Source organism: Macrotis lagotis, chromosome 1, assembly GCF_037893015.1.
Source record: "Macrotis lagotis isolate mMagLag1 chromosome 1, bilby.v1.9.chrom.fasta, whole genome shotgun sequence".
Taxonomy (NCBI): Eukaryota; Metazoa; Chordata; class Mammalia; order Peramelemorphia; family Peramelidae; genus Macrotis; species Macrotis lagotis.
In genome coordinates this window covers 802,776,942-802,898,837 of record NC_133658.1, presented here as the reverse complement: position 1 = coordinate 802,898,837, position 121,896 = coordinate 802,776,942, and the positions used below count along the sequence as shown (strand labels likewise).

The 121,896-nt window shown below is 39.9% G+C and overlaps 1 protein-coding gene across 6 annotated transcripts; it reads left to right on the top strand.

The window, feature by feature from the left end:
* Nucleotides 1-5,092: 5,092 nt before the first annotated feature.
* Nucleotides 5,093-54,620, top strand: LRRC32 (leucine rich repeat containing 32). Of its 6 annotated transcripts, none has more exons than XM_074216931.1 (4): nucleotides 20,153-20,413; nucleotides 20,690-20,973; nucleotides 34,052-34,142; nucleotides 47,263-54,620. In XM_074216931.1, exons 3-4 carry the CDS (start codon nucleotides 34,056-34,058, stop codon nucleotides 49,189-49,191), a joined length of 2,016 nt encoding a protein of 671 aa, XP_074073032.1. In that variant the 5' UTR covers nucleotides 20,153-20,413; nucleotides 20,690-20,973; nucleotides 34,052-34,055; the 3' UTR covers nucleotides 49,192-54,620. The 6 variants fall into 6 exon arrangements, with proteins under 6 accessions (XP_074073034.1, XP_074073032.1, XP_074073031.1 ...); XM_074216930.1 differs by having other exon boundaries at nucleotides 20,690-20,979; XM_074216929.1 differs by having other exon boundaries at nucleotides 20,154-20,413; nucleotides 20,690-20,835.
* The last annotated feature ends 67,276 nt before the right edge of the window (nucleotides 54,621-121,896 follow it).

Sequence of the window (121,896 nt, the reverse complement as noted above, 5' to 3'; positions counted from 1 at the left end):
TAAATTCTTTCTGAGCGAATATATTTCATATATATATTTCCTACAACATAGATTTTTGTTGTTGTTGTTCAATGTAGTTTCCACAAATAGAAATGAGGAATGGGAAGTTACAGGGAGGCAGATTTTGGCTTGACAGTCATCAGTATCCCAAATAATAACATATTCCATATAGCATTTTGAAACATTCACTTTTCTCCCTATGAGATAGTGATAATGTGGTTGCATTGCACAAAGCTGGTGTGGAGTAATGGTTAAAGTGCAGAACTTGCAGTGAGGAAGATTATTTACCTCTGGGAAATCACTTAATTTTCTTCATGGGTAAATACATATTATTTGTAGCATTTACCTTATAGGGTTGTTATGAGGCTCAGAGGAAAGTACTGCTGGTAGAGCACTCTATAGATAACAACTGTTATTTATTATACCCATTTTACAGATGAAGAAACCGGATTTGGAGACCATCTGAACCTATACAACACAGAATGTTAGATCTGGGAAAAACTTTAGAACACAGAAAACTCATTCTGGAAGGGGACTTGGAGATTATGTAGGCTAATTCCCTCAGGATATAGGAAAGAAATCAATGGGAGAAGCCATGAGTAGAATGACTGTCAATAATTTTATTAGGTAATCTATTGTGTCAGAACTGGAATCCAGGTCCTTAGACTCGACATCCAGTGCTCTACACCCTCTGCTAGATGAGGTCATGACAGAGGAGCAAACTTCTGGACCAGAGTTCTTTTCCTAACAGAATCACAGTAAGTTGGAGGTCCAAGGAATTTCAGAGATTATCGTTCTGCTCATTTCACAGATGAGGAAACTGAGTCTGAGAGGGGAAGTTATTTTGTCTAAAGTCACCTGTCTAGGAAGATAGCTGAGTTAGGACACAAACCTAAAGAATCCTGCTCCCATCTGGGACTCTTGTCCTCTAGATTCCTGACTCACCTACTGGTCTCCACGCATTCTTTAGTAGGAGGCAGGAATGGAAGAAAGGCTCCTCCATGTTCTAGGAAGTATTAGGTTCCTAGAAGTTATTCTCTAGCCATACCCCGCCCCCCAAGACTCCATTCCTTCAACAAATCTTACCCCTCACATAAGTCATTCACATGGAAGGTTTTAATGAACAACTTCTGGACAAATAAATAAATATATCTTACAGATGTAGGGAACTGCCATTCCCTCTTACATCCATTATTATGTGGGAAGTAGAGTTGGAATACTTAACTGTGTGACTCTGAGCAAGTCACTTAACCCCCTTTGCCTCAGTTTACTCATCTGTAAAATGAACTGGAAAAAGAAATGACAAACCACTCCAGTATCTGTGCCAAGAAAAGGCCAAACAGGGACACAATTGATATGGTTGAATAACAACAATTTTGAGAGAAGAGTGATAAAAGTCCTGAGTGGAATCATACAATGATTCAGTGATAGATTCAAGATGGTAATTGTGGTGATGAGGTAGAGTGGGGAAGGGGGAGTAAATGTAGAGCAAAAGGGTATCCTTTGGCAAATATTCCTCAATTAGTGACCCAGGATAAGGGCTAGACAATGAGAATAATCCAAAGAAGAAGGACGGAGTGGAATCAGGGTGGAGAAGGGGAAGAGAAATTCAGCAAGATGCCTCTACTGTCCTTCCCCTCAGCTAAGGCCTTGAGTCACCTAGAACCCATCTTTCTGCTGGGAAAGAAGGAGCTTCCAACAGGTGAACTCTTTCCCTTATCTCTTCCCTTCTTTTCCAATTACTCTCCCCCCCTCCCCAGACTAAAACAGAAATGATTAGCCTGGAAGATGAAGATGCGGTTCCCAGTACTTATATGCACTGAGAGTCATCAAATACAATGAAATGGAGGACCATCAGTCCTCACCATCTCCCCTCCCTAAGGCACCTTCCCAACTGAGTGGCACTTTGTTTTGAGCAGTTGATGCACCCTAAAAACCCCTAAGTCTTTCAATCTGCCATTCCTAAGACTTCAAGGGCTTTTATCTGTCCTGCAGAGAACTTGTGTTGCCTCCCCCAATTAAAAGTCAGTTACTTGAGAGCAGGATTTGGCCTTGATTTCCCTATTTGCATTCTCCCTCCCTCCTAGTTCTTAGCAAAGTGCTTGGCACAAAGTAAATTCTCAAGCTATTATTTTTCATTCATTCATGTTTATAATTCTCCTTTTTCTAGCATTTTACAATATATTATATTATCATATAGTGAGATGAGTTCTGTATTTGCTGACCTTATTTTATTGATGAGGAAACTGAGGCACTCAGAAGGAAAATAATTGTTTATGAATTCATGCTCAATCAGTCAGTAAGTTAGCATTTATTAAATGCCTACTGCATACCAGACATTGGGGATATAAAAAAAGACTTGATTAGAACCTTGTCTTCTCTTTTCATAGAAGTTATCAGGTCTTGTTTACACACAACTGATGATATGGAAATCATCAGCACTATTCTTTCTAGTGAGGTAGGAGATCATCAGGACTTACCATCTCCCTTGTCCCTGTGCTCTACATTCTCCCCTCTCTCCCTTGACTTCTGACTTACTGTCTTAACCTATGAGCTTTTGGGATTTTCCATTCTCCCTAAAGTCAAATTTTCTTGAATGAGTTTTCTTTCCCAATTAGAATATGAGCTCCTTGAGAGCAGGATTGCCTAGTTTATTCTCTTTGTATGGGCTTAGAAGATGTTTTATAGTATATAGTAAATGCTTAATAATTTCTTTTTCATTCATTCATTTGATCATTCATTTATTCCATTCATATTTCCCTAATCCCCTACCCATCAACCACAACTGTTCATTCTCTAGACCTAGGCCTCTCCAAAATCACATTCATTTGCTGTAGATGATTCTGCAATTTGACTTCCCATCAATATTATTCTTCTTTGATATGTTTGACATGATTGTACATGTAGAATCTATATCAGATTGCTTGCTGTTTTGGGGAGGGGGAGGGAGAAAATTTTGAAACTTAAAATCTCACAAAAATGCATACTGAAAACTATCTTTACATGAAATTGGAAAAAAAAATTCTATTAAGACAAAAACAATGTAAAAAAAATATTGTTCCCCCTCTCTTCTTTTTCTCCCCTCTCCTTTTCTCTCTTTTCTTTTTTCCTCTCCTCCCTTCCTTCCCTTCTTTTCCCTCTCTTTTCTTTTCTCCTTTCCTCTTTTCTTTCCTCTTCTTTTTCTCTCTTCTCTCCTCTCCAGTCCTATCTTCTTTTCCCTCATCTCTCCTGTCTTCTCTTTCTTTCATTTCTCCCCTCCTCTCTTCCATATCCTCTCCTCCTCTTTTCTCTTTTTCCTCTCCTCTCCTTTTTCCCCCTCTTTCTCTCTTCTCTTTTCTCTTCTCCTTGACATCTTGTTCACAGAATCCTAATTTCAAGAGCTCAAAGGACTCTGAGATTTTCTAGTCCAATCCTCTCGTTTTAAGAAGGAGGGAAACTAGGCTCCAATGAGAAGGAATATTTGCTCAAGGTCACCCTACTGGCCTCATCTCCAGGAAATCATCAATCAACAGATTTTTATTCAGGGCTAACCAACAGACTTCTGAGTGAGTTCCTTTAGGGTAGGGATGTTGTTTGAGCAATCCAATCCAATCCCATCCAAACTCATACATATTAGTGATGTTCAGGCACTGAATGATATGCTGAGAATACAAGACAAAACCTTGCCTATAAGAAGAATCACATTCTCCTATTCAGAAGAGTATGGCTACTTCCTAGAAAAGGTGTTCAAACATAGTTTTTGAATGAATGAATGAATGGTATTCCCAGTGGGTGGAAAGAATGTTGGATCTGGAGTTAGGAGATCTAAATTTGAATTCTGACTCTGATGGTATGCTATATGCCTATGTGACTTGAAAAAAAAATATTCTCCCCCTCTGGGCCTGTTTCCTCATCTGGAAATTGAGTAAAATGAGAGGGGTTGGACCCAATATCCTTCCAGTTCTTATTGCAATGATCCTAACCACCACCATTCCAGAAAATGCTTAACAATTAGCATGTATGGTAGTTTAAAAAACCTTTTTATGGTGTCTATGACTCTTATAATTTCTCTGTCAACTTCACAATTTACAAAGGGCTCCCAAGTTAACAAAGCCTTTTGTAATAAAAAGTATCTTGTTTTCAAGGCACTTTACAAATGGCAAAGTAATCTAAGAGTTTTCTGCTGTTTTTACAGTTTTCTTGATCTAATTTCATACAGCATATTTGTAGATAGAAAGGACAGATGTAATTATTTTCATTTACTAAATGAAGATTGGAGAATGGAAGTATCCTAAAACTGCCACCTTGCTAGGAGCTGGTAGGGTCAGGCTTGGGGACCAGAAACTCTGACTCTCTCAACCCAGCTCTTTCTCCCCTCACCCTGCTCCATAGTTCTGATTCCTAGTCTCTCAGGAGGAGAGATGCTTCTGTGGGTCCTGGGTTTGATTTCTCACCTCTTCTCTACTCTTTTCTTTAGGCTGGAAAATCCAGTCCTTCTGGCATAGGAGATTTCCCTGCACAAAGGTGAGTAGGAGGGGGAATTCTTGCCTGGGAGGAGAGGGCATAAGTTAGGATGTTACCAAGATAGATTCCTCTCATAATTCAGCAGATGATGACAGGTGTCACAGGAGGGTGATGCCAAGGTCACAAGGCAGGATTAGAACAGAGGATTTGAGTGATGGCCTAGAAGAGTGAGAGAGTGAGAATTAGATGAAGAGAGAGTCAGAGAAAGACTCTCAAAAGGGACAGGATGAGTGAGAGACAGACAGAAAGACACAGAGAGTCAGAGAGATAGAGAGAGACAGAAAGATAGACAGAGACAGACTGAGACAGAGAGACACAGACACCTAGAGAGAGAAACAGGGAGATAGAAAGGGAGAGTTAGATAAATAACAGAGAAAAGAGGGGGTGGAGAAAGAGGGAGATGAATAAAAAAAAGGAGAAAATGAAAAGAAAGTGACAGAGAGGCTGCTTTGAAAGAAGAGGAGAAAAGTTAGGGAGGAAGGAAGGAAGGAAGGAAGCGAGATGTGTGCCGGTGAGGGGAAGGGAGGAGGTGTCAACGAGATATTAGTAGTAAAACGCCTCGGGTGCTCTCCTGGTGCCCCAGGAGGCTGCCCGCTGTGTCCTGAGCCAGGGAGTCTGAAGCTATGCCCACACTCCTTGCCCTTCATCTCCTCCGAGCCTCTGCCTGAGCCCCCATTCCTCAGTTTCCTCCAAGTCAGCTTATCAAGACACTGCCAAGGTACGTGAAGGCGCCAATGAGAGGGAGAGGAGTGGAGATGGAGAGAATAGGATTCTGGCAGCCCTCTCTTTTTTGAAATTGAGGGATCTAGGTTACATTGCATCTCAGGGATCGGGTGGGGAAAAATAAGACTCTCGGGAATGCGGCTGCGGTTTATCCGCGGGCAACCGGCTGGGTCTTTAAACGACACCACAGACCGCTATGTGTCTCGTGTGAAGAGTTCCCGTTTTCTCTAGCGCTTTGTAAGATTTCAGATTGACCAAGCACTTTGCTCGTAGCTCCGGAGGCGGAGAGAATTAGGACTGGGACTTTCACTGGGGACTCTTGCGGCAGGGAAGGAAAGTTACTTGCCCAAGGGCACCCAGCTAGGAAGTGTCGGTGAGAGACTGGGCTCAGGGACGGACGTCCTGGACCTAAGCCCAGCGTCTGGACTACTCTACTGACCGCCTGGCCCCAAACAAAAATACACAGCACTTAAGATCCAAAGGAAGAAAAAGAGGGGAAGTGAGATGAAAACATCAAGGCAACGTGGGCTGCCTTGAGTGCCCTGGGGAGTTGGGATTAGGTAAATTCAATAGAGTTTTTTGGGGGGAGGGGGAGGAATGTGTGATGGAATGATCAGGAGGCCAAAGACCTGGGTTCTAAACCCAGACCTACCCCTTCCCACCTATGAGAACTTGAGCCTTGGTTCCTTAAGCCTTGGTTAGCTCTGGGCAGTCTCTTGACTCAGTCCCATCACTGGCCCGGATCTAGAGGTAACAGTATTCTCTGAAGTTGGGTGGGGGGGAGGGACACGGTCTAACAGAGTTAGGGGGATAAAGGGAAAGAGGTGGAGAATGCAGATGTACAGAAATCTCTAGTATTTGCAGCCCTTGTTGAATGAAGAACCAGCCAAAGGAAAGAGCCCTGGCCTGGAGGTCAAGAGATTGGTGCCCGTTTCAGCTCTACTGCTGCCTTATTGTGTGACCCTGGCCAACTCAGCTCCCCTTTCTTTGACCTCAGTTTCCTTATCTGCAATATGCAGCTCCCCGATCTCCTATTCTCAAAGGAAAGCAGTGAAGAAAGCTTTGTGACAGAACTATGGTGTTATCCAATCTCTCCATTAGATCTAGACCTAAGAGGACAGGAATCCTCTGTTCTCTTAGACAGAAGGCGCATCTGCCCCCACATGGGAGTCACACGCTATGGAGGCTGCTCTTAATGAGTAGATCAGAGGAGTCATTCTCCAAATTGACAATCTCCACCTACTTCCCATTAGACATAAATGTAAGAGGATATGAGAATGCTCATTCACAGTGTGCGTGTGTGTATGTGTGTGTGTATTCATGTATTTGCATGTTCATGAGAATGTAGGAGTATTGTGTGTGCATGTGTGTGTATTTTGTAGATCATTCAGATCTAGAAGGAACTTGACCCAATACCTCCTTGTTTTAGAGAGAAGGGAATTGAGGGCTTTGGGGGGGTGGGGGGAGTAACTTATCCAAGATCACAATGGGGATAAGTGACAGTTTGAATTTGAACCTAGGACTTTCAACACCAAATCCATTGCTGTGTTTACTTGTACATTTCTCATGTGATTGCCATGTTTGTGCATGTCAGTGCATGCATGTTCATTACATTCATGCATGTATCCATTGGTATATATATTGCTGCATTTTTGCATTCATCAGGTGGCATATCCGTATCTTACATATGTATATATTGCTTGATGTGTGTGTAAGTATATTGGGCAATGTATTTCTATATCTTATAAGTATGTGCATATTGCTTTGATGAGTACATGTGTTAGATATGTTTGCATTGGATGGCATGTTCAGGTATGTTGTGTGAATATATAAAGTATTCTGCAATTTTCAAAGTGCTACAATATGCCTTCATTACAGCAAGGTATATCAGGCAAAATACTGGCCCTGGAGCTTGAGACCCTCATCTCAAGTGTCAACTCTACATTGTTGACATGTGATCTTACAGTGGGATGGTTCAGTGGATAGAACACTGGATTGGAAGTCAGAAAAATTCAAACTCAAATCCTACCTCTTGGTTGTGTGACCATTCTCAGCTTTAGCTAGATGGTGCAGTGGACAGAGTCAGGAAAAACTGAATTCAGATCTGACCTTAGACACCTGATACTTACTAGTTGTGTGATCTTGGGTAAGTCACTTAACCCTGATTGCCTCAAATACAAGACCATTTGCAGTCGTCCTGATTTCTATCTGGCCACTGGACCCAGGTGGCTCTGGAGGAGAAAGTGAGGCTGGTGAGGCTAGTGACTAAGCACAGGACTCCCTCACTTAAATCCAGTTCTTGTGCTTGTCAAGGCATCACCTCCCTTATGTCATGCTCTTCTTTGAGAACAAAGAACAAACAATAAAAACAAAAAATTATGGGGATAACAATATCACTAAACTCCCAGGGTTTTTGTGAGGATCAAATGAGATAACAAAACAAAGTGATATATCAATATTTGCTTTCTTGTGACTGTTATTATAATCTTGGGCAGATTATCTCATCTCTTTGTGCCTCAGGTCCTTCATCTTTAAAATAAGAGGTCAGGACTATCTGGCCTCCTATGGCCCTTTCCAGGTCTAAATCTGTGATGTGATCAAGTATCAACTATTCTCTGTGCATGCATTGGAGGTGTGCAATTTGTAGATCTGTGTTTACATGTAGTGCCCAAGACTTCATTCTGATTACATTTGAATCTCTGCATGTATTCGGACAGAATACAGAAGAACAAAGGTGTCCTATGCATGGGCAATGTGTAGAAGTCATGTGCATTGTGTGTATTGTGCACTCTATGTCTGTGAATTGGGTGCATTGTGTTTCTCAGTGTGTCACTCATTGGGGATTAGAAATATGTTGATAGATGTTCCAGCTAGAAAAGTGGTCCCAGGGGAAGTGAGTGAGCACCTGGATCTGTTTTTGTCTGTTAACACCTCCCCTCCAGGGATAGGTGAGTGTGTGTGTGTGTGTGTGTGTGTGTGTGTGTGTGTGTGTGTGTCTGCACGTGCATGCACTCCCTCTCTCTCCTTTCTTCGTCTCTTCATCTTGTTCTTGCTGTTGCTGTTGCTGCTATTGCTGGTCTTCCTTCTTGTTCTTGCTGTTGCAGTTGCTACTACTGTTGTTGATCTTTTTCTTCCTCTTTCTCTCTCTTCTTCTTCTTCTTCTGTTTCTGTTTCTTCTGCTTCTTCTTCTTCCTTCCTTCCTTCCTTCCTCCTCCTCGTCCTCCTTCTTTTTTCTTCTTCTCTCTACCCCTGTTGGATCTCAGAAGTGACTGGAGTAGAACCCAGAACTTGAAGTCAGATAAACTTTGATTCAAATTCTGCCTTGGTTATTTCCCAGCTGGGGAAGTCATTTAATCTCCTTCAGTCTCAGTTTTCTCTTCTGTAAAATGAGAGGGATGGCATTCAAGTTCCCTTCCCACTCTAAATATGTTATGATCTATGAGAACTCCCTGGGGTATTAAGACAAAAATGGGATCTATCATTCTTCCTTTTTAGCTACCTGTGATTGATGAATCCATACCTCTATCTCCTAAACTCCTCAGCCCTCCACCCATAAGACTTCCCAATCTTCCTTCAAATCCTCCTTCCTTTCTCCAACACACTATCCTCTAAGTCAGCTCATTCTTCCTCTAATAAATATTCATTCATATCTATTATGTACAGAGCTGTAAAGGTGGAGGTGATTGAGAAAGTCCCCATTCTCAGGAAGTTTATAGTCTATTTGGGTTAGATCATGAGCTCCTTAGGAGCAGGGAGCAGGGACTGCCTTTTGTCTTTCTTTATATCACCAGTGCTTAGTGCAGTGCTGGCACACACTTGATATGGTTGAGTCAATTTAGTCCCAACACTTTGTGATTCCATTTAGAGTATTCTTTTTTTTAAGGCAATGGGGTTAAGTGACTTGCCCAAGGTCACACAGCTAGGCATTATTAATAGTTTGAGCCCAGATTTGAAAACAGATCCTCCTGACTCTAGGGCTGGTGCTCCATCCACTGCACTACCTAGCTGCCCCCATTTGGAATATTCTTGGCAAAGATATTGGAGTGGTTTGCCATTTCCTTGTCCAGTTCATTTTACAATTGAGGAAAGTGAGGTAAACAGAATTAGGTGACTTTGTGACAGTACAAGGATTAGAATGGATTTGAACACACACTGGAATCTTTCTGACTCCAGGTCTGGCACTCAGTTCACTTTACTAGCTCCCTAAACATAGTAGCAGTTGAATAAAGACATTTATTGACTATTGACACATAGGATCTTAGAAAGTAACTTCATGAGAAAGATGCAAACAAGGTCCTCTGAAAATTGTGAGAGGACATAGCAATTTCAGCCCCAAGGAATCTGGGAAGACCTCCCTATAGAGAAGGCTGAAGATAATGGTATTGAGACATTTGGGGTACATAGAAAAGAGTCCTGGATTTAGAGCCACAGGCCTAGATTTAGATACTGCTTCATAGTTGTGAAGACCTTTACTCTCCTTGAGGTTCAATCTCTTCATCTGTAAAATGGGACTCAAAATAGCACCTATCTCATAGGATTGTTATATCTATAAATTACTATAAATCTTGAGGGGATAGGGACCAGACAGGTTTCATTGATATAGAGAACTCTCTCCTTTTGCAGATTGGCACCTTCTCTGCAAATTTCACTCTTAGAGCTTTGTTCAGAACATTGAGAGGTCAAGTATCTTGCCCAGGGTCACACAACCAAGAAGTGTCAAGTTCCTAGCTCACAGACTCACTCTCTAGCCATTTTAGAAAAATGAAGATAATTTGTATAAAGCATTATAGAAATTCCAACTATTATCTTTCACAAGGACTTAGAACTCAATTAACAAGGAACTCAATTAATAAATCTTAAAAAAACAGGACACCTCAGATCTATTTCTGTATACTTGCAAGTCAATCAAGTTTTTATTGTGTTTCTGTATGTCAATAGAGATAACTGGGTGGTGCAGTGGATGGTGCTGGGCCTGGATTCAGGAAACCTGAGTTCAAATCCAGCCTCAGATGCGCATGAGCTGTATGATCCTGGACAAGTCAGTTAAACTTGTTTGCCTCAGTTTCCTCATCCATAAAATGAGCTGGAGAAGGAAATAACAAATCACTCCAAGGAAATGACAAATGAGGTAATGAAGGACGTGACTGAAACAACTGAATAACAACAATAGGAAAACCTGAGTTCAAGTCCAGAATCAGATACTACCTAGCTGTGGTAACTGGGGCAAGATCATCTCACAAAACATTGGGTCCATTATTTGGCTCATAACAAGGGCTCTATAAAAGCTAATTCCTCCCCCATTTATAAACCCCTACCTCTGTAGTTCTCTAAGATGATTGAGCCATAGTGGAGAAAGAATAAGATCAAAGTAAAACTAGTTTGGCACTCCTTCCCTGGGTGACCTTGGGTAAGATTTCTAAGTTCCCTAAACCACAATTTCCTCATCTGTAAAAATAAAGGGAGTAGAATGGTTGGAGACAACAAAACATTGGAAATCAGAGATCAGAGCTCCCATGCTGAAAGGGACCTCAGGGTTATCTAGTCCAACTTCTTCCATTTTACAGATGGCAAAACTGGGGCAAAGAGTATAATTTACATAGTATGCTAGCAACAGAAATGAGGCTTGAATACAGGTCTTCTGGCTCCTGGGCTACTGTTCTGTCCATTATTCCATAGTTCAAGAGTATGCTGGTAAATGTTTAATAATTGACTCTCCCTTCCCCTGCAAAAGCTAAATCTACATTATTACCATCCCTCATTTCACAAAATAATAAATCAACCTCTGATTTGTAACATTTTTCAATTTCTAGGGCATAAACATTCCTACTGAAATTTTAACAATTGACTTCTGGGAGTTGGTTTGAGCTGCTGATAATATTTGTGCTTCATTTTTGAAGAAGATCATGACATCAGGGAGGTAATGCCATGATAAGCACATGGACTGGATTTGAGTGAGGGGGTGCTGTGCTAAGTCACCAGCCTCACTTTCTCTTCCAGAACCATTTGGGTCCAGTGGCCAGACATGAAGCAGGATGACTGGAAATGACCCCAGATGTGAGGCAATCAGGGTTAAGTGACTTGCCAGGGACATACAGCTAGTAAAAGTCAAGTGTCTGAGATCAGATTTGAACTCCTGTCCTCCTGACTCCAAGATCAGCCACCTAGCTGGCTCTGTCACAACCTTGTCATAGTACCCACACATGATGGTGGTCATGGTGGTAGCTGAAACTGATAGGGCACTCGGAGATCTTCAAGGCACTTCACACACATTGCCCTATGAGGTAATCAGTCAATAAAAGTTTATTAAGTGCTCACCCTGTGCCAGGCTGACTTATAAAGAAAGAAAAAAAACAGTTCTTACCTTAGAGAACTCTAATTCTTTTTTAAATTTCTTTTTATTTTTCCAATTATATGCATAGGTCATTTTGAACATTCATCCATTTGCAAGTTATGGGTTCCTACCACTCTCCTTTCCTTCCCATTACAGTGAGCAATCTGGTAAAAGTTGCACGTGTACAATGGTATTTAACATATTTCTATATTAGTCATGTAGTGAAAGAGAAATTAGATATGAGGGGAAAAACCATGAGAAAGAAAAACCATAAAAGAAGTTTTAAAAAGTGAATATAGTATGTTTTGCTCTACATTTGGACTCCACAGTTCTTTCTCTCTGTGTGGATGACATTGTTCATAGTAGGCATCTCAGGATTGTTCTTGATCACTGAAACTGCTGAAAGGAGCTGCGGCCATCATAGCTGATTATCTCACGTTGTTGTTAATGCGTTTATGTTCTCTTGGTTCTGTTCACTAAACATCAGCTCTTGCAAGTCTTTCCAGGCTTTTCTGAAGTCTGACTGCTCATGATAACAAAACTCTAATTCTAATAGTGGCAGTAACATGTATCCCCTCACAGATCTCACATTCTAATAGTGGTAGACAACATGTATCCAATTACATCCAGGATACATACTGAGTACATGGAAGGTAATCTCAAAGAGGAAGGCACTAGCAATGGGAGAACATCCTACAGTAGGTAGGATTTCAGCTAAGCTTTAAAGGAAATCGGACGTAACCCCCATTTTACAGGTGAAGGGAATTGGGCTCACAATGGTGTATCTTTCCCATAATAATATTGCTTGTGTCAGAGGGCTAATTGACACCAATTAAATGGCATTTCTAGTTTTCTAATGACTCCAAGTCAAGATGATCTTTCTTCAATATTCTTTCCAGCTCTAAATCTTACAATCCTGAGATTAAATGATTTACCATCCAAGGTCATATGACCAGTAGGAAATACCTTTCCCCAAGTAGGGGTATCTGAATCCAGCTCTCCCAACTGCCATTCTAACCAGCACCCAAACCACCAAATTCTTATGCTGCCTGAAGGGTTCTCACCATGGAGAAAACAATGAATGAGGCCACTCCCTGCACCTTGGGACCCAGGGTCTCCCTGAGGATAACATAGACTTTCCCTTGGATTCAGCATTGGGTATGAATGTAAAAGTCCCATAGTATTTAAATCTGGAAAAGATGCAAAAAATATCCCTGCACCCACCCCCTCTCTGATTTCCCAATCTACCGGGATTTCCACAAGAGCCCAACTCTCCCTTCCCCTCCTGAGGGAATGGACCTTCCACCCATCTCCCTGGGGTGGCCATAGCCAGCACAATGCTGACTGAACACGCCTCATTGCTTGTTCAGTTTCATTCTATAGGGGAGCCCCTCTGGGTGATGAGTGAGATGAAACCCCGCCGCCTGGCTAACCACAGCATTGCTCGCCCGTGAGGACAGGGCCCATGGGGGAAGAACTTTGCATGCCAACTCCGGGCAAGGGGATTCCAGGCCTGGCTTGACTGACAGGCCCCCTGGAGAGAAGGGAAGGGGGGTGGGGAAGGGGATTACCCCAGTTGGACATGCTGAGAGAACTCTAGAAGAAGAGGGGTAGAAGCTCACGTTTCAAAAGCACTCTCTCTTTTTTCTTCTCAGACTCTGACTCTAGGTGGGAGGCAGGGAAAGGAACCTCAGACATCATCTGGTCCAATCATTTCAACAGGAAGAAACAGACTTCTCCATATACCATGCTCAACAGATGAGGAAACTGAGGTCCAAAGAGGGGGAGCGGTTTGCCTGAGTGTACATGGTGAGTTAGTGTTAGAACTGTCTCCAGGTCATGGAGTCTTCGATCCAGAGCTGGAAGGGAATGGGAGGTCATGTAGCCTCATCCCCTCATTTGACAGATGAGTAAACTGAGGCATACAAAGGAAATGTTTTGCCTGATTCTTCTCAGAGAAAGTATGTCAGAGAGCAGGGGTTTGAATTTTGGTTCTGTATCTCCAGGCTCAGAACTCTTCTTCTGGTACCTCACCACCTTTTTCAATCTCCTGATCCTGTGATCTCTGCCCACTTTCATTTCTTGGGAAAGTCACCATCAAGGAATTATTCCCACTGCTAAATTGATTTTAATCCCATCTTTGCCTCTAGAATGTGAGCAGATTTAGGACAGGGACAATAGGTTTCTGGTTTGTTTTGGGGGGTTTTTTGCTCTCTTCCTATTTACATAGTAAGCACTTACTAAATCATTATTGACTAAATCCACTGTTTGACCTTGGAAAACTCACTTTCCTTCTTAGACCTTGGGTTTCCTATTCATTGAATGAGGTTTGGACTTAATGTTGTATTTTTTAAAGGACCCCACTAACCCTAGCATTCCTTGTTCTAGTTTTAATTCAGTTTAGTTCCATTCAATTCATCATTATGTATTAAGTTGGAAGAACATTTTGATGTAAGTCCTTTTCAGTTCTGAGTCCCTTAGGGTCAGAGAGTCAGATAGTTCAGAGAAAGTGACCTAGAAAAAGACAAACCCTTGTTAGTCTGGAAAGAACAGTGTGGGCTCTCTGAGCTAGGAAGGGACCCTTAGATGTTCAACTTTATTTTACAGAAAAGGAAACAGTGTTAGATTGGGGCAGTGACAGAGGACTAAAAAGAGACAGGTTTAAAGACCCTCATTCATTCAACAATTATTGTCTGAGCACCTAGGGTAATGAAAATGAGTACCTGGAAGTGGTTAAACCACAAGGAGGAGGAAGATAGATGACTTGTGCAAGATCACACTGATAGTAAGGAGTAGGTCCAGGACTCCAACCTAGGGTTTTTGATTCCCAATTCAGAGAGAGTGTTCTTTTTACTCCACCTTCCTTGCCCTCTACTATGTTGTCACCCCTCTGTTCAGATACAGGGTAGCTCACAGAAAGCTGGATGATAAAATGAGAGGGTCTTCTCAATGACCCCTGAGGCCCCTGCCAGCTCTAATTGTGTGTGATCTTTTGACTTGCCTTGGAATAGGGGAGATCTGGAGGAGTGTTACCTAGCAGAAGAATAAGCAGCTCAAGCTTTACCAATTATAAAACACTTATAAAGCACTTTCCTTACATCCACTCACATGGGAGGAAGAACAAGGATTATTCATTTCAATACATTTGAACAGACTTTAGTTCTTTTTTTTTTTTAAGATTTTTGCAAGGCAAATGGGGTTAAGTGGCTTGCCCAAGGCCACGAAGCTAGGTAATTATTAAGTGTCTGAGAGCACATTTGAACTCAGGTACTCCTGACTCCAGGGCTGATGCTCTATCCACTGCGCCACCTAGCCACCCCTTGAACAGACTTTACATAACACTTTTGCAAAGTTATTTTATTTTCATTTATTTATCTATCCATTTATTTACTTATTTGTTCATTCATTATGAATTCATTTTATCCTCACAACCTATATGGGAGGAGGTGCTATCATTAGTCTTATTTTACAGATGAGAAAACTGAGGCTGAAAGCAGTTACTAGTAAGGGCTAGTGAATGTCATAGGTTGGCTTTGGACTCAGATCTTCCTGCCTCAAGACCAATGCTCTTTATCCACTCTTTAGCTCCCCAATTGCCTTTTCAGATCACCTCCTCTACACAAGGCATCATGCTAGTAGCTGTAAATAGAAAGACAAAACCAATCAGTTCCTCCTCCTTTGAGGAGCTTATATTCAAATTTTGGAACCCAATATATAAAGAAGAAAATATCAAGGCAATATCAAGAAGGAGAGTGCTAATCACTGTGTGTAGGAGGGAGATGGGAAGGATGTCTATAATATTCCCATATTACATATGGGGAAACTTAGATATGGGGAACTGAAGTGACTTGTCTATGATCTTATAGTTATATTCTGACATTGAAATTAGGCTCCACATCCTCAGATTTCCCAGTATTCTTTTCATTAGCACTTGTTAAATGCTTATTGACTGAGTTTATTAACCCTACACTAAGCTGCCTTGTACACACTAGTGAGTTGGATCTGAGACTGCAATGTCATTGTGAAGGATGATTAGAATTCAGGAAGGAGGAAAATATTATGGGATGTCCCATAGAGGACAATAAAAAAATAAGGTTGAAAAGTTAGAGTGCTGGATCTTGAACATCAGAGGAACATAATTCTTTTCATTAGGTATGGGAAGCCACTAAAGATCTTTGAGCAAATGAATGACCTAATCTGTAAGAAAAGATTTTTCTGGTAGTGCTCAGTAGATGAGTTGGAAAGGGGAAGAAAGTAAAGGCAGGGAGGTAATGATAGTAGAAGCAGAAGCAGCAGCAACAACAGGAGCAGCAGCAGCAGCAGTAATAGTAATAGTAGTAGTAGTAGTAGTAGTAACAGTAGCAGCAGCAGTAATAGTAGTAGTAGCAGTAGTAGTAATAATAGCATTGATATGTACTTTAAAATTTGCAAAACATTATAAATATCTCATTTTATCCTTACAACAACCCTTGAGGATAGGTGTTATGACTAGTACACCCATTTTAAAGATGAAGACACTGAAGCACAGACAGAGATTAAATGATCATACAGATTAAGGGTCAAACAGTTAAGTGTTTGAGGCTGGATTTTTAGGTTTTTCTGACTCAGATCAAAGTTCTGTGCATTATGGTGACAATTAGCTGTCTAATGAGAAACAATAATAAAGTAGTAACAATAGATTTGGATAAGAGGTTTTTGTAAGCAAAATCAATGAAGTTCTGGATTCAAATCCTCTCTGAGACACGAAGTATTTTGGGGAAGTTACTTTATACTCCTTAGACCTTGGTTTCTCCATCTATACAATGACTAGATGGCCTCTGAGGACCCTTCCTATTCTAGAACTATGAATTCTAAATATAAGATGCAAGAAATATTTGAAGTAGAATCATTGATGATACTATGCCTGGCCACGAGAGCCTATGAAAGTCAAAGATAATTGAATCTGCTTGGTGTTATGAGGGGATAGGGGGATGGTCCACTTCTTGATGATGATGATGATGTTTGTCTTTCATTCTTGAAGAAGACCATGACATCATGTGAATCAGAGAGGTGATGCCATGACAAGATCTTGAATTGGATTTGAGTGAGGGGGTTCTCAGCTATGTCTTACTTTCTCCTCCAGAGTCATCTGGGTGCAAAGGCCAGATGTGAATCAGAATGACTGGAGATAGCCATAGATACAAAGCAATCAGGGTTAAGTGACTTGGTCAAGGTCACAGAGCTAGCAAGTGTCTGATGCCAGAATTGAACTCAAATCCTCCTGACTTTAAGGTTTGAGTGCTACCCACTGAACCATCTAACTGACCTATCTTTGGTCTTAACAATCAAAGTGCTATCCAAAAGGAGGCTTTGGAGGCTTTTCTCCAAATGGCTGGTAACCAAGGCATGAATTGTCTGACCTCAGCAAGGAAAGCACTTTACTAAGTTGGAAATTGTGTGTGTGTGTGTGTGGGGGGCAGAATCAGGGGAGTAGTCTGAGTTCTATGTCAACAGATAGAATCAAGGGTACTTTAGAGTATTATTTATGTCAGGTAGTGAGGCTTCTATGTTTCACTGGGATCTATAACTTGCTAAGAGACGTAGATGAAGAGTGGACCCCACAGGTCCCATGCCTTGAACTGCCCCCTTCTATTCCCAAAAAGACTTGGACAAAAATCATATGGGAAGAGAAAGGTCAGGAGGGCATACTTTTGGGGGAAGGGTTACTCATATCAGTAAGATCTCAGATTCATGAAATTATTTGCAGTGAGGTGTGTATCTGGTTAGTTTTAAGTGTGACCTTGTGAAAAGGCAAGAAGAGGGAGCGGATGACTTCTTGACGTCTGGTTTGTTTCTGTTTGGGTGGGAAAACTAGAATTGATAACTCTCAACTCTGAAATGAGAGAACTACCTGGACCTGGGGAATGCTTGTTAAGATGGCAGTGGTGAAGGACCTTATAGTTTATTAAACATTTCAAATGGGTTGATTTTTTTTTCCCATTGGTGAGGTGATCTCCCCTCACCAGATCTCTCCAGATTCAATTCTTTTAAAAATTAATTACAAGTTCCTAAAGGATACCTATTGGTCCAAATGCTAGCCAGCACGTATGACTTAGCTCTAGGAAGTGATTCAGAAGTTGCCAGAAGACTTATGTTAGCTCAAAAGAAAAAACTTCTGATTGATTAGATAATGTAAAGATCTGCCTCAAGATGTATTATGTTGTATATTATAATATCTGTATACATAAAAAAACTTTAACATTTGCAAAACCTTTTCCTTACAATCCTTCTTGGAAGTAGAGTTATTTTCCCCCATTATACAGATGAGGAGAGTGAAGATCAGAGAAAATAAGGAATTGGTGCTGGGTTTCACAATTAGTTTCAGAGGCAAGACTTGAAGTATGATCACCTGACCTTAAATCCACTGTAAGGAGCTCACTATTACAGAAGGTATTCAAGTGAAGACTGGCTGCTTTCAAGGGAATGTTGGAGAGGGGATCCCTGCATTGTACAGGGAATTATATCAAATGACTTCAAAGATCTCTTCCAGCTTTGATTTTATGATTGAGAAGTAATGTGATTTAGGAGAGGCAAACCCGTCAGACAGAAGCTATCATTTACTTTCCGTGTGGCCCTGGGCAAGTCATTACACCTCTGTGGATATCTCTTTCCTTGTCAATAGAATGAGGAGGTTGGACTGCAGGATGGCATCTTAGGGTACCTGTTAGCTCTACTTCCTTAGCCTTTCCTTCCAGGAAGCATTCCCTGCCTACTCCAATCTACACTGATCTCTCCCTACACAGCCCTCCTCCTCTATTCCATGTTTGACTTTAGGGAAGACTGACTGCTATTTTAGGTTATATTTCTCACTTTCTAGATCTGTACTGTTGAAGGACACTCGACTATGTATCAGGAGAACAGCTCTGAATCCAGGGTTATTAACTTGGGAGAGTTACTTCCTCACCCTGGGTTTTGTTCACTTTCCTCTGTTGTAAAATGAGTAACATTGGAACTCTCAAGAATCTTTAAGTTTCCTTCCACTTCTAACATTTCCATCTCAGAAAAAGACAGTCCTCAAAGGATTGAGATCTATGTAAACACACACACACACACACACACGAAATTATTTTTAAAGTCCACAACCTATGGGAAACAATACATTTGAAACTGCCCTTGGGTGTTTCTTCTCTTATTCTCTTTGCCTTCTCCAATGCTGGAAGTTCCTAATTCCCCCCACACTGTGCTTGCAAAAATCCAGTCCCTTGCACTCAGGGAAATGAGTATCAAGGGTTCCTTTCTGCTCTTTGCCATAGGAACACAGCTTGATAGGACTTCTTAGATCATCTTGTATCCTTCAAGAAACTGAGGTTCAGAAAGGGGAAATCAGTCAACAAACATATTTGATCCCAATTATGTTTGAGTATTGTTTAGTCCTGTTTAGTCTTTTTTTAAACCTTATTTGGGGTTTTCTTGTGAAGATACTGGAGTGGTTTACCATTTTCTTCTCCAATTCATTTTACATATGAGGAAACTGAGGCAAATGGTTAAATGATTTGCCTAGCTCACATAGCTGTATTGGCTGCTATATAAAGTAAACACTTAACTGTAACCCTACAGTGCTGAGGATTCAAAGGAAGGCAGAAGCAATCCTACCCTTAAGAGACTCTTCAATCTAAAGAGGGAGACAACATGCCAATGTAACTATGTACAAACAGGCTATATCTAGATAGCATAGTGAATGGTATGCTGGGCCTCGACAGTCAGGAGGACTGTTCCTGAATTGAAATCTAGCCTCAGATACTCACTAGCCAGATGAGCCTAGGCAAGTCAGTTAACCGTTTACCTCAGTTTCTTTATCTGTAAAATGAGCTGGAGAAGGAAATGGCAAACCACTCCTGTATCTTTGCCAAGAAAACTCCAAATAGGGTCAACAAAAGACAGGACTAAACAACCCCATATTTTTCTAATCTCGCTCTACCTAACGCATCAGTCAGTCCATCTATCTGCCCCAGCTAGACAGAATGACTTAGAAATCAGAGGAGTGGCATTAACATTAAGAAGGAGGACCACGAAAGACTTTCTCGCAGAAGATGAGATTTGAGCTGAAACTTAAAAGTTAAGTCAGGGAAGTCAATGGCATCCTAGGTCAGCGAGCATGCAGAGTCAGGAAATGGAGACTAGAGATCCCTGGCAGTAACTTTCCCAGGGTTACATCCACAAGACGAATCTCAGAACCCTAGAATGCCAGCTCTGGCAGAGACCTCAAGGATCATCTAAACCCTTCGTTGTCTAGAGAAGGAAAATGAGAGTGAGAATGTGCTTTGCCTGCACTGGTGCTTTACATAGAGATCCAATTATCCTTACTCCAAAGCAGGCTTCCTCCGTTGAATATTCCCTCCCCTTGCCTTCCGCCCCCACCACGCCCCCTCCACCCCCCAGGCCCGAGGCCCGGTGCTAACTCACACCCCACTAGAGGAAGCTGATTCAAGTTCTGGCTGCCCCCCAGAGAAATAGAGTCACGCGCATTTCCCCGAACGCCTCCCCCTCTAGGACCCAGCGCGTTCTCAGGGCGGGGGAGGGGGAAAGGGAGGGAGGGGGCTGTGGCTGAGATACTTAGGGACGTAATTTAAAGCAGAAGTTGTCCCAAGTCGGGATTACTGACTGCTCCTCTCCAGGACCGCCCCCCCCCCCCGGTTTTCCTGAAACCCCCTCTGGTCTCTCTAAAGACTGGCTCTGCCAAGGGAGGGATGCTCGGAGGGTTCCCCGAAGTGAGGAAGGGAGGGCTGGGAGGAGGACCAACGTCCGGGAACCCTAAGAACATCGGGGCAAGATGAGCGCAGGGTTTGGGGGAGACAAACGGCGCCCCTGCTGAGTAAGGTAAGCCTTGATACTTTTCCCCTCCCTTCCCTAGATCCCCTTCCCACCCCCACCCCAACCCCCAGACCCAGGACCGCAACCGGGGAGAAGAGACAGTCCGGCTTCTGAAACCTACCACAGAGACTCCAAGTCCCTTTGCTTCAAGTGCATTTTTGCTGGGATGACAGCAGAGTGGGGAGGGGGCTAGAAAGAGCGATCAATTGCCACTGGAGTCAGTTGAACCCAGGTTCGACACTACATTTCCAAGTGATCTTGGATCGGTCACTTTCCTTCTAGGGACCTCCGTTTTCTCTGTCCAATGGAGATACCCGAACCACCTCTTGGGCTGGATTACTATTGGGGGAAGTACATCATAAGAGGAATGAGAACTGTTCCTGAAGCTACTGAGATCGAGAGGAGGAGCTGAGTCTCCCGGGCTGGTGGTCAGTACCCCCTCCCAGTCAACTCTACTCTTCCTCTCCTTGCTAATTCACCGGTGAAACAGGTGGGAAACTCACTGCCATCTGCAGCCCCCTAGACTGTGGCGGTGAAGGGTTGGCGTGAGGAGCTCCTTGAATTCGGTGAGGGTAAGACAACCAGATCTCATGGTAGGGGAGCTGGTCTAGAGGGCTGAGGCACGTGACCCTGGAGCAGGTGAATGGAGGTGGGCTGGAAGCGGGATGTGTGACATCCGTGAACTGGAAGGGAAGGCTCAGACGCCCTTAAAACAGAGACTGATAGAGTTGAATAAAACATAAAAGGGCATTTGGTTCAGCTCCCTCATTCTACAGATGGGGAATCTGAGGCCCAGAGAGGGAAAGTGATTTGGCCAAGCAGACAAGACCATGAGATGAGTTCATCTTCAAGTCCTTCCCAAGGCAGTCCCCCCCCCCCAAGTTGGAAGACGGATCAGTGGCCCAGTTTTCTTATGCTGGTCTGAACCTCAGAAAGAATTTATTTCCTTTTACTTAGTCCCCCAAAGACTGTTCTGAGTAATCTCTTTCCATATTCTCGTCCCCAACCTCATCTGGGACATCCCACCTCCCCTTCCCAATATTTCAATTCTTTCTCTCAAGTCAAGTCTCTAGAGTCACTGTCTCCTATATCTTCAGCTCTTACCACTCCCCTGAACAGAATCTCCAGCTGTCTGTGAACATTTCTTCCTGGATGTCCCATTAGCACCTCAAAATCAACACCCTCCAAAGTGAACTTACCATCTTTTCCCATAAATCTGATCATCATTGATTTTTTTCCTAGGCAGCGGGGTCAAGTGACTTGCCCAAGGTCACACAGCTCGGTAATTATTAAGTATCTAAGGTCGTATTTCAACTCAGGTCTTCCTGACTCCAGAACAGGTGCTCTATCCACTTCGCCACCTAGCTGCCCCTAAACTTGACTGTCTGCAATTTTCCTGTTTCTTCTTACAAGGGCATCCATCACCTCTCCCAGGCTCAAGACCAAAAGTCTTGGACTTTTTCTTCTTCCTCTCCCTCACTTTCACCTTGGTTCCCCATTGCCTACTACACCTGAACTCCTCATCTTTAGGCTGACAATCTTGGTCCTCCACCCTCAAATTCCAATCTCCTCAGCCTCATTACTCCTTATTCCTCTCCTGTGCCCTAAGCCACAAATAAACTGACCTGGCCAGATGACCCCCTACTCCTATCTTTGTACCCTTGCTCACACATTTCCCCTTTCCCCTTTATAACCTCTGATTCAGACTCTCACTCTTTGCCCTTCTTCATTTCCCTGGCTTCCTTCAAGATTCAGTTCAAAATCATTCTCTGTCCCTCTGTCTTCCCCCTTGATAGCATCTTCTTTTTACTGTTCTATCTGGTATTTATAAATAGTTATTTACATGGTGACTTTACTATCAGATTAGAAACTCCTAGAGGGCAGGGTCTATTTTTCCTTTCTCTGTGTCCCAGCTCTTTGAATGGAGCCTAACATACTGGGAGTGTTCCATAAAAGCTGATTAACTTGACTTAGAACTCAGTCCATCCTCTCTAGGAAGCCTTCTCAGACCCAAACATATATATCTGCTTCTTCCCAACCTTCATAGACTTGTTCTCTCTTTCTCCCGTCTTCTGTTTTGTGTGTGTTTGTGTGTGTGTGTGTGTGTGTGTGTGTGTGTGTGTGTGTGTGTGTGTGTGTCTAGCTTACCCCTCAATGAACTGCAAACTCCTGAAGGGCATGGAGGGTTTCTTCCATCTCTTTCCTGACCCCTTCCCTGTACCCTCCTTAGTCTGACACTTGACCTAGAGGTATTTATTTCTTGTTAATTGAATTGTATTAGCCCATTTTCTCTTTTGAGGGAAAATGAGAAAAGCTGAGGTATAAGTATAAGGATAGGCCTCCATTGATTATGTCCATTTAAAAAGAATTATCTCTACTTCAAAAGAATGTTTTGGATTTTGAAGAACTTCTAACTTGCACCTGGAGGTTATGCCTCTACTGGAATTGGGAGTTTACCTGCGAAGAGACTCAGAAAAAGAATAGAAAGGGACAGTGATTTGCTGGGGGCCACACAGCTGAACTGTTCTCAGACCCATAGCCAATGGTTCCTAGGGCAGTGAGTAACAAGAATACCCCCCATCCTCCCAATATAAGGTTTTAAACAAAGTTCTTCCTTTACCAGAATCCCTATGAGATCTGTATTTCAAGTGCTGTGATCTCCATTTTACAGATGAGGAAACTGAGACTTAGAGGAAGAAAGCTTCATTTTCGGGGGCCCCTCCAAAACCGATTCCCTGACTTCCCATTGCATCACCATGCAGTAGGATGATCTCTATACGCACAAAATATTCTTCTTTTCCAGATTGGAGGTGGAGGGGTTACAATAAATAGAACATATAGAACATAAGACTTGGAATCAGGGTACCTGAGTATGAAGCCTGGTTCTGATGCCTATTATGTGACCATCAAGGAATCATTTCAATTCCCCAGGTCTCAGTTTCCTCATCTGTAAAGTGGAGAAAGTAATATTTGAGAGTTAATAAATATTTATTAAGCCCTTACTACATCAGTCAGTAAGCATTTATTTAGCAGGCTTTGTGCTTTGGACTGGGGTACAAAGAAAGGTAAAAGTTCCTGTCTTGGAGGAATTTAAGGGAGGAGACAATGTGTAAATAATCACATACAAATAAGGTAGATACAGGACAATTTGGAGCCAATCAGCAGAGGGAAGTTACTTCAATTAGTCAGGAAAGGATTGCTGTTGATAGGTGGCAAAGTGAATAGAACTCCAAGGTCCTTGAGTCCAGAAGACCTGAGTTCAAATGTGTTTCTTTTTTTTTTAAAGGATTTTGCAAGGCAATGGGGTTAAGTGGCTTGCCCAAGGCCACACAGCTAGGTAATTATTAAGTGTCTGAGTCCAGATTTGAGCTCAGGTACTCCTGACTTCAAGGCCAGTGTTCTATCCATTGCACCACCTAGCCACCCCTCTGAGTTCAACCCAAGACCCTTCCTAATTCTCCCAGGGGTTAGCCTTCCCCACGTACAGGAGATAGAGGGCTGGATAGGGAGTTAGAAAGTTAGAAAGATCTGAGTTCAAAAACTATTTCAGACACTAATTGTGTACAGACCCTGGCCAAATCACTTAATCCTGCTTGTCTCAGTTTCCTCATCTGTAAAATGAGCTGGAGTAGAAAGTGGCAAACCATTCCAATACCTTTGCCAAGAAAACACCAAATGGGGTCATGAAGAGTCAGACACAATTACAAAATGACTCAACAATATGAAGTTAGAATTTTAGCTGGGACTTAAAGGAAGCCAGGTAGTAGAAATGAGGAGGGAGACATCCTAGGTCTGGGGAAACAGTCAGAGAAAACACCCAGCACCAGAGATAGAAAGTCTTATTCAAGGACCAGGAAGGCAGCCTATGTCATTGTATCAGGGGAGAGGAGCAGGTATAAGACAGAGGACTGGAAAGGTGGGAGCTTGTGTGGAAGGGAGAGGATTATGAAGGGAACACTAAATAAAGGGAGCTACTTCAGTTTATTGGGGGGGAGAGGGGAGGGGGTTAAGGAAGAGGGAAAAATGATCAGATCTGCCCTTTAAGAAGATCATTTTTTTAGGGTTTTTTTTTTTTGCTAGGCAGTGGGGTTAAGTGGCTTGCCCAAGGCCACACAGCTAGGTAATTATTAAGTGTTTGAGATCGGATTTGAACCTGGGTACTCCTGACTCCAAGGCCGGTGCTTTATCCACTGCGCCACCTAGCCACCCCAAGAAGATCATTTTTAAGAGTTGAGTTGAGGATGGACTGGAGTGGATGGACATTGTGAGGAAACTGTCTTTTAAAATTTAAAACACTATAATATTAAAAATTGAATTGTAATTTTTAACTGTCATCTGCTATCCCAGATGGATAGTACTCAGCATCACAAGCTCCACCTTCCCCCTCCCCAGCCAAAAAAAAAAAAAGTGAAGAGAAAAAGTTTGTTTCTATCCACTTCCCACTGAAGGAGGAAGATAGAGACACTTTATAGTCGTAGGGAAAGTTTCAGTTCAATATAAGGAAGAACAATTAAAAATTAGAATTTATTCCAGATCCCTGGTGGTTTTGTTCTGGTAGGGGCTAAATGATCACTTGTAGGGGAAACTGTAGACCAAGGATGAATGTTTGGACTAGGTGTGACCTGTACCTTCCTTTCTACCTGTGAGAATCTGAAATTCTAAGATCCTTGTCTTATAAGAGCTCTTGATCTAGAATTCTGCCATTCCCAGTTTCCAAGACTACAAGTTTGGCATTCTGAAATTCTAGAATCTAGAACAAAATCCTCACTGTTTTTATTTCTTTTAAAGACTCTTGCCTGCTTTTACCTTAGGCTTTGTGAGACACCTTGTTTATGGAGAGCCTTGGGAGGCAAAGTTCTACTTTGCTCTGTGGAATTATATATATAGTCTGGTGGGTTGTTGTTTTTAACAGTCAACAAAGAACAAGCCTAGCCTGGGATCTTGTACATATTAGATATAGTTTGAGCCAATTTTATGACTCCAGATATTCTCTGAAGTTAAGGTTGAAAATAGTTCAATTGGGGCTGCACCTGAATTAAGGAAGACTTGTGTTCAAATTCTGCCTCAGACACTTTTAGTTGTGTGATCCTTTTAGCTTCTGCCTTACTTCTCTCATTTGTAAACTGGAAATACTAATATCTCCCATTTCCCTGGGTGATTGTAAGGATCAAATGAAATAACTTGTGTAAACTCTTTGCAAACTTTAAAATGCCAAATAATTGCTAACTACTATTACTCTTACTACTACCTTTACCTCAATTACCACCACTACCCCTTTTACTACTGCTACTACTACTACTGCTACTACTACTACTGCTGCTGCTGCTGCTGCTGCTGCTGCTGCTACTGCTGCTGCTACTACTACTGCTGTTGCTGCTGCTGCTACTACTACTACTGCTGCTGCTGCTGCTGCTACTACTATTGCTACTACTACTACTATTACTACTACTACTACTGCTGCTGCTGCTACTACTACTACTACTATCACCACCACCACCACCACCACCACCACCTTGTCCCCACAAAGTGTGTTTAAACATTTAGAATTGATTCAACTACAGGGTTCCTTCCACTGATTGCTACCCAGTTCTTGCAGCCTAACATTTCTAGATTCTCAGAATAACTAGAGGAGTTTCAGTGGGGCAAAAAGTGGAATTTGGAGTCTGGAGACGGGTTCAAATCTTTACTGTTCACTAGCTCAGTTATCTTACTACAAGGCTTCTTCTATCTCAATCCTAGGATTCAGTGAGGACCTTGTAAAACTACTTTTAGTCCCACTTCCCAAGTAGGCAGAGGCCGATAACAACTTTGTGCTTCTGTTCTTTCTCCTTCCTGTTAACAGTTTTGTGTTGGTATCTTTTTTTTCTTTAGAGCCCCATTGCAACAGATGAGTAAACTGACACCGTAGGAAGAGGAAAAGACTTACTAGCTCAAATTCATCTGGCAATGTTGGGACCTGAACTCTACTTACCTTTGTTAGCTTTTTGCTTTATACCAGCCATCATTATTATAATGGATTACATTTCCAGCGCTTTATGATTTATAAAGAGCTTCTCATTTATTTCTCATTTCCATCTAACTTTGTTCAAGTGTTCTTCTCTCTAATCATAAAATTACTTCGTGAATACTGAGGTCTTTGTATTGTAGCCTGGATTTGTATCTCTTATTATCCCTGCTTTATATATGAGGAATTGAAGCTGGACTAGTTAAGTGACCTGCTTATGGTTGCATAGCTAGTGTTTAGGATGAGTTACAACTTAAGCCTTCCTAACTACAAGTCAATCTCCTCTGTCCACTCCATTACCCTAACTCATATAATGCTACTACTTTTATATTCTGAGAGAGGGGGAATTTTTTCCCATTGTTTCTTGGGTGAATTGCATTCTGTTTATGTATATAGTCTGTTGGGTTCTCAATGATTCCATGTTAGAAAGGAATTGAGAAAGAAGACGGAATAGGCAAGCTATGAAGGATAGATATGCAGACATCTATTTGAGAGACTTCTACATTTTGCTCCAATCAGGCAAATCATTTTCCCATCCTCATCTACAAAACGGAACTAATAACATGGTATCTGCATCTGCAAAATGGAACTAGTAACATGTTCACGAGTCACTTCTTTAAATTGTCATGATGCTCAGATGATGCAGGAAAACCCATCATAAAGGTCAAAATCTTATTATGTTAGTGAAAGAAATTATGTTCATTGTCATCATTGTCATTTCCTTCAATGGGAAAAATAAGGAAAGGGGAAAGACTGTTTTCTCTTACAGTCACATGGAAATCTGGAGATGGAGGGTGGTAGCATTGGGACATACCACTCAGAGTTATGTGGGAACACTTCCATACTGCTGCTGCTGCTGCACCTCTTCCTTATCCCTGCCTTACCATTCCACCCCTGCACACATAGCAAGGAAATTGTGCATATGAACACAAGCATAACTAACTCTTTGAAGGGACCTTGAAACCCTGACTGTCAGAGCCAGAAGAAACCTTACAACCTAAACTGTCAGAGTTGGGAAGGACCATGAGACATAGAACACAGAACACAGACTTTTAGATCTAGGAGAAATCTTAGAACACAAAATGTCAGAAACTAGACCTTTGGAAGTTCTATCAGAGAACATAAATTGTCAGAACTAAAAGGAACCTTAGAACATAGATTGTCAGAGTTAAGACCTTAAAACACAATTTAAGCTGAAAGGGACCTTAGAAAACAGAATATAGAACACAGAGCAGAATGTTAGAGTTTGAAAAAGACAGAACAAATATAGACACAATATATAGAATGTCTTAATTGGAAAAGACTTTAGGATATAGCATGTCAAACCTGGAAGCAGCTTTCAAACTCAGAATGCCAAAACTGGGAGAGACTAGATGTGACCAAAGATTTAATCTAATCTGTTTATTCTATAGCCTAGACAGTCCAGATGACTTGTCCAAAGTCCTTATTCTTCAATCAATCAATCTATGCTTGATTCAGGGAAACCTAAGGAGAAGTTCCATCTTGATTTTACTCTGGTCCTCTAAATTTAATTCCCAGGGCATCTAGATGGCACAGTGGATAGAGCAATGACCCTACACCATTTTCCTGCCTTTATTCACCCCATTTCCTCTTGGCTTGAATTTCTGGTCCTGGCATTTGTGATCTCAGAGCTAACCAGGACTTGCTTTGTGACCTTGGCCAAATCATCTTACCTCTCTGCTGTTATTTCCTCACTTGTGAAAGTGGTCTGGATGGTCTCTAAGCTGCCCTCCCCCAAGCTCTTACATTTCATAGAGATAAATGTAAATTCTTGCACTTGAATTTTAAAATAAACAAACAAACAACTACCTGACCAGGGAGGCAGAGCTAGAAAAGAGTTCATATGAAAAAAAATTGAGGGTTTTAATGGACCACAAGCTTATTATTAGCCAACTATGTGATAAGGAAGGAACCACATACTATGCCAAGCACTTTTTAAATGTTATCTCATTGAATTATCACAACAGCCTTGGGAGGTAGGTGTATTATCATCTCTCTTTCACAGATGAGAAAATTGAGGCAGACAGAAGTTAAATGACTTGCCCAGGATCACATATCTAATATGTATCTGAGGCCAGTTATGAACTCAGGTTTTCCTGATTCCAGTCTCAGATGCTCCATCCACAGCCCCACCCAGCCTGCTTGTCAAATAAAAGACAACTGAAGCTTTGGGTAAATAGAACGCTAGTCTTAGAATGAAGGCGGTTATTCTAGGCCTATGTCCTCTGCTCTGGTCAGACTATACTTGGAATATCATGGTCAGTTCTGGAATCAGATTTTAGGAGAGATATTTCTAAGCTGAAGTCTGTTCAGAGAGGAGTGACCAGGATGCTGCCCAATGTGGAAACCATACATCCCTGAAAGGATTTTGGAATGACCTCAACACACATGCTCCCTGTGTTCACTGAATTCAAGGTGTCTTGGAAGAGATTGGTTTTGTTCTGTTTTGAGCAGAGATAACTAGGATCAGCAGGATGAGGTTAAGAAGTGGCAGAGTTTGCTTTAACATAGGGGGAAAACTACCTAACAATAAGAGTTGTCCAAAACAGTTGGGGCAGGGAGGTGGAATGGGGGCAAAAGTGAGAGTTCCCCATCACTGGAAAACTTGAAGCAGAAACCAGATGGTCATTCACTGGAGATATCATTCTACCCATCTCTGCAACTTGCCTCAGTTGTATCCCATGACCTTCCTCCTAATCTTGGACTGTGGAAACCTTGGTTTCCTTTAAGACAGCTCAAGTATCACTTCCTCCAGATGACTTTTCCCCATTCCGCTTAGTAACTAGCACTTTTCCTTCCAAGTCAACATTTATCTGTTCTGTATTCATCTTGTATGTACAAATTTATATGTGGCATCTGTTGATGTTCAGTTGGGTCCCACTCTTCATGTCCCTGTAGATAACAATACTGTTCATGGGACTTTCTTGGTAAAGATACTTGGTGGATTAAGGCAAACAGAGGTAAAGTGATCTAATTAATAAATGTGTAAGGTCAAATTTGAACTCAGGTATTTCTGACTCCAGGCCCAGAGTTTTATCCATTGAAGCATCTAGCTGCCTCATATATACATATACATTGGAATGTAAACCTTTCGACGCTAGGTGCTATTTTGACTTTCTTAGTGTTTTCAACCCTTAGCATAGTGTCATAGTAAACACTTAATAAAACTTGATGATAGACTTAATTGATCGACGATTTGGACAGGTGTTAGAATACATGATCTGAAGACTCTTGAAGTTATCTGAATTTTAACTCAATGACATTCTGTGCTCCAAAGTCTCTTCCAGCTCTGCCAAAAATAAATCCAGTCTAATACCACCCTGTCCCCCCTTCTCAAACTTCCCATCTTCCCTAAGCCTATAGGTTGGGAGCTGGAGAGGGGTCTTCCTGAGGTTGACCCAAATTGAGCAAACAGCCCCATTGTGAAAGTGCCAGGGCACTCAGCTCCTGCCTTCACAATGGGACTTCCTGACTAAATTCAGCCAGAGAGCTGCCCAAACAATGGGGAAGAACCCAAGTTTCAAAGGCCAAGGAGCCTTTATATAATAGGTCCCCAGAGAGAGGAAGTGAGAGGAGGAATTCTGTTGGGGGAGGCGGGGCCAGGAAGGGTTTCAAGGAGCTAGTTTGGGGAAAGAAAGCTTCTTGGGGCTTACACGAGGTGGATGCTCCAGGACTCAACCACATGATGTCAAGGGGTCCCCACTTAAAGCCCTTTAGAAAAAGAGAGAGGATATTAGAGGCTTTAAAGTCCATTCTTCTAGCCAGAGGTTTGAAGATGACTTTGGGAAGCTCCAGGAAACATTTAGCCTGAGGTCATTCTATATCACTCTGGGGCTCTGAATTCATCCAATCAACCACAAAAAGTCAAATCTGAGAGGTACTGAAGAACATCTGGAAGGAATTGGGGAAGACAAAGCACCTATGAGTCAGGGGCACTGCGAAAAGGCAGGAGATGGCATGTACCGGGCAAGTCAAACTCCTTCCATCACCTTGATCACCACTTCTCCACACACCTGGAAATAACCCAGGACCATGAATTCAAGAACCTTAGGAATATCAGTTTCCTCCAGACCACCAGCCCAGGTCCCATGGTCATCAGTGAAAGGAGTGATCACTGTGGAGAGGAGGCCTACCTTCCTTAACACCACCAAAACCAACCGCTGACCAATTACCATGAAGGATAGATAAGACTAAGAGCCCAGGAGGTGATCCATCTTCCAGATTACTGGCCCTATACCTAGCTCATCCCTAACTGCTATCATCCCAAGAAGCCAATCCAGAAGAATTGTCTTCTGGTAATTGTTTCTATAGCTGTAGTGACCAGAGAATCCAGAAAAGAGAGGTCTTGCTCCCAAAGTCCTCAGACTTGTCAAGTACGTCTACAACAGAAATGGGTATGATTTTGTTAGTGGAAAATGATGTTACAGAATATGCATCACCATCTGCTTTTACGAACATATAGGCACTTTACATTTGACTTGCAGCTGAAGTTTACTTTGTGTGTTGACTCCTATTAGTAGGTAGGACAGGGTAGGTGCTGGGATGGTGTTTCTCCTTCCTTCTCAGAGAAGACCATGACATCAGGGAAGTGATGTCATGACAAGCACATGAATTGAATTGAGTGAGGAGTTGTGCTAAGTCACCAGCCTCATTTTCTCCTCCAGAGTCATATGAGTCCAGTAACATATGAATCAAGACAGCTAGAGATGACCCTGGACACGAAGCAACCATGGTTAAGTGACTTGTCCAAGGTCACACAGCTAGTGTCAAGTGTCTGAGACTGGATTCAAATTCCTGTCCTTCTGACTACAAGCCCAGTTATCCACTGCACTAACCTCAGACACTTAGTAGCTGTGTGACCCTGGGCAAGTCACTTAATACTGTTTGCCTTAGTTTTCTTATCTATAAAATGAGTTGGAAAAGGAAATGACAAACCACTTTGCCAAGAAAACCACAAATGGGGTCAATGAAGAGTCAAACACAACTGAACAACAACAAATTAGGATATGAGCTCCTTGAGAGCAGGAATTATTTACTTTTCTCTATGTTTTGTACATTATAAGTACCAAATAAATGCTTTTTCATTCATTTGTGAAGGGGAATGCTAAAGCTGGACAAGACATTAAAACACAGAATGTTAGTGTTGAGAATAACCTTAGAGCATAGAATGTCAGACCTAGAAGGGAACATATATTAACTAGTCCAGGAAGCTTGGTTATTTGAAATATATTATCTTCCAAGATTGAAGGTATTCCCTGATTATATCACAGGTCCTTTGGTGTTGTTTTTCAGTCATTTTAGTCACATCTGACTCTTTGTGACCCCATTTGGGATTTTCTTGGCAGAGATACTAGAATGGATGGCTCCTTCATTTTCCAACTCATTTTACAGAGAAGGAAACTGAGGAAAACAGGCTCAAGTTGGGGTCATATAGATAGTAAGTGTCTGAGGCCAGACTTGAAATCACAAAGATGAGTCTACCTAATTCCAGATCAGTGCTCTTCTTCTGTGTCACCTAGCTGTCCCTATGAATCCTTTAGGGCATTGCATTCACCCTTTAGGTCACTAGCATCCCTTGTAGTATATTAAAGTGGTACTATTTCCTAGTGATTTGACAGGGTAAATGACTAAATCTTACTAAGTCTTAATTTCTTCAACTATAGAAAGGAAGGGCTTGTGCCAACTGGTCTTTCCTGGTCTATGGTCTTATGAAAGCTTTACAACTGCTTCTAAAGGAACTGCTTAGGATTTGGCTAGTATTTTAGAGAGTCATCTTTTATAATATATTTATAGGTAAGAGACAATGGTACCCTAAAGGAGAAAGGGTTCAAATCCCATTATTGACCCATTGTTTGGGTTACATGGTATTATAGCTTTTAATTTTTCAGTGTCTCAAGCAATTCTGAATCCATAAATTGTAGAAGTGTTGTAGATATTAGGCAGCTAGTGGTTTAGAGTAGATAGAGCACTGGACCTGGAGTCAGGAAGACCTGAGTTCAATATGACCTCAGATACCCACTAACTGTAGGAACCTGGGTAAGTCATTTAACTTCTGCCTCAGTTTCCTCAATTGCAAGATATAGATATTAGAATCTACAGGTTATTGTAAGGATAAAATGAGATGATATTTATAAAGCCTCTTATCTGAATTACCAAATGGAGTTTCCCACACCAGTGAAATCATTGGTCCTGCTTCCCGTTTTCACCCCCTCCAAAATTCAGTTACATTCAGAGAAGGAAGGAATTTGGGGGAGGGAAGCACAAGGGAAAGTGGGTGATTAATCATTTTTCCTCAAGCCTAGAGAAATTCACTTCTTCCAGGAAGGCTTTCCTGACTGACCTCACCCCATTCTGATTGTTCCTTTTTTCCAGACCCCTCTTTGGTATTCCCCTCTACATTCTAAACTTTGTCTTCTACACAATACATTTTCTGTCTTTGGAACTGTTCCATGAGTTCTTGACTTCAGAGACCATTTCTTAGTCACATTTTTTCTCTCTCTCCCCAGGGACTCAGGGACTGAGTGCAAGGCTTTGTAGGTTCACAGAATTCTAAAGGTCAATTAGTCCTACTCCATTTTACATATGAGTAAACTGAGGTCCAGAGACATCAAACAACTTCCCAAAGGCCACGTGGGTATGGCATGAGTATAGGAGTGGTAAAGACTCCTCAGTAACAGAGGCAATGACTTTCACTACTTTTCTGGAACAGCCCAGGATACAGAGACCAGCATATAATAGTTGCTGCTTAATAAGTGCTTGAGGAATGGTGAATGCAAGATGAGATGTTAACAAATTTATATTTATTATTCCAGATTTCCTTCCCCAAACTTTTAAGAAGCAGGTAACCTGGGTGGGAATCCTGGCTTTGCCATTAATATTCAGGTGGCCTTGAGAAAATCATTTAAATTCTCTGGGACTCAGTTTCATCTTTAAAATGAAAGGGTTGGACTAACTGACCTTTAGGACTTTATGTTGTTGTTCAATTGCTTTCAGTTGGGACCCATTGGGGGATTTTCTTGGCAAAGATACTGGAGTGATGTGCCATTTTCTTCTCTGGCACATTTTACAGATGAAGAAACTCACGCAGTCAGGGTTAAGTGACTTGTCCAGGGTCATATAGCTAGTAAATGTCTGAGACCAGATTTGAACCTAAAAAGATGAATCTTTCTCTACTCTGGCACTCTATTCTAGAACTTCTCCTTGAGAATTCTATGAACCTACTATATACAATGTCCTGTGGCTCAGTTTGGGGAGAAATACTAAGGTGAATAAGAAAGGGTCTCTGACTTCAGAAAATCTTAGTCTATTCTAATGTATTGGCTTTCTGTCTTCTTAAAACAGGTCACTTGCCAGTTGTCACGACTGAATTTCCTTTCCTGTATCATGAACTAGATGATTACAAAGATGACTAATCCAAGTCTCATTGTGTGTGTATCATCTAAGCTCCCTTTCTCAGCTATAGTTCTGTGTTCTAAGTTTTTGTTATTAGCTGTGATAATCTTTAATCTGAGTCTATGATGTGATTGGCATTCTGAGCACAAACAATTGGAAGATTGGTAAATAGAAATCATTATTTGTATTCTCTAAAATTTGATGATTCCTTTCCTACCCCTATCTAGAGCCATGAACCTGTGGATCTTGCTTCTCCTGGCTGTGGTGAACCTTGGACAAGCCACCTACAGGCCCCTGGAAAAACCTCCCTGTGATATGGTAAGAAAGTCCCCTTGAAAGAGAAGATAATCCTGTCTTGAGAGGCAAGAGTCAGCCTCGTGAATGGGTACAAGAGGGATTCCATTCAGGCATCTTCTTCTCTACCATCCCTGAAAATATTCAAAGAATGATCAGTTGGTAATGGCATCACTTAAAAGATTCATGCTTCAGGTGAGGGTTAGATAAGATGACCTCTGAGGTCTCCAGCTCTGTGACTCTAGATAGGGAATGGAAATATCATTATCTTGATTTTATACTTTGGGAAATGAGGTTCAAAAGTGTTAAGCAATTGACCTTTGGTGGCAACTAGTCATTGGAAGAGCCAGGCTTGAGTCCCTATTTCTCTTATCCTAGATGAATAAGCAATCTGTAGATAGCAATATGTGTCTGCTATAAATAGAATTTTGTAGGGCCATGCATCAGGATAGTCATTTTGACTGGAAGTGAGTGAGATGAGCAATCCCTTTCCCCAAGTGAGAACAAATACTTTCTCTTTCTTCTGCATTCCAAACTATCTAAACACAAGTGTCTGAAACTGAAGGTCTCACAAATACCTTTCCATGGATTTGAATACTTTGTTTATTCCACTTAGTTCAAGTCATGGGCAACTTATCAATCCATTTTCTGCTTTTTTTAAAATCAATATTCCTTTTGCCCTACTCCCCTCAATGCACTTCTGAATTGGATCCCCAGAGGGGGATCCCACATGTTCTAAGGGCATCCTGTGGGATTATATTCCAAAAATTAAAGCTTAATTGTCCCCACAATTGTTGCTTTTTGTTAATATTTATTTAGTAAACACATAGCTCTAAAGCAGAAACATTTAATAAGATGGCAGAGTAAGAAAAGAAGCTAAAAAAACATTCCCCCCATTAAACTTGAGTATATATTCTTCTATAAGTATATATAGTCTCTGTTGGAAGAGAGAGCACAAACTTAGAATCCACTGAGTGAACATACACATACATATAGGGAACACATGTCAACAGTCATTAAGTGCATACTGTATGCTAGGTTCTATGGTAAGCATACCATAGATCATGAGAAAAAATGGCAATTCCTACCCTCAAGGTGTTTTCATTTCAATGAAGAAGACAACACATCAAAGGATGCTGACTGGGAGTAGGGGAGGACAGGAGGAGAAGGTACCCTGCAGGAGCATGGTCTAGAAAATTTAGAGTCAGAAGTGGATTGGACAGAAAAAGAGTGAAGACATGGCTGGTGGGGCTCTTTTCTTGAGAGATTCTTAGAGAAACCAACCACTCATAAGAGCAGAGCATAGTTTTTCTCCTAATGGAGAAAAGCTCCTTTCCTTGCTCATTTCAGTTAGGCAGGATGTTCATTCAGATCCTCTTTGTAGCTCAGTTCATGTCTAGGGCTAGCCCTCTCTTGAATCCATAGTTAGCTCTCTTCTCCACTGCTGAAATCATGCTTTTGGAAGCTATTTTTCCCCTGAGTGATTGCCATTCTATACTTGTATTATACATATTACAAATATACACATAAAAATATACACATATATTTGTGTTATATTTTATATGTATACAATGCAAATATATATAACACACAATGCACATATAATGCTCTATACATACATGTGTATGTACATGTGTTGTGTTATAAATAAATGCTTTTCTATATTTTCATAAGACATATTTATGTAGAAAATCTATTTCTTTGCTTCCTCAATTCTACATCAAACTCTCCAATAGCTGAAAATAGTGTCTTCCTCTGGGTAATAGCTCTGATACTATAATCCATGATCAGTGGAGTTGGGAAGAGAGATAAATTCTATTCTTCCCTGCCTCCTACCACCATCCCTCCAGGGGTCATAGTCTGCAGTTGTTCTGATCCTGGCTGTCTCTGATACTAGAATTCATGGCCAGTGGAGTGGGGGAGAGAGATAGATTCTATTCTTCCCCCTTCTTACCACCCCCACTCCAGGGGTCATAGTCTGTAATTGTTCTGATCTTGGGCTGCCTCATACTCTCCAACCCCAGAATACTTTGATTGTTTCCATCAGCTCCAGGTTTAGCTACTTAAAGGCCTCCAGTCTAATTTTCTAGTCCAGATAATCACAGAAAGGTCTGAGTACCAAAAGGGGATTCTTGGGTATTGGTCAGTTGATTAACAAACATTGTTTAATACCTTGTTAGCATATTGACCTATGATTACATCAGTTGAGGCACTGAGGGAGGACTCACATTATATGGCCACTCTTCAGAAAATTTTCTATTTGAATATAGGTGCATATCTCTTGTGTAGTTGATCCAACCCTTTGTGACTCCATTTGGAGTTTTTCTTGGCAAAGATACAAGAGTTGTTTGCCATTTTTTTCTCCACCTCATTTTACAGATGAGGAAACTGAATCAAGTTGACTTGCCAAGGGTCACACAGTCTGTGTAAGTCTGAGGTCAGATTTAAACTCAAGAACAGTCTTCCTGACTACAAGGTCAGGGTGGAATTCACTGTGCCATTGAACTGCTCCCATAATAGATAAAGAACAGTTTACTCTTATAGCTATATAGAATGTTAAAAAGCTGGAGGTGTCCCATATCCCAGTGCTAATAGATGGCAGAGCTGGGTTTTGGAATTCAGATCCCTAAAAATCCAATATGCTAAGGAGTATATTTGGCTTCTCCTACATCTTATCTCCCTTCTGCAACCCCAAATTAAGCCTTCACTCTGATCCCAGAGTTCTGATCCTGGCCTAAGGCTGATCTTAGATAATAATAATAGTTGGCGGTTATATCATCCCTATTATGTGTCAGTCAACGTGCCAGGTGCTTTACAAATATCTCATTTGATTCTAACAACAAACTGTAGGAGGTAGATGCTATTATTATCCCCATTTGAGGAAATGATCCTTATCTTAGGATAGAAGTTAGGTAACTTACTTAAAGTCACACAGTTAGTAAATATCTGGGGTTGTATTTGACTCCAAGTCTTCCTGACTCAGGAGCAGCAGCTAGCTGGCACAGTGGCTAGAGTGCTCAGAGTAAGGAAGTCTCACCTTCCTGAGTTGCCTCGGACACTAGCTGTGTGACTCTGGGCAAGTCATTTAATCCTGTTTGTCTCAGTTTCCTTATTTGTAAAATGAGATGGAGAAGGAAATGCCAAAGGATCTTTGGTAAGCAAACTCCAAATGAAGTCAGGAAGAGTTGTACATGACTAAAATGAATGAACAACCAAAAAATCCTCCCTGAATCTATTTACTATAACACCTGGAAGAGGTAGAATTGAAGCTTGGGTAGGGTTTGGAGAGGAAGAGGAGAAGTATGGGGACTACATGAAGTTGGAGCAACAATTTGAGTAAAATCTTAGAGAAAGGACTAAATAGAGCATCTACTTTTTATGCTCAGAGTAGAGTTGGGCATTACCTTGGGACCTAGAATGTCAGAGCTGGTAGGATAATTTAAGATTCTCACTTTATACAGAAGGAAACTGAGGCATGCAGAGGCCACACAGTTACTAGGCAACTGATTTAAGACTCAAATTCAATTCAACAGCTATTTATTAAATAAAATATATGTGCCCTATTCTCAGAAGTAGGGATAGAAGGATGAAAGCCAATATAGTAACTGTCCACAAGAAGCTTATTCTCTTCTCATGAAATATTTGGTTTGGTGCTTTGATCTGGACACATACAGGGGGAAAAATAAGCAACTAGCCTGGTCAAAAGAGAGCAGAGGTGTTGGGGGGAAACAGAAGAGACGATTGGAAAGGTCTAATGGGACCAGATTAGGGAGGGTCATGAATGCTAGACACAGGAACCAGGACTTAACCTCCAAAGTTCTTTTATCAGAGAAGACAAAGGTAGCACAGGTGGTCATCTTAATATCAACTTCTTTTCCAACATCCATTTGCACTGGGTAAGTTCTATGCTAATTTCAAAAACAGATATCTCTGATGTTGGAATAGCTTTGTTAGGCTATAAGTTACTAAAGATGTCTGAGTAGACAAAATGTTCTGAAAATTGTTTTCTTTCATCTCTTGTTGAAAATCTTTCTCAGTTTTTCCACCAAGCTGGCTTTGTGTTTTGACTCTCCCAATTGCCTCTATGTGTGACCTTGAGCAAGTCACTTTTCTTCTCTCTTAGCCTTGGTTTCCTCCTCTATTTAGATTGTCTAAGGTCTCTTACCTTGCTGAAATTCTGTGTTCTGTGTTCTGTGTTCTCTTTTCTGAAAGCTCATTTCACCAACATCTTGTGACTCCAAATTTGTATGACATGAGGCATCATAGGGCAGGAACCTGGAGGTTTTGCTTCTGACTGCCCTAAGCAAACTTCAGGAATTCCTTTCTCCTCTCTGAACTTCATTTTCTCCTTCTGTAAAATAAGGGGTTTGAACTTTTTGTTCCTTGTCAGTCCAAACCATAAAATAAGAGTTCTATTATTTTAATAATATAATGAAAGCAATAATCCTAGCCAGGGTTTTACTAGAGCCAGTGATGAGAAGCCTTTATTAAATTTTCACTGTGAACATTTACTCAAAGGAAGTCAGCCAACTCTCTGGACATGCTTTATTGTCATTTTGATTATTTAGACTTAAAGTGGATGACTCAGTGGAGGACTGGGCCTGGATCAGGAAAACTCATTTTACTGAATTCAGATCTGAGCTCAAACACTTATTGTGTGATCCTGAGTATGTCACCTTGTTTGCCTCAGTTTCCTCATCTGTCAAATGAGCTGGAAAAGGAAATGGCAAACTACTCCTGTATCTTTGCCAAGAAAACTACGAAAGCAGTCATGAAAAGTCAGATACTTCTGAACAAGAAAGATTTAAAGTAATAGAGGACATTTTAATAATACAGATTGAACTTACAAGTGTAACATGGTTATATATATTTCTCAGAGAACTAGTTGTTATACCAACATGTCATTGATCCTAATATTTATTTCTATAGCCCTTTTAAAATTTACGGGGGGGTATTCTTACAACCCTGAATGATATGGAATGAGTTTCCATTTTATAGGTAAGGGAACTGATACTCAGAGAGAGCATATCTTACCTATAGTCACATAATTAGGAGCCATCAGAACCAAGACTAGAGCCTAGGTGTTCTAAACTCCTGCCTCTGATATTCATGACTTGTATCAATTTGGGCCATTCATTTGACCTCTGGGCCTCAGTTTCTTCATTTGTAAACTTAGAAGGTTGGGCTGAAGGGCATCTAGGGTCCCTTCCAGGTCTAAATCTATGATCCTACAACTAGGGTTGATGTTTGACGCAGCATGCCTTTGAACTATTTCTGGAAAGATGGAGCTTATATACTTGTGGGAGGCCAGAGATCACAGAAGGAAAGATTATACAACTAGGGAAAGATTTGCACCCAGGTCTTCAGACTCCCAGTGTTCTTTCCATGGTGACATTATACTCCATTCCATGGCCAGCTAGTAAAGAGGTGGCTGCATGCATTCAGTCATGTGGAAATGATGACCTGGCTTAGTTAATCAACACAGGCCCCAAAAGCTGAATGTTGAGCCAAGCCTTGACAGCGGTAGAGGCCAAAGCCCCCGGGCGGGCGTGACAGCCCATCTGGCGGTGCCACCTCATATGGTTCCAATGTTCCCTTGCCTTTGATAGCTCAGGCCAGAAGCCCCTGACTCAGAAGCAGGCCAAGTAGCTGGAGGAGGAGATCTTTGACTCTGGCCTCCTTTCTTCACCAAACCTTTCCCCATTGCTAGCTGCTAGCTCCCACACATACTGATTTCTTAAAGCTACAGGTTCCTCTCTTCCTGCTCTTCAGTCATGAGACATCCCTCCTCTCACTCCAACCCCTACCTACTCAGATACACTAGGGATGACCAGATTTAGAGTTGTAAAGATCTCAACCTACCATTTCTTGACTTTCTTGCATGTGGAACAGTGTATGGATAGAGACTGGCTCTGGAATCAGGAGGATCTGAGTTCAAATTTGACCTCAGGTACTTACTGACTTGTGACCCTGGGCAACCCAATTGTCTCAAGAGAAAGGAAGGAAAGAATGAAGGAAAGAAGAAATCATTTTCTCCTTATTTTCTCCTCTTCCTCCTCTTCAAGGTTTAGCTCAAGTACCACTTCTTCCACAGCAATCTTCCCCAAGTTCCTTATCACCACTACCCTTGTTGAAGATGTTCTCTCCACTTCACATTTTCAAAAATATCCTCTGTTTGAACTCTCTTTTGCCCATATCACCCTCTATCTCATAGAATCGGAGTGCATGTTGCTATCATTATCCCCATTTGATAAATGAAGAAGCTGAGACTCAGGAAAGGTCATTGACTTGCCTAGCTATTAAGTGTCCAAGGTGGAATTCAAGTCTAGGTCTTCCTGATTCCAAGACCAATATACTCCATTCACTATGAAATGCTGCCTCCCTCACCCAGAAGAGGTCATATTTGACCTCATCGCTTGCCTTTTTTGTAGCTGAGGAAACTGAGTTTTAAATCTATTAACATGCTCAGTGGGTAAAGCACCAGCCCTGGAGTCAGGAGGTCCCAAGTTCAAATCTGGCCTCAGACTCTATATAATTACCTAGCTGTGTGATCTTTGGCATGTGGCTTAACCCTATTGCCTTGCAAAAACAAAACAAAACAAAATTTATTAATATGGATTTGTGAAGTGTCTGCTATATATCTGACACTATTCTGGATGATGGGACAAGTATGGAAAAACAATTTCTAAAACTGAATTTAAGTGACTTGCCCAGAGTCACATAGTCAGTGACAGATGGAATTGAACCATTGCCCTCTCACCCCCGATTCAGTACTCCTTCTGCTATTCTTGATTTATTAAGAATCCTAGTCTCCTTTGATTTCCATTCTTGGCCCAAATGTAAGAGACAGAATAGGAGCCAAGTCAAAAATTCTTTTCCTTTTGAAAAAGAAAGTCAAAAAAAAAAAAAAAAAAAGAAAGTCACAGTTTGAACCTTTTCATAGTGGCTGGGTTGGGGGCAGAGGAAAAGGGTCCCATGTTTGGAAGACAATCATTCCTTTCCTGTTGATCCACTCGGCCTCCGACGTCACTTCCTGAAGTTCACCACACGCAGCAGTCGGCCCTATAAATAGATTTCCTGGAAGCCACCCCTGGGCTTTTCACTGGATCCCCAACAGAGCCGGGACCACCTGCTGGAATGGCAATTAGCCTTTCCATTCACGGCAGCCTCCCTCTACTCAGCTTAATGTCCTGGAGCTCTGGATCTCAAAGGCAGAACCCCAGACCTGGAGAGAGGGGGTAACATAGAGCACTGAAATGGGAGCCGGAGGCCTAGGCTTGAGTTCTGGTTTTGTCCAGCAAAATACTTTTCTTCTCTTGAACTACTGCTTATATTTCAAGGCTCTTCCAGGTCTAGACAGTGTCCTAAATTCCGGTAGTCCTAAGACTCAAACGAATCCCCTAGAAAGTGAGCATTATCCTGGGAAAGCTTGGGGTGATCACCCATAAACTCTTACTTGGCATTGCTGGTGCCTAAAGCCCAGGGAATCTTTATTCATCTGGAAGTAAAGATTTGAGGGTGTCGATTCACACTCCTGAATATGGAGGGTCAAAGCTAAGTGGACCACAGAGGATGAAAGAGGCAGCATTGGACTAGGTAGTGGAAGAGCTCTGCTTAGACTCAGGTGATATCTGAGCACATCTTAATTCTGACATTTAAACTCTGACTCTCAGTTTTACTAACCTGTGAAATAGGTCTAATAATACTATGGTCCTTATCTCTCAAGACAATTGGGAAACTCAATGATATGTTTTTTTTAAAGTGCTTTACATACCTTCAAGGGTAGCACAAATGTCACTGGTCATTCTCAGGGGGTGTTATGGAGAGAGAGTGCTGGACCTGGAGTCCAAAGACTGTGGTTGAGTCCGGACAGTGTGACCTTGGGTAGGTCATTTCACTGCTCAGTATCTTCTGATGATTGTCAGTCTCTATTAGTTAAATGAGTTTTCACTTTAGGAGTTCTTTACATTAGTAAAGTTATAGTCCTAGACCAAAAGCAAAATGTTTAATTGCTTAACTTCACAGAGTTATAGGGAGGGAAGCATTTTGCTGGCCTTAGTTGTTGCAAGGATCAATGAGATAATAATAATAATAATAATATATAGATATATAATATATTATATATAATATAATAATATATAATATATAAATATTATATATATATAGTATTTTCAATTGTAAAAAACCCTTTATAAATGTAGTGGTGATGGTGGGAGTGGTAGTAGTGATAGGCGTGGTAGTGATAATAGTAAAAGAGTCACATAGGCTAGGCAGATTTGGAAGGAGTGAGAGCTGTGCTGTTGGAGGGAACAACAAAGCTAATGAAGTCACAGATCCAGTGGAGAATCTCAGTTCTTTTAAGTCAACAGGAAGGTTTTGGCATGGAGCTTGGTCATAGGGTGTGTGTGTGTGTGTGTGTGTGTGTGTGTGTGTGTGTTCCAAATTCATTTGTTTATGTGTGAAACACATGACAAATTACAGTCCTGCATCTGGAGGTGAAGGTCCCAGGGTCTTAGCCCTGATACTGGCTGACTACACCAGATGGTGCAAAGCCTGCAGATCATCCCAAGTGAGCCAAGAACTGGGGATGTTTAGCCGGAGGAAAGAAGATGGGTTAGGCAGACATGCTGGCCAAGAGGGTCAGTGAGGAGGGTTAGCTGGAATGGACCAGTTTTGTCCTTCCTGCTCCCTGGGTGGGGGGAAGAAGGGAGGAAGTTTTGAAGAGTCAATCTAAAGGTAGAATTGTCTGCCCAGGAGACAGTGGGTTCTCCCTCTCTGGAGGTCTCCCAGCAAAGGCTGAATGATTGTTTAATAGGAAAATGACATTGGCAGACCTATGCATTAAGAAGGAAAGGGGAATATGCTCTGTATCTTTAGCTCTGTGCTAAATACTTTACAATTATGTCTTCATTTCATCCTCACAATAACCCTGAGAGATAGGTGTTATTATTATTCCTATTTTACAGCTAAGGAAGTTGAGGCAGAGACAGCTTAAGTGACTTGCCCAAGGACACACAGCTAGTAAATGTCTGAACACAGATTTGAACTCAAGTCTTCTAGATTCCAGGTCCAGAGCCCTATTCACTATGTCAGCTAGCTGATTATGCCAAATAAGTAAAGGACAGGATAATGAGGACCTGACTTGGGATGATGACAGTGGGAATAGAGAGGAAGGAAATGGTAGGAGAGATGGATTCGAATCAAGAGGACTTTGGTAAGTGTTTGATCTTTGGGTATGAGGGAGAAGGCAGAGTTCAAAATGATTCTGAGATTTTGAGCCTGGGTTACTTGAGAGTGGAAACAGAAACAGGGAATATAGGAAAAGAAGCAGTTTTGGAGCTAAGGGATCTTAAAGGTTGGCAGCTAAGTTTCTCAGTAGATAGAGTGCCAGACTTAGAGATAGGAATACCTGAATTCAAATGTGACCTCAGAACTCACTAGATGTATGTCCCTGAGCAAGTCATTTAACCCTGTGTGTCTCAGTTTCCTCACTGAAGAAGAAAATGACAAACTACATCAGGATTTTTGCCAAGAAAATCCCAAATGGTAGTAAAGAGTCAGTTATGATCAAAACAACTGAACAATAAGAGCACCTTATAAGTTAGGGAAGTCATCCTGCTGAATACCTCCCATACACTCAACCCCATGTTAGGCTCTTCCTAAGTAGAAAAGAGATGGTGCAAGTAGAAAAGAGAAGTAGAAAAGAGAAAAAGAAGACTTATCACCTACTCCTAGAAAGAGCTTATTTTTGGTCACATATATAGAATAACCCAAATTAAAGAACCTTGGACAAGTCACTTGGTGTCCTCTCTGTGCCTCAGTTTTCTCATTTGTCAAATGAGAAGATTGGATTAGTTAATCCTTGGGGCATCACAGTGCAATGGGAAAAGCCCTGGCTCTGTAATCAAAGTAACTGAGTTAAAATTCCAACCTTTGTCACTTAAAAGCCTATTGGACCACCTCAGCCCAAATCACTCCCTCCCTGTTCCTCAATTAGCTCATTTGTAAAATTAAAAGATGACTTTTAAGATTACTTCTAGCTTTAAATAATTGATGCTATGATCCTTTTTAATTATGAAACTCTATGTTCTCTTTCCCAAGGTCCATTCCAGTTCTGCCATTCTATGTTTGAAGGTCACTTCCATCTATAATATTTTTTGTTCTACTTAAGGGGAGTAACCAGAAACCACTTCATGTGAAAAAGACTTAGAAGTCTTAATGGATGACAAGATTGATTTGAGCTAGCAATGTGATTTGATAATGAAAAATGCTAATGAAAGCTAAGATTATACTAGTATCAATCAATCAACTAGCCTTTATTAAGCACCTACTTGTGCTAGCACTGTTAAGTTCTGAGGATATAAAGAAAGGCAAAGCACAATACTTCTAGTCTCTTCTCTCAAGGAACTCCCAGGACAACATGCAGACAACCACAGACAGAGAAGTTATAGACAGGATAAACTGGGGGTATCACAGAGGGAACACATTAAGATGAAGGATCACTTCAAAAGACTTCAAGTAGAACACTTCAGCTGAGACTAGAAGGAAACCAGAGGTAGAGGTGAGGAGGGTTAGAATAGCCAGTCAAAACCCTTGAAATGGGGAGATGGGAACTATATTTGAGGAAAGTCAAGAAATTAGGACTAGAGCAGGAGGGATGCTAGCCCTGCTCCCACCCTATGTTGCTCTAGTAGGGTCTTATCTATAATAATCTATCTAATTTGGGGCAATATTGGCAAGAGCATGTCAACTAGAAAAATAATATAGAGATTTGTGTGATTAATTCAAAAATCAATTGAGAAGAACCATGGATATATAGCCTGGTGAGGAAAATATGGGATGCCTACCAATATCTAAGGGGTAAACCACAAGAGGAAGGACGGAAGCTTATTCTGTGATGTTCCTGAGTTTAGAATTAAGACTGGGTGAAAGTTTAACGATGTAGATTCATGCTTCATATAAGGAAAAATTTCCCATTTGAACTGTCCAAAAGTGAAATGGTTTGTTTTGGGGAGCAGTGAGTGCTTTGTCACTGGAGTTATTAAGCAAGGAGGAATGTTGTCCATTAGAATGTAAACACCTTGATAATAGGGACTGTCTTTTGCTTCCTTTTACATCCCTAGCATTTAGAACAGCTCTGGGGATATAAGTAGGTATTTAGTAAATGTTGATTGATTGATAGAAGTTATGATAAGGGGAGGAGATGATCCAAGTGACCACTGAAGTCTACACCAGACTGTCTATTTCCAGGACTATTAAGGTCCTCCTCCAGTTCTGATCTTCTAAAATTCTCGTATTCTCCAGGGAGAAACCCTCACCAACTCAGTCTGGGCTCTCAGTACATAGTAAGGAGAGGCACTTGGCTCATAGAGAAGGGTGAGGCAAGCAGAACAGAGCAAGGATGATATTACATCTGGAGAATGTCAGTTATGAGGGGAAAGGGTAAGGGGCCTCAAGTTTTGCTCCTTGGAATGGGAATTTGGAAACAGCTAATAAGGATATATGAGAGGCTAAAATAAAAACTGGATGACTGGAAAAAATGTCTTATCTTTCCTTCTTATAAATACTTTGCCTCCACTGACATTAGCTGAAGTAAACCTATAAATGTAATAGCATTAAACAAGGGGAAAGCAATTACCTGGGAAGAGGTGATGGTGTTTATGAAGATACAAGAAGTTGGATGTCTGACTCAAGGTATTTGAGTAATTAGAGGTTACCTATGTGTAGATTTCTAGAATGTTAGAGTGGGGAGGGCTCTTAGAACACAGAATGTCAAAATTGGAAGGGACCTTAGAACATAGAATGTCAGAACTGAAAGGATCCTTAGAACAGTATTAAAGCTGGAAGGAACCTTGGAACACAGAATGCCAGAGCCAACTTCAGAGCTGAGTAGGACCTTGGAACATAGGATGTTAGAGATGGAAGATTGATGTCAAGACTTGAAATGACTTTGGAACCCACAGTGTCAGGGATGGAAGAGTCCTTAGAACAATGTCAAAGCTGGAAAGGATATGAGTCAATGGCAGAGCTGGCACTTGAACTTAAATCTCCTGGTTCCCATTCTCCTTTATAGCATCAACATTGCAGATCTGCATTGTCCACATGTAGCACCCAGACACTTGGCCCTGTTGTAGTCCTGGCTATTTTTGGTGGACCTCCAAGAAGTTCCTGACCTTGGAGAACACTCATACTGGTTGGCTAGACTAACATAACACCCATAGAGAGCTCAAGGATAATATAGGATGTGATTAGCTGTGAACCCGACACCCAAATTCTTTGTAGTCATCTGAGACTAGAAGAGGACGAAGAATCCACACTTGCCAAGTAACAATAACAACAAAGCTACAAGTACAGATGCTGCTTTACAGTTTATAAAGCACTTTCCTAGCCATTTTCTTCTTATAAAACAGATGATAATGATGTGTACAATGGGGAATTGACAGGATTAATTTGAAGAAAATATAGTGCTCATCATTGTTATCAGAAAGGCAGCATGATGTAGTGAATGAGGTCAGGGTTCAAGTTCTGCCTTTGACATAGGCTAACTTTGTGACCCCTGGGCAAGTCATTGAACAGCTTAGTACTCTCAGTCAACTCTCTTAAGAGTATATATCATAAATGATTGTTCAGGTCTAGAGAGGGGATTTTCTCATTGGGAAATCTCTATACCAGTATAGTAACTACATAGACATGGAAATGGGAAGACCTGGATTTGAAACCCACTTTAAAAAGTTACTTACTGCCTGTGTGACCCTAGGCAAGTCACTTAACCTTTCTAGGTCTCAATTTTTCTCATATGTAAAATTAAGGGAGTTAAACTCAATGAATGATCTTTAAAATGGCTTTGAATTCTAAATCTATGATCCCTAACTATGTATGTTTAGATGAATGTATATATCTTCAAAAGAGCTTCATGATTTATGCAGATGAGGAAATTGAGGTTCAGGATTTTCCCAAGGACATAAAACTATTAGGACCTAAAGCTAGGACCTAAACCCGTGTTAGAGTCTGTCTTCAGTTCTGATTCTCTTTCTGTTACACTAAGAAACTTCCTTGAGTACAACCAGGTCTGCCATCTTTGTCTCTGGCATTCCCAGGAGAACTTCCAGCTCATAATGCTCCAGTGTTCTCTCCCCTTCACTAGGTGGGCATGGAGGTCCTGTGCCACAGCCGAGGACTCCTGCAGATCCCTGCAGTCCTCCATGCAGACAGCAAGGCCCTTGACATGTCTCAGAACCAGCTGCAGAGCATCCCGGAGACCCCATTGATCTTTTACACTGCCCTCCAACGCCTAGACCTAAGCTCCAACCAGATCAGTTTCATTCAGCCTGGGATTTTTGCCAGTCTGTCTCAGCTCAAGCACCTCAACCTGGCCCGAAATCGCTTGGGACGGGCATCCTCATACAATGTCAATGGGGGCATTGGGCGCCTGCCTCGAGTGACCACCTTGGACCTCTCAGGCAATGGCTTGTACAATAGTATGGCTGAGGCCTTCCTGGAGGATGCCCCTGACCTGCTCACTCTCTCCTTGGCAGAGAACAGCCTGACCCGAATCTCCCGTTGGACTCTGCAGGGAGTGCCAGCTCTTAAGGAGTTGGACCTGCATAGTAATGTGATCATGGATATTGAGGAGGGAGCCTTTGATGCCCTGCCCCACCTTGCTCGCCTTAACCTCTCCATGAACTCCATCACCTGCATTTCTGACTTCAGTCTCCCTCAGCTGCAATTCTTGGATTTGAGCCGCAATAGCATAGAGACCTTCCAGACTGCTACCACAGACCAGGAGTACCAGCTCTACTGGCTTGATTTGCGTGAGAACAAATTGGCGAGGTTCCCCGACCTGCCCAAACGCAACCAGCTCATTTACCTGAATGTATCCAACAACCTGATCCAGATGCACCCCACTTCCTCCCTCAGTGATGGGGTTCCCAGAATGAAAGATTGGCCCAGTGAACCCCATCTGGCCTCTGAACTAAGTGGAAATGATAGCTCCATGGCTCTCTCCCAACTCTTGTTCTTGGATCTAAGCTACAATGAGATTGAGGCCATCCCAAAAGGATTCTTTGACCCCATGACTTCCCTACAGTTTCTCAACCTCAGCAGAAATTGCCTCCGTACTTTTGAGGTGCAGCAAGAGTACTCCCTCCCCAGCCTGGATGTCCTGGATTTGAGCCACAATGACCTTCAGGGTTTCTCAGTGGGCATCCATGGTCTAGCTAGTCTACGGCAACTCTACTTACAGTACAATGCCCTGGCAGCCTTACCAGCTCTCACATTTGCCAGCCTCCCTAAGATCCAGCAGGTGGACCTACAAAGGAACTGGATCCATCTCTGTGGGACCTCCCAGAACCTAAAGGAGTCAACTGTCTCAGGTTGCGTTGTCTTCTCCAGCATCCACACCCTTCAGGCCCTGAACCTGGCTGGAAACACCATGCAGACACTACCAGTAGGTGCATTCCTGCAGACCCCACTGGTTACTTTGGATCTTTCAGCAAATCCAGGGGTAGAGGTCATGCCTGGTGCTCTGGCTGGAGCACTTGAATCCTCCCTAGAGGTGCTTCAGTTACAGGGCAATGACTTGGATACCCTTCATGTTGACCTTCCGCGCTTCACACGGTTGAAGCAGCTCAATCTCTCAGAGAACCAGTTGAGCAGGCTCCCTTCCTGGACCCGGGAGGTCTCCCTTGAAGAGTTGGATCTGCAGAACAACAGTTTCAGTCACCTTGAGAGCCAAGATATGAGTGGCTTGGAGGGGAGCCTCCGTAACCTCTACCTGGCAGGGAATCCCCTTGCTTGCTGTGGCAACAGCTGGCTGACCTCTGTGATGCAGAGGGGGAGTGTGAACATTGTCAATCTCGAGAACCTGACATGCCAACATTCCAAGGACTTCAGCTCCCAGGAGGACGTCCTCTTCCTCCATGTCCGCCCTGAGGACTGTGAGAAAGAGGGACTCAAGAAAATCAATGTGCTCATCATCCTCATCTTTCTTGTAGTCTTGATTGTCCTGCTTATTGCGTTGGCTCTTTTTTATTACTTCTGCCGGCAGGAGTTTAACCATCATTTCAAAGCCTAATCCCTATAAGTATCCCCCAAGTCCCTGTTGCAGGGTCATTCTCACTTCTTGGGAAGAGAGATATATGGCTTCATGGAGGTCTCGTAGACTTTAGTCCAACCCTTCATTTTTAAAGTTGGGAAAACTTCAGAGAGGTTAAGGGACTTGCCCAAGGCTACATAACTAGTAAATATGAGGTCTAGATCTCCTGGATAATTGGAAACCATTTTCCTATTCCCAGCTAGTCATGACCTTTATTCATTCAACTATTCATCAGTTGTCTGTGTTCAGCAAATGTGGGGATCCTTAAGTCTGTTTTCTCTCTTTCTTCCCCAAACAAGTCCTTGAGGCCTCTTCCCTCACCATCATAAGATCATTTGAAGGGACTTTAGATGCATTGTAGTTTAACTTTTTCATTCTACAGATAAGTAAACTGAGGCTCAAGGCCATACAGGTCATAAGGTATAGAAATGAAGGGTGAGCAAGTTCTTTCCCACTGTAGCATACTACCTCTAGCCTAACATGAGACAGCCAAAGTCATCTTTAAGAGAGAGCTTGAATAAAGGCATTCCAAGGGAAATTATATACTCCTTAGGACCAGAAAAGTCACCTAGGGAAAAACTCTGTAGAATTTATCTTGAAGCAAAATAATTGTTTCAATAGGAGATGAATGAGAAATCCCCAAACTACATTCTTCTTTGATCTGAAAACAAACACAGAAATCACAAGCTGAGGTTACTGCAAGATAGTCTTAATAGAAGAAGATAATAGAAGCCTCCTTCCTTCCCCAAGATAGGGGATGTCAGAAAATATGAATGAGGCTGTCAGAAAATATGGACTGCTAAAGACTCTAGGACAGATAGCATTATGTAGGGGAGGTACCCTGGAAATAATTCATTCCTCTTCCCCATTTGTCAGATGACTAAGATCCAGAGAGAGGGAGAATTTGCCCAACATCACAGAGCTGGGCTAGGACTCATATTTCCTCCCTCCTTGGAAAGCACTCTTTCCTTAAACATGGATTAGGGGCTCACTATCCTCAGCTCCCTCCCAATGGAGGGGTTTTCAGAGCCAGCTTCCCTTCTCTCCTTGGGTCCAGGCCCCAACATTAGTCTATTGTGGAAAGCAAAATTAAGTGAGGAGATTGACTGAAGAAAGCTATATTATGTATCCCACAGCCAAATTGGTCCAATTCCTTGCAGGTCAACTTGTATTTTTCCATCCATTCTCCTGATGTATTTGAATAGATTTGAGAAGAATATTATATAGAGTTTATTGTTCCCATTTCACATAAGGGGAGACTGAGACCCATAAAAGGGAAGTGACTGGTCCAAGGTGAGTATGAGCCAGGACAGAAATTCAAATCCCAGTGCCATTTAGGGGGCAGATAGGTTTCCAATGTAGCTGAAGCATATGCCAAAGTACTTAGGGAAAGTAGTGAGAGCTAATGTTGGAAAAGTAGGATGCATCCAGATTGTAGAAGGCCTTGATGGATGGAGTGGAAGGCAAAGCTCTTGAACTTTATAATTGTCAGAGAAAATAGAAATACTTTAGCTTTAGGATTCTTAACCTGGTCTCTACAGAGTTCCAGGGGCCCAGGGAATCTTTGTGAACTTAGATTGGAGGAAAAAAATTCCATTCTTGTTTTCACTAAGCTCTCACTAAAATATAGCATTTTTAACTCCATCATTTTAAGGATGAAGAAGCTGAGGCCAAAAGGTGAAATTTTCCTTGGTAGCCTCAAGGGATGATTAGTTCCAGATCCTAATTAATCCAGATGAATAGGCTTATATTTAATAAATAAGGATTGAGTCAGGGAAGATTTTCAGTTTATCTGCTGCTTCTGGAATCCTCTGTCTATTGATAAATTAAGGGGTTAATTATAGATTCTCCCAATCTGTTTTTTCTTCCTTCTCTGGTGTCCAGTGCAATAATTTAGCTCTTGTACCCTTAATCTTTCTCCTGATAATCAGTAACTCTGGGTAGAGTTTTGAGCCATGGGCTTGGTGGGGGAGGGGCCATTGCCACTTTAAGCACCCACATTGGCTACCCAGGGTGACTCCTCTCTTCTAGGCAGGACTAGGAGTTACAGTGCCCCTGCTAAGGATGTTCAGGGCCAAGTCCAGTGGAAACTCTTCTGTCCTTACAAGCTCCCTAAACTGGGGTGATGGAAACTGGCAGAAATCTGGGAGTGAGGCAGTATTGGCAGAGTCTGAAAGTAGTTAGGGGCAGCAAGAGGGACATGGGGGCGGGATTAGAAACATTTGGTGTTCAAATGGAATGTAGGCAGAAAGTTGGATTTGAAGGGGGAAATGTCTAAACACCATTTTCTTCAACTTACCTCCCTTTCTTTCTATGGAGCATGCCACCATTCCTTTTCTTAGGGCTTTCATTACTGTCTCCCTAAATGTATATCTATCTCCCTTTCTCTCTCTCTCTCTCTCTCTCTCGCCTCCTTCTATTTCCTTTCTTCTACTATTCTGTCTTCATTCTCTCTTACTCTTCCACTACTGTGTCTCTGTCCATCACCTTCCTCCATCTCCTCTTCCCTCCCTCCATCTCTTCTGCCCCCCTCTTCTCTCTCTGCTCTTCCTCCATCTTTCTCATCTTTGTTTTTTCTTTCTTGTTTCTCTATATCTCTTTCTCCTGATATTTGTTCTCTATCTACAGAGCAGTCAATTTGGTCCCTCTACTGGTAAGTTGGACCAAGGGTCAGGGGAAGAAGAGAAAACAGTCAAATCAATCATGTGTCATTTCCATGAGAATGGTCCATCCCATATACATAAACTGATTAACTTTTCATCAATGTGGTGAAACCCTGAGTTGTAGGTCATTTGAGTGGTTTTGACTTTAGAATTCAGTATATAAGAATTGGGAGGAAACTTAGAGACAGTTTAGTTGAATTTACTCAAAATGAGGCTCAGAGATGAGCTATTTGCCCAAGATTGCATAGTGAGATATTAAGCTTGAAGAGTCTAGGTCTCCTTAATCCCAACTCTACTTAATGGAAGCTTATAAAACTCGAATATTCTGGAACTGTCTGGCTTTGGGGAAAATGTCAAGGACCATAGGAGCTAAAGAGCAGGTCCTTACAAAGAATGATCACAATAGTATAGGATGAAGACACTCCTCAACTCAAGCCCACCATAATCTAGTGTAAAGGAGAAGGTTCTCCCCACTTCTAACTCATTGTATCTCATCATAGCTTGGGAGATGTTAATGATGATGTTTGTCCTTCATTCTTTAAGAACACCATGACATCAAGAAGGTAATGCCTTGATAAGTATGTGAATTGAATTAGAATGAGGGGCTATCTGTGCTAAGTCACCAGTCTTACTTTCTCTTCTGGATATACGAATCAGGATAACTGGAGATGGCCCTGAATGCAGGGCAATCAAGGTTAAGTGAGTGGCCCAAAGTCACTCAGCTAGTAAGTGGAGTCCTCCTGACTTCAGGGCCAGTGCTCTTTCAATAGTGCTACCCAGTTGCCCTTAGGGAATGTTAATATCTTAACAATGTGTTAGCATCCTATGATCCTTTAATGAAGTGTGAACACCTGTTTCTGAGTCAGGAAAGATAGCCATTGCTTGAACTGAAGACTGGCCCATGATCCTAGATAATAAAGCCCAGAGTTAGTGAGATTCACATAAATGAAGATATGAGGCAGCAATCTTTTACTTCTTTAGAGGGAAAGAGGATTGCCAGATGTTCCACTTCTGGGGGCTGCTTACTGGCCTCACTGATCACCTCTTTGAATCCATGTCTATCTGGAGAGTTTGTCTCATCTCTCTGCTGGATATGGCTTAGAGACAATGACAATTCTCCTCTCCTCTGATCCTGGGCTGCCTAGATCTCTTGAACTGACCCTCTATTGCTAAATTGGGTGTTTCCTACTGGGTAAGTGGTTCTGGTGCTAGGCTGACTCTATTGAATGATGGCAGAAGACAGTAGGAGTAGAAGGAAGGGAGTCCCCTCTTCTTCACAAGTCTATTAAAGAAAGATCTTTACCTTTTGCAAAGGAATCACTGGGTGTTAGCACAATTTTTATCCATTGAGCATTGACATTTCACCTATGGATTCTTATCACACTTGGAGAGAAGCCTTATCACTCTCTACTTCGTTTTCTATGTTCTGCTTCAGTCAAACTCTTAGGCTTTCAAACACTTGCCAGTGTGTCTTTGGTTGGCTTACATTCCCTCTAAACTTTAGTCTAAAGTATTGATAGTCATGTTCTACCATTTTCTTAGTGCTCTATCCAGACCATGGACCAACCAATATGGGTCATTATCTTCCTCTCTTATATTGTAAGTTTTCTGAGGACAGCTTGGAGAATCCCCAAGCCTCCCTGAACCATCCAATCAGTAGGAGTGATGGGCAGTGCATAAAAAGGGCAGGGATGTAAGAAATGTAAGGTTATGGTACCTATCTGGGAATTCCACTTTCTTAGGAAATAATCAATATGCAGCATATACACCCCAAGAGTTCTAGAGGTTGCCTTTCCAGCTACGAATAGGCACCTGTTGAACCAACCAGTCAGTAATCTTGGATAGGCCTATTCATGCTCAATATCGGGTTCAATAAAATGTCAAATGTCCATTTAAAATGTTAGACTACCCCAAGCCAATCTGTCTATACTAACAAATAAGATCAGATTTTAAGGAAAAAAAGATTTATCATTTTAATCTTGAATAAAGAGTAATTGAACATTGAAAATGGAAATTAAATGATGTAAATGACTTTAAGACTGATTTTATTTTCATTCAGAATATTAACTGATGTAAATTAATTATCATAACAAGGAGACCAAAAGGACCCAGAAAATTTCTACTTGTACCCTTAAATTATCATGAAAAAGAAAGAAATTTGCAGCATATATAGAGGACCCTGTTTGTTAGACCTTTGAAAGAACATGAATATGAATCATACAGAATGGAGCATAAATGGCTGGATTTGGAAATGCCCTAATTAATAAGATGATATCTATGTGAGTATTTGAGAGTCCTGGAATGCTCTTTTCTCCAATATCTGCCTTTTGAAACCTTTCCATTATTGCAGGACTGCTTAATTACCTCACCTGCCCTAAAACTTTGCCTGATCCCATCTGCCCACCTCCCCACCAAGTGGAAGTGATCTCAAGAGAGCTAATTTTCCTCAGGACCCCACAGCCTGGTGTCTGCCTCTCCTACTACCCCTCATCCCAAGACATGAGCTACTTGAAAGCAGGAGCTTGATGTTATTTTTATCAGTGTTCCCCCACCTTTACTCCCACCATGCCTAAGACAAGGCTCTGCACCCAGTAGGTGCTTAAGAAATATTAAGTTGTACTGAAATGAGACTCCCATCTCCTCAGAGGGAAATCAAGGCAGGCAGTCCCTCCCTTGGCTGTCTGTGACATGTCCGGCTGCCTGGTCTATGCTGTCTCTCCAGATGCCATATAAACACTACAAGATGCTGCTATATATATATATATATATATATATATATATATATATATATATATATAATCATCCTATAAGAATTTTATATGAATTGTATAGAAAAATTATGTGAATATATTAAAAGATAATTTTGAAATACTCATTGACTTTCTGTTTCTTACAAGAAAGAAATTGTGTTGTGCCTCTGCCTGATGCAAATTGTAAAAAGGTAATGGGGGTATGGGGGAGTATTAGACCAGATGTCAACTTATGTTTCCTGAGCCCCTGGGGTGCTAATCTAAGATTCTAGGATTCTGTAAGAGAGGGAGGTTGATATACAGGAAAGAGAAAGTTGGTCATACATTCAAGAAACCTGAGTTTAAATGCTACTCCCAACACATTCTGGCTGTGTGGCCCTAAACAAGTCACTTAACTTTTCAGTGACTCAGGTGCTTGGTAAAGATAAAAAATTGCCTAGTAGTTGAAAATATACCTTGGTGAAGGAAATTTCTTCATAAGGAGTTGGTATATATACCAATATATAGGACAGCTGGGTTGTGTGGTGGTTAGAGCCTAAGGACTCTAGGTACTAGCTATATGACCCTGTGCAAGTCATCTAACTCTCTACCTCAATGAGCTGAAAAGGAAATGGTAAACCACTCCAGTATCATTTCCAAGAAAATCCAAATTGAGATCATGAAGTGTCAGATATGATTGAAACAACTGAACAATGAACACAACAAAAACTCACAAAACTGGACCTAAAACAAAAAGAAACCCCAAAATATGTAAAGCTGGTCTTCTTTGTTGAGTGGCCCAATCTTGCCAATGCATCCTAAGGCAATCAGTCTTCCTGGCTTCCTCATATCTCATACTGTAGCCTTCAACCAAGGAGAAGTGGCTCTTTCTAATTTGTCATTCCCCAATATCCTTGAACCTGCCCGAGGTAAAACTATTACATATACTATGTCCCTTCTTTATAGAGACCTCCTCTTATGGAGGGCAGGGTTGGGAAAGAATTTAAAACCTAGATTGTCAGAGATGAAAAGACTATGGGATATAGACTGTCAGACCTCAGATGGGTCTTAGAACAGAGAATGTCAGAGCTGGTAGGGACCTTAGAACACAGAATGTCAGAGCTGGGAGATGTCTTAGAACCTAGAATATTAGACACAGAAAGAGCTTTAGAATACAGAATATCAGAGTTGTGATTTTTAAAACACTGAATGTTAGAACTAGAAAGGACTATGGAACTTAAGCTGTCAGAGCTGGAAGGGTCCTTAGAACATGGCCTCTCAGAGCAAGAAGAAACTTTAGAACATAGAATTTCCAACCTGTAAGAAACTTAAAATAGAGAATATCAGAGCTGGGAGGAACTTTAGAACTTTATCCTGGGGTCAAAATATTAACTTCACCAATATGGGAATTGGGAAAAGGCACTATTTGGAGGGGATGGAATCTGAGGCCAATATATCAGGGCAGTCAAAACTTATGCAAGAGGAGCATTGTGTATAAAATAAAGGAAATTAGGATTCTACTCTGCTCAACTTTGCTCAGAACACATCAGGAATAATTCTATTCAGTTTTGGTTGCTGTGTTTTGGAAAAATACTGGTGCATGAAATTGACCAGGGAATGACAACCAGGAGGATTAAGAAAAATTGTATTAAGTATTTATTATATTTTATAAATGTGTCATGTGAAGGAACTGTAGATATTTAACTGGGAAAAAGAGAAGATTTGAGATGACCCAATCACTCTTCAAACATCTAAAGAGTTATGCTGTGGAAAGGGAGTTAGACTTGGTCTGCTTTGTGCCACCAGGGAGAACTAAAACCAATCAATGACTGAAAGTTTCACAGAATCAGATTTAAGCTTGATATTAAGAAAAAGAGATATTTTCCCCCCTAAACTTTCTAACCATTTGGTGTCATGAAGTTGACTAGGATGCTGATGGAAGTAGTGGGTTTCTTTTCATTGGAAGTGTTCAACTGACATCTGGGAAAGACCTTAATTTAGAAAGATCAAGGTCATTCACTGTATCCTGGGTCATCAACAGTCAATCTCAACTTTTGTCCTGATACCAGATTCTGATGACTCTGGAGGAGAGAGAGAGTGAGGCTGATGACTTTGCACAGCTTTGCCTCATTTGAATCCTATTCACTTGCTAGTCAGGATCTCACCTCCCCGATGTCATCGGTCCTCTGAGAAGGAAAGACAAATAACACCCAGTCTTCAAGAGAAGGCTTTGTTTGCAATATTGTGAAGTTTTCTGTATTGATAGGGCTTGGTTTAGATAAACTCTAAGTTACTTTCCAGCTCTGAAATCCTACTTCTATGAACATAACTGGTCATAGATAGCCTCCCATACTGGAATAATTGTGTTTAGAGATCACCCTGTTTGTCAGAGAGGAAATTTGCAATCCAGGAAACACCCCCTGATCTTGACGTAGTTATCTAAGGTCTCACAAATAACAAACAGCAGAATTGGATTCAAACCCTATCTTTTACAACCTTGGAGAGGGTCCACAATAGGCTTTATGCAGTGTTCTTGACACTAAAGCCTATTGTGGACCCTCCCCAAGGTAGTAAAAGATACATTTCATTAGGGATCTTTTAAAGACTCTGTCTTAAATCAAAATAGGAACTTTGATGGTAAAATTTCAGGTTTTGTAAAATCAAATTCAGGGAGATATTTGGGGGTTAACAAGAGGCTGTTGGATACTTCTAGATCACCCCATTTGAGATATTCTGTGTCCCTAGTGTCATTCTTCCCCCAACTAGCTCATATGGTCTACTCTGTGCTAGGCATGATCTATTCTAAAACTGTATTTTGAAACGGCTTCATTTTTATAGTATATAATGATTCTGGTGGGATGGGGGAGGAGAGGAAATAGAGGAAATTCAGATAGAAAACAGTAAGTAGACTAAGCTATCCCAGCTTTCTTCCTCCTGGGTGGGTACCACTCTTTCTAGTTGCTAAATGATGAACAACTATCACATTTTTCAAAAGGACACAACATGGGGTGGCTAGGTGGCACAGTGGATAAAGCACTGGCCCTGGAGTCCGGAGTACCTGGGTTCAAATCTGGTCTCAGACACTTAATAATTACCTAGCTGTGTGGCCTTGGGCAAGCCACTTAACCCCATTTGCCTTGCAAAAACCTAAATGAAAAAGAGACACAACAGGCCCTCCAAATTTAGATAACAGGATTTAGAACTAGGAGCTACTTTGGAGTTAGGGCTACATCAAATCCTTTGAAAATTACACATCAAATTCCAATTCTACTACTATCTATCTATGTTACCTTAGTCAAATCATTTCATTGCTCTAGTGCTCAGTTTCCTTATCTATACACTATAAAGGGTAAACCACATATGTATAGTAAAGAGCATTGCATTTGGAATCAGAGGTCCTAAATTTGAATCCCAGCTCTTCCATTTAATGGGCCAGGTGGTGCAGTGAATAGACCACTGGGTTTAGAATCAGCAAGACTCATCTAAGTTCAAGTCTGAACTCAGATACTTATTAGCTGTGTGACACTGGGAAAGTCTCTTAACCCTATTTACCTCAATTTCCTCATAAAATGAACTAAAGAAGAAAATGGCAACCACCCCATCATCTTTGCCAAGAAAATCTCAAAATGGGATCATGAAGAGAAGGATACAACTGTAAATGACTCAACAACAACAAACAATCCCTGCCATTCAATAGTTATATAAGGTTGGGCAAGTACTTAAATTCTATGCAACTCAGGTTCACTCGTCTATAAAATGAGTGGGTAGGACTAAAAGATCTTTAAAGTGCCTTCTTTCTCAGTGTCTATGAATAACTGATATTTACATAATGATATATTAAATATCACACAACTGATATTTATATGTTTTAAATTCAAAAAGCATTTTACATATATTGCCTTATTTGAACCTCATGAAAATCCTGAGAAGTGGCCTATTACTCTCCCCCTTGTACAGATGAGCAAACAAGGCAAAGAGTGTTTAAGTGTCACACAGCAATAAGGGATGGAATCTGAACTTCAATTTTATAATTCCAATTCCATGTTGCCTCCCAAGAGATCATAAAAATCCCTATTTTATAGATAAGACAACTGAGACCTGAAGAAAGTGATTTGTGCAAGGTTATCCAGATGACCAATTAGAATTTGAACCCAGGTCTTTGGCTATACCTACACACCCCTTTCTACTGCCCCTAAACACTCAGATTCTTCTTCTTCTTCTTCTTCTTCTTCTTCTTCTTCTTCTTCTTCTTCTTCTTCTTCTTCCTTAGTTGGCCTGAGATAAAGAGGTGGCCAAATTGAAATAGCCCACATATTTTCCCAACTAACACCAGATTCATTCTTCTGGGGAACCTAAGAGGTCCCTTCTACTTGTTTCTCTAGTCCTCAAAGGAAAGGGAGTCATTTTGTCTAAGGCTCTCACTTTACAGATGCAGAAACCTAGGCCCAGAAATGGAAAAATTCTTGACCAAGGCAGTGATCAGCAATACAATTTCAATAGTATTTGTCACTCCTTTGACTTTCCCCCCAAGATTCCTGGACAGGCATTGGAAATACTAGCCCTGGTTCTGCTGCTGTACTTCCTGTTCTATGTCCAAGGTTCTTCCAGTTCTTGGTTCTAAGAGCTCTTTCAGCTCTGACAGTCTGGTTCTTTCCTGTTTTAAAATTTTCTAGTCTAAGAATCTCTCCTGCTCTAACATTCTGTGATCTAAGGTCCCTCTCTCACACATTCTGTATTCCAGTGTTCTATCCTGCTCAAGCATCTTTTGTTCTAATCTTCCTTCCTCCTTTGCTGTAGCCTTCTTTCTTTTTCTAACACCCTTTGTTCTAGACTCCCTTCTTTTTCTAACACACTTTGTCCTTAGCTCCCTTCCTGTTCTAACATACTTTGTTCTTAACTCCCTGCTACTCTAACATTCTCAGTTCTCAGTTCCCTTTCTGCTCTAAGATGCTCTGTTCTAAGCTCTGCTTTAGCTCCAGCCATTCTCTAATGATATCCTTTCCCACCTTCTTTGGCAAAATCCTTCCCTGATCCCATGCTGCATCCTGCATGAACTCGCTCTGCACATTTCCATTGCCTACAACTTTAATTCCTCAGAGACTGTTGTATTCAAAGCCTCAGAGCCAGACAGCGTCATTGGAAGAATACTGGAATTTCAAACACGGACTTCTGTGTCTGGCTGAAGTTCGGGGGTCATTAAAAGCAGGACACAGTTTTCCAAATGCAGCCCACTTTCCTCCTCCTGTTTAATTCTGGATGCAGCCCATTGTCTAGTTGCCAGATGGAGAGTGGGTGGATCATGGGTTAATGAACCATACTTGGGTAAAGAAGTAAACTAGTGGCTCCATATCAGCTAATGTTCATGTTTCCATTTCTATGGCACTTTTTTTAGATGTTTTCTCCCCAAGATTTCTGTGTAGCTGATAGCATAAGCACATGTAACAGATGAAGGGGGAAGGAAATAAGCATTTATTGAATACTTCCATGAACCATGCTAAGCAATTTACAATTATTTCATTTTAAGAGCGTATGATAATAATAAATATTATTATCATAGATAACATATAATTCTTAAAATGTGCCAGGCCATTTAGTATTGTCTCATTTGAGCCTCACCATAATCTAGGAAAGAAGTGTTGTTATTAGCCCCATTTTACAGATGAAAGCATCAACCAGGAAGTATTTTGGGGAGAATCTGCACTCATATCTGGGATATTAAATACTTTGTAAGTGGTAAAAGAGGGAAGAATGTGCTCTGGAGAGAATATCAGGAGGCCTGGATTCAAATTTTGGCTCTTCCCACTTACTGACTTTGGGACTTTGGCAAAGTCCTGGAAGACCCCTAAGTTTCAGTTTCCTCTTTTGAAAAATGAAGCTATATATATCAGAATGTTTACCATCTCAGGGAAGGTAAAGAGAGGTGGAATTTGGAACTCAAACTGAAAAAAAAAATGTTAAAAATTATTTTACATGAAATTGTCAAAAATATTAAAACAAGAAAAAGTGAAAATGAGGTTAGTAATAAGAATAGCTATCATTTATGTAGTGTTTTAAGGTTTTATAAACTGCTTTACAAATATTTTCTCATTCTGTCCTCACAATAAGCCTGTAAATAATACTAATAATATTACCACTACCAGGTTCGCATCTATATAGTTCTTTAAGGTTTGCAAAGGGCTTTACTTAACCAGTATTATATTATTTTTTCCTTAAAACATCTGTGAATAATAGGTTCTATTATTATCCTTATTTTTACAGATGAGGAAACTGAGACAAGAAGTTCATGAGACTTTCCCAAGATCTGGTAAGTGTCTGAAGCAGGATTTGACCTCATGTCTTAAAGATTCTAGGCCCAGTCAGTATTCTGTATACTAAGGCACTATTTAGCCACCAAAAATGAGGCAAGCAAAGCTTAGAAAATTAAAATCACCTGCCCCAGTGGAATCTTAAATGTCAGAGCTAAAACTAACCTCTACATCTTCTAATATTCTAGTCTAATGATGCACCAACCCCCTCTTGGCAGAAACATGTATTTCTAACTTTAAGCTGTTTCTCCACAGGAGGAAGTCAGTCTGGGATCAAGGTCAAAGGCTTAACCCGAGGCTATTGAACTGAGTGAAGGTAGAGAAACAGTATAGTATATACTATACAGCATTGGATTTGCAAAGAATCTGAATCCAAAACTTTGGTCTGCCACTTACTATCTGTATAACCTTACACATCTTCCTTCTGTGTCTGGGCCTCAGTTTTCTTCTCTGAAAAATGAGGAGGCTGGACTAAATGATAGCTTGAGGTCTCTACCACTTCCTATGACTTCTATTGTCTATTCCCTCTTGTGAAATAAAAAGGATTGCTTTCCTTTGGCACCAGTCTCCAAAAAATCTTTTAGTTTGGGTGCTGTCTTCTTTTTTTCAAAGTGGTATTTTTGTCCACTTGCATTTTACTCTATCCTTTCTGATTTGGGGAGAAAAAGGATGGCGGTCGCTGAGAATAGATTATAGTACTCACTCCTTGGGGTTGTTGTGAGTATCCAAAGAGATATTTGCAGTCTTTATAAACCTTAAAGTGATATACAAATGTATTATAGTAGTGTATTCTATTATATATAAATACAATCTTTTATATTACTACCTCACTTCCTTGAGCCTTGGTTCCTCAAGAGAGGATGAGGTTCACAACTTAATTCAGTTCCTACATAGCACAGCTTCACCAAGCTCAGAATACAAAGCATTTCTTCTTGGGCTCCAATCTCAGGTACCCTAGCTTCTCAAGACTTCCCTATTGGGCTGACTGGCTTCACATATAGCCTAGAATTCTACCTCCAAGACTACCTTGGATCTTTGGGTTTCTTAAACATTAGATTACTATGGTCATTTACTACTGTGCACCATATACCTAATCTATTCCACTGATCCACCACTTACTTTTTAGTCAATAGCAGATTTTTAAAAATGATTTACTGCTTTGTATTTTAGTTTGAAATCTGATATTGCAAGGTGACCTTACTTGACATTTTCCATTTATTTCTTTGATATTATTGATCTTTTATTCTGTTATTTTTCCTAGCTATATAAAATAATTTTTGGTATTTTGACTGGTATTGCATTAAATAAGTAAAATAAGTTAGGTAGAATTGTCATTCTTATTTTCACTCAGCCTATTCATGAGAAATGAATATTTCTCCTGTTGCTTAGTTCTGTCTTTATTTGCATGAAAAGAATTTTAGGGTTTGTATTATAAATTATCTGTTTGTATCTTATGATCATAGCTCAGGACTGGAAGCGACCTCAGAGGCCATCTCTTCCAGTCTATCATCTTACTGACAATTACTTATATCATTTTAATGAGGAAACTGAGGTGCAGGAAGGTTAAATGACTTATCCAAAGTAACAAAGTTAGTTAATTTACAGAGGTGGGGATTCAAACCCAAGACTTTTAAACTTTAGAGTTAGTAGTCCTGCCACTTTAGCACCTTTCCCTTATTATATTAATTGCTCCAAGAGAGCAGGGGTCAAGACATTGCTAACCTTTTTATGTTCCTGCCTCTCTACATGGGCAGACTGATGGCACAAAGTGTAGAGTACTAAGCACTCTTATCCTGGAGTTCAAATTCAGTCTTAGATACTTACTTGCTTGTGTTCCTGGGCATGTCTCTGTAAAATAAAATGAGAAGAAAATGGAAAACTATTCCAATATTTTTGCCAAGAAATTCCAAAATGTGGACATTAAAAGTCAGACATGATAGAAACAAAAATGCCTCTTGACTCACTAGGCTCTTCACCAAGAAGATATTAAATAAATACTGGGTGAATGTTGTTGACATTTTTATCCCCTGTAAAAAGATAGGATGGGGAAGTGGGAGGGTCATGATCCTTATCCAAGGATCAAGGTAAGAAGTTTGTAAACCTAAAAGACCCAGAGAAATAGAAGCTATTATTAGGCTAAATATTGAACTTAAGAACCCTAGGAGAGAGAGCCCAGTCATTGGCCCTAGGGAATGGAAACAGTTTTCCTCTGACATGTTCAAGTCTCATCTCAGACTCTTCCTAGCTGTATCAGTTTAGTCAAATCATTTCACATCTTTGGACCATGCTTCTCTCAACTGCAAAATGGTGGGAGTGAGCGGACTAGTTGGCCTTGAAATTCTCTTCCAGCTCTAAACCTAGGATGACAGAACTCTGACTCGGTGCACCCCAAGAGAGTCACTGAAAAGAGAAGATGAGAGTAGAGTTGGGGGAGGGAGGGAAGTTGCCTTATCAGGCTGAGGTGGTTAGGACTGGAGATCCCCCACTCAGAACAAGTTGTATAAATGCAACCCTTGCTCTGCAGCAGAGCTCTTAATTGCCAGCCCCCATGGGGGAAAACCCAAACCTGCTTTTCTGAGTTAACACTCCTTTTTTACCTCATGGAATGGGAAGAATCACTAGATACTGAATGAAAGGACCTGAGTAAAGACCTCTGGTGCTACCACTTATTACATCCAGTGCAAAGTGTCCAAAGCAGGCTGCAAATGCAGATCTCTTAACTCTAGCCACTAGACCAGACTGCCACCAAAGGGAACACATATTGACTACAGGAAGTTCGTTTTTTTACTGAAGAGGAGGGAGGAGGAGACAATTAATTATTTGTTTCCTGAGATGTGATGGAGGTATAGTGTATTACAGCCGGGTAAGACAGCAGCCACTAAAGAACAAAAGATGTGCGCAAAAGTGGTAATGATTGGGTAACTTCCTGTCCAGGGGCACCAGAATGGTGACTATCCTCACTGGTAACAAGAATAGATCTTCTGTCATCCCCAGCAAGGGGGATGCCAAGACTTGTAGAACCTGATGACTACAGATGATTCCAAATGGAATCTAGAAAATATTGATAAAGTTTACAAAGCCATAAAAATAAGTGCCATTCCTGACTTGATAAATAAAGGTCAAAGGATATAAATAATTCAGTTCAGAAGAAGAAATCCAAGTTATCAACAACCATAAGAGATAATGCTTAGAGAATATAAATTAAAACAACTCTGAAGTTCTACCTCCCAACTATTAGACTGGCAAATTTGACCAAAAAAAAAAATGACAAATGGTGGAAGGCTTGTGGGAAAACAGGTATATTGGTGCAATATGAGTGGAAATGTAAACTGCCCTAGTTTTCTGGGAAGTAATCTGAATCTATGTCCAAAAAACCTATTAAACTTTGACTCAGAAATACTATTACTAGGGCTATATTCTAAAGAGCTCAAAAAAGTGGAAACAGACTTCTATAAGCAAAAATATTTATACCAGCTCTTTTTTTGTGGAAGCACAGAATTGAAAACTGAGGGAGATATCTATCAACTTGGGAAAGACTGAACAATTATGATATATGCCTGTGACAGAATGCTGTGGTGCTGTGAGGAAAGATGAAAGGGACAGTTTCAGAGAAATCTGGGAAGACTTGAACAGAGTGAGGTGTGCAAAACCAGAAAACCAGTTTATATAGTAATAATAATTATAAAGGCATGTCTGAAAGATTGGGAACTCAGATCAACATAATGATCAGTCATAATTCCAGAGAACTCATGATATGTGTCAACCATCCAACAATGATAATAATACTATCTAACATTAACATAGAACTTATTATGTTCCAGGTTCTATGCTAATCCCTTTATAAATATTATAACAAATATTTGTTATATATATATATGTATATATATATGAAACAAATATATACAAATATTGATATAACCCTACAATAACCCTGAGAGGTAGGTGTTATTCCCCACTTTACAGATGAGGAAACTGAGCCAATCAGAGGTGAAATGACTCATCCAGGATCATATAATTCATATGCTTTTGAAGCTGATTTTGAATATGTCTTCTTGACCCTAGGTGTGATATAGAGGTGATGGAATCAGAATGCAAACTGAGACATAGTGTTTGGACAAGGACACTTTGAGAAAGCATTTTGAATGACTATAAATGATTGCTGCCTTAAAAGATGATTCCTAAGGTCAGGATTTGGCTTTCTGGACCATGGCTTAAATTTAAAACATAGAAATAATAGATTCTTGTCCAGGGATAGAGTCAACTTAATCAGAGTTAATAAGAATTTATTTGCCTGGAGTTTTGCAAACCTGATAATAAGGAATTAAAAATGAAGAGGGAAAAGAGATTACTGCTTATGGATTTTCTCCAATTTAATTACCATAGAAAGTAGCTAGAATGTGAGAAGGCTAGCAATAAAGACATTCCCAGGAGACAATATTTAAGAAGCAGCAGTGTCCTCAGATGTCTATATACAAATGCACAGAGTATCTATAACAAATAAAATTAACTAAAGATTCTAATGCACAAAAGCTAATTTGATCTCAGATTTTACCATGGAGACTTAGTGGCATAAAAACTGTACCTGGAATGTGGTTCTGAGAAGATGTCATTTAAAAACAAAAATTACAATAACACAGCTACTGACTGAGAGTTTGCAGAGCAGACTTATATATTAAAATATATATTTATACAAGGAAATAGAGAAACCTAAACCTCAGTTTCCTCATCTGTAAAATGGCAAACCATGTCAGTGTCTTTGCCAAGAAAACCCCAAATAGGGTCCCAAAGAATCAGACATGACAGAAACAACTCAACCACAACAAAAAAAAAAGAAAGAAAATTTTGAGGACATGGCAAGACCTGACAAAGGTTTACTATGAAAGAGAAATAACGGCTGAGATATTTCCCAAAGGAGAAATAAACAAAAAAAAACCCCACCAAGGATCCCAATGCACCAGAGATATGCCCCAGCCTCCCCAAACTATTCTAAGAGGGTCATGAAGGACAAACTCAGCCTGGAGGACTACAGGTAATGGGACTTCAGCCTCCGGCTTCCTAAAAGCTGATATTTTTTTCCAGTTGAAAGTTGATTTTATTTTTCCAATTACAAATAAAGGTAGTTTTCATTCATTTGCAAATTTACATTTACATTTGCAAAGTTATCTACCCCCCCACCTCCCCATGATGATGAACAATCTAGTAGAAGTTGTACATGCACAATCATGTTTAACTTATTTCCATATTAGTCATGTTGTGAAACAGAAATTAGAAGTAAGGGGGAAAAACATGAGAAAGAAAGGGAAAACATAAAAAATTAAACATAGCATGCTTTGCTCTGCATTCAGACTCCATAGATTTTTACCTCTGTATGTGAATGACATTGTCTGTAGCAGGTCTCTCAGGGTTGTCCTTGATTTCTGAACTGCTGAGTGGAGCTGCATCCATCAGAGTTGATTATCTCACAGTGTTGTTAATGTGTACAATGTTTTCTTGGTTTTGCTCACTTCACTCAGCATCAGTTCATGTAAGTCTTTTTCATTCTTCTCTAATGTCCAGCTCCTCATGATTTCTTACAAAACAATAATACTCCATCATATTTATATACCACAATTTGTTCAGACATTTCTCAATTGATGGGCATCCCCCTCAATTTCCAATTCTTTGCCATTACAAAAAAGAGCTGCTATAGTGCTTTGGAACATGTGAGACTTTTCCCATTTTTTAATGATTTCTTTGGGATATAGACCTAGTATTGGCATTACTGGATCAAAGAGTATGAACAGTATTATTGTCATTTGTGTATATTTCCAGATTGCTCTCCAGAATGGATGGATCCTAGAAACCTATTTAAAATATTTTTAATGTGACCATTTATTTACACCATGGAAAACATCAAACTCCTCCACTCAGAGTTTGATTTGTTGTTGTTTATTTTCTAGTTAATAGAGTGATGGAAAATATTAATAATTCAGATTAAAATTAAAATAATGCTGTAGATATTTTTTCCCAGAAAGCCAGATGCTAAGCATTTACCAGCACGTCCCTGAATTGATCAGCTATGCCATGGATTAGAAATGCCATGGATTAGAATTCTAGAATGGCTGCTATCTAAATGTGTGACCTCAGGCAAGTTGTCTCCCCTCTCTAAGTCTCTACTTCCTCATTGGTAAACTGATAAAGTTTGTAGTAGGTAATCTTGAAGATTTCTTCCAGCTCTAATCTATGATCTTATGATGACATTTAAAAGTTGGGGATAGAAGAATTTTTTTCTGTTTTTCGGATGTTCTTCTGGCGTGTTCTTTCTGAATTTGTGTGCTCTTTTCCCCCTTGTGAATAAATCCTAGGAAATGCACTTTAATGGTCTGGAATGTGTGTTGGAGTGGGGAAGGGGGGTGGAGAGAAGAGAGAGGAGGAGCAGATGTCAGATCAGAGCATGCAATGACTATGGCAGGCACTGGCAGAGGAAAATTAGGTTTGGGGTTAGTAGCTCTCTGATGTGGGGGACAGGGTTGAGCAGTTGCAAGTCCAGAAGGTTCAGGGACCTCCAGTAGGGCTGGGGGTTGGTTGGGCTCAAGTATCAGGAAAGGATTAGAAAAGGGAAGTAAGGTCCTTGGGTAAAGAGAAAAGTTCCCAAAGTCCCTGGACCATTTCCCAGAAGGCTGTAGGTTCCCCCTGAGAATTGCTGTCGCCTGAGACCCATGGTCAGGTCTTCTACACATGCGAAAGGGTTTTCGTCTTTGGAGTCCACACCCCAAGATCTCTTCTCTGCCTGGGCAGGGAGCCCAGACCAGCTTCCAGAAGCCAATGTTGAACTTCTTTCTTGCTTCAATTAAATCCTTCTGTTCTGAATGCAGGCTTCACTCCCCACGTGTCTGTCTCATCTTCCCTTCAGCCAGACCATCTGGTCTTCCTGCTTCTTCTTGCCACTTCAGTCTCCACATTTCCTGTCCAGAGTCCTATCTCATCACCACCTATCTCTTGCTAAGCTTTTAACCATATTCCTTGATAGCTAAGAACCAAATGTGTCCAAATGGAATAGTCTATACAATTCGAGCCATATTTCCTGAGCACCTGTGTTGAGATAGATACCAAGTTTTGACACAGTCTCTACCAGAACCAAGGAAATGAGAATAAGGCTCTGGACCAGGTCAACTGCCTACTAGTACTTTTCTCCTTAGTCCACTCCTCAGGCTTTCTTCACTTCATCTTCTGCCAGTCCCCAAATTGGTATAATCTTCTGTGCTCCCACATTCTACTTAACTACTATCTGGAGATCCTGTACCTGTTTCAGCCCTCCCCAAGTGTCCAGAAGTCAGTCATCTGTATCACAGGAACCTTCTTATCATATCTTAGAGGTAGAGATATTTGACAGATATCCCTTTCTTTCCTTTACCTCTTCCCAGGGGTTGGATTGTGGGGTAACGGGGAAAGCATAAACTCTCTAATCCTTAGAGGATGGACTGCCCTTTCCCCAGTGTGACTGCCTTTGACCAGAATGACTCCCAGGAAAACTACCCATGTATTCAATGAAGGCCTTTACCCAAATTTTTCATTGGTATCCCTGCCTCCTCTAATCTTTCCTCTCTTCAATCTAGTCCTTGCACAACTGCCAAATTGATATTTCTAAATAGACCCCTATTGTCTACTTCTTAACTATTTTCAGTGGTTCCCTATCACCTCTAGGATAAAATAGAAACTCTTCAGGCGGGCTTTTAAAGCCTCTGATTCCCTGTTAGCTTCCCGGCCTCATTTTATTACTCCCATTTGCACATACGCTACTCTAATCAAATTGCTTTACCATAGTCTCTGCAAAGGACCTTCCATCTCTCACCTGTGGACTTTTGCATGAGTGATCCCCAGCTTCATTTGAAGTACAACTTAGGTGGGTCCTCTTACACAAAGCCCTTATTGTTTGGGGAATGATTATACAAATTGTGACATGTGAATTTAACGAGATATTATTGTGATATGTGATGATGAATATGAAGACTGCAGAGATCCTTTGAAAGACTTAAAATCTAGTAAAAAGTAAAGTTGCCGTAACTTAGGAAACAACATAAACATAACTACAATAATATAAAATACAAAGAACAAAAAAGTCAAAGTATTATATGATTACAATGAGCAGTTCAGCTCTGCAAAACAGATAAGAACATACATCTTCTTTCTTTTGTAGAGGTGGGAGACTACGGATATAGAATGTTGCTTACCCTATCAGAATTGATTGTTTTGTTTAGCTAAACTGCTCCCCTCCCCCCTTACTATTTGCTTCAAGGAATAGCTCCAAGTTCAGAAAGAGGATTATGAGGGTGGGAAAATATATTTGGAAATAAAGTTATATAATATAAGGATTAAAATATAAATAAATACTTTTAAAGGAATTAGTTTATATTCACCTTAATACATTTATTATTTGCTAGTGTGAATGTTATATCCTCTGGTAGAATGGCAACAAGAGCTGTTTGCTTTTGGTCTGTACACTCAGTTCCTGGCACTGGCTGGGTTATTAATTAATGTTCGCTGTAAAATCAAAAAGATAAATTAGAGCCACATTTGGAGAATCTTGGAAGCCAGGTTAAAGTGATAGTATTTTATCCTGCAAATAGAAAGTGTTTGGATCAGAGAGTGACCTGACCATAATTATACATAAGCAATATGAGTCAGATAGCTTGGGAAGGATGAATTGGAAGGGAGAGAGTACAGACAGAACCTTTCAAGAGGCTATTATAGTATCAGGAGGATGGTAATCAGGGCATATACTTTGGCAGTGGTAGGCATCAAGATTCCAGAGATATTGCAGAGGTTGAATGAAGAGATTTTATAATTGATTGAATGAGGTGTGAGGGAGAAAGAAAGTAAAAAAACCCACAGATAATTCCAAAGTTTTTGACACAGGGACAGAAAGAGGTAGGGTAGGGAGAGAGTCTGAATCTTGAAATTTGAATCTAGAAAGTGACTATACAAGTTGTGGCCCATTAATGTAATGGGATATTACTGTGATATAAAAAATGATGAATACAGAGAAACATGGGAAAATTTATAAACTGATACAAAGTGAAATAGGCAGAACCTAGGAAACAATATACACAATAACTACAATGTAAGGGATAAGATCCCTTATTCTAATGATGGTAAAAACAGTGGATGATAGCAATGTTCAGAAAGGATTGGGGAGGCTAAGGGAGCAGAGGAAGCATCAAGGGTGAGCACAGGAAATGGACCAATTAATCTAATGAAAAAGTAGATGTATATGGGAATAGTGACATAGAAGTTGAGGACCAGGGCAAAGAAGGTTTACAACTCCCTTAGATTGTGAATTCCTTGAGGAGAGGGACTGTCTTTTGCCTCTTTTTGTATCTCTGGTACTTAGTTCAGGGTCTAGCACCCAGTCCTGCCCACAACAATTCCAGGCAAGTCAAGTGAGTCACACAATCAAGACATGTCCTTCAGAAAAGACTGAGATCATTTCTTCTGAACCCTAAGTCCACTGGCCTCCTGTGCACTGTTTGTGTACATGTATGTTCCTATGCATGTACAAGTATGCTTCTGTACATGCTTAGGTTCCTTTCTGTGTGGATATCATGCCCACAGACCATGTTCCTATGTACATGCATGTGAGTATATGTTTGTGTAAGTGTTGAATATACGAATCACGTTCTAGTACTCATGTTCAGTCTTGCTGATGAGATCCTATGATGAACAGGAGTACCAAAGATACATAGATTTGTGAGTCATTGATAAGGTTGTTAATCAAAGAGGTAAGGTTCTACCTCCTTTGCCCTGATCTTTCTCCCCAGTTCCCTTCCTCTCCCCCCATCCCTATTCCATTTCTTTCCTCCCTCTATCATTATCGTACTTCTCCCTTTTCTCCCTTACTGTTATTTCTCTACCCCTACCCCATTCATTCTCCTTCTCCTCTTCTATCTAAAAGTTCAAAGATTTTTGAGTCATCAATAAGGCTGTTTGTCAAAGAGGTAAAGTGAAAAAGTCTCCTCTCACTTCTTGTCACGTTTTTCCCTCTCTCTTTTATCTTTCCCTTTATGTCACCCTAATGTTTCATATCCTTTTCCTTCCCTCTTACCTCATCCATAATCTGTCATTTCCCCTTCTCTCCTCTTCTCATCCTCCTTTTCTTCTTTGTCTCTTCCCACTTCTTCCCCAACTTTTCTCGTCTTTCTTTTTTCTTCCTCCTTTGCCCTGATCCTTCTCCCCACTCCCTTTCCTTCTCTTCTTGCCTGCATTTCTGCTCCTCTTCTTTCTTCCTCCCTCATAATCATAATTCCCCCTCTTTTCTCTCACTGTTCTTCTTTTCCCTCCTCTCACTCCTTTCCTTCTCCATTCCCTCTCCTACCTAAAAGTTCAAAGATTTCTTCACTGAATACTGAATTCTGAGACCTTTTTTGGAGGTGACGTGACTAACCATAGAAATGAGTTCAATCCCATCTCACTATAAAGGGAGTTGATGCTGTTTAAATAGAATTGGGGGGAGGGTGTAGAGAATGTATATGCACATATCCAGATACCTGAATGTAGGAAATTAAATTCCCCTGTTATTTAGCCAACAAAGCCCTTTTTTTTTTTAGTATACCCCTGCAGTCTAGGAAATGTAGCAATCATTGCTGTGTTGGAAAGAACAATGAAGCTGGAGTGAACAATCCTGGCTTTAAATTCCATCTACTGACTTTTGGACTTCTGATATATCCCAATCCCTCTCTAGAACTCAAATTTCCTTATCTGTAAGATGAAGGAGTTAAATGAGATGCTCCTTACAGTCCCTCCTAACTCCAAACTGTGATTTCATACTTTCATTTTTTTATATATGAAGAAACCAAGGCTCAGGAAGTGAAATGTATTGTATAAAGTCACACTATTAAAAAATATAGGAACCAAGACTCCAACCCAGGAGTCTCCAGGCTCCTAGTCTCATGCTCTTTCCACTACATCGCTTAGCTTTTGCAAAGTGTTTATGGAAATAAAAAGACTCATCCATCAGCTCTGTTTGGATCTAGAGACCAAGTATAATAAATACTTTGGCTCCAGACCAGGCCTGCAGAGCTGAACGTGATCACTGTAGGCAGTGAGCTCTTGCTGTTTCTCATGACCAAACCCTGGGGCTCCCACGCCCAACCTGGAGGGACCAGACTCTGACAGCCTCCTCCTGCTGACGTGGACTCCTCCTGAAAATAGAGCAGAGATTGGCAAAGATGGAAAATACCTCAGGGAGCCTCTCTTCCAACTCCTTCATCTTACAAAGAAAGACACTCAAGCCCAGAGAGGGAAAGTGAGAACATTCTTTCCCTACTCTTACCCCTTCAAAGACACTCCTCTTTCCACTTTTAAAGACATTTTCTTCCCCACCCCCCACACCCCATGCCATCCTTCAAGACCCAGACAGAGACTGATCTCCTCCAGAAAACCTCCTTGGCTTTTCTCCAGCTCTCCCCACTCTGATTTTCTGGTACCTTGTATTGTATTGTTTATATTGAAGCCCTTTCTCTCAACCAGACTTGTGAACCTATTTCCAGCACATGCTAGGTTGGAAATATCTGTTGGTTGTTGGACCTCTGTGAAAAGATTTCAGCACATTACACCCATTACAACAAGGACAATGATCTTATTTTGTGTCTTGGACCCCTCTGGCAATAGTCTGGTGAAGCCCATGGGTGCCTTCTCAAAATAATGTTTTTAAGCATATGAAATAAGATAGAATTACAAAAGATGATGGAATACATGATGAAATACAGTTATCACAATATTTTTTAAAACAAGTTCACAGATTCCCAAATTGAGATTATCTCCTTAGAATATAATCTCATTGTAGGGAGGTATCATTTCATTCATTTGACTTATACCAGTAGTGTATGCTGGAGTCAACTCCAACAAGCTCTCAAAAAGAGATTATTGGGCCAGATGCAGTGGATAGCACACCAGTCCTGGAACCAGAAGGACCTGAGTTCAGATCCAAGTTTAGATATGTACTAGCTATGTGTCACTTAAACCTCCAAAAATAATAGATTGTTGGGGCATCTAGGTGGCATAGTGCATAGAGCACCAGCCCTGGAGTCAGGACTTTAGACACTTAATAATTACCTAGCTCTGTGACCTTGAGCAAGTTACTTAACCCCATTGCCTTGCAAAATAAAAAAAATAGATTGTTAACTTTCAGGGTATGCATTTATACCTCAAAAGAATGCAACATATCGGGGTGGCTAGGTGGCATAGTGGATAAAGCACCGGCCTTGGGGTCAGGAGTAACTGGGTTCAAATCCAGTCTCAGACACTTAATAATTACCTAGCTGTGTGGCCTTGGGCAAGCCACTTAACCCCATTTGCCTTGCAAAAAAACTAAAAAAAACCAAAAACAAAACAAAAAAAGAATGCAACATATCCACATTTGTTGATTGTCTAGACTTAAGAGAATAGTGGAGAAAATGGTAAAAAATGCATAGTAAAAAAAATAAGTCCTGTATTCATGCTTTGTTCATGCTTTGGTAGTTAAATATTTACCAACACACTACTACTTGTAGCCTTAGTGCCTATTTTGGTATCTGTAATATAGTAGGTATTTAATAACTGCTTATTAATTGATCAATATATAGAAATCATCTCTGAGTTCCCCTCCAGCTCTAATCATCTATGCATTCATTTATCTCTGCTGTATATTCTTTGGGAAGTTGTTGCAATATCTCCCAGCCCCAGGACCCAGCCCAAATCCCTTCTCAGCAGCTCAGAGTTCTTTCTACTAGCCAGGCCGGGGAGGAGATGGAGAACATCTGGCCCACATCCTCAGCTGGATAACCCCTTACAGCCTGGGTATTTTGTTTAATCACCCTTATCCTTATAAGAAGGTACAGTCCCCATCTCTTGGTCCTGTTTTATGTGAACAATCATGGTGCCTATACCTCAAACCACTCCATCAATCCTGATTCTCCCAAGATATAAATGAACATATTTCCAAGATTTCACAACCAGGGACTCCCTCTCCTTGATGTGAGAGACAGAGGTTTAATTAGACTTTAGCTAGGATTTATTAAAATCCTCTCAACTTATAGGAGGGAAACTGAGGCACAAAGACCTTACCTGGGTTTGAAAAGCCAATCAGCCCATGCTGCCTCCTTAATTTTAGGGCCAACAGCACAGAGTTCTCTGTTTTACCCAGCTGGAAATCACAGTGAAGAAGAAATCCACTCCAGCTGGGGATCAAAGTAATAACAGTAAAAAAGGCATTTCCTTAGTGCTTTAAGGTTTAACAAAGTATTCAACAGTCAAATAACAAAGTAGTCAATTGGCTGAATCCCTCACAAAAGTCTTGAGATATATAGTATGAGCATCATTAGACCTTTTTCCTGATGAGAGAGCTGAGGTTTAAAAAAAAAATAGGTAGAATGGAACCAATGTAAAGACTAACAGACTGCCTTCTGGGGGGGGGGGAGAAGCAAACTTAGGGGGAAATTGTAAACTTCAAAATAAATAAAATTTTCAAAAACATAAAAAATAGGTAAAATCCTTTGGTTATTCAACAAACATTTATTATATCCAAGATCCCATGCTTGCCCCTAGAGATGAAGAGATAGATACAATCCCGAAGTTGCAATCAAGAGGATTATTATCAAATAGGGATTGGGGAGGGCAGAGGGTAAAGAGGTGTACCTACAGAGATATGATCTAAGGGAGCATGAAGAAATGCAAAGTACTAGAAATTGTTTCAAGAGGAAACATCCTAACTAGACCTTGGAAAAAAGTATCATAGATCTGGAGGTTATCACAAGACCAGAGCTCTACAGAGAGAAGAGACCCAGAAGCTATCTAGTTCAACCCCTTCATTTTATAGATGAGAACATTGAGGCCCAGGAAGCTAACTGACTTCGCCAAGTTCACACAGATGGTATTAGAGATAGTATTTGAACTCAGGTCCTCTGACATGTGCTCTCTACTGTCCTATGTCCCTGTTTGAGTGTTATCCATCACAGAAACCCACACAGGTGGGATAATGGAGAATACCTGGTGGGGATGGATCTCTGAAGAATCCCTGAGAATTATGGGGGATGAAGTTCAACATGGACAAGCAGAGAGAGACAGGCATAGAGAGACAGAGACAAAGAGTCAGAGAGAGAAAGAGACAGAAACAGAGACAGACACAAAGAGACAGAAAGAGAGAGAGAAAGAAAAAGATGGACAGGCAAACAGACAAAGAGACAGAGAGAGAGAGAGAGAGAGAGAGAGAGAGAGAGAGAGAGAGAGAGAGACAGAGACAGAGACAGAGACAGAGACAGAGACAGAGACTAAGTAAGAATCTGAAAGGCTGGAGACCTGGGTTTCCAATTCACAAACAAATGAACAAAAGAGAAAACAAGGTCTCTGAACCACTGAGGAAGGTCTCAAAGTTACTTCTGAATCCCTATTAAGCTCTGATATTTACTAGCTAGGAACTTGGAGCAAGTCACTTAGAATCATATATAGGATTGAATGCTGAAAGGAAATTTAGCAACCATTCTATTCAAAACTCTTCATTTTATAACTGCAGAAGCTTTCCTACTCTACATACTAAGAACCTAGGAAATTTTAAAACACAGGAATCCATCCTCTACTCAGCTTGCCAAAATGATCTTCCTAAAGTGCAGGTCTGACCATGCCACCCTCTACTCAATCAGCACCTAAATGTACAGTTTTTAGGAGTAGAATCTGAAGCCCACCAGGGTCAAATATAAAGTTCTCTGAATTCAAAACCCTTAATAACTTGCATACCTCACTTTCTAGTCCTTTATCCTTTATAAAACCCCCACATATTCTTTGATTTAGTGATTCTGGTCTCCTTACTGATCCAACCCCCCCCCCCAAAAAAAAACCCACCATCTCCTGCCTGAGTATTTTCAATGACTATCCACCATGTCTGAAATTCTCATTTTCCTCTTCTTTGTCTCTTGGTTCACTTAAGTCCCAGCTAATATCTCACCTTCTACAAGAAGCCTTTCCTGATTCTCCTTTATGCTAGAGTCTTCCCTCTATTGACTATATCAAATTTATCTTGTTATATAGCTTGTTTGTACAGTTGTTTTGTATGCTGCCTTCCCCATTAGACTGCCCTCCTTGAGGGCAAGGATTCTCTTTTGCCTTTCTTTGCATTCCTGGCTGACACAGTAAGTACTTAATAAAAGTTTATTGACTGACAGAAGAGGGAAGAGGAGATTTGCTAAAAGGTCACTTAGGTCCCTTCCACCTCTATCATCCTACCTTCTAAGGTCCTTCCTAGCTTTCATGTACTATGTTCTAATGTCTCTTCTAATCTGACTTTCCAAGGTTCCTCCCTAATTTTAACATTCTACATTCTAAGATCCTTTCTATCTCTCATCCATGTTCTAAGGTCTCTTTTAACTTTGACATTCTTGGTTCCAGGGTTCCTCTAAATTCTAGTGTTATTCTACATTCTAAGGTCCCTCCCAACTCTAATATTCTATGTCCTAGGTCTTTTCAGTTCCACATTCTGAATTTTCAACATTCAATAATTTTTTCCCTTACCAAATGTATTTAAGTAAGTGATAGTTAAAGTGTGCAATGCTTCTCCCAAAGAACTGAATCACCATTGGTGGGGCTTCACCTCCCAAGGCTGACTTTAAGAGGAGAGATGTTTTGGGAGGTTGGAGACTGTGGTGGGTGGAAGCTTTTTTGATGCCCCTTAAATAATGCCACTTGGGCAGCTGTTGTCTTGCTAATGCATGAACCTAGTCTTGGCAAAAACAAATGCCAGCTGGCACCAGGTCAGAGCCAAGAACATTGTTTGGTCAAAACAGGATGCAGACCCAAGGGGAAGGGAGGTTGCGCCTTTGGGAACGCCCTGAGGGCAGACACAAGGCAAATATGGGCCTGCAGAGGGCACAGTGAAGAAATGACTCTTTTATCACTCCCACTCTATGGGAAAAGCACTAGCAGCAACTCCCATTTGGAGGTTTACAAAGTGCTTTCTTCCAGTCATTTTGGAAGGCAGAGAGGGCAAGGATCATGGTACCCAGTTTTGCAAATGAAACTAAGCTTCCAAGAGGGGAAATGATTTATCCCTGATCAGAGAGCTAGTACCAGAGAGTCGAACCCAGGTCTATCGACATTTTATCACTTTAGATTAATAAGCTTCTTGAGGACAGGGACCATCTTTTTATAAGATGTATCCCTAGTGTTCAGTTTAGTGTCTGGCACTTAATTTTTATTGGATTCTTTATTGAATTAAATTGATTATCCAGGGCTTGCTGATACACCAAGACTCACCTATCCACTTCAGTGAAGGATATCCTGGCCTCTGTATGTGTGTGTGTGTGTGTGTGTGTGTGTGTGTGTGTGTGTGTGTGTTGTGTCTATCTGTCTCTTCTATCTCTCTCTGTCTGCCTGTCTCTCTCTTTCACACACACACACACACACACACACACACACACACACAAACACACACACGCACATACACAGACACTCCAAACCACTGCCATGTCCAATCTAGTGCTAAGGCTTATCAATTTCACCTTTGCAAACTCCACAGAATCAGTCCCCTTCTCTGATTCTGCCACCATTCTGATGCCCCTTCTACCCAGTTTAAGTCTTCCTATACCTCTTCCCCTTCACCCATTCTTCAATTCATTGACACTGGCCTCTTGACTGTTCCTTGAACCAAACCGTCCATCTTTCAACTCTGAGCATTTTCTCTGACTGTCTTGCATGCCTGGAATTCTCACCCGCTTCATTTCTGCTTCTTGGCTTCCTTCAAGTCCCAACTAAAACCCATCTTCTACAGGAGTCTTTCCCAATCCCTCTTAATTTAGTGCCTTTACTCTCTTAATCATTCCCTGTTTACACTGTATAGAATTTGTTTGTGCATACTTGTTTACTATCTCATTAGATTTCAAGCTCCCAAAGGCAGGGGCAGTTCTTTTGACTCTTATCACCCATGATTTGCCTTTCTTCATATTCCGAAAGCTTAGCATAGTATTACACAAAGTAAGCACTGAATAAATGTTGTTCGTGCTTTGTTTTCAAAGAGAGCCAATGTCATCATGAGTGATTTCTTGACTTGCATGTGAATTGAATTGAAGGAGGTAGAATTTCACAAAATCATCAGCCTCACTGTCTCTTCCAGAGTCATTGAGGTCCAGTGACAGGACTGATGATGGCCTGGGAAGTAGTAGATGGCTGGCCATCTTTGATATCTGAATCACCTGCTTTGGCACCTTAATGACAGTTGGAACAAATAGTTGTCATCTGCCCATTACTCCAGTAGAAGTCTTCACAAGCTTGGTGCTATGGTCAGAATTCTTTACCTAGGGTCTACCTGGATGGCCAAGGATTTGTGTATAGATTTTAGGGGGCCTGTGAACTTGGATAAGGAATAAAATATATTTATATTTTCACTAACTTTTCCCTAACTCATCAACAGTTTTGAGGCCTCAACCTGGTTCAGCCCATCCGCCCAGTTGATTTACTGGGATGTGACTACTACATGTACAACAACTTTTTGGAGCCACAGGTGAGAGTGGGTGATAGGTGCAAACCAAAAGTAGATGAACAGCCCTGAAAAGGACTCAGCAAGCCCTCACATTAGAGGTACCTGTCCTCTCTGAACACTCCATATAGCCCACTCAATTCAACAAATTCAGTAAATGACTTTTGTGTTTCTATTTGATTGAGATTCCACAGAACATGGAAAACCCATTGCCCCACTCCACCCTGACTCCCCTTCAGATTCCTTCCCCAATTAGATTGTGATCTCCTTAAAAGTTTCTTTCTTATTTGTACCCCTAGAATTTAGCAAAATGTCTGGCACAGTAGGCACTTAATAAACTGAATAAATACTTGATGACTGATTGATCTCCCACTCTTGTTATTATTTAAAAGTGAGATAATTTTACTATAGTAGTAGGTTGATCTAGGGGTTCAGGAAGTCCTTAGTCCTCTCAATGAGGCACCACTAATCATGAATACATCATAAGATCATAGTTCTGGAACTGAAAAGATCATAGATATGGAACAAATGAGGAAACTGAGGCACAAATGTTTCATCCAATTTCAACAGGTAATTTTCAAGATGAGAATTGATCTCATGTATCCTGGATTCAAGTCCAGTGCTCTATTCAAAGCACCAAGCTGCATGTCTAAAGACTCAGAATATAGAGTCACATCAAGTGGAACGGGGAAGTCCCCTGATCAACCCCTTGAACTATTATACCTATTTACTGAGTAGTTATGCAAATTTATGGGAGGATTACTTCTTTTTACTTTGAAACCTCAAAAGACTCATGAGTTTTCTTTCCCTGAGGTGACTGGTAGCCCCTTCATATCTTTCTAAATAGATTCTAGGAGTTGCTAGACTACAGTGAAAAGAGTGATTCCCTTTGTAGCCAACCTGCAAAGGAAGAACCTGGATTAAATTTAAATATACTTAATGAGATTGCTTCTCAGAGGACAGATACAATGTGTGTTTCAAACCCCAAATCTTTCCAGTTTTGTAGGACCTGATGGAGCTTATGCTTTACTGATGGAGCTTTAGAGAATTCAAGATCATCCTCCCATGATGAAGAAACCTAAGAAGAAAAGAGCAATGTGATTGTTATTATTTGTTACTTTGATGGATCTACATCCATTAATTCTCCTGAAGGGGCATTCCTGTCCATTGTCTTCCCGTATACCAGGGAGTTTTGCTCCTTTTTTTTTTTACATGGATCCTCTTGGCAGTCTGGTGAAGCTTATAGAATCCCTTTTAAAATAATGTTTTTAAATGTACAAAGGAAAATACATAGGATTACAAAGGAAACCAAAGGTTAGTGAAAATATAAATGTATCTTATTCCTTTCTCCAATTTCACAGATTCCCTGCAATCTATACACAAATTCTCGGGGCATCCAGGTCGACCCTAGTTAAAGAACTCTTTCCATAAGCCCTCCTGCTTTCTTTAGTCCACAGTTTCTCCATACACCAGTGCTCTTTTGCTATATATCTCCTTTTCTAGGTATAAATCTATTTGACTGATAATATATTTGTTGACAATGTTCTGTAGCCCACCATGTATATCTCCAGTGACCTTTGGGTGATCCTGGATTTAAATTCTTCAGAAATTGATTTTCCATGATTCACAGCCATGTTGCATCACTGGGAAAATATTGGTCTTTAAAAAATGGGCTCTTGTATCAGAGAGAGGCTTTGGGTCATTAAAAGCATAGTTCAGCTTCCAAAATGCAATTGAGCCCACCCTTTTCCTCCTATTCAATTCTGGCCCACTGTTCATGGTCCATCCACAAAGCCTGTCCAAAATATATGTACTGATGGACCAGATCCATGGACTGTTCAGCCAACTAAAAACCATGCCATATAGGGGTCAAATAAAGGAACTGAGAAAATTTTCCCTAGAGAAGAGAACATTTGGGATGGAAGGGAGAAGGAGGAGACACAAATGATGCCTTCAAGTATCTGAAGGGCTGTGATATGGACAAGGGTTTAAACCACTTCTCCTTAATCACAAAGGATAGAAACAGGAATAACTGGTCAAAGTTACACAAAAACATATTAGGTTTTCATGTGAGAAGAAAGCTTCCTAACTTTAAAGCTAAATCAAAATGGAATGCACTGCCTCAGGATGTACAGAGTAATTATTCCCATAAACAGTTGAATGACCTTTCACAGGGATGCCCAGGAAAGTCCTGCTTCAATAGAAGTTGGACAAGAAGACATCATAGGTTTTCTCTAACTGTCTCTATTCAAGGAATGGATCACCGAGGTCATTTCCTCAGGATCAAAGGATCTGGAGCTGGGTACATGATCAAATCCAAAACCCTCATTTTTATAGCAAACAGGTTAAACAAAGGGAAGGTGACTTGTTCTAGGATGCATAGGATGGAGGTAGCACAGTTGGATTTTGAATTTGGGTCCCTGACTCCGACCCAATGTCCTTTTATTAAATCATCTCTGGGGGGCTTGGAGAAGCAGATTTCCTAGAATAGAATCTACAGCAGAGAAGCCAAGACCAGATATCTGGATTTGGGATTCAAGAGGGTTGGAGAAGCTAAGGAAAGAGCCCTGATTGAAGCAAGGAAGATCTGGATTGGAATTCATTCTCTTTCTCTCTCTCTCTCTTTCTTGCTGTCTCTCATATATATATATATATATATTCATCTTGAAGACAATTGGTATTAAGTGACTTGCCATGGGTCACTAGTGTCAAGTGTCCAAGGTCAAATTTGAACTCAGGTCCTCCTGACTCCAGAGTTGCACTCTATCTATTGTACCTCCTAGATGTCCACCATCTTACCCTTATTAACTGTCTAATCCTGTACAAATCATTCTCAGCTTCCTGATCTGTAAAAGAGATTAAAATGTTGTCAGGTTGCTGAGAAGATCAAATGAGATAGTATATTCTGAGTGCTTTGCAAACTTTAAAATTCTCTATAAAGGATAGCTATTATGATTGCTGCCTAGGTCCAATGAACAATACGGGTTCCCTTGGATTCACAGATGAAGAAATATCATGAATATTTCCAACCCACAACCCCAGATTGGTCTGTACTTGGAGTTCCAAGGGGAGAAGGATGATTGTGAAATCTTCCTGGGAACCAATCCAAAGCCCACAGTCTGGATACTCAGGGGAAGGAGGTGGTCTCTCCTCCATTTTCTCTGTGAGCCAGAGAAAATTCTACCTTCTCTTCCCCTCCCAAATCCATCCTATGACTAGGGCAGAGGAGGATGTATCTAAAATTGATTTAGATGTATTTCAGTGAGAGCAAGAAATAAAGAACACAGTCAGAAAGATTAAGAGCAGCATTGTTTACTTTTTCACTTTTGTTGAATTTCCACAATAAACCCTAGAATCTCCCACTTAGGAGCGATCTTGAAGGTCTTGGAGTCAGTCAATCAACAAGTATTTAGTGATCATTTACTATGTAACAAGTTAAATCTTAAGAAGTCAAAAAAAAGGCAAAAGACAATCCCTGCCCTTGAGGGACTCACATTCTAATGGGGGGGGGGGACAACATGGAAACAACTCTGTATATACAAGACAAATTGGAGCTAACCAGCTGAAGGAAGTCACTAGCATTAAGGGGGATCTAGAAAGGTTTCTTGTAGAAGATGTGATTTTATCTGGGGTTTGAAGGCAGACAGGGGAGCTAAGAAGCAGAGATGAGGAGAGAGTAAGTTGCAGACATGGGGAACAGCCAGTGAAAATTCTAAGTGTCAGGGGATGCAGGGTCTTAAGGAAGGAAGAGGCGGGAGAACAGTGACACTGGATTACAGTACCTGGGGGAAGGTTTGGAAAGGGGAGGTGTAAGAGGATGAGGAAGGAAGGAGGGAGCCAAGTTGCAAAGGACTTTGAACATCACCCCCCCAAAAAAATCAATGCAAAAACAGTATCCCTAAGAAATAGGAAAGTGAATCACGGAATTTGAGAGTTGGAAAAAAAAAGCTTAGTAGTTAACTGAGACAACACATGCACAAAAGAAATTCACAGTGCTACTTGCCTGACACAAGATAGACCCCACTGTGCTATAATTTATAATGTGAATCTCAAATGATTCACTTTTCCAATAGCTTGCAGACAATTTTATCGGACTTACTGTTTCTTAATTATAAGCTACAAATCTCCGAAAAAGTCACTTGCAAATGAGTTAATCAATAGACCACAATGCCTTGCAATCATCACCTTAAACATTGTTCTATCTTTCAAAAAGTCCTCTAGATATATTTATCTTATATTTATCTCTTTAAATTCCCCAGAATAGTTAATATAGCTTTTCAGCATTTTATCTGACACTTCTCAAGTTGATTTTATCTGTTTTCCCTATGCAAATGTTCTTTTTCTGTCCCTGTCATCAATCAAAATGTCCACCCATAAAAGAAGTAGTACTTTATACATATAAATATACACAAAATAAATACAGGGTTGTACTAGTGTCAGTTCATATCTCCTATGAGTCACTTGTTAAAATTTCAATATGAGCATTTAGGTCTCAGGAATAGTTAAGTTTTACACACTTGATGGGAAAATGTTAATAATGCAAGTTATGTGGGCAGCTAGGTGGCATAGTGGATAGATCCCCAGCCCTGGAGTCAGGAGTACCCGAGTTCAAATATGGCCTCAGACATTTAATATTTACCTAGCTGTGTGGCCTTGGGCAAGCCACTTAACCCAGTTTGCCTTGCAAAAACCTAAAACCTAAAAGAAATAATGCAGGTTATGCTTAAAAGTGGATTGTGTTTTCTTATTTTTGAGAAAGAGGCTGCAAATTAGCTATAGTTCCTTTTTGAGGTTTGAAGGAAACTGGGGTAGCCATCTGGTATAGTGGGTAAAGTGCTGGGCTACAAGTCAGGAAAACCTCAGTTCTGGTGGCAGTTAGGTGATGCAGTGAATAGAGCACCTGCCCTGGAGTCAGGAGGACTTGAGTTCAAATTTGACCTCAGACACCTAATAATTGCCTAGCTATGTGACCTTGGGCAAATTGCTTAATCCCATTACCTTAAACAAATAATTTTTTTAAAAAAGAAGACCTCATTTCAAATCCAACCTTTGATACTTTTATCTATGTGATCCTTGGCAAGACTTTTAACCATGTTGACCTCAGTTGCCTGAGGTAAATGAGTTGGAGAAGGAAATGACAAACTGCACCAGTATCCCTCCAAGAAAACTCCAATTGAGGTCACAAAGAGTTGGGCATGACTGAAAAATGACTGAACAACAGCAATGGCAATGGAATTTTTGAGAAGCAAAAAAGGAGTACATTCCAGAGTTTGGAATCAGACTATACAAAATCAAACAAAATGATAGGCAAACCAAAGGGCAATGGAAAGGTATCTAGTGGTCATAAGCAAGTTGAAACAGAGTACCAAAGGATAACTTGTACAGGAAAAAATGGCTATATTATTATGTAAAAAATCAGGGAGATAGGAAGTGGAATGTCAATGTCATGGTGAGGAGCCTAGGACTTGGAATCAAACCCAGGTTGGAATTTTGATTGCTGTTTTCCTTTAGTAATATTGGTAGGAGGGAAGGAGGAATGTTAGGGACTGTTGTGTGTGTGGGAATACTGTAAATTATCACCTGGTGCCTTTGAGCATCAGAACCTTGTTTTACTAAGTGCCATGGGAGTGGGAGTGGATTAGGGTCTGGGAAGGATATTTAAGCACTTGTAATCTGGTAAATAAATTGAGCACTTGGAGATCTTGATGGAGTACTTGTCTCCCATGTCATCCTTGTCTCACCTGGGGAAGACTGAGGGAGTGCAGAAGTGGGACTCAACATAAGAGTCCAGGAAAGGGACTCAACAGAGGAATAAGTCAGGCACTATGCTAAAGTGTTTTTAAAATATTATCTCATTTGTCCTCACAATAGCTCTAGGAAGTAAGCTATTGTTATTTTCAATTTACAATAAGAAAACACAGGCATACAGAGCTGAAGTAATTTGCCCAGGGTCACACTGCTCATAAGTGTCTGAGACTTGATTTGAATTTTGATATTCTTGATTCAGGTTCGTTACTCTACACCCTGTGCCACCTTACTGCGCTGGAGTATTTCTCTATTCTCATTCTCTTAGATCAAGGATCTATAAATATTCCCTTTAGGCCAGGTTTTAGAAATACACTGAAGATTTGGGGTATATGTTTTCTCTCTATCAGTTCAAGCTCCATTTCTTGCAATGTTCCCTGTACTGTTAACCTCAGGACTAGAATCTTAATTTAACTACTTAACATCAATTAGCTTTTTCAAAGGGCTATTTACTTCAAAGTTAGAGGGAGAACAAAAGTATGAACTTTTTCTCACAATTCCTCAGGGACACTTATCTTAAACCTTGGTCTTTAGGAAGAGTGGGCTGAGACTTGGACCCACCAAAGTATACATACAAATATGGAATTGCTATTGGATGAGTCCTTATCTCAGCCTCCACTGGGTTGGGTACTAGAACTACCTTCTCTATCCACAGGGTATTATTACCTAGTTGGTTGCAAACCCTAAATTAGATTTGACTTTTTAGACTCTCCAAATCCCCCAAAGTTCAAATACTTAGACTGTTCATTCTCCCATCCTTTCCAATTTTTCACTCTCCAGATTATTAATACCGTTCCTAATGTATGTTATCCAGAATGAACATTATACACATCCTCTCTTAAGTTCTTGAAAGGGCAACCAATGCCTAGGAGAATTCTTCAAGGAATTTTCAATATTTCTAGGGTACTAATGTAACATTTGATTTGTCCCTCAATTACTATCTAATTTTCCAATGACACATTTCATTCGTAATAATATGGCTACTTTCCCTGAACAAGCTTCAGCTTGCTTATGCCCACCAGGCACCTTTCCATTGCCCTTTGGGTTACCCATCATTTTGTTTCTTCTTAGATCATGGTCTTCCATGATTCACAACAATATGCCATATATGACAGATATATGTGTTGATGTACAGACTCAGTAGGATACCCTTCCAAAAATATGTCATCACCTGTGCAGTAACTGTTCTTCATTCACTTGGTTTCTCCTGGGTATTGTTAGACCAAATTCTTGAGTCACTTTCGTTGAAGAAATTCAATAGTCTTTGGGAATTTGAGGCAGTCAACAAAACAAACAAAAGAAGGATCATCTGAATTACTTCATCACTAACAAGGAATCTTCCATTTAGACTCATTTTTTGGTGAAAACAAACTTCTTTGCCATCCATCTTCAGAGCCTATGCTAGACTCATTTGGTATGAATAATCTTAGGGTTGTTAAACAATTGTCTTTCTGTGGTTGTATCTATCAAAGAGTTTTGTATGATCTTAATATATGTATTTGTCTTCTTTGTGGGAGGGGAGTCTATTGCAAATGCTTTTTGGAAAGATCATCAAACACAAGAAATTTCTCTTTTCTGCACTTTTGAGTTCATTGTGAGATTTTGAAGATGTGATCTCCTGTAGGATATTTTTGGTGTGAAAACCTACTTTTTAGTTTCTCATTTTCCTGTCATTTTCATAAAGAATTCATCAAAATGTAAAACAGGAATATGAGTTGAAGATTTCTGATTAATTCTTTAGGAAGGGTTAATAATGATTTCTGTGGCTTTTCCTCCCCTTTTGAGGGGTGAGGTTGAGGAGCATATGGTTTACCCTCTTAGAGAGAGTTTAAAAACTGATCCTTCAGCACCTTCTGAATTATATTCCCCTCTTCTGTGTGTATTTCATCAGGTCTAACCCTCCCCAATTTCATCTCTTTATGTACTAATACCCCAAGCCTCAAAGAATATCTCATTGAGTTTAGTTGAGAAGGGGAAGATTAAAAAAGGACAATGGCTGGAGGGGATGATTGGATCAGAGTTCATATGTTGTGGTTTCACTGTTCTAGGATCAAGTAAAAACTCTGATTTTAAAACTTTTTACAATATGACTCCTGCCCACTTTTTCAGACATTACAAATTGCTTCCCTGTCATGATTTTGATGTGAATAAAAAAGAAAAATGTTCCCTCATGGTCAGTTTTCTAGAGATGTGACTGTCTGTACTTAGCTAGGCTAACACAGGTGATAGCCGTATAGTTTGTCTCTGGGCTCATATTTAAAGCTCTTCTAACTTTTTAGGACTCTCTTGTCATTGGGTTTTGGAGTATGTTGGAATTTGAGAAAATTAATAATAGTGAAAAAAGAATTGGACTCCTAGTCAAGAGATCAGGTTCTATCCAGGTCCAACATTCACTGAATGATCTTGGTGAGACAGTGAAGTAGCTGAGGAAGAAGATATCTAGAGATTGGTGGTCAAGGAGAAACAAAGTGGATAATTATATCTAATTAAGTGATTTAATTACTGTTTAAGGAAAAGTTTTTGTTGGTTTCTATATGCCTTAGGGTATGAGAGCAATAAGGCTAATTGTCTTTAAAGGTCTCTGAGCAGAGAACATCATTCTACACAAGTAGATAGTGTCATTCTTACAGAAAAATTGTTGTTGGTTTGTTTGTCCTTGTTTTCAAAGAGGACCAATGACATCAAGAGAATGATGTCTTGACTTGGAATGAATGATGGTCAAAAAGACAAAGAACAAATAATGGTAATCTCTTCCATTCTGTCTTGAACTTCATAAGAAGATGGCCAGAAGTCTGCTGGCTTGGAGGGGTTGCTCCAGTCCGTGGGATATCTCGTAAACAAGGTTTGACTGGGGAGACAGTTAAGAAAGAACTTATAGTGAAATGGCCAAAACAGTAGTTGTAATGACAAGAAAAACAACTGTGAAATATTTAAAAATCATGATCAATATCATGACCAAATCTAAATCCACAGGACAGATGATGGAGCACAGAGAGAGGATGAACCAGAGGCATAGAATGAGGCATGATTTTCAGACATGGTTGCTTTTTATATTGGTTTTATATTGGTTGTGTTTGACTATCCCTATTTGTTCAAGGAAAGGCTTTTATGTTTGGCAAACAGTGTTTTGGGATAGAATGAGAGTGACACAAAAAGGGAAAGAAAAGAGCATCAATAAAGCATTTTTAAAATATACAGAAGAGAGTAGAAGGAAACTGAAAAGGGGTCATAAGATGAATACTATCATGTTAAATTTATGAAGATTTATTTTTTAAAAATTGTACAAAATAGAGATTCACTGGCTCATACACAATCCTCTTTTTCTGTTCTTTGAAAATGGAAATGTTTATGCTTGTTTGATTGGCAAGATCACAATTTAAAAAATACATTTTTAAAAACTAATTTGTGTGGTTCTGGTTTCTATATTTAGACCTCTGTGAACATATGTTTCCCTTTCTGTCTCTCTTGCACAAATAATGTGCTTTTAAATGGTGTTCATGTATAACAGTGCTGATGGGATTGTTTCATTCTTGTTTTTGTATGCCCCCAAAGCCTGGCACAGGGTAGGGGCTTAAATACTTAATGGATTGAATTGGAGGCTCTATAAGCATTCTGTTTTGTTTAAAACAGAAAATGAAAGGGAGGGGATGGAGTATGCAGATTTTTTTCAGTCTCTCCTCTTCTTCCAGAGATGACTCCAGAACAGTCAATAATGAACACAGGGAATTTGAGCAGAAAATGCACAGTGCTTCATTGCATAGCTGACAAAACCATCTAAATTTTGATAGCTCCAGGTTTTTTGTTTTTGTATGTGGGAGGTTTGGTTGGGGCTTTTGGGGGGGGGGGAAGACTTTTAAAAAACAAATCTTAATTTTATTGATATCACTGGGTATTATGTCATTTTATTTCTGAGTATTTTTCTCTCCAGCCCACCCAGAGAATTATCTTTTACAACAAATAAGGATTTTAAAAATCATTTCAGCAAAACTAACCAACACATTAACTAAGTGACAGTGTATGCAATATTCCACATTCATAGTCTTCCACCTCTGAAAAGAAAGGAGAGAGGGACATTTTCTTCTCTTCTTTGGGATCAAGCTTGGACAGTAAGATGATGGTTACTAATTCCAAGAGACAAAACACTCTGGTTTCTTAATATTAGAGGTTTGTATATGAGTGTGCCAGTTTCAGTCATCTGATCAAATATTCTTTTTTGGTGCTTAAAAATCAGCTCCTCTGTGAATTTGGACTGGAATTTGAACTATGTTGTTTCATTTTCTTATGTTATGATTTTTATATTTCATATTTTCATACATATGTTCAAATTCTTAATTTACAAATTTATTGTTGTATGTAGACAGTTTTCTGAGGTTGATTCCTAAAATATTTTAATGATAAATCTTTTTATATATAATATGTGAGTATATATACATATATTTATGTGTCTTAGAAAGAAAAAGAAAGAGAAAGAAGGAAAAAAGAAAGAAAGAAAGAAAGAAAGAAAGAAAGAAAGAAAGAAAGAAAGAAAGAAAGAAAGAGAAAGAAAGAAGAAAAAGCAAGAAAGAAAGAAGTATAAAATGGGAGGGAGGAGAGAGAGAGAGAGAGAGAGAGAGAGAGAGAGAGAGAGAGAGAGAAGTAGATTGATAAGTTCTTATTAGAAAATTCAAGAACATATTTGGATAGAAGCATTTGAGTGAAAATCAGTGGAGGAGCTTCAAAAGCAAAATTTTCTAGAGGATTGCTACAGACCACCTGGACAGTAGGAAGAGATAGAAAAGGAGTTCCAGAAGCAGTTCACACATCAGACCTCAGGCTTGACAGTGTAGTAATGTAGGACACTTGTTAAAACACTCTGCCAGATGTTGAGCAGTTGAGAAATTTGTGACTGGCCATAACAATGAGTCCATACTTCAAAAGGTGAAGGAAACAACAAGAGGAACTTCTATTCTGGGTCTGATTCTGACCAACATGGAGGAACTGATTCCTAAAATAGAAATGACAGGAACTTTAGGGGCAAGTGGCTACTCCTTTGCAGAGTTCATGAGAGAGAAAGAAAAACTGGGCACATATTTTTGGAAAGCAGATTTCCAAGAGTTCAGAGAAAGATTAAATAGGCAGGATCCAAAGATTTAATTTTCCACAGGGGATATGAGCCCAGAAAAGATGGGAAGCTCTCAGGAATTGAAGAATGAAGAAACAAACAGAAATAATTCAAATCAGGTCAGAAAGAGGACATTGCGTGAAGAGAGTGATATGCCTGAATGAGAAACCTCATCCAACCTAATACATATATATATATATATATATATATATATATATATATATATATACACACATAAACACAATAAATGTATATATACATATACACATAGAGGCATATATTATATGTACATTTGTATACATATATGTGAATGTGTATATGATACATTGGTATGAGTGATCGAAACAATGGTAACTGCAGATGAATATACAGTGTGACAACTTCCCATACAATAGATCTTCAAAACCATAAAGATCAACCAGAATCAGTCTCTGGAGATAAATGTTATGATTTTTTAAAAATTATGTTTGAGAGTTTCCTATGGTGGCATTTACATGTAATTCCTTGCAACAAGGGAAGCTCAGTCTGGCAGGTCACTAGAACTGGGGAGTTCTGAGATTCTGCAGGTGTCTGAAATTGTATCAATATGGTAAGTTCCAGGAGCAGGGGATTCTAGGCTGCCTAAAAAAGAGTCAAGTAAGTCCAGGTTGGAAATGAAGTAGGTGAAACTTTCCATGAAGAGGACATGAATGACAACTGCATTCCCAACTCACCAACTCATTTTACAGATAAGAAACAAAGACAAACAAGGTTAATTGACTTGCCCAGGATCACACGACTATTAGGTGTCTGGAACCAGATTTGAACTCAGAAAAAGGAGTCTTCTTGACTTTAAACCCAGAGTTCTATTCACTGTGCTACCTAGTTCTAATGTCTATGTTAGATTCCTTTTAATGCTAACATTCTTTGTTATTTTCAAATATTCCTTCACTCCCAACATTCTATTTTTTCTGTTGTTCAAATCCCCTTCCATTCAATTCTCATATCCTTTTCAACTCTAAAATTTCATTTTTATCTCTTAAAGTAGTTTCTAGTTCTAATACTTCTTTTTAGTCTTAAGTTTCTCTTAAATTCTAACATTCTATAATCTAAGATCCTTTCCAACTTTGACATTCAATGTACTAAGGTTTCTTCCAATTTTCACAATTTATGTTCCAAGCTCCCTTTCATTCAGTTCTGATATTTATGTTGAATCCTCCCTTAGGGTTCTAACATTTTTTATATATCTCTTTTCAAATTAAAATCCTTTTTTAATGTTCAATAATCCCTTCCACAGCTAATCTTCTGCCATCTAACAGCCTTCCAAGCTCTATGTCCTTTGTTCTAAGTTCCCTTTAAGTTAAGACAGTAAAAAAATATTCTTTATAGATTTGGAATTTGAGTATCTCCATTAAAAACCAATTTTTTTCTACTTACTAGCTTTGTCCATATCTTTAAAATAAGGCTTTGGACTAGATGATTTCTAAGATCCTTCCAGCTCAAAATCCTATGATCCTGATTAAATCACATTATCTGTCCCACTGTGACTTTGCTGGGACAGTGTCCAAAGTCTGACTCCTTCCTGGCCCTGTGAACTTTCTACTGCATTCCTCTTTTCCTCTAGATAGGATTTAGATAGTAGGAGAGGAGGCAACTCTGGGGATAGGGGAAGGAAGGAGCTGGTACAAGGTTAGCAAAGTCCCAGAGGCAGGAGGGATCCCCAGGACACCATCTGTGAACATATGAATTTACTGCTACTCAGAGAGAGGCCCAGTTTGTCAGGGCATACCAGAATTATGGAGTTTTCCTCTATTTTCCTTCACTTTTTTCCTCCATTCCCTAATCATTAGACAAATAACTTAGTCCTGGCCCTTAAAGCTGTCCAATCTGTATGTGGAAATGTTACCTCCCCCAAGTTTGTCTGCTGTCTGTCCTTTATGTCTTATCTTCAAAGATAAAGGCCTATTAGGGGAGACAGAAATTCAGGAGCCCCCCTTGCATTCTCAGACCAGAGGCTCCTAGCTGAGTTTCCTGTCACCCAGCTATGTGGAAATGTAAACATTTGCTGACTATTTCATAAACCTGCCCAGATGCCCTGATATGGGAAAATCCAAGACCCAGGGAGACATGAAACAGATGAAGAAAATTCCCTAAAGGGGAGGAGAATGAAGGGTTGATGTCAAAGAAAGCTCTTTACCAGGAAAGACACCAGTTTAAGAGTTCTGAAAACCCACTTTTGGCTAGGAGTCAGGAGACCAGTATTCTTATGGTTCTTGTGCTGCTACCAATATGGCAGACTGTGTGACTATGAGATCTTTACTAAGGAGGGATAATCATAATAATTGACATTTTATATAGTGATTTGCATGCATGATCTCACTAGAGTCTCAACTTCTCTGAAAGAGGTAAACATATTTCTATTGGACAACTGAGGAAACTGAGGCTCATAAGTATTCAGTGGCTTGCTCAAGGGCATACAGCTAATAAGAGCAGAGGTAACATTTGATCTTAAGGCATCCTGACTCTTATGAAATACTGCCTTTCAAAATCATACTCAATTTGTGGGGTGGCTAGGTGGTACAGTGGATGGGATATTGGTCCTGGAGTCAAGAGGACCTGAGTTCAAATGTGGCCTACTTGATACTTCCTAGCTGTGTGACTTTGGGCAAGTAATTTAACCTGATTGCCTCATGTTCAAGGCCATCTCTAGTTGTCCTGAATCATATCTGACCCCTGGACTCATATGACTCTGGAGGAGATAGTGAGGCTAATGACTTTGCTCAGCACTCCGTCACTTAAATCAACCCATGAGCAAGTCATAGCATTACTTTTCTGATGAACAGAATGAAGAACAACTATGAGATATTACCTCACACCTATCAGATTGACTAATATGAAAAAAACAGGAAAAGTCTCATGTTCAAAAATATTTAAAGCAGCTCTTTTTGTAGTGGCAATGAATTAGAAATCGAGGGATGTCCATTAATTGGGGAATGACTAAATAAGTTATGATATATGAATGTTATGGAGTACCATTGTTCTAGAAGAAATCATGAGTGGTCAGCCTTTAGAAAAGCATGGAAAGAATTACATGAACTGATGCTGAATGAAGGAAGTAGAACCAAGAGAACATTGTACAAATTAACATTGTGAGATGATCAACTATGATGTATGCAGCTTCTCTCAGCAGTTTAGAGATCAAGGACAACCCTGAAAAGCCTGCTATGGACAATGTCAACCATATCCAGAGGAAAAAATCCATGGAATCTTTTCCTTCCTATCTCATGGTTTTCTTTCTTTCTCCTTAGTTCTATTCCTCATACACAAAAATGACTAATTAAACATAAATGTGCATGTACAACTTTTACCAAACTATTCACCACTATGGGAAGGAGAGAGGGAAGAGAGGATGGTAGAAAAATGTGTAACTCATAAATCTGCAAATGGATGAATGTTGAAAAACTACCATGGCATGGAACTGGAAAAATAAAATAGTTTCAATAAAAAAAGAACGAGGTACAAACTTTATCATCATCATCATCATCATCACTCAACTTATAAAGTAATTTATGAGAAAAAAGTAAAATCATAAGTGTGAAAGAGGGCTGAGAATGTAATCAGTCAAAAATAATACCATTTATATAGTACTTTTATATAGTAGCTCCCATTTATATAGTACTTTATAAGGTTTGCAAGCACTTTATAAAATATTATCCCATTTAATCCTCACAACAATTTTTTGAAGTTTGTTTTTGTTTTCTCATTTGGAGCTTTCTTGGCAAAGATACTGGAATAGTTTGCCAAAACTGAGGCAAGCAGGGTTAAGTGACTTGCCCAGGGTCAAATAGCTAATAAATGTCTGAGGCCAGACTTGAAATCAGGTCTCCCTGACCTGATCCATTGTTTTAACCGTTTCACCATCTAACTATCTCATTGAAAGTTTTAAAGCAAAAACGGTCTCTGTCCTCAAGTATTAGGAAGAGGATGATGGGACTCAGAACCATCTTGAACCATGCTATGAGGCTTTTGAATGCTTGTATACTTTTCTTACTATAGCATCTCAGAACTGCTTGCTTAACAAGCTGTGTAAATACTTGATTTTCTTGATGCTTTTTGACAACTTTGACATAATTGGACTTGTCTCTGACTCTTCACACACACACACACACACACACACACACACACACACACACACACACACACACACACTTTAATCTATCAGTAAGGTAGTAAGCTCCTTGATATCAGAAGTATACAATTAGAGATTAGATGATGACTATCTACCAAAGATGCTGTAAAAAAGATTCATGCTTCCCAAAAGGGTCAAACTAGATGAAATATGATGTCTTTTCCAGCTCTCATATTATATGTGTGATTCCTATTGGACTTTCCTCCAAGTGCTTTGTGTGATGACTGATTTTTTTTTTCTTAAGTGGGTAGCAGCAAATCTTTGTCCAGGACTGATCTTGAATTTCAAGTATCATATGGGTATTTTCTAACTGGTGGAAGCCCATTATATTCAAGTTGTTAAATATTCCAGTTTGGAGTATACTGAAATACTAAAGTTGTCTGAGCTAAACAATTATAATATGTCCTGTGAGGATCCATTAAGAAATCAGGAATGTTTACCCTAAGAAAAAGAAGACTGGGGGAAGGGAGAGGCAGAATCATTGTTGTGAAATGTATGCAAGACTGACCTAGGATAGAGGGAGTAGCCTTGAACTGTGTGTCCTCACAGGGCAAAACTAACAGCAGTAGTAATAACAACACTCCTACTAAGGATTTCTTTCAAACCACTTTCTTCACAACAATCATGCTTCAGAGTAGATTGTATTTAGGTTCATCTTATAGAGAGGAAACTGAGTCTCAGGTCTCAGAAAAGTTAAATGGCTTGATAAGAATCATGGAACTAGTAAGTGTCAGAACTGAGACCTGAACTCAGGTGTTTTGACTTTAAAAATCAGCATTTAAAAATCAAATGGTTTTTTATTATTGTATTATTTTATTTTATTTTTATTATTTTATTATGTTTTCATAAAATCAACTCAATTTTATTTATTAGTTCAAAGTTTTACTTATTTTCAGTTTTACTAATTTCCCCTTTGATTTTCAGAATTTCTAATTTAGTATTTAATTAGTGGCACAAAGGTGCATTGAGGACTACACTTGTCAGAAAGGCCTGAGTTCAACTATTACCTTAGATCTTTAATTTACTGAGTGACCCTGGGTAGATACTTACCCATTGTCTTTCTCAGTTTCCTCAACTATAAAATGGAGTAGTAATAGCCTCTACTTCTAGGAATTGTTTGAGGGAAAAAAATGAACTGATATTTGTAAAGTGCTTTGCAATCCTCAAAGGGCTATATTAATGCTAGCAATTATTGTTGTTGTTATTATTGTTTTCACTGGGGGAAGCTGCAAAGAGGCATATATTGACTTGGTATCTAGAAGAATTTTCTAACAACCAGAGGTGGCTGTTTTGTGAGGTAATGAATTCACTGCTACAAGAGATCTAAGCAGAGGCTAATTCTCTCTCTTGTTAAGGATTCTGTAGAAATGAATTCCTTCATTGGGTAGGAAGTCAAAATAGATATGACAAAATCATGTCAATGTATTGTAATTATAATAATAGTAATATCTCACATTTATAAAGCTCTTCACAGCAGGGGCTGGGCCTGTGGTTTTATTGGCATATGGAATTCCCAGGGACAAAATTTTAGGCAATGTACAGTCTTAGAGAATTCCCTGAAACAGGGATTGGTTGTCAATCAACAAGCCTTTATTAAGCACTTTACTCTATGTTAAGCACTGAGAAAACTAAACCAAGTTGTTGTTGTTGTTCATGCTGTTGTCTAAGAGGACCAGTGATATCACAGGCTAATATCTCATGAATTGGATTTAAATGAGCTTACAGTTGTCAATCTCACTTTCTCTTCCAAAGTCATTGAAGGAAAAAGTCAGAATGACTGGCAAGGACTTGGAATAAAGTGGGTGACTTTGGTGCGAGTAGATATAAATACTCCCCACACTCACTTAAATTTGTGAGGGAGGACAGCACATAAAGGGAAATTGAAAAGGAAGATGGGGAGAGACAAAGATATCCTATATGGGGGCACGATAGGGAAAATCTAGAGAGATGACTAAAATGGAGCTGCCTTGGGCATCTTCCTTTAATGGAGTTTATGGGAAAAGTCATAGAGTTAAGGGAGAGGCTGCAGGGTCACAGGGTCATTAAGTGAGCTTCAGAATGGAGAACTAGGACCTAGAAGAGGAGGTACAGAGGGCATCATAGAAAGGAATGACTAGATGATTTGCTCAAGGTCACAAAGCCAGGATCTTTCAGAAACAGATCCTAAACCTTGATCTTCATTTTTGATACTGGTAATTTGATTTTTCTCTCTTTTTTAAAAATAAAATTAACCAAAGTTTTTTATTATTATTATTATTTTATTTTTATTTTATTATTTTTTCATAAAATCAACTCAATTTTATTTATTAGTTCAATGCTTTTTTTTATTTTCAGTTTTACTAATTTCCACTTTGATTTTTCAGAATTTCTAATTTAGAATTTAATTGGGGATTTTTAATTTGTTCTTTTTCTAGCTTTTTTTAGTTGTATGCCCAAATCATTGATCTCCTCTTTCTCTAATTTATTCATTTAAACATTTAGAGATATGAAATTTCCCCTAATAATGGCTTTAGCTACATCCCACAAGTTTTGGTATGTTGTCTCATTGCTGTCATTTTCTTGTTTGAAACTGTAGATTATTTCTATGATTTGTTGTTTGATCCACTCATTCTTTAATATTAGGCTGTTTAGTTTCTAAATAATTTTAGCCTATCTTTCCATTGTCCTTTATTATATTTAATTTATATTATACCATGATCTAAAAAGGATGCATTTAATATTTATACCTTTCTGCACTTGATTGTGAGGTTTTTTTGTCAGTTTTTGTGTGGGTGCCATGTACCACAGAGAAGAGGTATTCTTTCTATCCCCATTCAGTTTTTTTCAGAGATATAGCATATCTAAATTTTTTATAATTCTATTTATCTCTTTAACTTCCTTCTTGATTATTTTATAGCTAGATTTATTTAATTCTGAGAGAGATAAGTTGCTGTCTATGTCTTTTTCTAACAGCTTCTCCTCTAAGAATTTGGGTGACATAGCACCTGGTGCATATATGTTTAAGATTGATATTACTTCAATGCTTATGGTACCTTTTAGGAAGATGTAGTTCCCTGCCTTATCCCTTTAATTTGATCTATTTTTGTTTTTTCTTTGTCTTAGATAAGAATTGCTACCTTGTTTTTTTTAACTTCAGCTGAGGCAGCATATATTCTGCTCTAGCCTTTTATTTTTATCCTGTTCTATCTTTCTGCTCCAAATGTATTTCGTGTAAACAATATATTGTAGAATTCTGGTTTTAATCCAGTCTTTTATCCACTTCTATTTTATGGCTGTATTCTCTCCATCATCTCTTACCCCCCTCTTTGTATTTTGTTCTCTCCTTTCCCCTTATTTCTCCTCACCAGTGTTTTTCTTTTCATTGCTGCCTCTCTCAATCTGTATTCCATTTTAATCAACCCATTTCCCTTTACTTTTCCCTTTCACCTTTTATTCTTTTAAAAACAATTTTACTTTCCTTCTCCCTTTTCTAACTCCCTTCTCTTTTCTTTCCTCTCCCTCCCTGCATTCCTATCGGGTAGGATAAATTTCTAAACTCAGATGGGAATATATGTTATTCCCTCTTTGAGTCAAACCTGTTGAGATCAAGATTTACTCACTGCTCACACCTTCCCTTTTCCCTCTTCTATATTAGGTCCTTTGATTCTCTTCCTGGGGAATTATTTTTCCTCTTATGCCATACCTTATTCTCCTAGCATAATTCCTTTTCCCATGTATTGTTTTATAGCTGTCTTATACCCACTCCCTCTATCAAAGTATATTCCTTTCAACCATCCTGATAGAAGTGCATTTCTCAAGAGCCTTAAGCATCCTTACATCATAATCAATTTATACTCATACCCTCTTTTCAAGTATCCTCCCTCCAACTGTCCCAATAGAAATACTATCCTCAGGTTAAAAGTTTGATCACATCATAGTCAATGTCTAACTTCACTCTCTAAGTATATTCTTTTCAACTACCTTAAAAGAAATACAATTCTCAGGAGTTGCAGGTATTGTCTTCTGATGTAGAGATGTAGTTAATTTAATCCTATTGGCTAACCATTGTCCCCTTTCCTTGCCAATGATTAGTGTGGGGGGAGGGGTTGCTCAGTTTGATGGTTGAGCTCTGCTCCTATGGTATAGGGTATATAGACACAAGCTTTTTGTATTGGGTGCCAGGGGTCTGTTTCTCCTTGAGTTCATGTAGTCCAATACTGCACCAGTGTTCTAGATCTCTATCCTTGCCCTTCAAGTTGTGGTTTAGACTGTCAATTTTTATCTGCTAAGCTAGGACTTGAACCATGCTGGGACCTGAGCCAAGCACCAGGACCTGAATTGCATGCAGGGATCTCAGTTGCACTCTAGGACCTCAGCCATGAACTAGGACCTGAACTGTATTGGAACCTTGGCCACACTAGGACCGGAGCTGTGCCTGAGCCTGCTGGGACCTGAACTGCCCTGTGGCTAAGAACCTCTCACTGGCTCCCCAGCTTTTCCACTTCCACTGAACTATACAACCCTTTTACCTAATTGAGACAAACCTTTTCCTGGAGTTACTCCAAGATATCTTGCTGAAAAGTTGTTTCATTGTTTATTTGGACAGGTTCTGTGGTTTTAAAATCTGTTTAGAGGCTTCATTCAAAGTTGTTTTGGGAAAAGCTCTGGGAATTTCCTAGCTTTGGGATGCCATCTTGGCTCCACTTCTATTTTAAAGTATTTTTATAGTATATTTTGAAGTATTTTTAAAGTGTGTATAAACATAAACTGGGGTAGCTTGGTGGCACAGTGGAGAGTGCTGGGCCTGGACTCAGAATGATTCATCTTCTTGAGTTCAAATCTGGCCTTAGATCTTACTAGTTGTGTGAACCTGGACAAGTTACTTAATCCTGTTTTACCTCAGTTCCTCATCTGTAAAAATGAACTGGAGAAGGAAATGGCAACTAACTTCAGTCATGAAGAGTTGGACATGACTGAAAAATAATTGAACCATATTCATGTCACAAATATAAACTGCAAGTTCAGAATCTTACTGAATGTATTCCTCCCAAAGAGTCAACTTTGTCCAGACTAAGCTTGCCAATACCAAGTATTTGTGGGTCATGCCCACTAGGTAATTTCTGTTCTATCCAAGGAGTCCTTTCTTATATCTCTAGCTTATATTAACTGAATTTTCCTTTCCTGCCTCTGCCTAAGCTTCCCCTTTACCTACCTCCCTGGTATCCCATTACCTCTTCTCAAACAATACGCATTCATTTGTACCTTTGAAACCTGATGTGGAAATATGTTTTGTATGATTTCATATGTATAATGGGAATTATATTTCTAACTTTCTCAATGAGTGGGGAAGGGCAGAGGAAGGGAAAAATTTAGAACTGAAAATAAGTTTTGGGGTTTTTTTTAGTTTTTTTTGTAAGGCAAACAGGGTTAAATGGCTTGCCCAAGGCCACACAGCTAGGTAATTATTAAGTGTCTGAGACCGGATTTCAACCTAGGTACTCCTGACTCTAGGGCCGGTGCTTTATCCACTACTCCACCTAGCCAGTGCTTTATCCACTACGCCACCTAGCCACCCCTGAAAATAAGTTTTTTAAAAGGTCATCTTCAAAAAAAATCTTCTTTTAATAGTTTACCTGTCATATTTATGGAAAAGAAAGTTTATGACCAAGGAAGAGATGAAGAACATCATCATTATAAACAAATTAGATCATTTTAATTACATTAAATTAAAAAGCTTTTGCACACACAACACCACTGTAACCAAGATCAAAAGAGATGTAGTAAATTGGGAAACAATTTTTTACAACTAGTATTTCTGACAAAGGACTAATTTCTAAAATATATAGAAGACTGAGTCAAATTTATAAAAAAAAAACAAGCCATTCCCCAATTGACAAATGGTCAAAGGATATGCAAAGGCAATTTACAGATGAGGAAATCAAAGCTATCCATAGCTATATGAAAAATTGTTCTAAATCATTGCTGATTAGAGAAATGCAGGTTTAAAGCATCTCTGATGTACCAACTCACACCTCTCAGATTAGTCAATATGACCAGAAAGGACAATGATCAATGTTGAAAGGGATGTAGGAAATCTGGGACACGAATGCATTGTTGGTGGAGCTGTGAACTGATCCAGCCTTTCTGGAGAGCAATTTGGAATTACCCCAAAGGGCAATAAAAATGGACATACCCTTTGATCCAGCAATACACACTACTGGGTCTATACCCCAAAGAGGTCATGAAAAAGGGTAAAAACATCACTTGTACAAAAATATTCATAGCAGCTCTGTTTGTGGTAGCAAAGAATTGGAAATTAAGTGAATATCCATCAACTGGAGAATGGCTATATATATATATATATATATATACATATATATGTGTACATGTTATGGAACACTATTGTTCTATTAGAAACCAGGAGGGATAGGATTTCAGAGAAACCTAAAAAAAAGACTTGCATGAACTGATCCTGAGTGAGATAAGCAGAATAAGAAGAACAGTGTAAACCCTAGCAGCAACATGTGGGTGATGATCAACCTTAATGGACTTGCTTAATCCATCAGTGCAATACTCAGGGACAATTTTAGAATATCTGTGACGGGGAATACCATCTGTATCCAGAGAAAGAAGTATGGAGTTAAAACAAAGACCAAAGGCTACTACTTTCAATTTTTAAAAACGTTGTCTTATGTACTACATCATTTTACCATCTCTGATATTTTATCTTTTCCTCAAGCTTATGTTTTTTCTCTCAACACATTCAATTTTGATCAATATATAGCATGGAAACAATGTAAAGATTATCAGACTGCTTTCTGTGGGGGTTGGGGGAGGGAAGGGAGGGTGGGGGGTTGTAAAATTCAAAACCTTACCAAAAATGATAGGTAGAAACTACTATTGTATATAATTGAAAAGCAAATAAAATATTTTTAAAAACTTCCTTTAATAAATCCACCCCATGCTGATTAGACTACTTTTTAAATTTCTGTGCTCACAGAATTTGAAATGTATAGTCTATGTTGCTTACATATTTCTTTTTCAATTTTTTATTAATTCCTTTTTATATGATCTTAGCTTCCCTCTGTCTTCTTTCTTTTTTCATTTCTAGAGAGGCATATCATGTAACAAATAGTATTTTAAAGACAAAAAAAGAGGAAAAAATTAGCATGACTGATCAATATATTTGTAAAATGAAAATCTGTGTAATCTGTAACACTTATGGACTTTCCACCTCTGTAAAGGGTGAGACTGTCTTGCTCATCATACCTCTATATGTTTGTTCTTTATAGTTTTGCAACATTCACTTTTGAGATCATTGTGTGTTTGTGTCTATGGTTCTTTCATTTTACATTGTTGTAGTCATTTTATATATTGTGTTCTTGGCTCTGCTTCACTCTGCCTCAGTTCATGTAGTTTTTCCATGCTTCTTTGTATTTATCACATTCATAATTTCTTATAGCACTGTAATATTGCATTCTATTCATATGCCACAATTTGTTTAGCCTTTCCTCAATGTATGAGTATATATCTCAGTTATTGTTGCCCATTACATCCCATTAGTTGAACCCATGCAAATGGGATTTCAGCAAAAGATATTTTTAATGGCATTTTACACATCTTATCTAATTGTTCCTCAGCTAATTAAAGAACCATGTTAATTCAGGTCTAAGTATTTAATTGCTCACCATACTAATATGCTGTATGCAGTGGCACAGCCCTGTAAGGACCGCCTTCAGTCAATAGTCAGGACCATGGACAGAGTCAGTTGTCAATCAACACCTACCATACTACATCATATCATTTAAAGTCTCTATATAGATGTTCCCCTCTATATAGCTTTACATCTTCCTTTCCCAGATCTCAGAGGTATTTTATTTGCCTTCATTAAAGATCATTGTCCTCATTAAGCAACCATTTATATATTTGATAAAAGTGTAGCAAGTTACAAAGCAAAAGATCCATGAATTTCCAAGATCTTCTATTCTTATACATTCCAGGTCCAATCCCCAATCCAAGGTAAAATCATCTATATCTGTCAGTCACAGCCACACCAGCTAGATCATAAAAAATCAGTATCTGTTCAAAAAGTTCTAACTCCAATCTGTACCATGTAATATAGAGAGAAACAGCCTAAACTCACAATAGCTACAGAAGTCTGAAGTCTGGAAATCCTTTTTCACTTTCATTGTGGCTCATCTGCTACTTTCTTTCCTTCTGGCAACTAAGAGTTTCTGCTTTTGATATGATTGGTTGAGGCCACTAGTCTCAGTTCAAACAGTAATCTGTCCTTGAATTCTGTCTTCTCTGGGAAGATTCAGTGCTTGAAAACATCAACTCAGTGGCAGGAATAGTGGCATGACTGGTTGCCATTTTCCCTAGTTGCCATTTGTCCTATTCTCTTCCTCTTCAGACATCCTATGTCTGGCATTGACCTTCTCATTCTTCTCTCTGAGTCAACATCTTAGAAAGCAAGCTGAATTAAAGAAGCGATATCAGAGTCATGGCCAAAGGGCCAGAATACCACTGTTGCACTAATAGGTTTATACACAAAATATCACTGAGGGTTTAAGTATTTAATTAGAACAGAAATGAATATTAACTCAATGAAAACAACATCAACCACATTCCTGTTTTCAGATTCAGTTGTTGCTCAGTCATTTCCAACTCTGTGTGACCCCATTTAGGGTTTTCTCGACAAAGATATTGCTTTGATTTAATATTTTTTTACTTTGGCTCATTTTACAGATGAAGAAACTGATTTGCTCAGGATCACATAACTATTAAGTATCTAAGTCCAGATTCAAATGTAGGCAGAAGAGTCTTCCCCACCTCAGATCCAGCATTCTATCTAATATATCACTTAGCTGCCTTATCTGAGGACAGTTTCCTTCCATTTCCCCCACCCTCACCCCAGATGGATTTGGGTCTCAGACTCCTCAAAGATCACATCTCTAACAGTGAAGGCATAGATTCAGGCTCTCTCTCAGTCAGAAAATACCCCTGGATGGTCCAAGGGCTGAAGACTTCAATGAAGGACCAGGTTTGTGTCTAAGATTGCCTATATACTATACCTGTATAATAAGATTTCCTTGATATTATGGTCTATAATTTGTCCCTTTCTCATGGCTCTAGTTATGCTGTCACCATGATGTGTTTGGCTCACCTTGTCTCAAGCATTACTTGCCTTATTCCTATATGCCATTGATCTTATCATCTTCATTGTCTTGACAGAACCCCACCCCAAAATCCTCAGTTGATGGACCAAAAGGAGGTTGAAAGCAGTATTTATCAGCCTTGATTGGGAAAGAAAATCTCTAGCACTAAGAATTTGAACCATTTGAGCTTTTGTTGAGCTAAAAGGGAAGAAATGTATGCATAAATACTGTATCATGATCTATTAGATGCATACATTTTGAAAACCAATTGTTAAATATTTATTACAATACCACTGTTTATGAGATACATTTCTCACAAAGAATTATGAAGTAGTGAAAACTATTCTTTTCATTTGATAAATAGGGAAACTGAGGACTAGAAGAATAGTGGTTTGTCCAAGAGTAAACCACCCTACCAAGGAAGCTTAGGGATCACTGAATCAAATCCTTTCATTTACAAAGCAGGAATCCAAGCTTGTAAGAGACCTAGTGACTACCCTAAAATTCCACTACTGTTCAGATACAGTTCGGTCTCAACCCCAAATGTCCAGTCTCTCAGTCCAGGGATTTTTTTTTCATTTCTTCTACCAATGCACTTGTCAAAAAGTTCCAGTAAAACAGGGACTCTATGCCTTCTTCCCCATATTGTTCAAGGAAAAAATCAGTCTGACTTCTCAAGATTACAACATCTTAACAATCATAAGTGTGGCTCCAGTCCAACTTCCAAAGAATCTCAGCTGTTGATTTGGAAGATTTTAGAAGAGGAGGGGGGCTGGGGGGGGATGTTCTGCACAGCGAGATCCCACTTCTCATGGATGAATCACAGGAAACCTTGCGTCAACAACAGAGACAGTCAGACGTGCTCCCTGGAGAGACTCTGAGAATAGATTTATAGAATTAGAGCATGTCAGAGCTGGGAGGAACCTTTAAATACAGAATTTCAGAGATGGGAGGGACCTTAGAACACAGAATGACAAAACTGGAAGGGACCTCAGAACTCAGAATGTTAGAGCTTGGAGGGATCTTGGAACACAGAATGTCAGAGGTGGGAAGGATTTTGGAACATAGAATCTCAACTAGGAAGGCCCCTAGGACATAGAATATCAGAATTGTAAAGGACATCAAAACATAGAAAGTCAGAGATGCAGAAAATGTCAGAGCTCAGAGGGTTCTTAGAGAACACTTATTTCATGATGAGGAAAATGATTTGCCCAAGGCCTTACATTGAGGTGATAGAAGAGTCAGGACTCAAAATCTGGTCCCCTGATCCTGTTCTAGAGAATATGGAGAATCTATTCTCCATCTCCCTTTCAAACAAGTGTCTTGTGAAACAGTGGTGATAGGGTGAAGTGGTAACTCAGAAGACATTACTTCAGGGATTTCTCACCAACTCATGTTGTGATCTTAGGAAAGTCTCTTCTCCCTTGGCCTCAGTTTCTTAATCTGATTCATAAGAAAAGCTGGGGTTTTCATGGGCTATAAACTTGAAATACATCAACAGTATGATGTTAAAATCATCTTAGGTCATATTAAAAGAGCCATGGGGTCCCCTTTTAAGTATTAGTCCCACTGTATTTTGCCCTGGTCAGTCATATGGAATATTGCATCCACATATGGACACCTACCTAGAATATGTACAGAAGAAAGCAAACAGAGTGATAAGGAAACAGATTTTGGCATACAAGACCAGTTTTATTAAACTTAATTCAGTATGTGAGACGTCCTTAGTATATAGAAAATACTGGGCAGTGGAGAGGCCAACTAAAAACTAAAAAAGTCTTCCCATGGTCATCTAAGAAAAAAGTGAGTACTAAAAGCTGGGGAAATAATAAAAAGCCTTCTCAGGAGAAGACATCTGAGCTAGGTCTTAAAAGAAATCTGAAGAGTCCAAGAAGCGGAAGATAAAGTAGGAGAGAGGAAATAAAAAATATCAGGAATGGGAGCAATGAACAATCCAGATTAGCAAGACCATAGAGTACTTGAAGGAAGATGTGTTCCCTTACCATTGTGTCCAGAAATATATCATGTCCTGGGGACCCATCTTCTATCCTCAAATCTTGTACAGCTACTGCCCACCATCTCTGAAAGATAGGTCACCCCCTTTACTCTGACAACTGTGAATACACACAACTGTTCTTTGCCTGACAACATTATTCCCTGTCCACTGATAAATACACAGATAACCTCTGCTGATATGTTCCCTTCTTTTTAAGATTTACTATTTGAAATTTAATCACAGAAATTAAGGGAGAAGGCACCAAGTGAGTTGGACTTCCACCCTCCAGATGCTGCCTCAATGATATCACTCTCTAAATACCACAGCAGGTGTATTGGTTTAGGTGTCTGGTCAATAAATATCTGATAATTAAGTCCCCAGGGACTTAACTGAACTTATCCTTGGTGCTAGTCACATCCCCAAGAGGAATGTCTTTAAATCTCTTAGGGACCCTCAACTTTCTCCTGTCACATTACCATTTTGAACAAACTCTACCCTGGGGTTTCCTCATTGTTCACTGCTTCCCGGAAGCCATCAATTTGGGAAGAACTTCAGTGAAACTGGTCTCCTGGCTGTTCCAAGAACAAGATGCTTCATCTCTCAGCTCTGGGCATTTTTTCTCATCATCTATTTTTCTCTGCATTTGTCTCTCTGTCTCTATATCTATTCAACCATCTATATGTCTAAATATGTATTTATTTTTCTATATAAAATACATATGTAGATACTTTCTATGTAAGTATGTATCCCTTTGTCTCTCTGTCTCTCTCTCCCCATGTTTCAGTCTCTCTGTCTCTCTTTTTCTATCTGTGTATCTCTATCTAGGAAATGTTCTGTACCTGAGAAATTGGATTGGCTCTGAGGGTTTGTAGAGTGCTTCTGGGGCTCTGGTTTTGGAAGGAGTCCTAGTAACTGGAGTTCAAATCCCTGTGGTATGCTCCATGAATATGGAGGCCTCTGTCATTGTTTTTCCCCTTCAATTACTTCAGTGAAGGCTGAATAATACCCACATGTGGCAAAATGTTCCAGAACAAGAGGGATTTTAAACCTAATCCCTGAAAAGGCCTAGGCCAGCTTTAAACTAATCCCAGAAAGGGCCTAGGCCAAAGCCCCATCCTCCCCAGTCCAGTGAAGAAAAAGGGAAATTTCAGAGAGGCCATGGTATAGGATCATTGGAGCACTATCCACAAGATAACAAGTATTTATTAATTGCTTGCTACATTCCAGGCATTGTTTTCTCATAGAGTTTGGTGACACACCTGCCATATATGTTAGTCAGTTCTGGGTAAAGAGGGCTCCAGCCTGGACCAAGGTGAAAGTTGCAGGGAGGCAGATTCAGGCTGGATGTAAAGAAAAACACCAAAGGCGATGCAGCAGGAGAAGGGGTTGGTTGGCAGGTTGCCTTTTCTCCACCCCTGAAGGTCTTTAGGTGGAGGCTAGATGATTCTGAGATACTTAGAGCAGTTTCCTATTCAGGTATGGGTCCCTTCCAACTCTCAGATTCTCTGATTCTGAACAATGCCAAGTTGGGATGGAGCTAGGCAGCAAAGGGTGATCAAATGCCAGGGTCCTCAAGAGCTTGGTGTCCTAGTAGAGGCAGGGGGAAGAGAGAGCCCTGAAAGAGAAGCCAGGGCTCTGCCCCCTGGACTTCTGACCACTTCTCTCCCCGACTTCTCTTGTGAAATTGGCTGAGGCCTAAGCAACCTTCAGTCCCTTGGGAATTGCAGCCTCTTTTTATTCCCAGGGATGAGACTAAAATACTCAGAACACTTCCTCTCTGAATTTGAGTCTGACTTGAAATCTTATCACCATCACTTGCAGGTGGCTTCTGTAAGATACTTTGCTGCCAAGCTGCAGAAGTAGAAGGTAAAGTTCAGGCAAGAACTGAAGGTAATGTTCAGGAGGATCTCATGACAGGCCACCCAAATGAATTCTCAGAAAGTAGCCTAGGCAAAAAAACAGAACTGAGGCAGTGTGGGGAAGTAGGAAGAGCCTTGGGCCTGAAATCAGACTAGGGCTGGACTCAACTCTTACCTCCAAGATTTAGTGGCCGAATTACCGTAGAGAAGTCAATTTTCTTCTCGGAAGCTCAGTTTTCTCAACTTTTAAATGGGAACAACACTATCCATTACTACCTAACTCAGAGGGCAATTTAATTGAATTTTATAGAAGAAAAGGTCCAAAACTATGAAATTTTTGAGCTAGAAGGGAACTTCAAACAATCCTTTCTACTCAGTTGCCAAGACTTTCTTCTTTACTCCACTCTGACCACACCCAGAAACAATCATATTCTTGATCTTGCCAACATCACCCACCATTTCCCTACTTCCATGTTTGTGAGCTCCTAAATTCCTTTATAATCTTTGAGCTTTCCATCTGTCTTGCAACCTCTAATCCTATTCTTTGTTCTCATCATTTCCTCCATCCCTCAAATCTTTCCCAAGCCATATCGCCTGCATTGGCAATATTCTTCTCCCCTACATATCTCCATTCTCTGATGAACCAGTTCATCTCTATGATCTCCCTCACCACCTTGCCATATCCCTGATCTCCACAATCTAAACTCCAGTTATTCCCACCATAAATTGCTTTCATACTCATGAGTTGCTGTATGAAGTTGGAGAAAATCACAGAATTGTATTGACTGGGTCAACTCTAAGTTTATATTGCATAATCTCATTTAAGCTCTTACTAAATCAAGACAATCTTTTTGCACCTTTCTAATCAATCCAATATCCCTCTCAGGACAGCAGCTGTTCCAAGCTATTTCATCCCTCCTAAAGCTTTCAAAGGCACTCACTATCCTAATCCTGTCAGCTCAGGATTTCCCCTTCATCCTTCAATGAAAAAAATTAAGGGCTTTCACCGCTCCCTCTTCTCCTGTCCTCTCACTCATATCCTCTCCCACTATCTCCTCCTTCACCTCTGTCTCATATGAAGAGGTAATAGAATGATCCTATTACCATTTCCATTCTCTCTGTAATCTTTAAATCTCTCCCTTTCTACATACTGTCTTTTGGCTGCCTACAGATATCCCTTACCCCCACATGCAACTACTAGTTCTATACCCCAAATGTACAAAAATTTGTACAAAAATACTTATAGCAGATTTTTTTGTGTGTGGTAAAGAACTGGAATCTAAGTGAGTATTTATTAATTGGGAAATAGCTGAATAAATTATAGCACATAAACATAATGCAATTCAATTGTCCTGTAAGAAATAAAGGAGATGGTTTCAGAGAAACCTAGGAAGACTTGTTTGAACTGATACAGAGTGAAGTGAGAAGAATCAGGAAAAGTTTATTCAATAGCAACTACATTACAAAGATAAAGTTTTGAAATACTTAAGAATTCTGATTAATGTAATGATTAACCATGATTTCAGAGAAGCCTTGTTGAAAAAATGCTACCAACTTCCTGAGAGACTAAGGGTGAAGACTAAGACATATTTTTAAACATGCTTATTTATTACAAGGGTCTTATTTTTCTTTTTTCTTCTAATAGAGAAAGATGAGAAAAAATATTTTTATTTGAATTGAAAAAATAATAATTGAAAAATATAACAAAAAATTTAAATGATAAAAGGAAGATTTTTAAACCATCATTTTATCCAACCACTCCATCTAACTATTATCCTATATTTTGCTTCTCCTCAGTTCAGTTCCTTGATGAAGTGATCTTTTCTCTCTCTGTCTCTCTCATTGTCTGTCTCTTCTTCAATCTCTTCCTAATATGCTCTTCTCTCCATTAGTTTATTACTATTCTCAGATCTTCCCCATTCTTAAAAATAGTTTCAAGTGACCTTGCAATCCCCTCAAGTTTTCATTCTGTATCTTTCCTACCTTCCTAGACCTTTTCTCCCTAAGAGGTAGCTAGTAACACAGAGGATAGAGTGCTGGGCCTGGAATCAGGAAGACCTGAGTTCAAATCCAGTCTTAGATACTTATAAGCTATTTGACCTTCAACATTTAATCTCTGTTTATTTCAGTTTCATCAACTGTAAAAATAGAAAATGTTGCTTGTCTTTCATTTTTGAAAAGGACAAATGACACCATGATGTGGGGATAAAACAGTGAATGATGGCTGATATCTCGACTTGTGTGAACTGAATTTAAGTAATACAGAGCTTCTCAAAGTCATCAGCCTCACTCTCACTTATATAGTCTCATAAGACTGAAAAGTCAAGTTGTTGGATGATGGCCCACTTATACAGTAGATGACCTTGGCATCTTCAATGTCTGACCAAGCTCTAAGTGTTTCACAGCACCTTCATGACCTTCATGGCCACTGGAACAAATTGTTCTCATTCATGGGAAGTCTTCACACACTTGGGTTGAACATCTTCCTAACCCACTGATTGGGTTTTAGGACCATCTGCTGGGATGGTTTTACCAGGGTATGGCTGATACTCATGCTATAGCTTCTTGGAACTACAGGTGAGAGTTGGGTAGTAAGCAGACATCAAACATATATAATCAGCCCTGAAAAGGGCTTGGCAAACCCTCACCAGGAGTGCTAAGTCCTTCTTGAACACCCCTTCACTTCTCAGGGTGAAGATCAACTAAGATAATATTTGCAAGAAGCGTTTACTACAGCACCCAGAATAGTAGGTACTATATAAATGCTGATTCCCTTCCCTCATCCCTTCTGCAACAAACCTTTTTGAAAAACATTTATACTCACTAGGCTCTACTTCTTTACCAGATTACTTCTCAATCCCTAGTTATACGACTTATCCTGTCACTTGTCTGAAACTGCTTGACTTACAGTAAATCCAAGGCCCTTTTCAGAGTCTTTTTAGCTTTCCTGGTCCCTCTGCTTCCTATGACACTTTCCACCAGCCTCCCTTGGCTTCCAGAGTATGTTCGTTCTATTCTTCTCTTCCTATCTTATTGTTCTTTTTCAGTTACCTTTGCTGTATCATTGCTCATCTTCTCTCCCTTCTCTATGGGTGTCCTTCTCTTGGTGATCTCTTTGTTTCCAAAGGCTCACATCTCTCTGCAGATGACTCGCAAACCAATACATCCAGTCCTCATCTCCTTCATGAAGACCAATTAATTAGAAGGGTTTTTTTTTTAAATAAGCCAGGTATGAGGTGATAAGAGCCTGTACTTGGATGGTGGCTGTGGGAGTAGCGAGAAAGGAATATTGTAAAGGCAAAAATAGTAAGTCTTTAGACCCTCATCACTTTTTGTATGCATTATTGCAATGATTTCCTTCCCAACTATTCTCCTTGTGTCCAGGCTTCTCCCCCTCTAATACATCCTCTACACAATGGCCAATGTGATCAGTCTGATCATGTCATTCCATCATTCCAAACCTTCCAGGGGCTGACTTCTTCTTGCCTCTGGTGTTAAAGGCTCCCTACAGTCTGGCTCCAACTTACTTCATATCATTTCTCCTCTCTTCCCTTCCCCTACTTGCTTGCCAATTTATTCCTCACCATTGTTATGCTCCATGAATTCATACAAGTCCCTCAGAACACTTATTTTCCTTCATTGATGAGTTCAAGTGCCACTTCCTCCTTGAAATGCTTCCAGAATCCCCAGTCCCCCAGAAGTTGATTTTTCCCCCTCCTTAAAAGACCTTTTCACCTCTAACAATTTATCTCAATAGAAATGAATCTCCATGACAGCAATCTCCCTTGCCTCTCTATTCCCAAAACCAGAATGGGATCTTGCATACTATAAGCACCATAATAAATATCTGTTAATTTTGCTGGACTGACTTGACTTGAATTCTTGTCCAAGCTCTTGTTGGAACCCAAGAACACTTGTTCTTATGCTTTGACTCAGTTGCTTCCTCTCATACTCTGATCCCTAAAACCAAGTCCCTGTTCCTTATCTAGTAACCAGTCCCTGAGATAGGATCACAGATATCGAGCTAGAAATGACCTTCTGGGTCATCCTGTCCAGTCTTCTCATTTTATAGCTTTGAGGCATATGGATGACACAATGAGTAGCAGAACCAGGGCGACTTGAGTTCAAATCCAGCCTCAGATATTTACTAGCTGTGTGGCCCTCAGTTAGTCACTTAAATGCTGTCTGTCTCAGTTTCTACATTTGTAAAATGAGACTAATAACAGCACATAGTCTTTTTGAGGATAAAAATGAGATATTTGTCAAGTGCTTTGGCAAACCTTAAAAGACCATTTAAATAAAAGTTGTTTATTGTTGTTGGCATTATTATTAGCATTATTGTTATTGTTGTTGTTAATGGAAAACAGATCTAGAGATGTTAAGTGTCTTGCCCTCGAACAAATAGGTAGAAAGTTACAAAGTAGAGTTTTTAGAGTTTAGGACTTCCTGTTACATTATAGTCCCTATTCTTAGCCTCAGTTTCCTATTCTGTAAAATACAGATGAGAATCTTTTTCCTTCCCACATGACAGTGTCATACCATTATCCCTTATACATCACAATTTTGCCCAAAGTGGTTTCTATATATTGTAGATTGGCATGATAGTATTTTATAGTTTTAAATTTCTTTTTACAGAGTATTTTTACTCAACATTGATTCACATATAGGCTATGACAAAATACTTAAGTCAAATTTCACAATAAGGTACTGTAAATACATAAAAGAAAAAAATTCAGACTTCTCTGATACAATGGAAGAGTAAAAAAATTTTACATGAATTTTTCAGATCAATGAGCAGGAGGGGGTACCATGCCTCTCACCCCCCCCCCCCCGCCAAGATGTGGAAAGAATAACTGTAGAGAGGAAAGTGCTTTGTAAACCATAAAGTATCATTGTCAGGAGATTTAGGTAGCTGTCCTCCTTGAAATGAAGGGGTTAGATCAGATGATCTCTCAGGTTCTCTGTTTCTTTTCAGTTCAGTATTAGGACAAGACTAGCTGCTACAGTTAAACTGTATGTGGACCATTGAAGCTCCTTCGAGGAGGGTGGGGGCAGAGACCAGCCTGGAAGATCTTTGATCTGACTACTGATATGGAATTAATGTTAGGCTTCCCAGATATCTTACAGGGAGCATCTGGTTTGGGTCATGAGTCTGAATGAGTATGTTTCATACACATACACACTCACAGACATGCATTGGTGATTTCAGGGCCCAGTCACCCCCTGGCTATCTCCCACCTCCCCTGCCCAGGGTGTCTCATAGATTCTCCACCCTCCTCTCCCAGGGAGAGGGAAAGGGAAATTTTCTCCCTCTGGATCATCTTGCTCCAAACCTTGAAAAATCAGCATTTGTATTGAATTAGTAATAGGCATGTCAGAGTATCAGAGAATTATTGAGAATAGACCTTAGAGCTTGAAATTTTAGATCTCAAAGAGTCCTTGGAATACAGAACATAGATTAACAGAGTAGGTTGAGACTTTAGAATGTAGAAGTCAACTAGGTGGTGTGTTGGATAGAGCACCAGGCCCAGAGTCAGTAAGGTATGAGCTCAAATATGGCCTCAGACACTTAGCTAGTGAACTCTAGGCAAATCATAATCTTCAGTTTTGCTTCATTTTCCTCATCCATGAAATGGGGATAATAATATCATCTGCCTCCCAGATAATAATTATAGAGTGCTTGGCACATAGCTAACGCTATTTAAATTTTAGCTACTATTTTTATTATTCTTATTAGAATGTTACAATTGAAACTTAAATCATAGGATTTTAGAGGTAGAAGAATTATTAGAAGACAGAATAACATCAGGGAGGGACCTCAGAGCATAGGATTTTAGAACTGAAAGAGGTCTTAAGATATAGAATGTCAGAGCTAAAAGGATATTTGCAACAAACACAAAATGGCAGCGCTGAGGAGTATCTTACAATATAGATGTTAGAGCTGAGGAGGAAGTGTAGGGGCTCTTAAGACATAAAATATTAGCATTGGAAGGCAATTGAAAGCACCAAATGTCAGCTGGGGGAGAGACCTCAAAACACAAAATTTCAGAGATGAAAAGAATCTTAGAATGTCAGAGATAGAAAAGGCCTTGGAATGTAGAATATTGGAGTATGGTGGGACCTTTAGGTAGAGAAAGAATATCAGAGTTGGAAGGGGTCTCAGAGCATAAAATATCAGATATTGATAGGGTGGCTAGATAACACCAGGGCTGGAGTCAGAAAGATTCATCTTTCTGTTTTCAAATCCAGTCTCAGACCTTATTAGTTGTATGATCCTGGGAAAATTACTTCATCTTGTCTGCCTCAATTTTCTCATCTGTAAAATGAGTTGGAGAAGGAAATGACAAACCACTTTTCCAAGAAAACTCCTAATGGGGTCATGAAGAATCTGAAAGTACTGAACAACAATCTCAGAACTGGAAGGCACCCTAGAACAGGGTTCAACTTCTGCCAGTTTTTGCAGTGGTCCATGAGATAAAATTGTTTTTTACATTTTTAATTAAAATTTGTAAAAACAAAAACAAAAAAACAACATTCTTAGCTTTGAGCCATACAAAAATTAGCTTCAGGTGAGATTTGGTCCATGAGCCTGTAAATTTGCTGTCTTGGAACAAAAAATGTCAGAGCTGGAAGGAACCTTAGAAATCAAGTAAGTCAATCTCCTAACTACATACTGAGTCCCTGAGAGGAGAAAGGACTTGACCAATGAAATACAATGTGGGAGTGATGAGATATCATGATGTGTGTGTGGGGGGGGTAGTTGATAAGGTATCATGGAGTGGGAACATAATTCTTACAGCCATAATTCTTACAGTAACTTGAGCTTGAGTTATTGACACTACTCAAAACCCTTTACTTCTCTGAATGAACTTCCATATTTGATTGGGGGAAACTACCCCACCCTCCCAGAATTCATAGGTCCTTAGATTTAGAGCAGGAAAGGAATTATGGATCATTGAGTCTTCTCATTTTACAGATGAGAAAATTGAGGCACAAAGTAACACTGCCAGTGTTTCAGGTGGAATCTTGAAGTCACAATCTGTGCAGTAGGTAGAACACCAGGCCAGAATGCAAGAGGACCTGAGTTCAAATCTGGCCTCCGAAATTTGCTAGCTGTGTGTCCCTGGGCAAGTCACTTCACTCCAATTGCCTCCTCCACACTAAAAAAAATTGTTTTGCTGATGCCAACTCTAATGACCTACCCACCATATCATGTTGCCCACCAATTAATCAAGCATGGATTAGTCAGTTTAATATACAAGGGAAAATACATTTATAAAAGAGAGAGTTCTTGGGAAACAGGAGCTATTTTTTACCCAATTCCCCTTGCTTTCCTCCTAGATCTCTTCCAATATATGGTCACATCTACATAATAATAAGACTTAACATTTATATAGCGATTACAATGTGCAGTCATTGTGCTAAGAACTTTACAAGTATTATCTCATTTGATGTTCCTCCATAGATCTGGGAGGTAGTTGCTGTTATTAACTACATTTTACAAATGAGGGAACCAAGGTTAAGTGACTTACCCAGCATTACACAGATAGTCAATGTCTTTGGTTGGATTTAAAACTCTGACTTTCCTGGTTCTAAGATTGGCATCCTATCCACTGTACCACCTACTGCCCAAGAATTGTCCCCCGGCTAATAATCCTTTACATCTGCACAGAAATGTGCAGAAGAGAGAAGACTTTCCCTTCCATTCTCATCTTTGAACCTCCCAATCTATATAGTCCCCTGGGGAAGATGAAGTAAGGGGAGACATTGTCCCCATTTCACAGAGGTAGAAATTGAGATCTGGAGATGCAAAATAACTTGGCCAAGATTAGTCCAGATCCCCTGGTTGTCCAGGCCTATTCTCTTTCTACCTATACCACAAGAGTTCTGAAGAGAAGGACCACCGAGGAATAAGGAGTTAAAAAGAAAACTATAGTAAAATCATTTATCACAGAGATTGGGCTCCTCTGCTAGGAAACTTCCTTGCTTCTTCCAGGCCTGCCTCTCCTCCAGACAGTGAGCTGGCCTTCCCCCAAGTCAGGACCAGGGCTCTAATCCCTGAGTTTGGTGGAGGGGCCTCCCAGTCATTCCAAGCAGTCTTTGCAGAGCTGATGGGCACTTAAAGAAGGCAGCAGGGTTAGAAGATGAGGAAAGAAGGGCCTTGTTCCAGACTGGTTACAAGGGAGGTAATGCTGTCTCACTCAGACTAATTGAAGGCAAGGGGAGGTCAGATTGAATTAGTGGGCAAGACTGATTTCTAGAATTATTTGAAAAGAAATTCAGCTCTGGGACTCAAAGCTCTTGAATATCAGAGCTGGAAAGTAACATTAGAATAATCAAATTAAACCTTCTTCTGCTCCCCCCCCCACACACTCCTCATGACTCCACTTCACAATGGAGGAAATTAATACTCAAGGAGGAAAGAACCTTCCAAGGTCACTCAAACATCAAGGGCAGGGCCCAGGCTCCAATCCAGACCTCCAAATTCCCCACTCAGGACCTTTTCCATCCCTCCACATTTACAAGTCCTTTGCTGGATTCCAGATGTGTGGTGGGTCCTCTCCCCAAGCAGACAGAGAGCTTATAGATAGAAGGTAACAAATTTTCTCCCTGTCTGAGCATACCATGAGAACTCTGTTCTGTTGAATGGCCCGTCTAGAAGCAGAACCGAAATGCCACTGCCCTGTCTTTTTTGTCCTTATTGAACTTTGCCCAGGGAGCTTGGGAGGGGTGGTGGTCCTATGGTTTCTTTGCTCCCTTCCCTGAGGTCTTCCAGAGCATAGAGGGCTTGGAATTGTTGAAGGAGAGAGTCAACTTCACCCCAAAATCTGCCACTGGCCCAGTTTCAGTTGGTTACAGATTGGATTGTTTGCATGTTGTCTCTAGAATTTGAACTTCTTTTGGCTGGGAACTATTCTCACTTTTCTTCATATATATGTATATTTTATGTATATATATCAGCTAATAACAGCAAACATTTACAAAGTACTTTAAAGTTGGCAAAGTATTTTTACATATCATTGGACTCTGTGCTAAACCATGAAGTTCATTACAAAACCTAGTCTATGTGGAAAGGACACCCTTCCCCTGCCTTTCACTAGTCCTGGCCCCAGTTTGAGCCTCAGCCCCAGCCAGCATCACCCCATCTCCCTCCCATCTCCTGGCCCAGCTGCTCATAAAGTTCCAGGTTCCTTGCCAGCACCCAGGGGTTGCTCAGCTGTCAGTCAGACAGCTTCTGGGTGGTTAAGAATGGACACCCTCTGCTGGCTTGTTTCTGGTTCCTCCTGGTCCAGAAGGAGACTCCCATCAGGCCAGATTCCAGGACCTTCTAAGCCAGCTCTTGGCAGATGGAGTTGGACTCTGGCCAAAGAGTAGGGGCTGGATTAGACAGTTGAGTAGTCCTACCTACCCATCCTACCCCAGATGCTAAGGCTCAACCTGAGACCTCCCAGATTTTTGGTTCCTCCTTCACAAGGCCTTTCCAAGGAGTCTCTAATTTGGAGCAGAGCTAGAAGGGGATAATTCTGGAGCAGTCCCCCAGCTTTTGATTTGACTGGAGAATAGAGTATGTGTGTGGAGATGCTAGAAGATCAGTCTCACAGGGTCCCAGAATCCAATGAGAGATGATTTTAGGGAATATTTAAGTCTGAGATTCTTAACCTTTTTTGTGTAATGGACCACTTTGGTGGCAGGCTGGAAAAACCAGTGAAGTGTAGGCCCTTTCTCAGAATCATCTTTTTAAATACATGAAATAAAATCCATCATGATGTTTGTCCTTTCTTGAAGAAGACCATGACATTGGGGAGGTGATGCCAAGAAAAGCCCATGAATTTGAGTGAGGGGGTACTGCTCTAAGTCACCAACCTCACTTTCTCCTCCAGAGCCATCTCCAAGCCAGATATAAATCAGAACTACTGGAAATGACCCTGAATATGAAGCAATTAGTTTTAAGTGACTTGTCTAAGGTCACACAGCTAGTAAGTGTTGAGTGTCTGAGACCAGATTTGAATTCAGTTTCTCCTGATATAAAATAAAATACAAAGGATTACAAAGGAAACTAAACATACTAAACTATAGCTATTAAAATATTTATTAATTATTAATCAATTATTTCTTTTAAGTTAAGAACCTCTGATTCTGGTCAACACCTTCATCTTATAGATGAGGGAATTTAGACCCAGGGAGATTAGATATCTGAAGTGACTCAGTTAAGGTATAGGGTAGAGTATGATGTGAAAGACAACCAGCAAAAGGACCATATTCTCCTATCTACCCCCATAACCATCTGCATTAGCTGGCTAGGGAAGGAGGGAAGAGAGAGTAGAACAGAGTCATAAATAAATGACCATTCAAGGCAAAGTATGAAAAGAGCTATAAAGATAGGCAACCAAAAAAGGGGATGTGGGGAGGTGCCCAGAAGAGGAAGAGATCATTTCCAGATGAATCACTTATACGTAAATAGTTTGTTCATTTATTAAATTTCTGGACAATAACACATTCCTATGGTTTTCAAACCACCTTTCTCACCACAATCTTATGAGCTAGGGATTTTGAAGAGATGAGAAAACTGAAGTCTGAGAGATGAAGATTTGTCCATAATCATATAAATATTAAGTGTAATTTTGTTACATTTATTACATTATTACAAGTATTATTTTATTAAGGGTTAATAATAATAGCTGGCATTTACTAAAGTTTTCAAAGTACTGTCTTCATATGTCATCTTATTCAATCCTCACAATAATCCTGTGAGGGAGGTACTCTTATTATAACCAGATTATTATTGCATATTATATTATTATTATTATTATTATAAACAGATGAGGAAATCGAGGCTTAAAAAAGGTTAAATAACTTGCCTAAGGGAATACAGCTAGTGAACATCTGAGACAGAATTCAAACACAAGTCTTCCCAACTGCAGATCTCCTAGTCTACGTTTTGTACCACCAAGCTATATACCAGAACTTGGGGCTCCTGATCCTGGGATCAGGGAAGGCTTTCAGGAGGAGGTAGTCCCAAAGTTGAGCCTAGAAGGCTGGGTAGAATTTCAAAGATTAAAGTAAGATAAGTGAAAGCAGAAGGTGGAGGAATTCCAAGATCGGAGAAGAAAAAAAACTTAAAACATTCAAGTATATTGGACCAGCAAGTAAAATAGGTACCTATGCTCCTTCTACATGGGATCTCATTTTTCATTAGCCTTTACATAGATTGTCCATATTGCCTCTTCTCACAGCTCTGGCACCTCACCTCTCGCAAGCTGTCTTGGATTTATTTTATGTGTATTTTCCATTTATTTATCTGCTCATATGATGGTTCTCAGCTTAGAATAAAAGTTCCTGGAGGGGACTGACTGATTCATTCTTTATACTTATGTCTCCAGTGTCTAGAATGCAGTAAACATTTAATAAATTCTTGTTGATTGGTTGATTGATTGATGTGAGGGCAGCCATGGGAAAATTGAAGGCAAATTGTAGAGAACCTCGAATTCCAATTGAGTTTGACTTTAATGAGCTAATGTTGATAGATAGGTGGAAAAAATATGAAAGCAAAGGCAGTAATAAATCTCTGAATGAGTGAGAAGATCATTTAGAAATGATCTAGTCTGGATTCCTCATTTCACAGATTAGGAAACTGAGGCATGGAATGAAACAACTTGCTACAAGGGCATTAGTGTGTGAGAGTGCAATATATGTTTGTAAAATAACTGTTAACTGATTGATTGAACCAGAGCTGGATGGAAAATGGCCTGGGCTCTCTTATGACCTTCCTTTTCCCTGGTCCCCATGAATCAGAATATCCAGAAGGGTGGGGACAATGAGCAATTGTCGAAAACCATCAGGGTTTGTCCAGACTTGGCTTGGGTGATTTTCCAGTAAGGGAAAGGATGCAGGAGCTTCCCTGGCCTGGCCTTCTGAATAACTAGACCCTCTAAGCAGCATCCCAACAAATCTGGTTACTAGGTCGGTTGCTAGAGCCCTATCATCAGACACTGCCCTCTCTTTTCCTCCCTCCAAAATAGTTGTAGTCCAGGAAATCAGGTCACCAAACAGCCACATGCCTGTTATTCCCTTTCCTTTTCTTTTACAGAGAGGAATCCATCAAGCCACTTCTAAACTCTTGTTGAACATCTTGTAGAGTTAACGCTCAGGCTAGAGTCTGGATTCAGGCCTTTGTATGGCCTTTGTATGAGGCCAAATTCAATTTGATTTAACATTGGGGTCAGGACTCTGTCTGGGAAAGGGTCAAGGCTCAGTTGGAGTCAGGCTAAATACCAACTGAGTTCACAAAACATGTGGGATGACCAAGGATGTAGTCTGGGTCTGGGATTAGATTTCAGATTGCATCTTGGATTATAGAGTGACTAAGAATTTAAGGCTGGGAGAACTTTAGAGATTATCTCTAGCCAAAGCTGCTTAGCTTTTATTTTATGTTTTGCTTTTGTATCAAGGATCCTTTGGCTTTCTGGTGAAGCAATACATAAAATAAAATCCATAGTTTTACAAAGAAAGCTACTGTATTCCCATCTGTTATCAAAATATTGAAAAAATAAATTTCTCTACACCCTGAAATCTATTCAAGATCCAAATTAAGACTCCCCTTCACTCTATTCCTATTCTCCTTCTTCCCTCTAGACCAGAATTAGGGAACATTTTTTTTGTCAAGGGCCAAAACTTAAAAATTAGCCTGATATATTTAGACAAACATTTAATTAATTCACCTAAAAAAATTCCCAGATTTATTGAATTTCAAGTCCTGCCTGTAGTTGCCTTAGCAATATTAGACCAAATGATTTTGATGGCCTTATACAATTCATCTTACTGGCCAGATATTCCCCATCCCTGTTCTAGACCTTCTCCTTTTCTTTCCTCTGGTGTAGGGTTTTTTAGCCCTTTTGTTGTTCTTTTTTGGGTTTTTTTTTGACAGTCTGGGAATTCTAAGGACTCCTCCTCAGATAATGCTTTGAAATGAATAAAACAAAATACCTAGAATTACAAAGGAAACCAATTATTCTGAAATACATTCACCAAACTATTTAAAAACTTAATTCATGGACTCCTTGAAATCTGTCTGTGGACCCCAAGTTAGTAATCCCTGCTCTAGTCTTATTCTTCTTTCTTCCTCCAATCTTTTCCTTCTTCTAGTCATAGGAATGTGAACCTTTTTGTGGTAATCAAAGGAAGTTCATAAACCCTTTCTCAGGAGAATGTTTTTTATCTGCATAAAGTAGAATGCAAAGGATTACAGATGAAATAATTATAGTGAAATTAAGATTACACTTTCTTCCTAGCCAGGTTCATGGGCTCCTGAAATCCATTCCTGAACCCAGACTAAGAAATTCTGAGTTAGTTGAACCCTCTCATTTTATGGAAGAAACCCAAGCCTAGAACTTTAAAAATCAGACCCAAGTCCTCTACTCCAAAGACAAGCATTGGGAAAAGATCAATATGTTGCCAGGGTTGGAGTACAGCATGGGCAAGAGTCACTGAACCCTAACTAAGGCCAGATACCCCCTTACAGGAATTGAGCAAACATCCTTCTCCCCTTCAGTCTTCTATTGGGGAGGAGAGGGAGGGAAGAGAGCGATGTCGTTTCTATCTACAAAGTCTTATTATTATTATGCTTATTATTGTTGCCCAGCAGCCCTCCTACCTCCTGGCCCTAAAGGGAATTGTGGAGAGGAGGGAGAGGCCCCAGGACCCGGGTGTTCCCCTTTGATGGGCAAATTTCCCATGCTCCAGTTTCTATTTTGGCCCCCTGTTTCCCGGACCTACAAGGCTCTCAGTGGGGGAACTTCCACAGAGAATGCACAGCCTACTGCTGCCACATCCCTTTCACTCCAAAATAGTCTCTTATTAGAATAAAGAGAGACAGGATGAGGTTTAGGTCACCTTTTGTCAAGGTAGAGAATGACTCAAAGTCATCCATTCCATCATTCATTTAAACTACATGTCTTAAACATACATACACAGTCATGTGTTGGCACTGAGGGAGACAGAAATATGCAAGTCATGAACCTCACTCTCATTTAGTTTACAAACTAGTATAAAGGTTCTTATCCCCCCCCCAAAAATTGCATCTTCATTTTCACTAACCTCTAACTGAAATTTAACATTCTTTTCCAATATGAATTTTTTTAAAAAATGTTCTGAAGTGTCCTTAGGTTTTACAATAGTAAAAAGGGGTCTGTGACAATGCAAAATGGTAAGAACTGTAGTCTAGGGGGAATCATAGCATTTGTAACAAATGATAGAAAGATAGTGTGATGATGGGAAAAGAATCCTGAAGAATGAGCTAATAATAATAATATTAATAATAGTTAACATTTATATAGTATTAGATATCAAGCTTTACAATTATTAACACATTTGATCCTCACAACTGAGGCAGAAAGAAGTGAAGTGACAGCTAGTGCCTAAAGCAAGATTTAAACTCAGGTCTTCCTAAGGATTCTATATAGTAAGCCACTTAGCTTTCCCAAAAAAATGTGAGCTAGAATCCTGGCTCTGCCACTTACTATCTGAGCAAGACATATTGAGCAAGAATCTTCTTTGAGTCTCACTTTCCTTATCATTCAAAGATGGGTTTAGATTAAAAGGTCTTTGAAGTTTCTTGAAGCCCTGAATCTAGGATCCTATAGGTGATCTGGTCTCTAAGACCCTCCTAGATCTCCTTCATTATCTTATACATTTTCAGGTTGTTTGTACTGCTAACATTTTTCAGCCCTAGGTTTTAAGATTTTTTTTCAGATCTTTTATCCTTTGCATTCTAATCCTGTCTTGTGCTGTTATTATATGATTTTTTTTGACTCCTTTAAAGTGGAATTTCAGATATGGGTGAAGAAATAATTGAAATACTGTTTAGGGAAGGGAAAGGGAGACGTGTCCTCCTTCAGTTATTACATATGCCCTTCTCTGTGCATTACAACCAAGCCTTCTGAAAGACCTGGCTTAGAGAAACAAGAGCTCACTCTCCCCTGTGAAAAAGACCAAGAGGAAATGAGTTGAAATTAAATGAGCAAGAGAAGAAACTAGCCTCCCATTGAAAAAGGTCTAAGATATGGTAATATCAAGTGAGATCATAACATTTGAGCTGAAAGGAATCTTAGAATATAGAACATAGAATGTCAGAGTTGGAAGAGAACTCAGAGACCATCTTATCTAACTCTAGCATTTTGCAATGGGGCATTAGAGGGAAATGATTTGCCAAAAGTCAAAAGGGTAAATGTGTGACCAGCAATTCAAGCCAATGTCTGACCACTAAGATTTGAAGAGCCTAGGATCTGCACCCATGGAAGAAAACTTGATGTAATGCTGACAAGTTAGGGTAGCTCAAAGTTGGAGATTCCAATAATAATAAAAAATTAAAATTTGGACTAAAGATTGAAGAGCTTCATATTCACATGTGTATGTGTGTGTGTGTGTGTGTGGGTAGAGCCACCATCAG

Bases quoted from the DNA above. Each gene is read 5' to 3' on its own strand.
- LRRC32 (XM_074216928.1), top strand. From the start codon at position 34,026: ATGATTCCTTTCCTACCCCTATCTAGAGCCATGAACCTGTGGATCTTG. The intron at 34,143-47,262 runs GTAAGAAAGTCC...CCCCTTCACTAG, and splicing joins AAAAACCTCCCTGTGATATG to GTGGGCATGGAGGTCCTGTG.